The sequence below is a fragment of the Cynocephalus volans genome, chromosome 12 (assembly GCF_027409185.1).
Source record: "Cynocephalus volans isolate mCynVol1 chromosome 12, mCynVol1.pri, whole genome shotgun sequence".
Lineage (NCBI taxonomy): Eukaryota > Metazoa > Chordata > Mammalia > Dermoptera > Cynocephalidae > Cynocephalus > Cynocephalus volans.
The window spans coordinates 97,382,797-97,526,975 of record NC_084471.1 but is presented as its reverse complement, the minus strand read 5'-3'; the positions used below and the strand labels follow the sequence as shown (position 1 = coordinate 97,526,975).

Sequence of the window (144,179 nt, the reverse complement as noted above, 5' to 3'; positions counted from 1 at the left end):
GTGATGTTGAGCATTTTCTCATGTACCTGTTGGCCATTTGTATGTTTTCTTTTGAGAAATGTCTATTCAGTTCCTTTTCACATTTTAAAATCAGATTTATTTTTATTTTTTATTTTTTTTTTACCATATAGTTGTTTGAGTTCTTTAAATATTCTGGATATTAATCTCTTGTCAGATGTATACTTTGTAAATATTTTCTCCCATTCCATAGGTTGTCTTTCTGCTCTGTTGATTGTTTCCTGTGCAGAAACTTTTTAGTTTGATATAATCCCATTTGTTTATTTTTTTTCTTTTGTTGCCTGTGCTTTGGTGGTCTTATTCATAAAGTCTTTGCCCAGTCCTATTCCCTGGAGTGTTTCCCCTGTTTTTCTTTAGTAATTTTATGGTTTTAGATCTTATATGTAAGTCTTTAATCCATTTTTAGTTGATTTTGATATATGGTGAGAGGTACACGTCAAGTTTCATTCTTCTGCATATGGATGTACAATTTTCCCAGCACCATTTATTGAAGAGGCAGTCTTTTCCCCAGTGTATGTTCCTGTTGCCTTTGCCAAAGATCAGTTGGCTTTAAGTATATGGGTTGATTTCTGGGTTTTCTGTTCAGTTGCATCAATCTGGTTCTCTGTTTTTATGCCAGTACCATGCTGTTTTGGTTAAAATGGCTTTGTAATATAATTTGAAGTCAGGAAGTGTTATGCCTCCAGCTTTATTTTTTATTTTTATTTTTTTTTTTTGCTCAGGATTGCTCTGGCTATTTGGGGTCTTTTGCTGTTCCATATGAATGTTAGGGTTGCTTTTTCTATTTCTGTGAAGAATGTCATTGTATTTTTATGAGGATTGCATTGAATTTGTAGATTAATTTGGGTAGAATGGACATTTTTGTGATGTTAATTTTTCCCATCCAAGAGCATGGTATGGATTTCCACCTTTTTGTGTCCTCTTTAATTTCTTTCAGTAGTGTTTTGTAGTTCTCGTTGTAGAGATCTTTTACTTCCTTGGTTAAATTGATTCCTAGGTATTTTATTTTTTCTGGCAATTATTGTAAATGCATTTGTGTTCTTGATTTCTCTTTCTCCTAGTTCACTAATGGAGTATAAAAATGGTACTGATTTTTGGGTGTTGATTTTGTATCCTGCAAAATTACTGAAATTGTTAATAAGCTCTAAGAGTTTTTTGGTAGAGTCTTTAGGTTTTTCTATATATAAGATAATGTAATCTGCAAACAGGTACAGTTTGACTTTGTCCTTTCAAAAAAAGGAAAAGCTGAAAGCTTTTCATAATGATATTGGTAATTGGCCTGCTATAAATTGCTTTTATTGTGTTGAGGTAATTTCCTTCTATACTTAATTTGCTGAGAGTCTTTATTATGAAGGGATGTTGAATTCTGTCAAATGTTTTTTCTGCATCAATTGAGATAATCCTATGGATTTTGTCCTTAATTTTGTTGATATAGTTTATATCACATTTCTTGACTTGCATATGTTGAACTATCCTTGCATCCCTGGGATGAATCCCACTTGATCATGGTGTATAATTTTCATGTGTTGTTGTACTCTGATTCCTAATATTTTGTTGAGGGTTTTTGCATCTATGTTCATCAAGGATATTGGCCTGTAATTTGTTGTCGTTGTTGTATCTTTCTCTGGTTTTGGTTTCAGGGTGATGATGGCCTCATAGAATGAGTTTGGGAGAATGGTTTCTGTTTCAATTTTTTGGAATAGTTTGAAGAGAAGTGATATTAATTCTTCTTTAAGTTTTGATAGAATTAAGCTGTAAAACCATTCAGTCCTGGGCTGCTTTGTTGGAAGGTTGCTGATTACTGCTTCAATCTCATTGCTTGTTATTGATCTCTTCAGCTTTTCTATTTCTTCTTGGTTCAGAAATTTATTCATTTCCTCCAGGTTTTCATGTTTTCTGGCATAGAGTTGTTTATAATAATCTCTGATGATTCTTTGTATTTTGTGGTATTGGTTGTACTGTCTTCCTTTTCATTTCTGATTTTTGTTATTTGGGTCTTCTCTCTTCTTTTTTTGTTAACCTAGCTAATGGTTTGTCTATTTTATTTTTCTTCTCAAAAAAGCCAACTTTTTGTTTCATTGATCTTTTGTATCATTTATTGGGTCTCTATTTCATTTAGTTCTGGTCTGATCTTAATTATTTCTTTCCATTTATCTCTTTTAGGATTGAACTGCTGTTGTTTTTCTAGTTCTTTGAGGTGTAGTGTAAGGTCGTTTATTTGAAGTCTTTCCATTCTTTTGATGTAAGTGTTTATTGCAATGAACTTCCCTTTTAGTACTGCTTTTGCAGTATTCCACAGGTTTCAGTATGATGTATCTTTATTTTCATTAGTTTCAAGAAATTTTTTGATTTCCTGTTTAATTTCTTCTTGTACCCATAGGTCATTGAAGAGTTTGTTTAGTTTCCATGCACTTGTATAATTTCCAGAGTTTTGTTTGTTATTGATTTCCAGTTTTAATTTATTGTGGTCTGAAAAGATACATAAAATAACTTCAATTTTTTGAAATTTGCTGAGACTTGATTTGTGACCTACCATGTGGTCTATCCTGGAGAATATTCCATGTGCTGATGAGAAGAATGTATATTCTGTAGGTGTTGGATAAAATGTTCTGTAGGAGTCTGCTAGGTCCAATTGGTCTAAGTTGTAGTTTAAATCCTGTGTTTCTTTGTTAATTTGTTGCCTGAAAGATCTGTCTAGTGCTGAGAGAGGGATGTTCAGGTCACCCACAATTATCGTATTAGGGTCTATCTCTCTTTTTTTTTATTTAAGAGTGTTTGCTTTACATATCTGGGTGCTCCGGTGTTGAGTGCATACATATTTATTATTGTTATGTCTTCTAACTGGGTAGATCCCTTTATCATATAGTGGCCTTCTTTGTCTCTTTATATGGTTTTTGGTTTAAATCTATCTGATATAAGAATAGCTACTCCTGCTCATTTTTGGTTTCCATTTACATGGTGTATCTTTTTCCATTCCTTCACTTTTAGTCTGTGTGTGTCTTTATAGGTGAGGTGGGTCTCCTGAAGACAGCATATACTTGGGTCTTACTTTTTAACCCAATCAGTCAGACTGTGTCTTTTGAATGGGGAGTTTAATACATTTACATTAAGGATTGTTATCAACAGGTATTGCTTTACTCCTGTCATTATATTGCTTTTTAAACAATTAATATTATTATTTTTTTACATTCTATGATGTTGTTGTGGAGCACTTGGGAGGGAGGGGGAGATGGGAAAGGGGAAGGAAATGGTTTGGAAGAAGAAGGAAGGAGGAGGGGTGGGATTGAGACCTATGGCTTCTCCCTCATTCCCACAGGGGAGATAAAGGGGCTTCCAATGGTGGCTTGGTCATTGCCAGGCTGAGTGCAAATGTCAGGGGGATGTGGCAGAAGCCCTCACTCCCCACCACCCCAGCTGAGGAACTTGGGGACCTTCTTGCTGTGGCTCAGTGGTCATTGCTGGGCTGGTTGTGCATGTTGAGGGGGCGTGGCTGAGACTCTTGGCCTACCACTGCCCTGGCTGGGGAAAGCCTGGGGTATTTCCTGTGGCAGTTTGGTGGTCATCACTGGGGTGGTTGCATGTGTCAGTGGGGTGTGGCCAAGGCCCTCGGATCCCACCGTTCGGATGGGTTGTGGGTGTCAGGGGCATGGCTGAGGCCCCCAGCTCACACCCCTTTCTGGCTTGGTAGCCCAGGGAACTTCTGGTACTTCTAGGTGTTATAGGTGTTCTTTGGTGACATGAGATCTTTACTAGTTAATATCAAACTTTGTTTTTGGTTGCGGGTACTTCGTTTTTAATTTCAGTTCTGTGTTGGAATTTTTTGCTGTTACCACCACTTAAACTCTGCACTGGAACTAATTTGTTGCCATTTGCTTACTTCTCAAGTAGAGGAACTTCCTGTGGAACCAGTACTTGAGGTCTGTGTTTGAGCTAAATTGTTGCTTTGCTGCTGATTCCCTAGAGAAGGCTTTTTGTACAGCTTAGGTTTTAAAGGTTGACTTTATAGGTACTTCTGGGTCTGGTGAGATCCAGCGCACCTGGGTTGTGCAGAAACTCCAGTCTGGGCCTGAGTCTTTTCATCAAACTGAACCGCATGCAATTCTATATTCCTGACCAGTCTCCTCTGAGTGATTCTATGCTGACTGGGGGGCAGATCAGCTATCTTTGCTGGGCCCCAGTGTCCTCTTGGTGGGCCCATCTCCCCCACCCCCCATGCTCCAAATACTTCCCATGGGTTGAGCCATGTGCTGGTCCCTTGTGATGACTCACCAGCCTCTGAGCGGCTCCTTTTTTTCAGTTGTTTTGGCTCTTCACTCCTATGAGGATCCATGGGAAGCCTATTAGTGATCTTGATGGTGTGGGGGCCACCAAGGCCTTTTTCTCCTCTGCTGACTCCAAGCAACTTGATCCAAAGGGCACAGCTGTGGCTTTTGCCAGCTCCTGCTCCATGCACTCAGCAGCTCCAGCCTGGAAGTGGATGGGATTTGATATAGTTGGAGCAGTTTTTTCTTTCTCTCATCGTGGCTTCTCTCACTTTCATGCACTCCATAGGTATCTCCTCCTCTTCCCCTGATTTCTAGTTGCCCAGCTTGGCTGTCATTGCTTTTTTATAGCTGTAAATTGGTTGATTTGTGGGAGAGAGTGACACCATGGACCATCTATTCTGCCATCTTGACCCCATTATATTGCTTTTTGTTTAGATGTTTTAAATACCATTTGTTGCTTTTAATTTTCATTTTCAATGTTGCTGGATTTTTTTAGGTGACCTGGTTAATTTCTTTCTCTTTCTTGTTTGCATTGTGGTTTTAACAGTGGGTTTTGCTCCTTCTTGTCAACACAGGATAGTTATTATCATTTTTCAGATTCCAGATGCAGGACTCTTCTGAGCATTTCTTGCAGGGCTGATTGTGTGGCGGTGAACTCCCATAATTTTTGTTTATCTAGGAAATACACTATTTCTTCCTCATTTCTGAAAGATAACCTTGCTGGGTATAGAATTCTTGGCCGGCATTTTTTTTTTTTTTTTTTTTTTTTTTAGTATTTTGAATACATTATCCCATTTTTTTCTGTCCTGTGAGGTTTCAATTGAGAAGTCTGCTGATAGTCTGATGGGGACTTCCTTATAGGTGACTTGATGCTTTTGTCTCACTGCTTTTAGAATTCTCTCCTTGTATTTGAGTTTTGCCAGTTTGACTATGTGTCTTGGAGAGGATCTTTTGGATGGAATCTGTTTGGGGATTTTTGGACATCCTGGATCTGAAGGTCTGTGTCCCTATATGTGGGAAGTTTTCAGTTATTATTTACTTGAATAGGTTTTCAATGCATTTTCCTTTCTTCCTCTCTTCTGGAATACTCATGGTTCAGATTTTTGTGCACTTGAGGTTGTCTGCTAGCTCTGTTAGATTTTCTTCAGTTTTTAAAAATTGTTTTTCCTTTTTGTTTTTTGTCTGCCTGGGTTATTTCAAAAAGACCATCTTTGAAGTCTGAAATTCTTTCTTCTGATTGCTCTAGCCTGCTGCTCAAGCTTTCCGTTCTGTTTTTTATCTCACGGAGTGAACCTTTCCATTCTAGGAGTTCTGCTCCATTCATTTTAAGGTATTAATCTCTTTGTAAATTTCCTCCTTAATATCCTGGATATTTCTTCTTGTTTCAATGTGTTCTCTAATTGAATTTTCTCTTATCTCTGTGAGTTTTCTTAAGATCGGTGCTTGCAATTCCTTTTCAGACATCTCAGGGGTCTCCTATTCTATGGGGTCTGGTACTTAAGAATTACCATATTCTTTTGGTGGTGTCATATCTTCTTGTTTACATGTAGTTCTAGCGTTTTTTCATTGATGTTTGGTCATCTGGTAGGACACTTGTTTCTTCTATTATGCTGGAGTGAGCTATAAGAGGAAAGACTTTTCCTCTTACACTGGTGACTCTTCTTGTATCAGTGCAGTTGAGTGTGCAGTGGACAGCCTTGGCTCTTGCTCAGGTGTTGGTTGGGCCTCTCCAGGGCTCAGGTGTTTGGTTTTCTTGTCTCTGATTTTAATTAAGGTTGCATCTTAAACTCCTTCAAGAGAATTCTGGAGGCTAAAAGTCCTAGATCAAGGTATTGGCAGACTTGATTTCTGTGAAGGCCTCTCTCCTTGACTTGCAGATGGACATCTTCTTGCTGTGTGCCCACTGGGTCCTCCCTCAGTCTTTGAGAAAAAACATATTTTTTATTCACCGTTTTGTCACTTATGCTGATAATAGTGCTCATTACCTGGTTAGGCCCTGAATAAATTTTTGTTGAATACATCTGTGTTTGTGCATATATAAATCTATGCCTGCCAAAGACTATGTTAATCATTTTCTAATATATTCTTATTTAACCCTCCCAATAATTTTGTGAATAGTTTAATAAGTCCCATTTTTAAAGGTGAGCAAACTGAGACTCAGATATTTAAGGTGCCTTGCCCAAGACGCTCAGGTAGTACAAAGCAAAATATTCAAACCAGCTCTTACGACTCCCAGTCAATGATTATTTGCACAAAACTACACTATGTTAGAAAGCTGTAGGTGACTCTCTAAAACAACAACACTAACAATGGCACTAATATTTATTGAATACTTTCTATATGTCATATATTATGCCAAGTACTGTACATGTTTTAGCTCAATTAATTCCTCCATCCACCCTTTTTGGTAATAGTATAATCATGTCTCCAACTTTGTGGATGAACTGATGTTTAAAGTAAGTAACTTAACTTTCAGGCTTCTTACCTAGTTTCTGTTCTCTCTCTCCAGACCCTTTGTTGGGGTGAGGAGAGTGCACAGGGTTGGCCCTTCTGTCCTCACTCCCCTGACTTGTGTTTATGACCCCATGAGCTCTGATTTTATTTTTCTGAAGTGGTGGTATATGCCTGTATCTTTCTTATCTAGCAGACTTTTCCATGTTTGATTCTTGTCCATATGAAACTGGAGGACCTAGTGGCTCCTTCTGACTCTGCTTACTTCTCTGAATTTGATGGGGTTGGCCAAGTTCACAAGCCCTTTTGTACAGGGCTGATGATTCTCTGCTCTAGCCTAGATGAATTCTAAACATGCTTTAGCATCTTTTGGCTGGCTCTATAGTCTTAATGTTTGATTTACAGTGGCATTATCTCTTTCAGGTCCAGCCACGATCAAATGACACAGGTGTTTGACAGGCAGATCTGGGCTTCAGTCCCGATTATACTTTTTCTAGTCTAATGATCTTGAGCATGGTACTTAACCTCTTTGAGTCTCAGTTTACACTTTGGAAAATGGAGCTACATTATTCTCCTCAAACAGTCATTATTAGGACTGAAGAAACAAAGTTTGTAAAATGTTTAGAACAGTGTCTATTGCATAGGGAATGCTCAGTAAATGGCAGTTATTGCTATTGTTTTTATTACTATAATTATTATTGCTTAGAAAGAGGTTGGCTACACCCAAATTGATATCTTCAGTGTTTTAGTCCTTTAGGCTAATAATTTGATCAAACCAGTCATAACCATCTATCTGCACAACAATTTCCTGACAATACCTCACCTTTTCATATGCTCATGTTTTCAGTTGCACCAATCAGTTGAGTGGCTGCTTAGCAAAGACCTTGGGGAGGAGGATAGAGGGAAAAGAGATTTAAGTATCAGATGAGAGGTTTTTAGGGTCCTCTTCAATGTTATGAATTATATATATACACACATAGAGGTGTACATATAATAAATTATGTAATTCCTTTAGGTTGCAACTGCTGAACATGTTTTGATTTCTCATTTTTCCTTTTTTTGTTTAAGCAATCGTATGTTGTTAAGAATTATTTTTTGTATTAAAAATATAAGATGCTTTGTACATTTTGCGAATAGATGCTTTGTGAATTAAAAGTATGTTTAATATATTTCACTATAAAAAAGTTAATTGAAAGACAATTTGTTGTAGTTCAAATGTAGAGAACAGTAGGAATAATATTTTAGCTGAAACATAGCATCGATTTTCTGGACTTGGTAGACAGTTCCATTGCTTCATTAAGAGTATACTTTTTTAATTAAAAAAATATGCCTTTAAATGTTTTTTCAGGCTGGAAGATCTTTGGGTAAAACCCTAATTACTGTCAAGGAAAACATAATTTTCCAGTCAATTTAATACAACCACACAGTTCTGCATTCATGTAAGTTGTGTACAAAAGCAGAACTGTACTGTAGTATTAAGAAAGGAAAGTTTTGGTCAAGCTGGTGCCTCTTGATTTTGACCGTAGTTACATAAACATTGACCTTGTGTAACTAGTGGCCAGGAACACAGCTACTCACACCAAAAGTTCAGCTTTAGTAATGTTCACATATTGGCCTAGCAGAACGGCTTACTGGCAGAATTCTCTCCACAATTTGAATTTCTAGGATCCAGAGCCAGTGGGGGGCAGAAAAGATGTCAACTAAGGTTGTGATCTTCTCTCCTTGCTCACTCGTGCCTACCTTCCTTACATTCCTTAAACCAAACAGGGGCTTTCAGGCCTCAGCAGGGGATAAATCTCAAAAGGCAGTTCTCTATGGAAAAGGTTGTACATTGACTTTCATGTATCACAGTACACACAACTGGTTGCGTATTATTTCTCAAAGGGAGAGTTTTGATTGGGGTGTGACACAGGGTTACTCTTTACGTAGAAGTAAGGGGTGGTGATGGAAAGAAGGGCAAAAGAAAACGGAAATGGGAGTCACCAAGGAAAACCAAACCTATTTTAGTATTTTACCTTGAATCAATCCTTTGTGTAATGAAAAGTCTTCCATTTTCAGACTTCGTTTAAACGTATTGGACGTTTAGAAAACACAGAGATGTGTAAATTAGTATATTTTCACATTTCTGTGTATAGCATATAGGAAACTCCTGTTTCAAAGATTGACATTTGAAGTTAAAAGAATAACAAAAAAAGAAAGTGATTTATGATCTGCTAACAAGTGACTAATGTGTATATTTTTACAAGTTCTATATCAAAAAGTGTGTTATAGTGTAGATACAAGTAACTAACATAGCTCAAGAACTCTCTGTATCTGTTTTCTTCCCTCATATACTAAATAATAACTCTCATTATCTAATTTAATCCTCATAATAACCTATAATGTAGGTAGAACAGACATTATTAGCCCTGTCTTCCAGGTAAGTAAACTGAGGGAAAATAGGCTCAGTTACTTGGTTGAGTAACAAATAACTAGTACATGTTCATACTAAGCATGTCTCACATCTACTGTCTAGTGTCCTTAAGCTTAGTTTCATTTCTACTACATTACATGGACCACAGAAAATAAAATGTGCAGTACAAGCTCATATTAGTTTAATTACATGTAAGATTATGAGACAGAGAAGTTTAGAGAGTAATAGAAATTCCTTCTTTCCTTCCTTCTTTGTCAAACTCTTTCTTAGTTACCTACCTGCTTTTGACCATATTTAATTCACATCTCAGGGCTATGGATGCAATAAGAACTAAAGAATTAAATCAGTTATCAAAAAAAAAAATCCAAGCCCCAAATATGTTTACCTCAAATGCATATGTGCATATTAAGGAAGAATGAAGACGTGGGCCTAAAATGCTAAATAGTTGCTCCTTACTTAATTCTATTGCTGCGACTACTCACTCTGTACTCACACATTCATTCTGTCTGTCTGGGAGAACCTAACTTTCATCAGCAGGTTTTTGCATCTTAACACACCTTCTCCCTGTTCTGAGTGGAAGGGGACTTACAGCTGGTTTTATAGACAGAAGTATAGGCCCCATGTGTTTCTCCCTTTTGAGCAGAAATAGCAATCATAGGATTTGAAGGTTTCAGAGTTCACGTGGTCTGATAATCCACTCCAAGAAATTCTCTTTTCTTTTTCCCTGTCAAATAGTTGTCCCCATGTTTAAGCATATCTTGTAATGAAATGCTTACTTTAGCAGCCTTTTCAAATTTGAACTTCTCTCTTAGATTTTGCATTTATTAAACCAAAATCTTTCTCCCTGCCTTTATTATTATTTTTTTCATTATTCTATCCTTAGGCTAACCTAAGTCTTTTTTCTTTCCACATGTTAGTCCTTTGCATGTTCCTACATAGATGTCATATGTGCCTTCTCCGCTCCAAATCAACTACTGGTCATAGAGCTTAGTCTTAAGTCCCTTTCTTTGTTGTATTTATTTTCCTCTGGATACAGTGCCCTGATCTCCAGAGACCATCTCAGAGCAGTAAAATGAACAGGAGCTAAGACAACTATTCTGATTGCGGAGACACACACCCCTGTGCTTTCTAAAGGGAAGGAGTGGGTTCCATGGGATTGTGGGGTGAGGAGAAGCCAAACAAATGAGATGGTTTACTCTTCTTGTTTTGGCCTCCTTCGGTTCTAGTGACGGGACACCAGGGGAAGACATGGAAGGGATACTGAAAATAAGCTCCAGTTAGGCATAGAGAAGTACAGGGTGGAGGGGGGCCATGTGATTTACATTTCATGTTCTTTAGGAAAGAGTAAGCATTCCAAACCAACTTTTCCAAAGAGTTGCACGTGTAATAAAACATCAGCCAAGGATGAGTTGTAAAAACAAAGCCAAGAGTGCCACAACCAAATGGAGAGCATCTGGAAGCCTTCATTGTGGTGCATCCACCCACCTCCTAACTTGTTTTGCAGCTCATTTTCAGTTGAGGCTACAAAGAAGGCACTTTGTCAATTCTCTTTGAAAGACCAGATTTACGTATGCAAGCATTAGCAGAGCCAGGAAAGCTTCTTAAGCAGATAATTTAAATTAACTATACTGTGGGTGGGCTCTCCTGAAAGATCTTGAAAACCTAGAGGCTTATGAACATGGGTACTGGAAACTTTTGTAGAATATGTAGGGCCAATTCTAGAGCTTGAATATCTAAAAACTTAGTTTATCCTGTTAAGATTTTGTTCAGCCTCTACAAGTAATATCTGTTTTTAACAGGAAGGAAATAAATCATGTCATTGTTCAAAATTATAACTTATGTGTACACCAGGCAGGCACAGACCTGGATTATGACTTTGAAGCTTTCTAATTGCAACATTTACAAACCCAGGTCAGTTTGTGGAAAACTATGGACATATTTTGGTTTGGCTAAGGGCCTTTTTTCCATCTTCCAGGTCACTGAGTGCAAAGGAAAAAAAAAAACTGTAAATCTTTTTGAAGCATACGTTTATTTTTCTCTCTTGCAAAATTAAAATTGAATCATTTTATTTTATTCAAGGTATCTAGTTGGTTCTAAACAAGAGGTTGACTCCCTATCACTGAAAAATTCTTTTCAGGCTGATTTCAAACATGTGACTTTGTGATTCCCAAAGAAGTCTGAAAGATGACTGCAAAGGGAATTTTCGTTCTGAACAATTTTTCCACTATTAGGGTTGGGGCTTCTCTTTTCCTTGCTGTTGAACATCTGGTCACTTTGCACACATCCCTATCCATCCCTAACTTCTTTTTGCAAAAAGCCTCTCTGCTTGCCTTACCTGTAGTGGCTAAGGGGATACTCAGGTGTTGAGAATTGAGTTCCAGTGCTGGTTTTGCTTTTATCTTACCTGCAACTTTAACCTAGCTGACTTTCAGTTTCCATACTTCTTGATGACGGATAATAATACCTGCTTTGCTATTCCCCATAGATGCTGTTAGAACTGGTGGACATAATGTCTGTATGTGACAGCACTTAAAATAAATACATTTATAAAAATGGCAAATTAATATCATACATCCAGGGCTGCTAGGGCAAGAAGTAAAGGCAGAGCTTGTGTGGAGAAGAACTTGAATTGGGTTTGCACTACGCTCGGTCAGAGGAGGGTTATACTGCACTAAGATTGCGTCTTCCCTCCTTATTACACACACACACACACACACACACACACACACACACACACACACACACACACACACACTCTTTCTCTCTCTCTCTCTCTCTATTCTAGGTCCACATTTACAGCTGACGTTCTAGAAGTTGGGCCTAGCATGCTTAAACCAATCTGACTTCTCATAGGTACTGGTGTAGGGGCTCCAGAAAGTAGTAGGAGTCCAGATAAGCTTCAGGTTTCTTCCTAATCCAGAGAATCCCTCAGAAACCAGGTTGGTCTGGGCCTTTCTTTCCCTTAAATTTGGTAACAGCTTGAGAAGCTTGGCTAGCTGTTCAGATGGCAAAGAAGAACCTCTTTATAAGTCAGTCATCAAGGTGGCTAATTTATAATATGATTTGAAAGGTACTTGGGGAACCTTGCCCCAAAATATCTTTTTCAGGAACTTGTCTTGCTGCCTTTAAGGTCACTAGTAGAGACTAATTTCTTTGTGTTAACATGGTCCTCTCCAAATTCCATTTTGCATTTTCTCCTTGGGAAGACTAGGGTGACTTGTTTTGGCCGGTAGGTAGGGAAGAAGTAGAAAGGAAAAATGCAGATGCTTAAGACATTGTTCTATGTCAATCTGACTTGTTCTCAGGCCTTCCTATGCCAAAGCGCATGTTTGTTCCTGCCTGAGGTGGACTCTGGGGTGGAGAGGAGTGAGTAAGGCCTGGACTAGGAAATCCTCTATATAGCATTTCATAAAGACACTGCATCTGCTTTGCTGTAAGCTTTTAATAAACTTCCCCTGTCTTCTGTTGTCTTGGTCCAGTTAGATGGGTTTATACTGGATTATGTTTTAGCTAATCAATACATGGTACCTGGTAACTTGATTAGGCATTTTGAATGATATAGGAACAAAGCTGGCAGAGCCAAGTGATTGACCACAGATAGCACATGTCACAAGTTTAGTGGCTTCCTAAATGCCTTTAGACCTCCAATATAGCAGACCAAAACTAATGGCAATGCTTGTGCAGCAGCAGTGAATACAGTTAACTTTAAAGTGACTCTTAATGCTAAGCGCTCCTCCCCAGCACTGCTTCCCCAGGCCTTCCTTCCCCCTCCCCCGTCAGCTCTTTCCTCCTGAGGTATCTGTTGGTCAACCTATTTTATTCAAAGGCACAATGAAGACATTCTCATCAAATTTTCAGGTGATTCATATCTCCAAGCAATAGCTAACAACAACAACAACAAAAAAGCAAAATTATCTCAACTATTGAATTCAACAAGATGACACTTAGAAAGGGATAAAATATACTTTGCATTTAGGTTATAAAATGTGCCCACAAGGACAGCTTGGGAGATATTGACTTGCAAGCAGTTTATGTTTAAGAACACCTGAAGGTTTTAGCAAAGCCCCTAGAGAAGCAAACACAAGAGAAGCAAATGCAGGGTTGGGCTTCCCCATGGAGGCAACAAAGTTTGGGTCATGAGCAGTCAAATTAGTTGGACCCAAGACCATCAGACAATGTGCTGTGCTTCATAGTGGGTCCTGCAGGACAGACAGAGATAGACTAGAACATATGCAGAAAAAGATGCATGGGAGTGTGATGGTATCTAAGCAACACATCAAATGTGGACGATTAAAAAAAAAAGGGAAATGGGTCAGTAGAATGACATGTTCGGTTTTCTTTGAGAGAGAAGAATGAAGGCCAAAATGTTTAAATTGATTCAATATGAGAAAACTGGGGCATTGTGTGACTTAGAGAACTTCCTCACCCAGTTTGTAATTATATGTAATGACCATCTGCTACACTGGCCACACTGTTTGGCATAGAATAGGAATATGATAAGTGTTTGCTGAATGTTACGTACATGCTAGAAATGCAGTAGGAAGAAGGCCGAGAGGTTGGGCTTGTTTAGTGTTCTAAATGTTGTTCTGCAAAAGATTGATCAATGCCCTTTGACAAGAGCATTCTATCGTCAAGTTATGTTACAAATCCCTGTTTTAGACTCAAACAGATTTCTTTACTGATGGTCCACACAGAGGGTTTAAAACGTTAAATTTAATATGTAATTATAAATATATATAAAATTTCCAAGTGGGGATGTACGAGGGCACTTTGAAAAGTACATGGAAAGATTTGTATTATTTTTTAATTCTATTTTTCCACAAACTTTTTGAAGTACCCTTGTATAAGGACAATAGAACTTGTCTGAGCATAGAACAACTTTTGGCAGGACACTAACCCAAACACGGTTTCTTAGAATACTCATTTGGGAAACATCAATCTAAATTTGCTGTATATTTTCTTTCAGTTCTTAATTTTCTTTTGTGTCTTCAAAGAGATGCGTGCAAATTGCCCACACACTTCTACTAAACTTTGTGGTTCTAATTCCATCTTCCTGGATGCTGTGGTTGTTTTATAGAAGTATATTTACCCATGTAGTGAAACAATTATCTCCTCTTTCTCAGCTGTGTAATTTCTTTTTCAGTATACTCTCATGATGATCTTTTCTTTCTCAGCTCTAGAATTTCTTTTTTGATATACTGTCATTTTTAAGGTTTAATTCACTTCTAGGAGTAAGTCATAGCACTTATAATTTTCCTTGAATACTTTTATAATACAAAATCATTATCCTTTAGGAACCTTTCCAAGATTCCTTGTAAGGAGGGAAATTCTACCTCAGAATGCTTAAAAATATCTATCTAAATGTATGCAGATTATGTTCTCAATTTATTATATGGTTGTGGTCAAAAGAAGTGGTCATTACCCTTATATGAAATGGGTAGAAACAAGTTTTGTGCTCTACCCAAAGTAAAGGAGTCAGAGGGTTTCTAGGCAAACATCTTCCGTATTAGCTAAGTGAGCAAAGAGCACATTTCTTGAACAGTATTTTTCAAAGTTTAACCTCATGTTTTAACAACCCCAGATGACTTACATTTCTGGTTCCTTGTTTGTTGGTTAGCTTTCAATGCCTGAATTCAGAGAATAAGAGATGGAAAAAAACCCCAACAGGTCACCTAGTTCATTTCTCTAAAGAAATTAACAGATGAATGTGTGGTGTGGACATATTTGAGGAGGGGCAGGGGTCCCATTTTCAAATCAGAAATATGGGGCCAATTTCAATCCTAGGGTGACTTTAGAGACCACCAAGAGAGGTTGCTATATTCTATTTCTGTTTTCCCACTACTCAGAAGATATAAAGTCATAAACCGAGTAATTCAGCACTGACAGATCTTGGCTTTTAAACATGGAACTGTCAAGGGAAGAGGAGATAAGAAAGGCAATCATAAGATAAAAAATGCCAGTGTTGTGGGCTGGGAGCTAGTTCTTTATACCCTGCTTTGATTGGTGTTTGGATATGGCTGCTTCTGGAAAGAAATGCAACTGGGGCAAGGTGACCCTCTTCAGCTAAGGGCAGTTTTAGGAAAGGGATTCAGGCAGCTGGCAGCATCTGAGGGACGAGTGCCTCCGACCTGAGGAAGGGAACTGGGCAATGCACCACATCACCTGTTACAAGCTTGTGCTTGCTCCATACAGAATGTTTCAGGAGCAGCTTCTCCAGGATTCTGGTTCATCTCTGTTCCAGGAAAAATTATAATAGAGAGGTTCTAGTCACACTCTCCGGGATGATGCAGCTGGTACCAAAGGAGAAATGTATTTCCCAATTTTAGTGCAACGACTATCTCCTCTTTGCCAGTTCTAAAATTCTCTTTTGATATATTCTCATGTTTGAGATCTAGTTCACTCCCAGGGCCAAGCCACAACACTTATGAAGGTTAGTGGGACAAACTGCAGTCCCTGTTGCTGACGCTGGTTGCAAGGTCACTACTAATATTCATTGTTTCCCTCTTAAAAACTACCCATTTTGGATTTCCCTCACTCTTAGCACATCTGGTGATCTTGGTGTCTAACTTGGTAAGAGAGATAGCCCTGTTTTTGAGAATTGTGAGCTCCTTGTCACCATGCCCTTCTCAGACCATGGCTGATATACTTGTCCATTTACTATCACATTTGAGCAGAGAAGTATCAAGAGATGCTCCAGTGGACTACCTATGTATCAAATGCATTTTCCATGCATAGATTGTGTAACAGAAGCCTTACCTCCTCCTGATGAACATGGTCCATTATCCCCATTAGGAAGATGACTCCTTTTCTTGCCAGGTAGTTTCCTAGCATGGAGATCCTGAAGTTACTGGGCAGCTTCTTGAGCTTAAATGGGACTCTTCCTTTGTCCCATGATGAAAGTGTTCCGTCTCTGTGAACCAGGATCTCCAGGACCACACATTAGAATTGTTGGAAAGGAAAATAAAAATTCCTTATGTGGGTTACAGATGATAAGTCGAGCCACTCCTGCTTCCACACGTTAGTTGTCAGACCCATGTATTCTACCTATTGGAGGAACACACCATACAATACTTAGTAGTTCAGGGTGTATGACACATCCTAGATAAAGGTACCCCATTCCTGCAGGAAAAGCAGAGTGGATTAATCTGTTCTGAAGTGACACCAATAGACAGGGATTCTTAGTGGTAGACAGCATGACAGGAGGTATATCTAACAATAATCAGATAGGTAGCGAAGTCTGGATTCCAAAGGAGGGCCATATAGGATGAATTAGATGCTTAGTTTATGGATAGATAAATAGAGGCAATACAGAGAAAGTTTCAGAGTTCCGAATTAAAATGAGCTCAGGATAGAATCTACTCTTTAGAGCTCTGTGTTGTGAAAAGGAACTGGGCCAGAAGCATTAAGATTGAGGAACTGAAGAAAAAGCTACTAATTATGGATAATTAAGGTAGCCGAGAACTTAGACATAGAACAACAGCTGACTTAAAGCTTCCCTACATTGAAAGAAGGGAGGATAAGGATAAGGATGAAAATTATGGTTCAATATACCATTACTACTACTACTATACAAGAATATAAGTTTAGCTCCACTGTAGTATGGATTACTTTGGCTGCATGAATTCCAAACCCAGTTTAGCACCAAAACTAAGATCGTGAATTTTCTAGTCTTTTCTGAAACTATATTCTGGTTAGCATAGGTAGACATGGCCTAGTGGAGGAAAGAGGAAAGGTGGAGTGGGTGCAAGCTAGAAAGTGTTATCAATAGTGTTTGACTGTAAGTCTGGCTGCTCTCCGTAGGCAATGATAGATGTTTGGGGTGTAAGTGGGAATTACCAAAGAGGCATTGTTTTGCCATTCCTTAATATCCAAAATATAGTAATAGTACATGATATTAGAAATAGATAACATTTATTGAGCACTTCCTATGTGCCAGGCAGTGTTTTATGCACTTTACATATATTAATTAATGTAACAACAATTCTGAAATAGGTACTAGAATAATCTTATTATACAGATAAGGAAACTGAGACCCAGTGACATGACATAACTTGCCCAAGCTTGACACAGTTTTAAGTGGTAGAGCTGGGATTAAAAGCTAGGGGGCCTAGTTCCAAAGTCCTTATTCTCAAACACTCTTCTAAGATGCTAAATTGCTTTGATGAGGTAGTGGCAGGTCACTCTGCCTGTGTTGAAACAGTCTGGTTCTTGGGATAAACTGCTCCATGAAAGGCCTTATCAAGATGATGAAAGGAGAAATAAACAAGACCTGTGACCTATCACTTCACATGTCTTAGTTCTGAAAAACAAGGGTACACTCAAAAAAAGGAAATCATAGTTGTGAGAAATAGATGGATGAAACTTTGACTGAGGTGGAAACTACATTCGAAACAGCTTTATCAGATTGAAAGGTGTGACTATACACAATGGGAGGTTGGTAAAAATATTTGGATTATTTGTACATATTCCTTTAAAAAATTGGCTTATTGAACTAGATTTTATGAGGCCAATACAAATAAATTTCTTAAGAGAACAGAATTACCTTCCCTTGGGACAGTCACTCGGTCTCTAAGCTTTCATATTCTTCAACTGTAAAATGAGGGGGTTGAATTAGATTATTGCTGAATTCCCTGTCAACTCAAAAACTATGAATCCAGTGTTGTGTAATTGATAAAACGAGAACCCAAAGCTAAAAGACCCCTGGTCCCTCTATTTTTCACCTGAATGTCAGGCATCGGTTTGGTTTCCTAGGAAGCAGACTCTAAGACTTGGGGTTTTGTGTGCAGGTGGTTCATTAGGAAACAGCATATGACAGGGCTTAGGGAAGTAGGGCTAGGCAGAGTGAGTATTTGAACTGTGATGTAGTTGCAATAAATGTCTCAGCCAATTTAATGGGGGAACTCTGGGTCTGTGATGACTGTTCAAAGTAGTCCTGACTGATTGAATGAGCTTTTAGCCAAGATGGAGTCTCAGGAATGGGATTTATCCTCCTTTCAGAAACAAGTAAAGAAATAGACAATACATACAAAAAAATGGTTTCCAAAACACTGTACATCAAGCAATGAAAGATGGCAGTCCCCACACAATAGGAAACAATGGGAGTCCTATGATTGCTCCAGCTTGTTTCCTTAAGAGAGATTCTAGACAATGGCTCAGGTAGAAGCAACCAAAGTAGAGTCCAGTGGACATTTTGAGTCGAGATGGAGTTGAGAGTCCTGGGAGAAACAGTGGCTATCCTGCAAGGATAAGGAAAAATACTGCAGGGAACAGAGCTGCAGAGAGAGTAATCTTTGGATATCTGTGGAGGGCACCATTAGGTACACACAAAGGACTGATTGGCATGTGCTTGTGGGAAAATAACCACCCAAGAGGAATAGTGGCTGGGACTAACTCAGGGCTGGTATCACTGCCCAGTCATGCGACACTGTGTGCAGTACTCAGAAGTGTTTTGCTTCAGTGTAGGAAAATAATTAGCCCTAGATTAAATACTTCTCTGGTACCATATTAAAAGCAAGACTTAGAAGGATCCAGCTTTTTACAAGTGATTTAACCACATCCTAGATCAAAGCTCAAAAATAATTACAAAAATAAAAGCATGTCTAACATTCAAAAAGATAAAATTTACAATGTCTGACATCAAATAAAAGATGACCAAGAATGCAGAGAAATATGATCTGTGCAGTAGAATAATCAATCAAAACCAACCCAGAACTGACACAGATACTAGAATTAGCAGATAAAGACATTAAAATTCTTATTATAACTGTACCAAAGATGTTTTTAAAAGACAAGTAGAGACATGGAAGATACAAAAACACTCCAAAAGAACTTCTAATAATAAAGACCACAATATCTTAGACAAAAAGTATACTAGATGAGATTAATAGTAGATTAGATATTGCTGAAGAAAAGGTTAGTGAACCCAGTGGTTAGCGAAAAAATGAAACACACAGACAAAAACAATTTATAAAAATGAAAATAATATCAAGGATTATTTGAAGTGCCCAAATGTGTGTGTCATTGGAGCTGCCAAAGGAACAGAAAAGTGAGGGAGGAAAAATATCTGAAGAAATAATGGCTGAAAAATATCTAAATTTAATTGTATCCAAAAAGGATAATAAATCTGAAGAACAAGAAGAGTAAAGGAAAATTACACCAACATACATCAAAATCAATTTGGTCAAAACCAATGATAAAGAGAAGAATCTTAGAAGCAGCCAAGGATAAAAGATATAGCACATACAGAGGAACAAAGGCAAGAATGACAACAGATTTTATATAAGAAACAATGCAAGCTGGAAGACAGTAAAGTGACATCTTAAAAGAGTTAAAGAAAAAGCTGGCAACTTAGAATTCAATATGCAGTGAAAATATCTTTCAAAAACTTTGGCAAACATGAAAACTGTAAGGAATCCAGCAGACCTGTGCTACAAGAAATGTTAAAGGAAGTCCTTCAGGCAGAAAGGTAATGACAGCAGAGGGAAGAATGAAGAGTACTGGAAATGGGAACTACATGGGTAATATAAACTTTTAAAAAATGGACAGATTAGAGCAACAATAATAAAAATGTACTGTAGAATTTATAACATATGTAGAAGTAGAGCAGCCACCAAGGTGAGCCAAGACCAGACCCTTGTGGCACTGGGGTCCATTGTAAGGCCCTGAAGAGGAAGGGAAGCATACATAGACCAGCAGGGACCAAGGTGAGCTGAGACCTGCACAGCACCAGGCGCTCAGTCTACAGTCATGGAAAGCTAGAACAGGAGCCAAGGTGGTGACATATAGATACTGCCACACCTTCTGTCACCACAGGGACAGTTCACCACCACAGTAGCAGCCAGGGCCACTCTACAGACAACCTGCCACTCACTTGACTGCATTGATATAAGAAGAGTCACCAGTAGAGCCTGCAAATAGAGGAGGAACTGTTTATCCTCATAGCCAATCCCAGAGTAACAGAAGAAGCAAGTCCTCTACCAGTCCTGAACAAACACCAATGAAAAAATTCTAGAACTGCAAACAAACAAGTAGATATGATGCCACCAAAGGAATACAGTAATGCTCAAATTTCAGACCCCATAGAACCGGGAATCACTGAAATGTCTGGAAAAGAATTCTGTACAATGATCTTAAGAAAGCTTGAAGAAATAAAAGAAGACTCAGTTAGAGAAAACAAACAAGAAAAAATATTCAGAATATGAAGGAGTAAATTTACAAAGAGATTAATACCTTAAAAAAGAATGTAGCAGAACTCGTAGAAATGAAAGGTTCACTAAACTGAAGTAAAAAACACAACAGAGAGCTAAAGCAGCAGGCTAGAGCAAGCAGAAGAAAGAATTTCAGATCTTGAAGATGGTCTTTTTGAAATAACCCAGGGAGACAGAAAAAAAAAAAAAAGGAAAAAAGAATTAATAATAATGAGAAAAATCTAAGAGAGATAGCAGACAACCTTAAGTGCTCTAACATCCGAATTGTAGGTATTCTAGAAGGGGAGGAGAAAGGAGAAGATATTGAAGACCTATTCAAGAAAATAATAACAGAAAACATCCCAGGGATAGGAAGAGATGCAGACCATCAGATCCAGGAAGCTCAAAGGTCCCCAAACAGATTCAATCCAAAAAGATCTCCAAGACACATTATAGTCAAATTTGCAAAGCTCAAAGACAAAGACAGAATTCTAAAAGCAGCAAGAGAAAAGCATCAAGTCACCTACAAGGGAACCCCTATCAAACTAATAGTAGACTTCTCAACTGAAACTCTACAGGCCAGAAGAAAATGGAATGATATATTCAAAACACTAAAATAAAAAAATTGCCAGCCATGAATTCTTTACCCAGCAAGGCTCTCCTTCAGAAATGAGGGAGAAATAGTGTATTTCCTAGACAAACAAAAATTGTGGGAGTTCACCACCACACGACCTTCTCTGCAAGAAATTCTCAAGGGAGTCCTTCATCTGGAATCTGAATAATGAATGTCACTATCATGGATACACAAGAAAGAGCCAAACCTGCTGTTAAAACAAAATTGCCAGTGAGAAAGAGCAAGAAGCTAAATCATGCCACCTCAAATATCCAACTAACATTGAGGAAGAGAAATAAAAGGGGAAGTAAGGATCAAAAGATATTTAAAACATTTAAACAAAAAGCAATTAAATGTCAGGAATTAAACAATATCTGTCAATAACTACCCTAAATGTGAATGGATTAAACTCCCCATTCAAAAGGCACAGATTGACTGATTGGATTAAAAAGCTAGACCCAATATTTGATGTTGTCAAGAGACCCATCTCACTTATAGAGACACACACAGACTAAAAGTGAAGGGATGGAAAAAGATATACCGTGCAAATGGAAACCAGAAATGAGTAGCAGTAGCTATTCTTACATCAGATAAAATAGACTTTAAACCAAAAAACATAAAAAGAGACAAAGAAGGCCACTATATAATGATAAAAGGATCCATCCAGCCAGAAGACATAACAATCATAAATGTATATGCACCCAATACTGGAGCACCCAGGTATATAAAGCAAACACTCTTAGACCTAATGAAATAAATAGGCCCTAATATGTTAATAGTGGGTGACCTGAATACACCTGTCTCAGTAAAGGACAGATCTTCCAGGCAACAAATCAACAAAGAGACACAGGATTTAAACTACACTTTAGACCAACTGGACCTGGCAGATATATACAGAACATTTCACCCAACAACTAAAGAATATACTTTCTTCCCATCAGCACATGGAACATTCTCCAGGATAGACCACATATTAGGTCACAAATCTAGCCCAAGCAAATGCAAAAAAATTGAAATCATTCCAATTATCTTTTCAGACCACAATGGACTAAAATTGGAAATTAATAATAAGCAAAACTCTGGAAATTATACAAATACACAGAAACTAAATGATAGGCTCCTAAATGACCTATGGGCCCAATAAGAAATTAAACAGGAAATCCAAAAATTTCTGGAAACTAATGAAAATAAAGATACATCATACCAAAACCTGTGGGATACTGCAAAAGCAGTACTAAGAGGCAGATTTATTGCAATAAATGCTTACCTCAAAAGAATGGAAAGACTTCAAATAAATGACCTAACAGTATGCCTCAAAGAACTTGAAAAACAGCAAAAACCCAAACCTATAAGTAGTAGATGGAAAGAAATATTAAGATCAGAGCAGACCTAAATGAAATAGACACCCAAAAAACAATAGAAAAGATCAACAAAACAAAAAGTTTGTTTTTCGAGAAGATAAATAAAATAGACAGACCATTAGCTAGGTTAACTAAAAAAAGAAAAGAGACAACCCAAATAATAAAAATCAGAAATGAAAAGGCAGACATTACAACCAATACCACAGAAATACAAAGAATCATTAGAGACTATTATAGACAAATGTATGACAACAAATATGAAAATCTGGAAGATATGGATAAGTTTCTAGACACATAAAAACTACCAAGATTAAACCAGGAAGAGATAGAAAACTTGATCAGACCAGTAACAAGCAAGGATATTGAGGCAGTAATCTACCAACAAAGAAAAGTCTGGGTCCAGATGGCTTTACAGCTGAATTCTATCAAACTTAAAGAGGAGTTAATACCAATTGTCCTCAGACTATTCTAAACAATTGAAACAGAAGCTACTCTCCTAAACTCATTCTATGAGGCCAACACAACTCTGATACCAAAACCAGGTAAAGACACAACAAAACAATAAAATTAAAGGCCAATATCCTTGATGAACCTAGATGCAAAAATCCTCAACAAAATATTAGCAATCAGAATACAGCAACATGTTAAAAAATTATACACTTTGATCAAGTGGGATTCATCCCAGGGATGCAAGGATGGTTCAACATATGAAAGTCAATAAATATGATATATCACATTAACAAACTCAAGGACAAAGACCATATGATTATCTCAATATATGCTGAAAAAGCATTTGACAAAATTCAACATCACTTCATGATAAAGACTCTCAACAAATTAGGTACAGAAGGAAAATATCTCAACACAATAAAAGCCATTTATGACAAGCCCACTGCCAGTATCATCTGAATGGGGAAAAACAGAGGGCCTTTCCCTTAAGAATAGGAACAAGACAAGGATGCCCACTCTCACCACTTCTATTTAACACAGTACTGGAGGTACTAGCCAGAGCAGTCAGGCAAGAGAAAGAAATAAAGGGAATCTGGACTGGAAAATATGAAGTCAAACTTTCCCTATTTGCAGATGACGTGATACTATATATAGAAAAACCTAAAGACTCTATCAAAAAACTCCTAGAGGTGGTTAATAACTTCAGTAATGTTGCAGAATACAAAATAAATGCCCCCAAATGAGTTGCATTTATATACTCAAATAATGAATTAACAGAAAGAGAAATCAAGAAAGTAAGAAAAAAAAAATCACCTAGGGATCAATTTAACCAGAGAGGTGAAAGACCTCTACAATGAGAACTACAAACCACTTCTTAAAGAAATTAATAAGACACAAAAGGATGGAAAGATATTCCATGCTCTTGGATTGGAAAAATTAACATTGTGAAAATGTTTATACTGCCCAAAGCAATCTACAGATTCAATGTAATCCCCATCAAAATACCAATGACATTCTTCACAGAAAGGGAAAAAACAATCTTACCCTTCATATGGAACAAGAAAAGACCCTGAATAGTCAAAGCAATTCTGAGCAAAAAAAATAAAGCTGGAGGCATAACACTCCCTGACTTCAAATTATACTAAAAAGCTATTGTAACCAAAACAACATGGTACTGGTATAAAAATAGACATTCAGACCAGTGGAGTAGAACTGAGAACCCGGAAATCACCGCTCAAGCTTACAGCCATCTGATATTGGACAATGGCAACAAAAATCTACATTGGGGAAAAGACTACCTCTTCAACAAGTGGTGCTGGGAAAACTGAATATCCATATGCAGAAGAATGAAACTAGATATGTGTCTCTCACCATACACTAAAATCAACTTCAAATGGATTAAAGAGTTAAATAGACCTGAAACTGTAACATTACTAAGGGAAAATATAGATGAAACACTTCAGCAACTAGGTCTGGACAGAGACTTTATGAACATGAGCCTGAAAGCACAAGCAGTAAAAGAAAAAATAAATAAGTGGTACTATATCAAATTAAAAGGCTTCTGCACAGCAAAGGAAACAATCAAGAATGAAATGACAACCTACTGAGTGGGAGAAAATTTTTGCTAGCTATGCATCCGACAAGGGATTAATATCCATAATATACAAGGAACTCAAGCAATTATATGGTAAATAAACAAATAATTTGATTAAAAAATGGGCGAAGGAGCTGAATAGACATTTTTCAAAGGAAGACATACAAATGGCCAACAGATACATGAAAAAATTCTCAACATCACTAGTCGTCCAGGAAATGCAAATTAAAACTACATTGAGATACCACCTCATCCCAGTTAGACAGACTATAATAAAAAAAAAAAAACGGTGAATTACAAATGCTGCTGAGGGTGTGGAGAGAAGGTAACATTCCTACACGGTTGGCAGGACTATAAATTAGTACAACCATTATGGAAAACAGTATGGAGATTTTTCAAACAACTACAGATAGATCTTCCATACACTCCAGCAATCCCACTTCTGGGTATATACCCAGAGGAATGGAAATTATCATGTCAAAGGGATACCTGCACTCCCATGTTTATCACAGCTCTTTTTACAATAGCCAAGATATGGAACCAACCTAAACGTCCAGTGATGGATGACTGGATAAGGAAACTGTGGTATATATACACCATGGAATAGTACAGTGCCATAAAAAAGAATGAAATACTCCCATTTGCAAGAACATTGATGAGCCTGGAGAAACTTATGTTGAGTGAAATAAGCAAAGCACAGAGGCATAAATACCACATGTGCTCACTCATATGTGGGAGCTAAGAGAGAAAGGAAGAAGGAGAGAAAGACCACAGTAGTACATTGAACTTGCAGAGGAGAGAACATTCCTTGGGCTACAATGCGGAGTGGGGGGGAAAGGGGGAGGGAGAGAGAGGTTGGGGATAATTGGGTGGGGGACGCGATGTACAAATGCAATTTGTGGTAATGGGTATGCTCTCAGTATGAATCTGGCCCTCACATCATGGGCACAAGGGGTGACAATCAGCTTTGTATCTCATGAATATTCGTAACCAATAAAAAAAGAAAAAAAAAACATATGTAGAAAGTAATAAATAATTGCTTGCCTATACATAATGAGATTATTAATATAGTTAGGTTTAAGCCTATCATCTTGCCATTTGTTTTCCATTTGTCCCTTCTAATTACCCCCCTCCCCCTTTCCTCCTTTTCTACTGCCTTCTGGATTATCTTGATCTGGAGGTCCTTTTTGGCCATGATGTTTAAGAGATGAGAAACAAATGAGGTGCGCCCTATAATTGCTACAACTTATAATTGGAAAATTATGAAAACACATAATAGGGAGCAATCATTCACAGATACCAGCGTAGAAAGCCCCTAGACAAATTATGGCGGGGTGAGTTCCTGGGTGAGGTACACTCTTTCTATGTAGCTGTACTTCCAAACCCTAGACTTGAGATTAACAGAATCTCCTATTCTGCGTTAGGTGGGCCATGGTTTAAATTTCTCCGTATTTTCCCAGAAGAAATCAGATTCACAAAATGAAAGTATGAAACCAGAAGTTTATTATGTAATAATTACACACCTTAACTCTCTGTTGACCTACACGGCAATGCATGTTTGTCACTTATCAATCTGAGGGCAGGAAAGAGAGGTGCAGCCAGACAAGAGACTCTGTAGGAAAGAAGCATTGTGTATGTATCTACATGTTTTAGTTATGCTACTGCAAGGGGGTACAAAACCAGGCACTAGCCTCCAGGAAAATACAATTTTTTTCCCAATCTCATTTGGCTCCTCGGCGCTGCCTGAAATAGCGATCATAGGCAGCGTTGTATCCATAAACCATGGCATAGCGTTCGCAAAGTTTGTAGTCATCACAGACTTCCCTGTTGATCTCATGGACAGGCTTGGAGCGTTCTCGGATTCTGGAAAGTAAAAAAAAAAAAAAAAAAAAAAAGACCAAAATTCAGAAGCATAGACAGCGGAGAAATAAGAAAAAGGAAAAGTATAAGAAAATATTGGAGAGAGGTTCCCCACCCCTACTCCCCAATAGTAAGAGCGATTTGAAAAACAGGGAGAAAAGATGGACAAGGGGATTTTGTTTTTTTAATGAAAATAGATGTTTTCTTTCTGTCCCTTTTTCCTTCCTTCTTCTCCCTCCTTTCCAGGTCTTTCACAAATAGTCTTCTAAAGATTCAGTTGTTTTCTGTACGTTGTTTTAAAATTCTTTGATTTTAAGACATGATCAGAAATAATACATAAGATTTTTAAAAACCTGTTTCTTACTCCACTCAGATGTGTGATGCGACACTGGGAAAAATGACCTCCCGGAGCACGTTCTCTTACTCACCTCTCTTGCGCCTTTGCTCTCCATCTCTGCTGCGGGTATAAGAAGGTATTAGCATTTCTTCTGTTAGTGAAGGGATCTCAAAACAGAAAATAAATGCAGTTTTAGGAAAACAGTAGCTGAAATTATTTCCATGAATATTGCCTGACAAATATATTCTAAGCTCGTTAATTCATATATTTCATGTAATGAGAGATCTGCAAAATAAGAGGAATATGAAGCAGATTTCATAAAGTGCCTGATTAAAAGAAATCAATAACCCATCTTTGTGTCTGTGTCTCACAGCCTTGTCACATAGCCACGGCAATTTTTGTTTGGCTTTTGGGCAGTCACTTTGCCTTTCCTAATTTTGGTAGTCCTATTCGGTGTGTTTTGCATTCCGTTGATGAGAAATTCTCTCTGTCCTGAGGACTCGTAAAACATAACTCTAGATCACCAGTAAGTGAACAGTTTAAACATTATACAAATAATAGCTAAATTGAAAATGGTGGTGATGTGCTACTTCTTCCTGTACTCAGTCGTTGTAGGTGTGGATATTCGACAGAGGTCAACTTAATGCTGACGCCTGCGGTGTCCCAGCCGACTCGGCTGCCAATTCTGTAGTTTACCATTTCTCATTACTCCTCATTTTCCATCTGTGTGATCGATGTGGTGCCAACTTAAAATTTCCAAACAGGATTTTATGGCTTCTAAGTATGTTGAATGTAGTTTAAATGTCATATTATACTACTTCAAGCTTAAAAAAATTGCTCATTTGGCAATTTTTATAGTCATTGCATTTTTAAATTTACTTTAGTTTTCCGTAAAAGGCCCTCTTTTTCCTCCCTGTTATATGTCTTCTCATTTTATTTATTCAAAAATAGGGAGAGGTTCTTTAATGCAAGACAGTTAAATAAAGAAGTCAAATATTCACTTACAAATTTCATAGGATTCCATGCTTTCATGAGATTCTGGAATTAAAATAAAAAAGATTCATTATATCGTTATTTATCACATGCTGCAATTGTCTAAATATAGCAATGGAAGGAGAGGAAGAGTCAAAAAGATGTGAAGAATCTATTTAGCAATATTCTTATTACAAATGTCAGGAATTTAGGATTTATGAGTTCTTTCTCTATCACTGTCCTTGCTGTGAATATCTCTACATTTTAGTTTATCTAATGTTGTAGGAGGTAGTGACCAGCCTTAGCTAAAATTCCCCAAGGGCTATGAGGGCTTCTGATTTATTCAGGACCTGTTTGAGCATAAGTTCAAGGAAGGTACAGAAGGATCTAGAAAACAGCCAGGTTTCTACAGGCAGGAGAACTCTGGGGCAGTTGCTCAGCCGGGCTTTACCAGGATGGGTTTCTAAGAGGGTTCAGAAAGCCTCTTAAGAACCCATGTTAAATTGGCAGCCACAGAAACCACTGGCTCCAGCTGAAAACTCACACTGGGCACAATGCCAGTTCAGAGAGAGAACTGGAACAATGCCAGAGCAAGTTTTCCTCTTTCTACCACTCTCTTGAGCATAGCAGGTAAATTGGAGAATAAGAGGTTTATATTTTCAGGCAAGTGAATTTGCTTGAAAAGTTAAAAATAAGGTGAAGAAATCAAATCCTCTGATGTCAAAAATGTGTGAATAATTTCAAGTGAGAAGCATAATACTTATGGCTGTTCATGTAGTTTAGGCTTAAAAGCAACTCAAATATCCAGGTAATTGAAGCATAAGGCTGAATTATATAAATAATGTTGCGTTAAATTTCTTTATGAACTTTGGACAAACAGATACATTCAACAACATATAGAAGCCAGGAACAACTTATTTTTGACAATGAAAAGTATAAAATCAATTTTTTTCTAAAATTCTTTAAATGTAAAACTTTATTTTAAAATTAATTTACTAAACAAATGTAGTAAGTTCATGATATTGTCTTATTCCTAGAAAGGGCTATACTTAACAATATACATGAAAACTGATTTTCTTAAAGGTAAGTGATTCAACCAATATCCTTAACCCATTGACCTTGAAATCTAAATAAACATCCTTAAAAATGAGAATGCAGGGGCTAGGAATTTGATATCTTCTTTCTCAAATATCTAATTTTCTAGGTATATAGAGACTTACCACTGAAAGAAATTGCCTGTTAAGTTGCATACAAGAATCTGGATATTTAGGATATAAAACAGACTTGATGGAACAGATCTGTGTTCATGGAGACTGGGAAATGTTAAATTAATGGTGCTGTAAGATTATAACAGAGAAAGGGGGAAGAAAAGAGGGAGAGAAAGAATGAAAGTAAAGTGAAGTCAGACGCAGAGAAGAAAAAGCAGAGAAATGGCAGGGAGAAAGGTTTCTCACCATAACACAAAGTCGCCACCACCAAGGCAGCCAGGACGGTGAGAAGGAGCAGGCTCTTCATGGTCTCTGTCGTCCTGCGGTCTGTGCGTTGGTGGGGCGGCCTCAGTGCCGGGTGCAGCTGCAGTAGGAAGAGAGGCTCCTGCAGGCTGCTCGTGAAAGGCTGGGAGGTGTTTATAAGAACTAGAGCAGCTGGGAGGGGAGGAACCCATAGGAGGGGGCTGGAGAAGGTGGGGAAGCGTTGGCACTAAACTAACACTGGGAATTTTCCCAAATATTCATTTCTTCCAGATATTATCTACTCTGGGCGGGCAGTTTTCCCTCTCTCCTGGGCCTGACTGTGCTACAGAAGGTTGCTGCCCTGGTACAGAAGTTGTGGCCACTCCATGTTTGGGGCCAGACCTGGGCAAAGGTCCACAGAGAAGGGAGTTGCCATGAACATGTGTTTGCTTTTCTGATTCCTTCTCTGATCTACCCTCCTGGCCCTAACCATGAGCCTTTTAGGTTTGGTCCACACACTGAGCAGTAGTGTTCTCACTCCCTGGTGGGTTGAGGAGAGGTTCTGGGGGGAAAAGGACTTCATTTCCTTTGATGGTTATAATTTAGACATAGCCTCAGTAGAGCTGAGCTAGCAATCCTACAGCAGTCAGGCATTTGCCTGGTGATAGGCACCTTTTTCATTTTTCCAAGGGCTCAGCAAGGTAGAGATGTCCAGTAACCCAAGAGTTTCTGTTTCCTCAACTGGCTCTGTTGTAACCTGTCCATCCAGTTTTATGGCATTAATAAAAACCTGTGCCCTCACGATCTCTTAGGCTGGTTATCATTGATCGAAATTGCAGCAAGGGTAAGAGGGTACACATCTCTCATTTTCTGAGGGCATTGTCTTGATAATTAATTGATTCAATAGGCTGTTAGTGAGTGGCAGATGGGAAGAAAGGTGCTGTGCAGTGGGGGATCTGCAGACAACAAGACACATCCTTAAGGAGGTAAGTGATAGCGACTTACTATTCACTTTGCTCTTTAGCTGTAAGGAATCCTCAAATACAGGTTTTCACAGACATGCACTTCCACTCTACCCTCAGGCCCACAGGTACTTTTTCTTCTCTAACAGGAAGATTTCAATTTGGTGCCTCTGGTTATCTTGTAGAGAAAGCTCTGATACGGATTAAATTGTGTCCCCCATGTTTTATGTATTGAAGCTTAATCCCCACTGTAACTATTGAGGGTAGGAAATCCTATTATGGTAATTGAAAGATGGGGCCTTGAAGAGGTGGTTAGATTCTGAAGACCATGCCCTAATTAATGGATTAGTAATGGTGGTCATGGGTATGGTTCTGAGGGTTTTAAGAAAAGAGCGCATGAGAGTCTCTCTCTCTCTCTGCTTCTGCCATCTTGCAATGTGATACCCTGTGTCACTGAAGCCACCACCAAGGAAGGCCTTCACCAGATGTGTTCCCTGGACTTTAGACTTCCCAGCCTCAGAAACTATAAGCAATAAATATGGTTTCTTTAAATTACCCGGCTTCAAGTATTTTTGTTATAAGCAACAGAAATGGACTAATACAGAAAATTGGTACCAGAGAAGTGGGGTGTTGCTTATAACAAATACTTCAAAATGTGGAAGCAGCTTTGGAACTGGGTGCTGAGAAGCTGGAAGAATTTGGAGGAACAGACTAGGAAAAACCTAGATGCTGGTGAGGAGAGTCTAGAATGTCTTAGAGACTGGTTAAATAGTGGTGACCAGAATGCTGATAGAAATACGGACTGTAAAGACCATTCTAAGGAGGTCTCAGATGAGAAGGGACTTATTGGAAACTGGGGCAAAGATTACACTTGCTATGAACTGGCAAAGAACTTGCTGCATTGTGTCCATGTTCAAAGTTTTATGGACCATGTAACTTCAAGGTACTTGACCCAGGGTATTTGGTGGAAGAAATTTCTAAACAGCAAAACATTCAGGATGGCTACTTGCTACTGCCTACACTGAATTATGGCAGCAAAAGCATGACATAATGCCAGAATTTATGACTAAAAGAGAAGCAGAGCATAAAGATTTGGATAATTTGCAGCTTGGACATGTTGTAGAGAAGCAGAGAGCATTTTCAGGAGGAAAATTCAATGACGCAGCCCAGTGGCAGTTTGCTAAGAAGATTAGTACGGAAGAAAGGGATTATCAAGAAAAGGGAAAAAAGATCTTGAAGGCATTTCAAAGATCTTTGAGGCTGTCCCTTCCATCCAGGCCCAGAGGCCTAGGGAGACAGAATGGTCTCAGGGAACAGGCCCAAGGAGCCCTTCATGGGCTTGCTGCCCAGGGCCACCTCAGGAAGCTGCTTCTAGCACTAGCACCCCAGCTACTTTGGCTGCTCCAGCTGTGGCTAAATTGGCCCCAGGTGAGGCTAGACCTACAGCTTTGGAAAATACAAGCCAGAAGCCTTGGTGGTGTCCATGTGGTATTAGGTCTGCAGGCTCACAGAACGGGGCCCAGGAGGAGATTTGTGCCTGGGGCAGAATCACCACATGGAACCTTTGCTAGAGCAATGCTGAGTGGAAATGTGGGGTCAGAGTTGCACCAAAGAAACCTCATCAGTGCCATGTCTAGTGGAGCAGTGAAAGTGGGGCCACCATGGAGACCCCAGAACTATAGAGCTACCAGAATGCTACACCAGCCTGAGAGAGCTAACGTGTGGCAGGAGACCAGGAAAGCCATAGAAGAAGAGCTGCCCAAGGACTTGGGGACCCAGCCCCTGCACCAGCATGCAGAAGACATTGAATATAAGTCAGGGTACATGATTTGCCAGCTTTGAGATTTAATGCCTACCCTGCTGGGTTTCAGACTTGCTTAGGACCTGTTACCCCTTTCTTTTGGCCTATATCTCCCTTTCTGAATGGGAATAGGTACCCTATGCTTGTCCTACCATTCTATCCTGGAAGTAGATAACTGGTATTGATTTCACAAATGGGACTTTGAACCTTGAACTTTTGAGTTGAAACAAGTTAAGACTTTAGGGATAGAATGAATGTATTTACCTGTGAGAAGGACATAAACTTTTGGGGCCATGGGTGGAATGATATGGATTAAATTTTGTCCCCCATGTTTTATAAATTGAAGCTTAATCTCCCCTGTAACTGTTGAGGGTGTGAAATCCTCCTATGGTAATCAAAAGGTGGGGCCTTGAAGAGGTGATTAGATTCTGAGGGCCATGCCATAAAGAATGGATTAATAGTGGTGGTCCTGAGTGTGATTCTGAGGGTTTTAACAGGAGAGCACAAGAGAGTCTCTCTCTGCTTCTTCCATCTCATGTGATACCCTGTGTCCCTGAAGCCACCACCAAGGAAGGCCTTCACCAGGTGTGTTCCCTGGACTTTAGACTTCCCAGCCTCAGAAACTGTAAGCAATAAATTCCATTTTCTTATAAATTACCCAGTTCCAGGTATTTTGTTAAAAGCAAAGAAATGAACTAATACAAGCTCTTTATTTATTTTTTCTTCTAGGGAAATCAGAAAACCTTTTCTGTCAGTTGTGTCTCTGTTGCTTGGATGTCCAAGAGTCTTCTCTGCAGATAAACTGACTTGTTTCAGAGCAACAGATTGTAGAAGATCTTTAGATAACCTCAGGACCTCTGACTCTTGGGCTAGAACGGGAAAAGGGTTGGGATGGGAGCGGGTGGGCATACTTTTCAATACTGGTTTATTTCAAGGAGCAATGATGAAAAACTAGGTGGTGTCTTATGCTTCATCCCTTCTGTTAAATGGCAACTGCACTCTTTTAGCCTTCTGACATCATGACTGTTCGTTTATGTTTACACTCTCTGAGACCAGACTTGAAAATCTCATACTTCTCTTTCCAACTTAAGCGTTACCTTTTATCACAAGTAGTTTTTATCACTGTTTCCACTGGACTCCCTCAACATTTCAGCATTCCTCTTTATCATCTTGGTGTTTGTAAGACTAACACTTTCTTTTGGGAGTAGCCTATCAGTGGTCCTTCATCTTCCCTGTCCACTGCTCTCCATCTGCTCATAGGATTTTTCTATGCTAAATCTCATTTACATGTGACCCATAAAAACTATTAACGTGTGAGAATTCAGAGCTCTTCCTTTTCTCTTTTCTCTTACCTTTTCCTGTCTCAAAGACAATTTTGTAGATGTCCACTCCACTCACGTTTTTATGAAGACGACTTGGAGTAGCTCATCAAGCAGGGATGAGGCCTTTGCATTGAGAAGGCCAAGACTGACTCATCTGAGAGAAGAGAGAAGAAAAACTGAAGTAGAAAAAAAGAGGAAAGGGAGAAATGAGAAGAGCCTTGCAGATTTCACTTGCCGGATGAATTTTAGGTCAAGATTGAATTGTAGAGAGAAAAACTGAGGCAGCTGTAGGATGCGAGACATATTAAAAGGGAGACATGGGAAAAGACAAATAAGAGTTCCTTTCATTATGAACACGATTGTTTGAGATTGTAAAACTTTGAGAATTGCCAGAAAATCCTGAAATTTTTAAAACTAATTTTGGTGCTACTATGCATTTTCTTAGTTGAAATATCTTGTAAAAACTAGATCGCATGGAGCTCCAGCTTATCTTTGGGTTTTAGACAATTATGAAAGACACTTCTATAGATAGTTCTCCTTAACTAAAGAAAAGTGTTATTTAGCGGAGAGGATATTTGAAGACACTCCCAGAAGTGACAAGAAAGGTATGAGCCAGTGACTTAAATGCCAATTTTTCAAACTGTGCAGGCATCTTCTCACATGAGATTAGTAATGCAGTATCCCAGGCAGCAGAAGTCATAGAACAGTACAAGATCTCTTATTCCACCTGCTCCCAGGAGAAAGAGAATCATGACCATACCCTCCAGACTCTAAAGCAGCCTCATGGTTTTAGGCATTCTTCCATCCATCCATCCATCCATCCATCCATCCATCCATCCATCCATCCATCCATCTGGCAAATGTATTGAGCATCTACTGTGTGCCAACTCTAGGCTGGAAATAAATGGAGAAATATAGATATGGGCACTGCCCTCATGCATCAAGTGAGCTCTTGGAACACAGATTTAATTAGTGCTTCCTCTTATTAAAAAATGTGTTCAGGCAGCCAACTGGCCTTAGCAAAAACTGAGTGATATGTTTTTTCTCATTGGGCTGACATTTTTTATGGGCACTCAGGAGCAGCTCTGTTTCCAGAGCATTGAAAAAAGCACTGACAACAAGCTCAGACGATTGTGAACTGAGGGAAAGAAGGGAAAGAAGGAAATGTTGGCAGAGCTCCCGGCAATTACTGTGGAGAGAAGTATCTCAGAAAAGCACACATATTTACTGGAGGATATACTATGAGCATCCTTTTCTATAGTATTCCTGTGACTAAAATAACAGCACAGTAATAATAAGGTTAATATATTTCCCTACCGATTCTACCCCCTCTTCTCCCTATCCTTTCTTATCCTTTCCCTGTCTCTTTTTCAGATGGCTGGGAATTTTGTCAGACTTTTTGTTGTTGTTGTTCCGTGAGATCCAGCTTTATTTACAGAATGTTGGTTTTATTGTTTTATGATTTTTTTTTTTTTTTTTTTTACTGGCAGCACTAAAACCCTTACCCTTGCCAGTAAAGGAAAAAGGCAAATGAGAGAAGGGTTAGGAAGCAACAACCCTGAAGGTATGAACAAAAGTCACTTCTAGGACATCAAAGGACAAGGAAAGGTGAGACAGAGACCAGCCAACTTCACGGGACAGTGCCGACCTCTTAGTTCTATTCTTTTTAGGGAAGCCCCTTGAATGGATTCTACGTCTCATATTTCTTAATTGACATAACTTCCCAGGTACAGAATTTCTTATTTCTTAATTTGTCTTAGCTGAGCTAAGTAGAAATAAGGGTTTGTCAAACTCAGGCATGGGAGGGGCATCTGGGAAATTATGGGCAAAAACCTCCGGTGAAAGATGGAGAAACCCAAATGTTAAATAAATGGAGTTCCTGGTAGGGAACAGCTGTGATTTTTTTTTTCTTCCTGCATAGATTATTTTCTTCACCTTTTTCCTTCTTATTAAAAGGTTTAATTTTTAAATAAAATAGCAAATATAAGATAAAAGTTATACAACTGTCCAAGTAATATTATCATATGTCAAGTACTTGTTATATACTAGGTATTCTGATAATCACTTTTTATTCATTGTGTTATGAATAATAATCCTATAAACTGACTATAATTACCCACAAATTATATATAAGAAAATAGAGGCTCAAAGATGTTAAATGGTTTATCCACAGTCACACAGCCACTGAATGGCAAAGGCAGGATTCAAACACCGAGCTGTTCGATGTCAATATCGTTTCAGTCACTGATACAACAATGCAGTACTCGCCAGGGATCTGACACCTGCTTACATAATTTTTTGATTATGTCTACAGAGTTCCTTGAATCCCCAGTTTCAGAGCTAAAGACAAAATCACACAAAGATATACAAGTGTACTTTAAAAACTTCGTGGAAAAATTGAATTATAAGACAATACGAATCCTTCCATGTCCTTATTGAAGACCCTTCCTTGTACATATTTAGAATAATAATTTCTTCAATGTCCTTTAAAATGCGACAATAGGAATTAAAGTTTTACATACTGCCACTTCAGCCCAGAAAGTTAAATGACTAACAAAAATAAGGAAAGGAATAAATTTAGTATTGGAACCTAAGACCCCTATTTGTCTAGTATCTGCACACTAAATTATCTACCTAAACAAGCTCCAACTCAAATATGTTACTTTCTAAAATGTTTTAGCTTACTTCAGGAATCACCAAGTCTCATCCCAGTCTCTGAACACTCACGTTTGCTGGCTGTCCTCTGACACTGCCTCTGGCTGGGTATATTAAGAATGTTGTCTCCTAGTGCCTGCAAAGTCAATCTCTCCAGTTACTCAGATCCCCAGCAAAAATGAAAATCTAGTCTCAATTTATAAAATGCTCCTTCAACTCAAAGCAAAATAGAGAGCTGGTTTTAGGTGTCCAGTCTTGGCTAGAGATGAAGTTAGACAAGGCTGGTGGTTTACTCATCAGACTCTGGTTGCATTTTCTGGGTGAAGTGTGATGAAGATAAAGCCCGGGGAATTTCTCCCACGAGACCATGGCCTTTGCTGGAAAGGACGGTGCCTTTTTATATCTGCTCTACTGGTGTCCTGCACTCAACCATATCCTTACAGTTCCTATCATTACCCCAAGTAGCCAAAATAAAAATACTCCTTCCTATAGTCAGGAAATTTACAACACCAAGAAAAGGAGCCAAGTAATTTGTAGGAATAAAAGCAGATACTGGTGACTGGCAGAAGAAGGTGTCTTAAAGGTGGGATTGGCAAGGAGGTGGGCTGTGAGGGGGATGACAGGCTGTCTCTGAGTGAGACGGAAGCAGAGCAGGAGCACGTCTATCATTCGTGAGGACATATGGGAAGAGAGAGGGAGACAGCTTCGTTCACCAAGTCACAGTACACAAGAGCTTGAAAGCACAAGTACAGTTGTGAGAAGAAGTTTTAGGGAGGATAGAAATAACACTTTAAACAACGGAGAGAAATTCAAGAAAAATGTAAGCAAACATAATAACGATAACATTAGTTATTAAAGGAAGTTAAAAACGGCAACTTTTAAAGTTGTCAGAAGAAATAAAAATATACTCTTCTTTGAAATCGTCAGTTGGAGGAATGTATCTGAATGAACTCTGTGTCTAACCTAAGGGCACTTCCTTTAAGTGAAAATTCATATCTTTTTTTAGGTGATTTTAAGTTTAGGTAATAGATGAACTCGAAGAAAATGTGGTAGCTGCATGAAGTGTATTTACCAAATTCCTTCTGCACACCAGCTTGTATGCATTTCACCTGCCCTTCTATTGCTCTCTCAAAACAAACCAACAAATCAACAAAAGAGGAAGGCAGTGAGCACCCCATCTTCACTCCATCTTGGTATTCCCTCCATACTTTTGGTACCTCCTCAGACACACAATCACGCAACCTGGATCAGACTCTGAAGATAGGCTCTGTAGAAAGTAAAATTAACCTTTCTTCTGAGGGATGTGGTTTTTGGAATAAGAAAGCCTAGATTTGACTCATAGCTCTGCCCCTTACTCCATGTGTGAGGTTCAACATGTTATTTAAACTCCTCAGCCTCACATTTCTCATTGATGTAATTAGAGATTATAAAACCCAACTCTGAGGACTGTTGGATGGATTAAATAAGACAATACATGCAGAGCTCCTAGCTTAATGACTGGCATGTAATACCAGGGAGCACAACAAATACACATGCATGCAGGTGCACACACATACACACACACAAACTTATTTCAAAAAAGGTTGGTTCAACCCCATTGGCTTAGTGTTACTCCTGTTTTTTTCCAAATAGCTGTGCAATTGATTGCTGGTGATAATCAGAACAGAGGAGGAAATGCAAAGGGAATGCTGCTAGGCTTTGTCCAAGGGGAACTGGCTAAAGCTCAGTTTATTTCTGACACTGCCATTTAATGGCCTTGTGACTGTCGAGTAAATCATTTATCTTTTTAAACAGAAAAGTTGAAATAGACTTCAATAATTTTTTGCTTCCAAATTATTTCATCTTTGAAATGGATAAACAAGATAGAGATATTATTATGTAATCCAGGGTTTAAAGGAACAGTCTGTTCTACAGCTAGAAGAAAATCTGGTGGTAGTTTTGTGAGTGGTGCTTCCAGGGCTGGTTGGTGGTTGGATGGCCACACCTATGCCTGCAAACCACTAACAAGATGCCTTGCAAAAGCTTCAATCAAATTACTGCCTGCCAGTAGACACTGTCTGCTCTTATTTCCTAGTAGTAGTCAAGTAACTTCATTCATTCAAGTTAGGCATTGATACACTTTGAAATCCCTAGGACAAGAAAGACAAACTTTTCAGCCAGGATTTGGACAGTGAGAGAAAAATCTCACGGAAGAGATCTGAAACTCTGCAATTCCTCTCCCTTGTTTCATCATCCAGTCTATACAAACCCTTGAAATGGAATGAAATTCAGAAAAGAAAGTTTAGAGAGGACACAAAAGAAAAATGTCCAGGTTAATGTTAGGGAGACCGTGGTGCAGAGAGTGAGTGCCTTTGCTGATCAAGCTAAGAAGTGAACAAGCTGTGAAATAGGAGATTATTTCCACATCTGATTTCTCCCTGATGGAATTGTGATGGGAAAAAATGCAGTGAAGTGTGGGTTGGGCTGACCGGTGGAAATCTATTTCCGCCCTGCCTGCTGGCGTTTGTTTCAGCAGTCCTGTAATCAGCGTTTGTCTGTGTCTCGGTGGCCTTGCCTTTGATTCTGATTCTTCTAATTTATCATTCTCTGTGTTTCCTGTTTCCTCACAATCCCATGTTATTTATTTCCTACCATGATGGAATTTTGAAAGACTTTATTTTCTTGAAAGAATGAAAGGAGCTTTCACTGGAATTCTTCCTCTGCCTATTGTAGGAGATAAATAAATGTGATTAAAAGTGGGATCGAAAGGAAGGAAAGATAAACTGAAGGTAACCAAATGTAATGTAATTTTTTGTCCTGGTTTATTTTGAGACATCCATAGAAGGGCAGGTGAAATGGATATGGGCGGGGTGTGGAGTTAGTAAGAATAGAGCCAGACACAAGCGCATGCCTGTCTTTTCCCTCCACCAGGCTGCGAGTTCTTTGAGCTTCACCTTGGAATCATACTCATCTTTAAAACACACAACAGAATCTCGCTGCTCACTAGATTAAGCCAATATCCCTCTTACATGTATCCCAAATTCTCTGGTGGCATAATGAGAAAGTGGAAAAGAGCATGGGCTTTGGAGTCAACAGGTCCCAGAATGAATTCTGATCCGTCTGTCGCTTTCTTGTCTCTGCCATCTCTCTAATCCTTGTTTTCTTCATCTGATGAAATGGGGGTGATAATAGAAAGTAGCTCAGAGTTGTAGTGGGGATTAAATGACATAATGCATGGGAGGATCTTCCTAAGCCAGTGCTGGCATATAGTAAATGTTCCATGAAATTAGTGATGATGATGATGATGATGATTTCAAACTAGCTATGTGATCCTGGATAAGTCACTTCCTCTCTGTGACATGTGAGTGGTGACAATCGTTTCATAAATTGTAAAGATTTAATGAGATAATCCTTGTACAATACCCAGCAAGTGTCTGCAACATTGCAGGTGCTCATTCAGTGTTAGTTCCCTTATTTATTTATTTTTTTTTGTTAAGCACAATTTCTTTTTTATTGAAATACAATTGATTGTACACATCTGTGGGGTACAGCAATTAGTTTCAATACCTGTGTGTAATATATGATGCTCAAATCAGGATAATTAGTATATTCAACATTATACAATGTAATCATTTTTTTTGCCCTTTACCAGTTTCTCACTCACACCCCCTAACTCCCTTCCTTCCATCCCCAGTTGTCTTTCCCATTAATCTTTCACTATATCCCTTCATGAAACCAATCGTCTAGCCTAACTGAGCAGCTTGCTGCTAAGCTGTCCTTCAGTGTTTGCTGTCACACCTCTGCTCATTTTATGGCATCCTCTCTTTTTCTGCTTTCCCTTCTCTGTATATAGCAAACTTGGACATCATTTAAGACTTAGCTCAAATACCATCTGCTACATGATGTTTTACTTAAGCTTCCAAACTGGCTGTTATTTCTCCTCCCTTTAAAAACTCCCTTAGCATTATTTTATTTTTTATTTTTTATTTTTGTTTTATTGTATTTTATTTATTTATTTTATTTTATTTATTTATTTTTTAATCTTTTTTTCCCATTTAAAGTTTGTAAATGGGATTTTTTTAAAAAAAATTTTATTTTATTTTGTCGATATACAATGTGGTTGATTATTGTGGCCCATAACCGAAACCTCCTTCCCTTCTCCCTCTCCCCCCTCCCACCCAACAATGTCCTGTCTGTATACTTGTTGTGTCAACTTCAAGGAATAGTAATTGTTATGTCATCTTCTCCCCCCCATTTTGTGTGTGTGTGTGTGTGTGTGAATTTATTTATTTATTTTTATCTCCCCCCAAAAGGGAGAACATGTGGTATTTCTCTTTCTGTGCCTGACTTGTTTCACTTAATATAATTCTCTCAAGGTCCATCCATGTTGTTGCAAGTAGCAGTATTTCATTCTTTTTTATAGCTGAGTAGTATTCCATTGTGTAGATATACCACATTTTCTGGTGCTGGGAGAACTGGATATCAATATGCAGGAGAATGAAACTAGACCCATACCTTTCACCATACACTAAAGTCAACTCAAAATGGTTTAAGGAATTAAATATACACCCTGAAACAATAAAACTTCTTAAAGAAAACATAGGAGAAACACTTCAGGAAGTAGGACTGGACACAGACTTCATGAATACGACCCCAAAAGCACGGGCAACCAAAGGAAAAATAAACAAATGGGATTATATCAAACTAAAGAGCTTCTGCACAGCAAAAGAAACAATTAACAGAGTTAAAAGACAACCAACAGAGTGGGAGAAAATATTTGCAAAATATACATCTGACAAAGGATTAATATCCAGAATATATAAGGAACTCAAACAACTTTACAAGAAAAAAACAAACAACCCAATTAAAAAATGGGCAAAAGAGCTAAATAGGTATTTCTCTAAGGAAGATATACAAATGGCCAACAGACATATGAAAAAATTCTCAACATCACTCAGCATCCGGGAAATGCAAATCAAAATGACACTGAGATACCATCTCACCCCAGTTAGGATGGCTAAAATCCAAAAGACTCTGAACGATAAATGCTGGTGAGGTTGTGGAGAAAAAGGAACTCTCATACATTGTTGGTGGGACTGCAAAATGGTGCAGCCTCTATGGAAAATGGTATGGAGGTTCCTCAAACAATTGCAGATAGATCTACCATATGACCCAGCTATCCCTCTGCTGGGAATATACCCAGAGGAATGGAAATCATCAAGTCGAAGGTATACCTGTTCCCCAATGTTCATCGCAGCACTCTTTACAATAGCCAAGAGTTGGAACCAGCCCAAATGTCCATCATCGGATGAGTGGATATTGTATTTTATTAATATTATTTTTTTTTACATTCTATGATGTTGTTGTGGAACAGTTGGGACAGAGGGGGAGAAGGGAAAGGGGAAGGAAATGGGATGGAAGAAGGAGGAAGGAGGAGGGGTAGGATTGAGGCCCATGGCACCCCCCACATTCTCACAGGGGAGACCAAGGAGCTTCCAACAGTAGCTTGGTCATTGCTGGGCTAGGTCCAGATGTCAGGGGTGTGTGGCAAAAACACTTGCCTCTCACCTCCCCAGCTCAGGAACCTGGGGCCCTTCTTGCTGTGGCTTGGTGACCATTGCTGGACTGGCTATGGGTGTGGGGAGGTGTGGCCATGGCCCAAGGCACCCCACCACCTTGGCTCAGGAGAGCCCATGGCACTTCCTGCAGTGGCTCAGTGGTCATTGCTGGGCTGGTTGCTTGTGTTGGGGGGACATGGCCGAGGCCCTTGGCCCCCCACTCCCCAGACTCAGGAGAGCCCAGGGTGCTTCCTGTAGTGGCTCAGTGGTCATTGCTGGGCTGGCTGCTCATGCTGCAGGTGTGTGGCTGAGGCCTGGGGCTCCCCACTGCCCCAGCCTGGGGGAGCCTGGGGCCCTTCCTGGGGTGGCTTGGTAGTTGTCACTGGGTTGATTGTTTGTGTTGGGGGAATATGACCAAGGTCTTTGGCCCCCCACTGCCCCAGCTTGGGAGAGCCTAGGGCACTTCCTGCAGCAGCTCAGTGGTCATCATTGGGGTGGTTGTGCTTGTTCGGGGGGGCAAAGGCCCTCAACCCCCAACCCTCAGGACTGGTTGCAGGTACTGGGGGGATGGTTGAGGCCCCTGACCTTCCCCCATTTCTGTTTTGGTAGCCTAGGGGATTTCCAGTCCTTCTAGGTGTTATAAGGGTTCTTTGGTGAAATAAGACCTTTACTAGTTAATATCAAACTTTGTCTCTGGTTGTGGGTACTTTGTCTTTTCTTTCAGTTCTGTGTTGGATTATTTGCTGTTCCCACCACTCAAACTCCACACTGGAACTAATTTGCTGTCCTTTGTTTCCTTCTAAAGTGGGGTAACTTGCTGCTTTGCTACTGGTTCCCTAGGGAAGGCTTTTTGTGCAGTTCAGGTTTTAATGGTTGACTTTATAGGTACTTCTGGTTCTAGTGAAATCTGGTGCCTAGACTTAGGCCCAGTCCAGTGTTTCTGCTGGACTGGGCCTGAGTCTTTTCATCAAACTGCACCCCATGCAATTCTATATTCCTGACCAGTTTCCTCTGAGTGGTCCTACACTGATTGCAGGACAGATCAGCTGCCCTTGCTGTGCCCCAATGTTCCCTTGATGGGCCCGTCTCCCCTACCACTCATGCTACAAACACTTCCCATGGGATGGGCCATGCTCCAGTCCCTTGCAATGATTCACTGCCCTCTGAGGGGCTCCTTTATTTCAGTGTTTGTGGCTCCTTGGTTCTATGTGTGTCCACAGGAGCCCTATTAGTGGTCTTGCTGGCCTGGAGGCCACCAAGGCCCTCTTCTCCCCTGCCTCCTCCAAGCAACTTCATCCAACAGGCACAGGTGCAGCTTTTGCTAGCTCCTTCTCCATGTGCTCAGCAGCTCTAGCCGGGAAGTGGCCGGGACTTGAAATGGTTGGAGGGGTTTTTTCTTTCTCTCATCATGGCTTCTTCCATCTTCATGCACTCCACAGGTCTCTCCTCCTCTTCCCCAGAGCTCTAGTGGCCCCAGCTTGGCTGTTGTTGCTTTTTTGTAGTTGTAAATTCATTGATTTGTGAGAGACAGAGAGTGACACTAGGGACCGTCTGTTCTGCCATCTTGACCAGAAGTCAACACTGTTTTATTTCTAAGCCCATACTTTCTCTTTTGAATTACACTCCTCTCTGTTCTTCATCTTGCTACACATCCTCTTCTTAGCTACTGATGGTACAATCTTCTGAGTCCTCTTCTTTCTCAACCCCACGTACATTTACTCATCAAAATCTGACTCATCATCTAGGAAATTGTCATCTCTAGAAGGACAGAATTTATTCTTGCTAAAAGAAGGAATATTTCTGTTGCTGAATTTGTGTACTGAGTTAAATGCTTCCTGTGTGCTCTCATACTAACCGTATGACACTTTTTCATAGATCTTACCTGATTTCATTACACAACACTGAAATTGTCTGTTTACTTGACTGTGTCTCACACTGGATTTTTAGCTCCTTCAGAGAATTAAGGGATTGTGTTTTATTCATCACTGTACCTTCCATCCTTTACACATCATCTGGCACACAGCAAGTGCTCATATATGGTTTTTGAACTGAGCTGATCTGCAAACCCATGGAAGTTCTTGAATAGCACAAAAGCTCAATGAAGTTGCTCTAAATAATACACTACAGAAGATAGCCACCTAGAAGGAAACATTGCTTCTGTTTCCCACAAAGACAGAGAATGCATTGAAGAGGTACTGGAGAACTTGCGTGCCTCTCCCAGGCACAACATGTGCCTGCAACACCAGTGAGCCCATCTATGGCTGCCTGCCTCAGCAAGTGGGCTTCAGAGTGATCTAGCATCTTTCTTGAAGGCACAGTAGCCCACAAGCCCCAAAGACCTTGTGCAGAATAGCCCCACCTCAGCTGAAGAGATCCGGAGTGTTCTAGTCATGCTCTTAGGGTCACAGATGTCTGTCCATAACCACAGAGGCCTCACCCTGAGTGTGTACTCCAGCTGAACAGCTATAGAGGGCCTCAGCATTCCTATGGGGGATGAATGATCCTACCTGAAACTGCTAACACCTTGCCCAGAGTACCCCACTTCAACAGTGATGCTGTGGACCATCCCAGTATCCCTCCTGAAAGTACATGGCCCTCCACACAAATCCAATGATCCCACTCAGTATTATCCACTTCAACAGCAAAGCTACAGAGTACCTCAATGCCTCCCCTGTGGGTACGGAGCACAGAGCCCTCATGACACCATTGAGTATCTCACTTTAGCTGAGAGACTGCTGAGTACCCCTGTATCCTCCTCAAGGTCTAAAGTCCTAATCTTGACCTCCAGGAATGCTTCTCTGGGATGCCCATTTACTCTAAGGACCTTCAGTTCACCACAGAGCACCTATCAGGGTCATGGGACACTAGCCAGGTTTCCAGCAAGGTCACTCAGGGTCATCCACCTCAGCAGAAGAGTGACAGGGCATCCAGGCACTTCTCCCAAGAACTTGAGATCTCATTCACGACCGTGATGACTCAACCCAGTGTTCCCCCATTTCAGCAAGAAAATGCTGAATGCTCTAGCACCTAAGCCACAGAGGCACTCATAGACAACTCCAACGAATATGGTCAAAGTAACTACACATAGACTACACTACTGTGTCTACCTGGAGCCAAAACCCAAACACCCTACCCAATGTTCAATACAAAGCACATCTACAAGAGGGAATCTCTTTCCTGAAAAGCCACTCCTGACTATTAGGAGAAGCAACTTTTCAACTAAATGCCCAGACATCAATGTAGAGATACTAGGAATATGAAAAGACAAGAAAATATAACAACTGCAAAGGAATACAATAATTCTTCAGTACTTGACCTAAAGAACAGGAAACCTATGAAATGACTGCAAAGGAATTTCAAGAAACAATCTTAAGGAAACTCAGTGAGATACAAGAAATCTCAGATAGATGACACAACAAAATGAAAAGAAAAAAACAATCCAGGATCTAAAGGAGGACTTTACAAAAAGATAAATAACCTTTTAAAGAACATAGCAGAAACATCAAACCAAAGGATTTACTTAATGAAATAAAAAATATAACAGAGAGCTTAAGCAACAGGCTAGAGCAAACAGAAGAAAGAATTTCTGACCTTGAAGACAGGCTTTTTGAAATAACCCAGGCAGACCCAAAGAAAAATAAATTAAAAATGTGAAGAAAACCTATAAGAGCTGTCAGAAAACCACAAGTGTACAAACATCTGAATTACGGGTGTTTCAGATGGGAGGAGAAAGGAGAATCCATTGAAAACCCATTCAACAAAGTAGTAGCATAATACTTCCTGAGTATTAGGAGAGATATGGCCTCAGATAGAGGAGGCTCAAAGATTCCCAGTCACATTCAATCAAAAAAGATCCTCACCAGGCAAACCTCATTGTAGTCAAACTGTCGAAAGTCAAAGACAAGGAAAGAATCCTAAAAACAGCAAAAGAAAAGTGTCAAGTCACTTGTAAGGGAGTCCCCATCAGACTAACGTAGATTTCTCAGCAGAAACCTCACAGGCCAGGAGAGAGTGGGATGATATATGTAAAGTACTAAAAGAAAAAAACCCTGCTAGCCAAGAATACTATACCCAGCAGGGCCGTTCTTCAGAAATGAAGGAGAAATAGTATATTTCCCAGAAAAAATAAAAACTGTGGAAGTTCACCACCACATGACCAGCACTATAAGAGGAGTCCTGTATCTGGAATCCAAAAAAATGATGATTGCCACCATGAATACAGAGAAAGAACAAAAAACCCACTGGTAGAGCAAATATGCAAATAGAAAAAAGAAAGGAACTATATCTTACCACCTCAAAAAACCAACAAACACTGAGAACAAACAATAAAAGGGAAAGAAAAGAACAAAGATATTTAAAACAACCATACAAAAATCAATAAAATGCCAGGAGTAAGATAATACCTGTCAATAACAACCTTAAATGTAAATGGATTGAAATCCCCTGCAAAAGTCACAGACTGCCTGAGTAGATTAAAAAACTAGACCCAGCTACATACTGCCTACACGAAATTCACCTCACCTGTAAAGTCTCACACAGACTCAAAGTGAAAAGATGTAAAAAGATATACATGCAAGTGGAAACCAAAAATAAATAAGAGTAGCTATTCTAGCAGCAGATAAAATAGACTTTAAATAAAAAACTGTAAAAAGAGACAAAGAAGATCATAATACAGTGATAAAGGGATCTATCCAACAATCTTAAATATATAAGCACCCAACATTGGAGCACCCAGATATTTAAAACAAACACTATTGAATCTAAAGAGAGAGATAGACTCCCAATAAAATAATAGTTGGGAATCTTAACACCCCATCTCAACATTTGACAGATCATCTAGGCAATAAATCAACAGAGAAACACAAGATTTAAACACCACTTTGGACCAGTTGGACTTGGCAGACATCTACAGAACATTTCATCCAACAGCTACGGAATATACTTTCTTTTCATCAGTGCATGGAACATTCTCCAGGACAGACCACATGTTAGGTCACATATCAAGTCTCAACAAATTTTTCAAAAAATTGAAATCATTTCAAGTATATTTTCAGACCACAATGGATTTAAACTAGAAATTAATAGCAAGCAAAATTTCAGAAACTGTACAAATACATGGAAATAAAACAACATGCCCTAAACAACCTATTAGTCAAAGAAGAAATTAAACAGGAAATAAAAACATTTCTTGAAGCTAATGAAAATAAAGACATTATACCAAAACTTCAGGGACACTGCAAAAGCAGTACTAAGAGGGAAGTTCATTGTAATAAATGCTTACATAAAAGAATAGAAAGATTTCAAATAAACAACCTAACATCACACCTCAAAGACCTGGAAAAACAAGAACAATTTAACCCCAAAATCAGTATATGGAAAGAAATGATTAAGATCATAGCAGAACTAAATGAAATATAGATTCAAAAAATGAAACAAAAGATCTATGAAATAAAATGTTGGTTCTTTGAGAAAATAAACAAAATAGATAAACCATTAGCTAGACTAACTAAAAAAAGCAGAGCAAAGACCCAAATGACAAATATCAGAAATGAAAAAGGTACCACAGAGGGCCGAGCCCGTGGCGCACTTGGTAGAGTGCGGCACTGGGAGCGCTGCGACGCTCCCGCCGCGGGTTCAGATCCTATATAGGAATGGCCGGTGCACTCACTGGCTGAATGCCGGTCACGAAAAGGACAAAAAAAAAAAAAAAAAAAAAAAAAGGTACCACAGAAATACAAAGAATCATTAGAGACTATTATGAACAACTACATGCCAACAAATTTGAAAACCTAGGGGAAATGGATATATTTCTGGACACATAAAACTTACCAAGACTGAACAAAGAAGAAATAGAAAACTTGAACAGACCAATAACAAGCAATGAGACTGAAGGAGTAATCACAGTCTCCCAACAAAGAAATACCCAGGACCAAATTGCTTCACTGCTGAATTCTACCAAACCTTTAAAAGGAATTAATACCAATTTTTTTCAAACTATTCGAAAAAATTAAAAGAAGCCATTCTCCCAAACTCATTCTATGAGGTCAGCATCACCCTGATACCAAGAGCAGGCAAAGATATAACAAAAAAAGAAAACCATAGGCTAAATTCTCTGATGAACATAGACATAAAAATGCTCAACAAAATATTAGTAAACAGAATACAACAGCACATCAAAAAGATTATACATCATGAGCAAGACAGATTCATCCCAGGGATGCAAGAATGATTCAACATATGCGAATCAATAAATGGGATACACCACTTCAGTGAAACCAAGGACAAAAACTATGTTATCACCTCAATAGATGCAGAAAAAGCATTTGACAAAATTCAACATCTCTTCATGATAATGACTCTCAGGAAATTAGTTACAGAAAAAAAGTATCTCGATACCATAAAAGCCAGATATGACAAATCCACTGCCAATATCATCCTAAATGGGCAAAAGCTGAAAGCTTTTCTTTTAAGAACAGGAACAAGGTGAGGATGTCCACTCTCACCACTCTTATTAAGGTAATATTGGAAGTACTTGCTAAAGCAATCAGGCAAGAGAGAGAAATAGGGCATCCAAATTGGAAAAGATGAAGTCAAATTTTCCCTGTTTGCAGATGACATGATTCTATAAATAGAAAAGCCTAAAGACTCTGCTAAAACACTCTGAGAGCTGATAAATGAATTCAGTAAAGTTGCAGGATACAAAATCAGTATATGAAAATTAGTACCATTTTTATACTCCAACAATGAACTAGCAGAAAAAGAAATCAAAGAAACAAACCCATAGCCCCCCCCCCAATTGCATACCTAGGAATAAATTTAACCAAGGAGGCTAAACATCTCTTCTACAATGAGAACTACAAATCACTGCTGAAAGAAACTAAACAGAACACAAAAAGATAGAAAGACATCCTATGTTCATGAATTGGAGAAATTAACATTGTGAAATGTTGATAGTACCCAGAGCGATCTACAGATTCAATCAATTCCCATCAAAATACCAATGGCATTCTTCACAGAAATAGAAAAAAACAATCCTAACATTCATATGGAACAACAAAAGACCCCAAATAGCCAAAGCAAAACTCAGCAAATAAATAAATAAAGCTGAAGACATACTTGACTTCAAATTATACTACAAAGCTATAGTAACCAAAAAAGCATGGTACCAGCACAAAAACAGACACGTGGACCAACATAACAGAATAGAGAATCCAGAAAATAATCCACATATGTATAGCCATTTGATCTTCTACAAAAGAACTGAGAACATACATTGGGGAAAGGACAAACTCTTCAATAAATTTTGCTAGAAAACCTGGATTTCCACATGTAGAAGAATAAAAATAGACCTGTACCTCTCACCCTATACCAAAAATCAACTCAAAGTGGATTAAAGGACTTAAATGTAAGTCCTGAAGCTATAAAATTCATAGAAGGAAATATAGGGAAACACTTCAGGATGTAGGACTGGGCACAGACTTTATAAGACCCCCCAAAACACAGGCAACAAAAGAAAAAATAAACAAATAGGATTATATCAAACCTTCTGCACAGCCAAGAAAATAATCAACAAAGTAAAAAGACAACATACAGAATGGAAGAGAATATTTGCAGACTGTATATCCAATGAAGGATTAATATCCACAATTACAAGAAACTCAAAAAACTTAACAGTAGAAAAAACAGGTGACCTGATAAAAAGTCAGCAAAAGAGTTGAATAGACATTTCTGAAAAAAAGACATACAAATGGCCAAGAGGTTTATGAAAAAAATGCTCAACATCGCTAATCATCAGGGAAATACAAATCAAAACCACATTGAGATATCATCTCACCCCAGCTAGTCTGGCTATTACCAAAATGACAGCAAATAACAAATGCTGGCAATGATGTGGAGAAAGAAGAACCCTTCTACAGTGTTGGTGAGATTGTAAATTCATACAGCCATTATGGAAAACAGTATAGAGGTTTCTCAAACAACTGCAGATAGAACTGCCATAAAATCCAGCAATCCCACTACTGAGTATATACCCAAAGGAATGGAAATCATCATGTTGAAGGGATATCTGCAGTACCATATTTATTGTAGTTCTATTTACAATAATCAAGTTATGAAACCAACCTAAATGCCCACTGACAGATGATTGGATATGGAAAATGTGGAACACTAATCAGCCATAAAAAAGAATGAAATTCTGCCATTCACCACAACATGGATCAGGTTGTAGAAAATCAGGTAAAGTGAAATAAGTCAGGCATAGAAAGAGAAATACCGTAAGTGGGAGCTGAGAAAGAGAGAGGAAAGAAAGAAAAAAAGAAAAAGAAGGAAGGAAGGAAGGAAGGAAGGAGGGAAGGAGGGAAGGAGGGAGGAAGAAAGGAAGATTGAAATTTCAGAAGAAGAGAACAGAACTGTGGTTACTAGAGGTGGGAAGTGGTAGGTTAGCAAGAAATTGGGTAATGGACACAAAGAATGGTTACGTTTTGTAATGATGAATATGCTCATTATCCTGATTTGATCATCACGTATTGTATACAAGTATTGATAGTCAACTATGTACAACACAAATAAGTATAATCTGTTTCAATTAAATAATTAATTTTAAAAATTCACTACAGCAGTCTCTTAACTTTAACTCAAACTATATTTGTCTCCTAATTGAAATATAAATTTAATTTCTTGTGAAGATAGGAAATTGATGTAATTTGAAATACAAAATAATTACATAGTATGTTCAAATAAGGAAAAAATACCATTTCACTGTTTTTTTTTCCTACCTTTGGCTTATGTAGCATTCCATTTATTAAATTAAATGATTATCCTGTTTGTGAAATAGTGATATTCCTGATAAGTTTCCAGATAATAACATTGTAAAATTAAGTTATAATGTAAATGTATTAAAAAAACCCACTCTTTCTTTAAGGAAAATCTTAGTAAAACCAGTTGAAAAGCAAGAATCCCTGTGGAAAGGTAAAATAAAAAAATGTTTCCTTACTGTGTTTGGGATGTAAATTGTCCCCTTATGTGTGTGTCTTTACATCTGGATTTTCACATATTAATTTACTGGAGTGGACCTGTGTATGTCACATGAGGTTGTGTAAAGAAGCTGACTTCATGTGCAGCACCAATCTTTTGCAGGTTGTGCATATAAGAAGTTCAATGGGAAGAAAATAAGAATATATGAAAGATTGCCAAAGGGAAGGGTTAACTAATGTAATTGATTACCTTTTCATTACATTAATATAAATAGTTAATATTTATTAAGTAGTGTTTCATTTCTTTCTCCTCTCTATTTTTTTCTGGTTCATCAAAACAAGACTCTCATCTATGCCAAATAACTGCAAAGAAAGCACAATTTTTAGCTTTAAAAGGAAAAATATGAATTGTATTATCTATAAGTAACAGAGAAAAAGTTAATTCATTAAGAGGATGGCCATCCCGGAGCCTCTCCTCTCTCTACATATTCAAATCTTTTACATTCAGAGAACATTTACTGAATAGCTGAAAAGAAGAAAATTTTGTATCATTTTCCCTTTTCCAAGAAGCTGTGCTGTTATGTGTTGGAATGAATTTCAGTACTTCTTATTCTCTGATGATAGTGACATATGAACTTTCTCACAAGGTCAATGGCCAGAGCTGGAGGATTTTTGAGGATACGTGTACTGAAGCCAAAGATTCTTGGGAATGAGTAGAAATCACATACAGAGGGCTGAGCCTGTGGCGCACTCGGTAGCGTGCTGCGCTAGCAGCGCGGCGACGCTCCCGCCGCCGCGGGTTCAGATCCTATATAAGGATGATCGGTGCACTCCCTGGCTGAGCGTCGGTCACCGGAAAAAAAAAAAAAAAAAAAAAAAAAAAAAAAAAAAAAAGAAATCACATACAGATATTGGCTGTTCTCTATACCATGGACTGTTGAAAAAAGCAGTGTTTAAACACTAATATTTTGTTGCCAGAAATAAATCAAATGAACAATGGTACAAAAACAAAAATGTTCCTGGAACAAATGGAGGTCAACTTTGACCTTAGCTAATCTGACAATTTTACTTGGATTTCTCAGCTCTCACATTTGATCTTTACATTCTGCTTTGCACTTGGACTCTCCCCTTCCAGCGCCAGGCACAGTTCATCTGGCTGGGAGTTTCCTGTGTAGGCTCAAAGAGAAGTAAAAAGACAGACTCACCACTCATCTTGCCAGCAAGTCTTTCTGTCGCACAAAAAGAAAGCAACAACATAGGCTGCCATGAATTGGTTTGGCAAGGCTGGCTGGTGGGGATGGTTTCCATATGGTGTTAGATTAGAATTAATTGCTCAAACACAGGGCAGTTAAAGAACCCTCAGGCATTCTGAGTGTCCTGAAAGAAAAGATCAGGAAAGAAAAAGATATTAAAACATTTTAGTGATTCTCTAAATACACTTATACAGACGATGGCATATAGTATGTTATTTAAATTACCTAGGGCTTAAAAGATGATTTAAGGAAAAAATTCCCACTAACAGCATGCACCAATATTTAAAAAATAAAATAAAATATATGCATAAAAAGGAGGCAATTCTTATTACTCATATCAAATACAGGCATCTTTGAAGAGAACTAGAAATAAAAAAAATATGTAAACAACCGAACAAATCTATAATGAAAATTCACATATGCATATGAATATAAAACATAGTTTAAAATATTATTTTGAAATAGATAATGTAATTTATTTTTATAAAGCTCTTATGGGGAAATGGGGGCTCAGAACTGTCAACTGACTTTTTCAAAAGGACATCAGGGGCTTGCATGCCTTGGGCTTTATATGACTTAGAATAGTTCTTTGTATGCATGTTTACATGTTTTTGTATATATATCACTTGCACTAAATTACATCATACCATAGATATCTAGAGAGTGAAGATTATGTTCAGCTCATCTCTATTCCAATGCAACTCATACTACATTGCCTGGTAAATAGTTCAGTGCTGTTGTATTAGTCCATTTTGTGTTGCTATAGCAGAATACCCAAGACTGGGTACTTTATAAAGAAAGAAAGTTTATTTGGCTTATGATTCTGGGACAGCTGCATCTGATGTGGGCCTCAGGCTGCTTCTGCCTATGGCGGAAAGCAGCAGGCAGCTGACAGGTACAGGCAGATCGCATGGTGAGAGGAAGCAAGAGAGAGAGAGAGGGGAGGTGCCAGGGTCTTTTGAACAACCTGCTCTGACAGGAACTACAAATAAGGTGAGAACTCACTACCCACCTCCCTCAAGAGCATCAGTCCATTCATGAGGGATCTTCCCCCATGACTCAGACGGCTCCCAACACTGCCACATTGGGGATCAGATTTCCACATGAGTTACCGGAGGACAGCATGTCCAAACTCTGTCAAGCCCTTAATAATTATCTGCTAAATTGAATCATTTATTTATTTGTTTATTTTTTAGTGGCTGGCTGGTAAGGGGATTTGAACCCTTGACGTTGGTGTTATAAACCATTCTCTAACCAAAGTGAGCTAACTGGCAGACCTAAATTGAATTTAGAAAAGCAAGAAAACATATCAGTGATAGGAAATTTCTGAGCATAATAACGATATTTCATTTATTGACTCATTTATTCTACAAACACTTTTAAACTACTGTATCTACTCTATGCCATGTATGTGCTAATATCTTTCCTCAAGAATATGACAGTCTATAGAGGGATAGGAAGACATGTAAACAAATAATTATAAATATTATGAGAAAGTCTTTAATTTATTGTGTAAAAAGCATTATATTGTAGAAAACAGTCCTAACGTAGAGGCAATTCTAATTAATGTAAGTGGGCCAAACTCACTAGACTTTTAGAATAGAATTTTTAAAAGAGATCTAACAGTATGTGGTCTCTAAGAGACACATTTAAGACAAAAGATACAGAAAGATCTAAAATAAAAGAATAGAAAAATTGTATTGTACAAATGTGAACCCCTCAAAAGCTGGAATATGATTCATAATGTCTGATAACTTTATTGAGCTCTCATATTAATTATAAAAATTTGTGTATAGATTACTTGGATTTTCCATGTAGGCAATTATATAATCTGTGTATGTTGACAAGTGCCAATTTTGTATATTTATTTCAAAATAATATACCTTAGATTTATTTTTCTTGTTTTATTGCATTGGTGGGAATATGGTAGATAGTGGGTACTCTTACCTTGTTACTAACTTGAAAGGAAATGCTTCTAATGTTCCCCCTAATATAATGTGATGTATTTATAGGTTTTCCAATGGATATCCAGTATCAGGAGAATAATGCTCACATATAATCTTAATTTATTTAGAGTTATTATTTTAAAAATCATCCAGGGATGTTGAATTATTTGTAATGCTTTCTTCTTTATTGAAATATAGTAGGTTTTCTCCCCATTGAGCTCTCAAGTTGGTGAGTTACAATAATAGATTTTCTAATGTTAAACATCCTTGCACAACTAAAATGTCTTACTTGTTTATGACCCATCAATTTTTGCTATATTTTTGCAAAATTTTGCTAAAGTTTTGCTAAAATTTTATTTTGGATTTTTACATCTAAGTTCATGAGTGTGATAGGCCTATAAGTTTCCTTTGTTATACTGTTCTTGGCCTGTTTGATAGAAAAATGACACTAGTCTTATGAGTTGCAGAAAAATTTTCTCTTTTTTCTGTTCTCTGGTATAATTTATTTAAAATAGAAATTCTAAAATTTTAAAAATATTTTAAATATTGTTTCCTTTTTAGCGTGAATTATTTAGTAGTGTTTAAAGTTCTCTAAATTCATGGGTGTCATATACAGCGAATTTTAATAAATGTTCCATATTTGCATAAAATTTATTCTTTAATTATTGTGTACACAGCAGAGCAGTATATTTGCTTATTTTGTCGACCTTATTTACTGTGTTATTCAAAACTTCCTTGGCTTTATTCAATTATTTTTATCTATTTGAGTAACCCATTAATGATTAAAATCTTCAGTCTAATTGTGGATTTTTCAAATCTTACCATTTTTATAACTGTTGCTTTGTATGTTTTTAGGTACTACATATAACTTGAAAATTTTCTTAGATTTCCAGTGAATTGTTCCTTCAGCTGTTCATTTAGTGTCCCTCTTTCAATGCTTAACAATGTTTTCCCTGTTAAAGTTTATGTTAACTTGTACTAATTTAATTTAGCTATAACAGTTTTCTTTAGCTATGTACTCGATGGACATCATTTTTTCTATTTATTTTATTTACGTTTTCATAAATCCTTGCAGTGAACTGAATGGTCCTCCAAAGTCATTAAAGTTTAATCCCCATTGTAACTTTTGAAGGTAGGAAATCCTATTATGGTAATCGGAAGGTGGGGCCTTGAAGGGGTGATTAGATTCTGAAGACCATGCCATAATGAATGGATTAATAACGGTGGTCGTGGGTGTGGTTCTGAGGAGAGCACATGAGAGTCTCTCTCTCTCTCTCTCTCTCTCTCTTCTCAGCGATATCCCCCTGGGTCACCTTCACCAGCTGTGTTCCCTGGACTTTGGACTTTCCAACCTCCAAAGCTGTAAGCAATAAATTTTGTTTTCTTACAAATTACCCAGTTCCAGGTAGTTTGTTATGAGTGACAGAAATGGACTAGTACAGAAAACCGGCACCAGAGAAGTGGTGTGTTGCTCATAACAAGTACTTGAAAATGTGGAAGCAGCTTTGGTAGTGGGTGTTGAGGAGAGACTGGAGGAATTTGGAGGAGCGGGCTAGAAAAAGCCTATATGCTGTATGCTGGTGAAAGTTTAGAAAACAAGAAAACCAGGGAAAGTTTGGAATGTTTTAGTGACTGATTAAATGGTGGTGACCAGAAAGCTTATGGAAATATGGACTGTAAAGACCATTCTAAGGTCTCAGATAGAAATAATGTGGAGTTTATTGGAAACTAGGGCAAAGATCACCCTTTCTACGAATTGGCAAAGAACTTGGCTGCATTCTGTGCATGCTCAAATGTTTTATGGAATGTGAAATTTAAAAGTGCTGATCCAGAGTATTTGGCCGAAGAAATTTCTAAGCAACAAAGCATTAAGGAAACTGCATGGTTACTTGTAACAGCCTTCACCAAATTATGGCAGCAAAGGCATGATATAAAACCAGAACTTAAAAGGGAAGCAGAGCACAAGGATTTAGAAAATTTGGAACCTGGCCATGTGGTAGAGAAGCAGAGAATATTTTCAGAAGAAAAATTTGCTAAGGAGATGAGTACAGAAGAAAGTGATTATGAAGAGAAGGGAGAAAAGACCTTGAAGGCATTTCAGAGATCTTGGAGGCTGTGTCTTCTGTTATAGGCACAGAGACCTAGGGAGACAGAATGGTCTCAGGGAACAGGCCCAAGGCACCTTCCTCCAGCTCACTGCCCAGGGCCACCTCAGGGAACTGCATCCAGCACCCGCACCCTGGCTGCTTTGGCTTAGGGCCCCAGGTGAGTCTGGACCTACAGCTTTGGAAAATACTGTCCAGAAGGCTTGGTGGCATCCACATGGTGTTAGGTCTGCAGGCCCACAGAATGCCAGAGCTGTGGAAGTTTGGGAGCCTCCACCCTGATTTCAAAGGATGTTTGAAAAAGCCTGGGCACCCAGGAAGAGATCTGTCCTGGGGCAGAGTCACCACATAGAGTCTTCCCTAGCACAATGCCAAGAGGACATGTGGGGTCAGAGTTGCAACAGAAAAACCCCACCAAGGCCATGTCTGGCGGAGCTGTTGGAGTGGGACCACCACAGAGACCCCAGAATTGTGGAGCTAGCAACATGTGATGCCAGCCTGCAAGAGATGAAACATGGCCTCAGACCAGGAAAGCCATAGAAGCAGAGCTGCCTGCAGACTTGGGGACCCAACCCCCACACCAGCGTTCAGAGAATGTTGAACACAGAGTCAAGGTATTTGACTTGCCAGCCTTGCCAGCTTGCCCTGCTGGGTTTCAGACCAGCTTAGGACCTGTTACTCATTTCTTTTGGTCTATTTCTCCCTTTTAGAATGGGAATAGGTACCCTATGCTTGTCCCACCATTGTATCTTGGAAGTAGATAATTTGTTTTGATTTCACAGATGGGACCTTGGACCTTAGACTTCTGAATTGAAACAAGTTAAGACTTTGAGGATGAAATGAATGTATTTGTATGTGAAAAGGACATGAGTTTGGGGGGGGCCAGAGGTAGAATGCAGTGGATTGAATGGCCCCCCAAAAGTCATTAAAGCTTAATCACCATTGTAACTACTGAGGGTGGGAAATCCTATTATGGTAGTTGAAAGTCGGGGCATTGAAGAGGTGATCAGATTCTGATGACCATGCCCTAATGAATGGATTAATAATGGTGGTCATGGGCAGGATTCTGAGGGCTTTAAAAGGAGAGCACATGAGAGTCTCTCTCTCTCTCTCTCTCTCTCTCTCTCTCTGACTTCACAGCCTCAGAAACTGTAAAAGTAAAAAACTTTGTTTTCTTATAAATTACCCAGTTTCAGGAATTTATGTTATAAGCAACGGAAATTGATAATACAGTCCTTATATCTTATTTAGCTATCTTGTTAATACATATTGACAGAATTTAAAAATCAAGTTAATTTACATTTACTGATGTATTTATATTTATTTCTAAGATTTTATTTTGTGCTTTAATTTGCTAAGCCTTTTATGCTTTTTTCTTTCAAACCTCTATCATTGTTTTGATTTACATGTATATTTACCACTCTTTGCATTCAATTTCTTTTTCTTTTTCTTTTTTTTTTTTTTTTTTTCTTACAGTTTTTTGAAGTAAATCTTCTACCAACATATATTTGTGATTGGTAAGAAATTACAGCCTTGGTCTAAAAATTTATTTATTTTCTCCTTCCTCTGAGATGATAATTTACCTAGAAATAAAATTTTAGTTTGAAAATTGCTTTCCCTAACATTTTGAAGATTTTTAAAAATAATTTTCTGGCTTCTTCTGATGCTGTTGCAAAATCTGAGGTCAGTGTAGCAGAGAAAACAAACAATACACTATCGTAATATAAATTAAAAATAAGTAAATAATTTTATATGACATAGTGGAAAATTCTAAGAGGAAACAAAGATTAGAAGAATTCCTTTGAGGGTCTGTACCTATTCCACATGATCTTCAGTTTAGTAATTCATATTTGGATGTTTCTTTGGATTAGCTCATTCCCAACTATCCCAAACAGATGTCCAATGATGTGTTGTACTGTACTAATGAGCCAGATGGATAGATCTCCACCCTGGTGGAACACATAGTTTTGTGGAATGAGATAATCACGAAAATGCTTGATTATAAACTTTGATAAGATTAATGAAGGAAAAGTACAGAGAGTTAAGAAAGTATATGACAGAGGATCCAGACTTAGAGGGTTAGAGAAAAAATTCTTAAAGAAAAATGTTTGATCTGAAATTTGAGGTATAAATAAGAGTTAAATGGATAAAGGAGAAAGAAGGAAAGGAAGAGATAGAGTCTTACAGGCTGAAGGGACAGTAATTACATAAGTTGTAAGGTGGAATGAGGTCTGGAATATTAAAAGATACAAGACGAGGCTGGAGAATTAAGTACAACAATGTACACATACAAAAGATCTGATTTTTTTTTTTAAAGCTTAAAAGTAATTGGAAATGACTGAAGAACTTTCAGAAGAGAAACATAATCAGATTGCGTTTTTTATAAATGAGTCTGGCAGCACTGTGGAGAATAGATTGGAGAAGGGCAAGAATTAATAAAGGGAAATCAGCTGGGCTGGAGGCATTACAGTAGCCCAGGTATGAAGTGATGGTAGCTCAAACTAAGATGATGTTGAAGAGGAAGAAAGAGAAGACAGAATTAAAGTTATTTAAGAGGTAATAGTGAACCAATGAATGTAGGGGTAAAGATCTGGTGTCAAGGACAGTTCCTTTACTTCTGGATTGCACAGCTGGTGCTAATCTAGAGCCATTTACAATTTGCAGGGAGAAGTAAAAGTGGGTATAATGAGTTGAGATATTTTTATAATATCTATATAGAAATGTAGAGTAAGTGGTTGGGGTTCAGTGTCTGATCTGACCTGGAAATACAAAGTTAGGAGTCATCAGCCCATGCGAATGAAACACTTCACATGTATTTTTCAAAATAAATGGGAATACCGCTTTCCCTAAATGGGTTTTTACTCATCTTCCTCCATAGAACCAACTGTTTAATACTCAGGGTATAGGTGAAAGAGACGAGTCCTTAGGAATGACTGTTATCTCCTTTTGCTTACTCTTTTTTGACTCCTTTGTGAGTAATAATAATAACACCAAACAATATATCGCAAAAAAAATTTTTTTTAACAAAATTAAGTTATATAGAGTTTTAATCACATAAGTCCATTGAGTTGATTTGCACAGAGTAGGCGATCAATACATATTTGTTATTTACCCAAGTCACACTAAAAATATTGCTAACTCACTTTCTTAATGATGGCTTACAATTGGGCTTGTTGTAAAAAAAAAAAAACATGACTGTGAGCATAAATACTGCCCTTTAAGAAGACAAGAGAAATCGCTTCCCACCCTGGAGGCTGACTTTGGCTACATAGGCAGTTCAGTGACCTGGCATAACCTCAGACCCAAAGTTGCAATCTGTTACTTAGGTTTTGGTGGGCCATGGGCCTTCTCAGCTAATATAATTTGGCAAACACAAAGTGTTTTATGAGAGAGGCAATGCGGAAAGAACTCTATAATTTTGCAAAAGATTTTGCCAATGTTTTTATCCACTCACTTTCCTAAATACTCCATTTCAGGCAAGTTAATGTACAAATATCTTGTCTTTTCCATGTCTTTTTCCATTCCCTCTCTAGGAGCCAAGGAATTGGCATGAACCCTAGTTCTAATAACCTTATGGGATCAGGCTGAGTCATCAGGAGGGACCAGAAACAGACACAATTTAAGAGGCAAGTTCAAATTATTACCAAGGAAGAGAATCAAGGAATAGAACCAGAGGAACACTATTATATGTTGGATCTTAAGGCAGAGTGCAAGGCTGTAGATGGGAAATGTGGCAGGAAGTCAAGAATTGAGTCTAGTGCAAGGATACAAGAAAAAAAGTCCAGACGATAACTCTTAATAAACAAGGGTGTCAGGAATTTGTTTCAATGGGACTGGGCAGGTGGTGGCGGTGAGAGGGGTGTTATTTAAAGGCTCAGAATCATTTCAAACACCTGGGTCTGTCTGCTTGGCACCACCCCATTCTTTTGAAACGCTTTCCTTTCCCTTTGCCTACCTGCATTTCCTCTGTTTTCTGTCAACCAGCTCAAACCCTACGTCTTATGCAACCACTGATGCAGTATTTAATTGGCCTGAAAATAATCTGGGTGAAAAATCTATTTCCTAATAAAAATGCCAAGTCATTATAGTGTGTTTGTCTTAGGAGGCAAATCTTGCAACCTTTTATGTCTTAAGCATTTGTCCCCTTTCTTTAGAAATTTTAGAGAATTTTTCCTTCTTTTACTTTTGAAAGATTCCTAATCGATTTTTAGAATATAATTGTTCTAAGATGTTTTAGTTATATTTTTTAATTTAGTGCATCACTTGTTTATTGGTTATACATCCACTTGAAGTTAGGAACCGCATTTTGCTCACATTGCTTTATGTACTTTGTAAGGCTAATAATAATAATATCTATAATTTATTATGTGCCCATTATATTCAAGAAACTTTACCTATATTATTTCTGATTGCCATAGAAACCCTTCCAGGTATGGGTTTTTTCCCCATTTTAGGGAAGATGGCAGACTAGTGGTGCACAATGCACAGTCTTCCCACAGAAAGGGACGAAAGCAAGGAAAGGACAGCTAAGTACAGGGAGGTGGGAGAACGTAGGAAGGAAGGGAGAGCCCAGTGAGGACGCTGTGGAGCATGAAAACGAAGCAGAGTGGTGTCGAGGAGAAAGGGGCACATGGCTTCAGCTGCCGTCATGTCTCTGAAACCAGGATTAGCCAGGAGGAATTCTTGTGGCAGAAAGAATCTGCTTGGCCATCAGCACTTCCCAGTGGTAACCCTCCTTCTGCTCCTGCCCAAACCCACCCCCACCACTACTGTAATTGCCTGTGCTATTGTCTAGAACCAGGACTGTGGCCCTTCTTCCCAGACAGGAGTTCATCCTGTGCAGCATACCCCCCTGCCTGGTCCACGCTACCCACGAGGCTCCAGGTGCCTGCATAGCTCTAGACTTCCAACCACCTACACAGCCCTGGCCACCCACATGATTCCAACCGCCCGGCCACCAGCACAGTCCCACCCACCCACCTGGACGCAGCCATTTCGCCACATTTGCAGCCCCAACTGCCCAGCTACCTACCTGGCTCTACATGCCCACATGACCTCAACTGCCCAGATACCTCTGCTGCCCCACCGGCCCTCATGGGTCCTGCTGTCCCGCCACCTGTGGGGTCCCATGCACCCACATGGGCCCAGCCATCAAGCTTCTTAAGTGGTCCCTGCTACCATAGCCACTTGTGTGGCCCCACTTGCACACGTGAGCCCAGTCATCCAGCCACCTGCATGGCCCCAACCACCCTGGCTGTCCACACAGTCTTCACCCACCTGTGTGGGCCCAGCTGCACAAGCAGCCTTAGCCACAGATGTAGCTGCTGGCATCCCCTGGGAATACTGAGTCTACCCAGAACTACTGAGTCTACCTGGAACAACTACCTGAAAGTACTGAGTCTACCCAGAACCAAAACCAAAACACTGCACCCAATGGGCAATATATAACAAATCTACAGGGGGGGAGTCTTTCTCCTCCAAGGCTACTCTAGAGCAATAGAAGAAGCCAACACCAGATGACTAGGCATCAATGTAGGGATACTAGAAATATGAAAAAAACAAGAAAATATAACACCACCAGAGGAACACTATCATTCTCAAACACCAGACCCCACACAGCAGGAAACACTTGATATGTCTGAAAGGGAATTACAAGTAACAATCTTAAAGAAATTCAGTGAGATACAAGAAGACTCAGTTAGACAATACATTGAAATGAGAAAATCAATCCAGGACCTGAAGGAGGAAATCTACAAAGAGATCAATACCTTAAAAAAGAATGTAGCAGAATTCTTGGAACTGAAAGACTCATTCAATGAATTAAAAACTACCATTGAGAGTGTAAGCAGCAGGCTAAAGCAAGAGAAAGAAAGAATTTCTGATCTTGAAGACAGTCTTTTTGAATAACCTAAGATGACCAAAAAAAGAAAAGAAAAAAGAACCCCAAAAAATGAAGAAAATCTAGGAGAGCCAGCAGACCACCTTAACCACACAAACATCCAAATCACAGGTGTTCCAGAAGGGGACAAGAAAAGAAAAGGCACTGAAAACATATTCAATGAAATAATAGTGGAAAGCTTCCCAGGTATTGATAGCAATATGGACTTCCAGATCTAAGAGGCTCAAAGATCCCAGACAGATTCTGTTCCCCATTTTAGGCTTAGAAAGGTTAACCCGTCATAGATAGAATCAGTAAATGATGGGGCTGCAGTCAGAACTCAGAGTTGAGCTCCCTCCACTACTCTAGGCTATCTTAAAGAATTTGCTGATTTAATTAATATAAATTGTTGTCTACACAGTTTATGTCCTTAATCTCATAAAGTTTTTGTGTGCCTGACTACACAAGAGCCAAGGACAGAGAGAGAGAGAGAGAGAGAGAGAGAGACAGAGACAGAGACAGAGACAGAGACAGAGACAGAGACAGAGAGAAACCTGTATTTTTGCCTCTTTATTTCACAAGGGGAAAAAGCTCTAGTTTGTTTTTTATCCTTTGTTTTTATCTGTCTTCCTTTTTGCCTTTATTATTCTTGGTCCTTTCCCTTCTTCATAAATACTCATTTATATATATAAAAAAATCCTTTTCACCTTCCTGATGTAATTTTCCATCAGTAAATGCCTGGTCTAATCTATACATACAATTTCCTTGAGGCTGTTTAGGTAACCAGCTAAATTGTGGAAAGTTAATTTGCCAGAGGGGGCTAATTTGTATGGTCTTCCTAGAAAACACATACATACACACATACACACACGGTTTCTTACAGCAGAAAACCAATAAGTTCCAGCAAATTCATTCTTGGAGGTAACCAAGGTAATTTTATAAACTAAAAAGATAAACTCTGTAGAGTCTCTTGAATTGCTCAGATCCGGTTTTGAGGCTACAGGCCCTGCTTGCTGTCCTTCAACTCTGTGCTCAAAGACCTTTTCTATGCCCCAGGCAGCTCTGTGCTTTGTGAATGGTCACTGTCATGTGCTTACACATTTTCCAATCAGTATGGACAGAAGTATAGAAAAAAAATTATTGCGAGCAGTGTTTGGATGTCTCCCAGAGTTATTTAAACTATGTATTGAGTTCCCAATATGTGCCATATTCTTTTTAAAAAATTAGACAGGTATTTGAATTGATAGGGATAATAAGATCTGATGAATGCTGTGTTAGTTGGGTGTATTACCATGTGCTAGGGGAGCTGGGAGGCCTGAAGAAGGATCCAGAGAGACCATTTGATGGCTGATGAGGGGCTGCCAACTAGGGAAGGTGGGGAGGATATTTGAGGTAGAATGAATAGCTAGTGCTTTTGTACGCACCAGAAAAAAAGGAAAAACAAAGAAAGCTTGTGAAGCGTGTGACCTCTGACCACTTTGGGGTATTCCTCAAGTTCAATAATTGATGCTTACCCTGTGCCAAGTGATGTTCCAAGTGCTTAATGCATGCAATTTCATTTAATTTTCACAATAAACCCATGAGGTTACTTCTGTTATTCTCATTTTACATTGTAGAAACTGAGGTGTAGAGAAATTAGAAATCTTGTGGAAGTTCACACGGTTGCTAAGTAGTAGAAGCAGCCACCATGCTATATTGCCTCTACAGTGCTCTTCCGAGTGTTAAAGAACAAGAAATATTTGTTAATGTGTTTCCTTTGCAGGTCACTTGTGCACTTCAGTAATCAGAAAGCTCTATGTTTTAATAGCTCTTCACAAAATCCCTTGAGAAGAAAAGGAAGAGGCAGACCCAGAAGAAAAGGAAAATGCTAAAAGGTGGAAGGATGAGGCTAAAAAACAAACTTGATTCTGGATTTAGTTACAGAACTGAATGCCCTGTTGGCACAAAAAGTGATAAAGGCCACCGTCCTTAATTAAGGCTAGAAGGGCGGTGAGTGCCAACAAACATGGAATACTAGATTCAGAAAAGAATGTGTCTCATTCACTGGGGTGGATGTGCCAACTTTTATAAAAGGAGATAGAAGATCCCACCAGAGTTCAGGTAATTAATTTTTTTATCACTGTTAATATTCATATACTGTTAGCCTCCTTTAAGAACTTCTTACATTCTTGGCTTTATTATGCATGAAGGGGTCAGGTATTGTACATAAATCTGGGGCAATAATCACATGTTGTAGCCTCCCAGATCCCGAGAGTTTTTGGGAGAAGGTTTGTGAGAAGAGTGAAAAGGAAGCAAGAAAGAGGATGTTTATTTTTAATAAGGAGACCCTGCCCTAACTTCCTGAACTGAAACCAGTCTAGACTGTTTTTTTCCATTTTACACAATGTCCGCAACAACAGAATACATTTGTTAAAATCAAATAAACTGGGGGTTGAGTTCTGGCCCAGAAAGTCAGACAGAAATAGAATCAGCTGCTTTTCAGTTGAGTTTAGTGACTGATTTTCAAACCAGTGCTGGATTAAGGCTGCACTGGCCTTAACTGAACCAAAGTTATTTTCATTATGAGGAGACAATAGAGTCGAAATGTCTGGCCCGCTTCCCAGGACATGACCCAGCCAGTTCGTCAGTTCTCCCTCCTTTTTCTTCAGTTTTCCAAACTCAAGATACTGGAGTTAGGAAAAACCCTTACAGTGATTTTCTCATCACCTTATTTTGTGTGGAGGAAACTGAGACTCAGAGAAGTTGGATGTCCTCCCCTCTCCGTTCCCAGCGTTAGGTTAGAACAGTGCGTGACCAAGTTACCAGACAGTAACAAGTGGGGAGGTTTGGTGTTGGCTGCTACGGGTTGGGAAAGTAAATGTGAAAACGATTCAGTGTGCATACACTCGGGCGTAGGTTCACAGAGTCAGCTCTTCACTAATCGGTAGACTCTGCTTTGGGTATCACCCAGTTTCTCCCCTCTCCTTAGCCGTTTTGGGCGGGTGTGTGTTTATGCAGAGCTTATTCACAGGAGTTTCTGAGTCCAGGCCAAAGTCAACGTGTGTTTTTACATTTTGGAAGGCTTTCCACCCCTCACCTCATTTTATCCCTATTATGTATTTGTCAGGAGATAGAAAGTTAATTTTAACTGTTTCACGTGTGGGAAAAAGGAGACCCAGTGATGTTCCCTAGATGATATACTGAGTTTAATAGGGAGGTCGGGATTAGAACTCCAGTATCCTCTCTCTCTCATTTCAGTTTTCTTTACAGCAGGCCGCACTCTCCCACCAATCCCTACCGTTAAAGTGAGTTGGAGCAGTCGTATAATAAATGAATACTGAAAGGTTCATGTGCTCCTATGTTCATTTTTACCAAAGATGCTTCTAGTTAATTTGCTTCAACATATTGGACTAATTTTGGAGAGATGTATGGCATGTGGAACCATAAAAGTCACTTTTTTTTTGGATCCTATTATTTTAAAATCTAACTCTCTATGCCTAAAAAGACAGATCTTTTCACAGGCCTCTTCGTGATGAGGTTACTCCATCCCCGAGTTTTCTAATGCACATTTCCCTTTAGCAGATTATAAAAGACTAGATGTTTTAAAAAACCAAAATTTTGACAGTCCTTTAGTGCTGAGCAGAGAAATAATCCTGGTAGAGGTGAGAGCTGGTTGGAGAAGTGACTTTACACTTAGGAGATTTCTCCATTCCTTTAAATTTCTTCATTTTTTTCTCCAACTGTGATCACTTTGCTCTGATCTTAGAGGCTCAATCTCTCTGCAGAAAAAGATAAATCTTTTATCTTGAAGGATTTTTGCATATCTGTTTATTTAAGGGTGTGTCCCTTACAGAAACATTGTCAGGAATTTGTAGAGTAGCATGAAAAATTAATATTAGCCCCACAGACAAAACAGCCTGTGCTGTGGTTTGGGTTTTATTCTGTTTTTGGTGACTAAGAACTGTAACTAATATGCGCCTCTTCCAAATATGTCCCTTTAAAGATCCTGCTTGATGGTTATCACAGATTTCTTCATTCATTTCTTAGTTATCTAGTAACAAAATCCTTTTATGTTTATTCCTAAAGTTTCTATCTCTGCTTGGAACTTAAAAACACTGTGCTTAAAACCAGACATTTTGAGAGCCATGTAGAAATGGTGTTTTGTGACTTGATCTTTTCAGAAATGGCTATGCCAAGATACTAAGTTGTAATTAGGATCACACAGACTGGGAAATGGTGATTTCTCCTTAAGGAAACCACAAGGAACTTGAATATTCTGTAATTTGGCAAATTGGAAAATAAGAAGGTGGAAGAATGAGAAGGTCATAAGCTGAGGACAGTTGTCCTACTATAGCCTTTAGTAAATTGCCATTTTATCACTTAGTCTGGCTTGCATAACATCCAGCCTTAACCTTACCGGCTACCATTCTTTTTTGGACATCAGCTGGCCTCAACAGAGTACTGCTTCTCCGACCTCTAGTTCTCACCTTACAAATCAACATCACGTTACTGGCCACTACCATTCTTGTATTTCACAATCGTGTAAATATGTCACCACGAGCCACCCTGCCCTCCCACGAACACCTAACATTTCCACTTGTTGGCTGACTTAGCCTCTTTCCTCCTCCAGCCCTGGTATATCATTAGTGGTGCTATGGCAAAAGAGCATGTGGAGTGAATAGAACGAGTCAATCTAAGAGAGGCTGAAGGTCTGAGGGGTTAGAGGACAAGTAATTATTTCCCATTTTTATTCTGTGTGTGTGTCAAAGCTTGGTAGAGTGAATGTTACATGAATCACAAAGAAGTGTCCTTTGGGACCAGTAAGATTCTGATGGTCATGATGTAAAGGGTAGAGATTGTAGGACAGGGCTAGAACTTTCAATATCCCCTTTGATGTGTATCCACTTCCTTCCAGATACTTCCTTCCCTGGTCAGATACTTCTTCCCATGTGTGCTCGGCCCTGATATTATCATAACCTGCCTGTAGTGACCTGGAGGAGCACTATCCTAGAAAGAGAAGAGGTAGGAAGAAGTAGAGATAGAGGCCGTGAGTTGGTAGGAAAGTAACAAAAGTTGCACCACAGGTGGGTAATTATTAGTAAGATGAAGGATGTGCCAGAGGGAGTGAAGACAGGAAGGTAAGGCACTGAACATAGAGGGAAGGGATATTTAACAACAAATATGTTAGGCTCCTTCAAATTTAGTTGATATAAATAAGCATTATGGTCAAAATTTAGAGTTAACTCTAACACTGGTTTTTGCTCACTCACAAATTACTGTTCAAGTTGTTGCCTTCTTTTTATCATCATCATTATTAACATGTCTAAATATCTATTGAATATATTAAAAATTCAGACCATTCCTCAAATTCCCAGTAAACTCCATATTTGTCCTACAGTGGGGAACCAGATGCCTGAGGAGGGGAAGGGGTGAAGTCAGCATTAAACTTTGTGGGACCTGATCAATTTCCTGATACATTTTCCTCTCATAGTAGGCACTCAATAAATGCTTCAGTGGAGGTATGAATGAGTGATGAACTGTGAGAACAAACACTCTTGCACTGCTCTCGGAAGTCTTCTCTAATCCTTTTTGTGAAGACAACACAAACAAGTGTTCTCCCCAACACAGATATGTGTTCTCCAGACTCAGTGAGGGTGCTACATATTTTATTTGATAAAATAAGCTCATCCTTTCCTGATTCTTTTGCATTGCATTGGTGCAATGATTATGGTAGTCTGAAAGAAGACACTGTTCTAGGCCTGGGTAGTGGGTGCTGTAGTGATCCACACAGGTTACTCCAACCTCTTTAAAACAGGAGCATTCTTCCCCCAGCTTCTGAGTGTTTTGACAGTTGACTGGTCTTAGCTAAATCCTACCCACCAACCTGCAACCCAGAGGATTTCCCCTGCTAAAATGAGACATCTTGCTCATGAACGTGCACCTCTCCCATGTGAAGGGTGCATGAAATGACCAGTGTTGGGGTATAAAGGCCCAGGTCCCATTCTCCAATTTGGGACAACTTTATAAGGGCATCTCTGCACCAAATATTTCCGTGGGGTAATCTGAACCTTTGGTGTGACTGTGTCACAGCTTAACTTTCTTTCTGCCCAATCATGCTTTCATCATTTCCCTATAGGTTCTAAGAGCACTCCACAATACTTCCTGCAAGGGAATTTAGTCTCAGAGTCTTCTCGGGAAACATGACCTGTGATACAACATGTTTGTTAATGTTAAAATTCTTACTTCACCACAGCTTGAATTATATCAAATATGCTTTTTTTAAATTTTTTAAGTCTAGGCTAACATCATGTACCATTTTAAGACCAGTGGGCTGAATGAAGAAATTGAATCCTGCTATTAAGACTTAGTGCAATTATTTGGATAATTAAACATTAAACTCTGGACTCCACACAACTTTTTATAGACTAGAAATAGCTTACCTACCTAGCCCTTCACTCATGCACACCCTTTCACTCCTAATATGACTCAGATATTTCATTGTGAAGCCCACAAAAACAATGACTTCTGATTCCATAATGGAAAGAAAAGAGTGATCTATTTAGAAATGATTTGAAGGAAGATAAATTTCCTTCAAATTTACAGAGGTATAATTTTAAAATTCAGTTATTTCTTTAATTTTTAGAGTACATTTTCTCCAAAGATTCAAAACTCAAGGATGTTGGTGTTTAACTTCCTTATTTTTCTATTTTGTAGGTCTCTCCATGTAAAGGAGCCATGGGTCAGATCCATCCCACTTCCTGTTTTATTTTTCTCTGCTTAGAAAACAAGATATTTTCAGAAAGGTGAAATAAATAGGGCTGGTTTCAAATTCATGGTAAAATAAAGTTTGCCCATGATGAACCTCTTCCCTTTTGTGGTAGACTCTTTCCATGTGGATCTTCCTCCTCCAACTCTGGGGCCTCTTCAACCCACTGCCAGCCTCCTGCCCATTCCTATCTACAACATACCTCTTCTCCTTTATCTAGCTTTCCCTGATCTGCTGCTGCTCTATTCTGGTAGATTCCGTATTGCCTGTTGTCACTACAACTGAAACTTCTCTTTTCCACAGCTCATCATCCAAGCCCAACTTTGCTCTCTGAATTAGTGCATTTCTGATGCTTATAACAAAATACCTGGAACTGGGTACTTGTAAGGAAATGAAATTTATTGCTTACAGTTTTGGAGGCTGGGAAGTACAAAGTCTGGGGAACACATCTGGGGAGGGTCTTGGTGGCAACAGCGACCCGGGGGTCTCACACAGCAGAAAATGGTGGATCAGAGACTAACCTGTCATGTCCTCTTCTTTTAAAGTCCTCAGAAACAAACCCTTGATCACCATTATTAATCCATTCATTATGTCATGGTCCCACAAGCTACTCACCTCTACTTTCCTCAAGGCCCCACCTTTAAATTACCATAATAGGATGTCCCACTCTTAACAGTTACAGTGGAAATTAAGCTTCTGATATATGGACTTTGGAGGACACAATTCAATCAATTCACAGCATTTCACCCCTGGCCCCAAAAGTTCATGTCCTTCTCACAGGTAAATACATTCATTCCATCTCCTAAGTCTAAGCTTGTTTCAACTCAAAAGTTTAAAGTCCAAAGTCCTATCTGTGGATTCAAAACAGGTTATCTACTTCCAAGATACAATAGTGGGACAAACATCGGGTACATATTCCCATTTGAAAAGGGAGAAATAGGCCAGTAGAGAGGTGTAACAGATCCCAAACAAGTCCAAAACCCAGCAGGGTGGGCATTAAATCTCAAACCTGGTAAGTCATATACCTTGACTCCATGTTCTTCCTCTGAATGCTAGTGTGTGGGTTGAGTCTCCAAGTCCTCAGGCAGCTCAACTCCAATGGCTTCCCTGGTCTCAGTTGATGCTTTAGCTCTCACAGGCTGTTGTTCCACTCTGGTAGCTCCACAAGTCTGGGGTCTCCATGGCAGTCCTGCCCTCACAGCTCCACTAGGCATGACCCTGGCGGTGTTTTTCTGCTGCAACTCTGATCCCGCATTTCTGCTCAGCTTTGCTCTAGCAAAGGCTCTATATGGTGAATCCATCACTGTGGCAGATCTCTTCCTGGGCTCCCAGGCTTTTCCATACATCCTTTGAAAAGGGGGTGAAGGCTCTTAAGCCTCCACAGCTCTAGCATTCTGTGAGCCTGCAGACCTAACACCACATGGACACCGCCAAGACTTCTGACTTATATTTTCCAAAGCTTTAGGTTCAGCCACACCTGGGGCCAATTTGTCCATGGCTGGAGCAGCCAAAGCAGCTGGGGTGCTAGGGTGGTGGCCTTTGGCAGTGAGACCATGGAGGGCACCTCAGGCTTATTCCCTGAGACCAATCTATCTCTCCAGGTCTTTGGGCCTGTAATGGAAGGATTGGACCCAGAGGCTTCTGCAATGCCTTCAGGGCCTTTTTCCTCTTCTCGTGATAATCCCTTTCTTTCATACCAATCTTAGTACCACTGCATTTTTCTCCTGAAAATGCTCTCTGCTTCTCTACCATGTGGTTAGGTCGCAAATTTTCCAAATCTACACTCTGCTCCCTTTTAAATTCTGGCTTTATGTCATGGCTTTGCTGCCATAACTCAGCGTAGGCTGTTGCAAGTAGCCATGTACCTTCCTTAATGCTTTGTTGCTTAGAAAGTTCTTCTGCCAAATACTCTGGTTCACAACTCCTAAGTTCCAACTTCCACAAAGTCCTAGGGCATGAACACAATGCTGCCAAATTCCTTGCCAGTTCATAGTAAGGGTGATCTTTGCCCCAGTTTCCAGTAAGTGCCTTATTTACATCCGAGATCTCCTCAGTGTGGTCTTTATAGTCTCTATTTCCATAAGCGTTCTGGTCACCACCATTTAACCAGTCTCTGAAACATTCCAAACCTTCCCTGGCTTTCTTGTCTTTTAACTCCCACCAGCACCTAAGCTTTTTCTAGCCTGTTCCTCCAAATTCCTCCAACCTTTGCCTGATACCCAGTTCGAAAGCTGCTTCCATGTTTTCAAGTGTCTGTTATAAGCAACACCTCACTTCTCTGGTACCTATTTTTTTTGTCTTAGTTCATTTCTGTTGCTTATAACAAAATACCAGGAACTGGGTAATTTATAAGAAAATAAAACTTATTGCTTACAGTTTCAGAGGCTGGAAGTGCAAAGTCCAGGGAACACATCTGGTGAGGGCTTTCTTTGGTGACGACTTCGGTGACAGCAGGATATCACATTGTGAAATGGCAGAGCAGAGAGAGACTAACCTTTCATGTGCTCTTCTTTTAAAGCCTCAGAACCACACCCCTGACCACCGTTATTAATCCATTCACTACATCATGGTCCTACAATCGAATCACCTCATCAAGGCTCCCCCTTCCAATTACCGTAATAGGATTTCCCACTCTCAACAGTGACAGTGGGGATTAAGCTTCTGATATATGGACTTTGGGGGACACAATTCAATCAATCCACAGCATTCTCTTAGGAGGCAGTTTTGCCTGGTACACTCATAGTTGGTTAATAAGTATTTAAATGAGTAAAGGAGTATTTGAGTAAATAAACTGCTCTCTCATAATACACCATTAAGCACCCAACCTACCTCTGCCCACCCAAAGTATATGTATATTAAGGTGGTCCTGGTGAAGACAGCCTTCCTTTGTAGCATGACCTAACTAGGTGAGTTGCGAGAGACAGATGGGAATTAGAGTTATTGTACTAACCATGTGTTTCTGATGCTTTGACATCTGGGGCCTTGCTTATCCTGAAGAGACTAACTGTCCCTCTCAGCGATAGCCAATTCCTAAAGATAGTAATAACTCATCTACTAGCACATGTTTCATATGCAAATCAACCAATCCAAAGCCCATACCCCAGCTACTTCCTTTGTCAGACACTCACAGCATTCTCACACTCTGAGCTACCCACCTGCCCTAATCACCCCAGGGCCAGGTTCCAGGCAATAAGGAAGAGCCCCTATACCCTAGAGCCTGCCAAAATTACTCAAACCAGCCAATCCTAAGCCTTCTTACCCTGCCTTGTCCATTCCTTCCCATGGAAACCACAATAAAGGCTCTTACCCACATTTCCCCTGGGTCCCTCTGCCACCTCACTGACCCCTTGTGGCCCTGTTTGACTTAGCATGCTCCCTCCTTGGGAACTGTGAGTAACAAATTGTCTTTTCAATGGCAACCATTTCCTGATCTGTTGGCATCACCATACCTGAATAATAATAATGCCTATATTTTAGAACAGTTATGTCATGTACTTTTCCAGTCTCAAGTGTGTGGCCTCTTCTGCTAATTCAAGAAAGACCCTGAAAGAAGTCTCTCCTCTTCCATAAGTTCTGAAAATTGGAGAAATGACTATTACCCAGAGAAGGCAATATAGCATGAATTTTTTAAAAAAGTAATGGTCAAACTTTACTTAATATGTATTATCACCCTGAGATCTCAAAAAATACTATGAATTATTGTATTACCTTCAATGAACTGAAGTTCAAAGTTAGGAAGCAGTTTTCCCAAGGTCACAGAGCCACATACACAGAACAGGTGAGATTCAAACCCAAACTTTCCTGTCATTTCTTTGAGTCCTGTCCCACTTGCACTCCTTCCTTCTATCTTAGTCTTCCAATATCTTTTCTAAAGTTCTATTGTATAACATCATTGCTTCCTTCATCCTTTAAAGGAAAAGTATGGAGGTCTTGCCAGCAAGAGCCAATGTATGATTCAATAATAAAAAATAGCTGAAGTCCCATACTGGCCAGCTGTGCACGTGCACACGCATGCACGCACGCACACACACACACACACACACACACACACACACACACACTCAAAGCTGAGATGTATTTAGATATTTCAACAATAATATAGCCTTGGGGAAGTGAATGTAGAGTCTTAGGAAGAGATTATTCAAAGACAGAGAAGGTTCTAGAAGTTGCAGAAGTTTATAATACTTGGTGTGACCTATAGCGAATAGATGAGTAACTTTAGAAATCTCTTTTTTTCTGAAGAAGTTCCATTTTTATGGCATGACTCCTCAGAGCTATGAAGAACAGGATTGCCATAAAGAAGACAGGCCACCAACGTATCTGGTAGTTTTTGAGAGCCACAATCTGAGAAGAAATAATTAAATTCAATATCATAAACATGTAAATAAGCATACAAAAGAATATAAAATAAAATTGCTATTGAATGTCATCAAGCAGCAAAATATACCATAAAAATGTATTTTTTTTTTTTTTGTCTTTTTGTGACTGGTAAGGGGAACGCAACCCTTGGTGTGGTGTCGCCCGCACTGTGCTCAGCCAGTGAGCGCACCGGCCATTCCTATATGGGATCCGAACCCGCGGCGGGAGTGCCGCTGCGCTCCCAAGCGCTACACTCTCCCGAGTGCGCCACCGGTCCGGCCCCTGTAAAGATGTTAAGAACTATATGGCCAGTATTGGCCACAGTTAATGGGGGATTAACACTTAAAGAAAATATAATTGAAAAATTAATCCAAGATTGAATAAAATATAGATCATGGGTCCTACTATACTTTTGGGTCCCTCCCACTTTAAACAAGAAAGAGGGAAAGTTGAGAAAGAGGAAAAAGAGGAAAAACAAGATGTAGATCAAATGACTTTTAAAAAGTGGTTAAACAGTTGGATAGTGACTGTGGGGAAAAGAAGCCTGGATAAGGGGGCTTAAGAGTAATCAGCAAGGAGCTGAAGGCCCCATTTAGAGTGATAACTGGCAGCTGGGAAGAACTTCCATGGCGGACAGGTAAGAAGACACAGGTTGCATGGCCAGAGGACCTCAGCTGGATATCATGAAGAATCTCCTGACTGTAAGTGTCAAGAGCTAGGGCTTACAGGACCAAAGGGAGCCTTCTGGGATGTGCCTATCCTAGGAGTAATTTTCAGCCTCAAGCAAGAGGCTGTTTGGGTGGCTTTGTGCAGCTGTGGGATGGACTGGGTGACCTCCTCAGAATCCTTTGCTATTATGGTGCTGGGAGGCTCGTGGACACTGCTGCTTTCACAGTGTCGCTGCCAGCAGCTGGCTCCCAGCCCAGGGACTGTGCAGTTTTCCCCACGGAAAGGAACAACCGATCCTTTCACGCCCTGTTCCTCACTTGGACCAGTCCGTAGGTACATCTGTTTTTTTCAGCTCTTCAGCACTTAGGCACTTTCCTTCTGAGCCAAGGGCCTCCTGGGAACAATGTTGCATCTGTGTGTTGACAGTAACAGCCTGTGGGCCAGAGACACTCAGCCAAACTCTCCCTCCATCCCACATGAGCCGGATTGCACAGCTCACCTGCAATAATCCACAGCTTAGTCAGCCCCAGCCTGCCCCAGTGCCAAGTGTCCCCTTCTCCTATTCATTTCCCAAACTTTTACCTAATTCATTTCCTAGCCCCTTGGCCACATTTATACCAATCCTCATGCGGTATGGTCTCTACCTACCACCCATCCCACCCACAGAGTGAACAATAACACATTAGTGGCTTATGGCCCAATACTAAACAGTGGGCATGAAGGGTAAGGTACACACTGCACAGCTGGGTATTTACAAAAGGTTTGGCCTGCAAAGAGATGCCAGTCTTTTCCTATAACATTATTGCCTTTTATTTGCTATGTGGGTTGTTGATTTACATGGGTAGTTGTGAATGCTAAAGAAGCATAGAGTTTTTACATGGTCTGTTTCTGCTGAGTTTGGAGACTTGGAGACGTCATTTAACTTCTGGCAAAAAACCGGTTTCACAAAGTTGTTTAAAACCACCCCCCTTTTGTTGCTGGCCCTGAGTCAGAGAGGGACATGTGCTTAGGAAGGAAGGTAGAGTTTCAACCCTTAGGTGACCCCAAAGAGCTGAAACTCCATTGTGTGTAAGTAATGTGCTGTGTACAAACTCAGTATTAAATGACACATCAGAACAATCTCTCCCCAGGAACGCCCTTCCTTCATAGGGATGTTACAGTTTTTCTCTTAAACCTTTAATCTAGTGGTATTATAGATGGGCCTGCATAGTATGAATGCTTAATAGGATACTGGGTGGAGAGAGAGAGATTATAGAAAATTGAAAAGAAAGGGGAAAGAGAGTAAATAAGATTTTGAGGAACAAAACAAAGCTATGTGTGTGTGTGTGTGTGTGTGTGTGTGTGTCTGTATGTGTGTGCACACACACAGGCACGTGTGGCTAGAAGACCTGGTGATCCTGTCTCTGAGGTTTGAGTTGTCCCGTTTTATTCAGCACAAAGTAGATACTTGGTAGTATGCAAAAGTATCAGGCAGAAATCAGAGTTCCACCTTTGGAGTCTTTTCTTCTGATTCATGATTTTCTCTCTGAAAAACATCATAATACTGATATTTAGCTTTGGAGGCCACTCTTGTTTTTGAGCTCTGAGATTAGCAAATTGAGCTGTTTGATTACTCCTAGAAATTCTAAATCCATCTTCAATTTTTAATCTCATGAATTCTTTGATATGGAATTCAATTTGTTTCCCTTTGGTAACTTAAACGAGATGGTGAATATGAATATGCAAGACCTTTAGCTCTTTTGAATATGCAAGACCTTTCCAAAAATGCTTTTCGAGTTCTACCCACGTAACTATTTCATAACAAGCACTCTGACTCTGACCACCATATCCCATACACCTTTACTCTTAATCAAATCTGGTGAAGCCAAAGAATTCTTATTCAGCTGGAAATACATGGGACATAGGCAGAAAACTCAACTTGTTTTACCTGTAGTCTCGCACTTACCAACAACTTTCCTTTTAGGAATCCATCACAAAAGCTTTGCACATGCTCTACAGAAACTTCCTCTATGGGCAGCGTATCCCACTCCTCGTCTAGAGTCTGGTAAATAGCCAAAGCTGGCAGCTGAGACATTTTTAGTTTGAAAAATGATATTACCTTCTCATTTGCCTTTACATGACTGTCCACCAGAATAAAGAGAATCTGCAGTTGAGAAGTTTGAAAGAAAAACGTCTAAGGTCCTGGGGGTAAAGAGACACTTTGTAATTGCTGCAGTTTACATCGATTAAATGTATAGTCTGTGCCACACAATTTAAATTTTAATTGAGTTAAAATGAGTTTCTTATTATTTTGTGTCACTTTGGTATTTTATTCCTTTGATCAGATTTATTTATTTTTAAGAACATAGAAATGGGAGAAACTTAAATGATTATCAAAGGGAGAAAGTATAACCTCCTGGTTAAAAGCAGAGAACATGTTTTAAGTTCTGCCTTGGTACTTTCTAGCTGTGTAACTTTGGGCATGTTACTAGGCCTCTCTGAGACTCAGTTTTCTCATTATCAAAATGGGCTTTTGTTGGGGGAGGTTAAATGACATGATGCATTTAATCTCTAGTACGGTTTTTGTCATATAGCAAGTGCTTAATAAATGTCAACTATTTTATATTTTTAAGTCAAACCTTCTACCTAAAGTAGAAATCTTCTTTATAATATTCTGATCAGAGGATTATCTACACTCAGTAACTCTGAATACTTCCAGTGTTAGGGAAGCAACCATCAGAAAGGAAACTTGTTTTATTTCCAGATGGTTCTCATCATTAGCAAGGTCTCTATTCAATGCAGCAGACTTGAGGTAATTGAGGTGGTACTATTTCAGTGATCTCAGGAAGAACTTCACAAAGGAGGGATGGGGAAGAAATAAATATGTCACTGGACGTCTAGTAGGCACCAGATACTTGGTAGGTATTTTATATGAGAAATAAGCCCCAAGGTCTAACATTCTAAGAGATTATGGCAGAGAGCAAACAAATTGTGAATAAGATGATTTTATTTTCAGTATCTTTGTGTCTCTATTTTCTCTCCACCTATCAATGCAGAAAAAAGACACAGACTTAATCACCACAGGAAGATGTGATTATATAAGCCTTTAATATTACAAAACACAACATGTTTAATTTTAAATAATGTGACTTATTATGTCTTAGTTCTTACTTTTTTTTTAAATCCCTTAACCATACTTGTTTCCCTTATTTATCTCTGCTTCTTGGCCCCCCTCTTCCTTTTCTTAGTGTCCTGGTGGTGCATCTCTCGTCCCGACTTACCTTCCCCTGGAAGAGCCTAGCTGCCTTCTGATATCTGTGCATGCTCTCTTCATACTCTGGGGACGCCTTATTCATCATTAGGAGAAGATGAATCTGAATCTTGCTGTTAAACAAGCCAATCACAGTCTGGAGAATTGAAATGTGTTATTGGAGAGAGAGAGAGAGAGAGAGAGAGAACATTAGTGACAACCCTGTGCATAGACAGGTCGAAACATAAAAGAGAGCTGTCCGCTAGTAACAAACGGAACTAGCCTCCAAGATAGCTCTCGGTAAGTCTCACCAACTGGTTTTCATGCAACTGTGTAGACCTTCCTTCCTACACTAAATAGGACTGAATTGAGTAAGAAAAAGGATACAGCAGAAGCAATAGAGTATGACTTCCAAGGCTAAGTCATAAAAGATGTGTGGATTCTGCCTTGGTCACTCTGGGGAAAGTCAGACCCAGTGTAAGACACACCAGGAGCCCTATGGGCAGATTCACATGACAAGGAGCTAAGGCCTCTTGCTAACAGCCAGCACCAACTTGCCAGCCACATGAGTGTGCCATCTTGGAAGCAGATCCTCCAGCTCCAGTCAAGCCTTCAGATGACCATAGCCCTGAAGAATGACTGCAACCTCATAAGAGACCCCAGACCTGAAGCACCTTGCCCAGCCACTCCCAAATGGTTGATCCCCAGAAAATGTGTGAGATAATCAGTGTTGACTATTTTAAGCTGCTAAGTTCTGGAGTAATCTGTCATGCGACAATAGACAGCTAACACACCATGTAATGTATTAGTCACCTTTTTCAATCCTCTTCATGTTGCAAAACTAGCAGGGACACTTGAAATGTGGCCTTTGACTACATATTAGTAGTGCATACTTACTGAGCGTTTATTGTGTGCAAGGCACTGTTTTCAGCTCTTTACATACAATAACTAATTTAATCCTCAAGGCCTCAGTTTTCAAATGAGGAAATTAGGACACAGACAGGTTAAGTAGCTCTCCCAAATTCATGTAAGAGGTGGACTGGGATTCACACCAGGCGGTCTGGCTCCATAGTCCATGCTCTTGACTATCAGGATGGACTGCCTCATGCACTTCTGATGGCAAACCCCATGTCAACCAATTCAAACCTAAGGTGGTTGAACCAGTCTACCTCAGGTCAGCAAGAAGGCAAGCCCTTTTTCACTGATGAGAGATGGTGATTCCCTGTGAAATTGTCACTGACTTAGGGGAGTGTGACAGTCACAAGCCAGAGTGAGGAGAAGAGAGAGAGGGTGAAACTATGACACTGGTTCCCTTCATTTACTTCCTTGAAATCGTGCTGCAAGTCTGTTTTTAATAAATCCTATTTCTTTCCTCCTTACCTTCCACATACAGAAAGGCATCGCTGTAACAGTGGTGTGAACAGAGGAAGAGAGAGTATGGTGCATTAGCAAACCCCTGGGCAGAGCCCCAGGATGGGGGAGAGGGAACACTCTCAGCTCTGTTGACTGCAGGGGGCCAGTGTGAAGGCAAGGAGGGCCCAATAGATTCTTTCCTAAGGCTTTCTCCCTGGAACTAAAACCAGGTCTTAGATTTTACATGGGGGAGATTGGATGGTAAATAATTGGTTCTTGTTTCATTAGATCCTGCTACTTAAATTTAGAGAGTGCATCCATCCTCCTAGAGCAGAGATGGAGGATAATTTTGGGGAGGAGTCAAGAAATAAAAGCTGAGAGTTAAAAAGTACAGCTGTCTTAGCAGAAGGGATTGGGAACAGCAGAAGAGATTAGTTTAATCCAAACAGACACAGCCTGATTTTTCACAGTGGAGCCAAGTATTGAGTGTGTGCATTAAAAGTGCATGGCGGGCTAAGCACATAGCTGTGATGGTCTGCCCAGTTGCTATTGCCACAAACTTCTGCACCAGAAGCAGATGAGAAATAGCTACAGTGGAATGGACTGCTCTCCAGATGAGAAAAATAATACTTTTGGGAAATAAGAAGGTCATAAAACATTGAACTTGCTTCTCTAAAGAAATTTCTACCTCATTTCCTCGTGATGTGATTTGCCTTTACTAATAGTGTGGAACTTTAAAAAGATATGTCATTGTTCTGTAAGAGGAGAGACGGACCAGGCAAAAGAACCGAGGAAGGCCAGCCCTTGCCCCACTTTAGCTAGCCTGCAGAACTCCGGAACTTCGGGGCCATAAACCCAGAAACTGTAAGATCATCTTTTCTGGTCCCACATGCACTCTTGACAGCTCCATAGACACAATAACCAGAATGACGATGGTCTGGGAGAAGAATGCCTTTTTGATTATTGCTGCCAACACCCCAGGGGTGTATGTGTTTGGAACCTTAAATGGAACCATCACTCCACAGAGACAAACATGGTGTGAGAGGTGGACAGGAAAGGAATTTAGTCAACAGGAAAAGGGGTGTTTTCTACTGAAGGCCACGTGGGGCAGGAGAAAAACCTCAGGATTCAGTCACACCAACTAGACATGAAAAAAGCAGGGGCAATACACAGGCTGTCTCTGAAGTTTGAATTACTAGCCATATGGCTTTGAGGAAGTTACTTAACTTTTCTGAGCTCCCATTTCCTCTCCTGTGAGATGGAGATAGACAATATGAGCTAATGCATCGTGAGTTAAATTTCCTGCCTTCAGTTATGCCTTTTCTGTTTACTTGCTATGTGACCTCGAATAATGTCTCTTGGATCTCAAATGTTCTCCTCTATAAAATGGGCATAATCATTTCCTCTCTTCTACCTAAAAAAAAAAACAAAAACAAAAAAACAACTGAGGATTAAATGAGGAAATGAGTGTGAAAGGGCTTTGTAAGTTCTAAAAAGTCATAACATGCAGGTAAAATACAGAGAATCAAATTAAATTAGAGAATGCACAACATTTCTGAGCTGACGTAGATCATGAGAAATTAATACTCCATCACTATGATCTATGTCAGGAAAAATAAAAAGCAAGACATATAAGATAATTCAATAAGCTGGAGAGTACTAGAAGGCCAGAAGATGATCAGGACAGGCGGACCAACACCTTTACCCAGGTTGCATGCAGCACACAATACCGAGCAAGACAAACCTGAAAAGAAGAGAAGGTGGAGGCTCCAGGAGGGTATAGGCACATGGTAGTCAAAGCATGGTCTGCAGGTGGTGCCAGACCAGGAACTGTTTGTTACTGGTCCACAGGAAGGTAGGTACAGAAAATAGGAATAGCTGTTTAGAACCTTTATAGGAACTTCATATTGCTGCGACATCCAAATATGTGATCACTGGTCTCTCTTTTTTTTTAACTGAATTTGTCTAATAACTTACTTTCATTGTACTTTACAAAAGAATTATTATGCTTTAGGGAGAGAAATGGACCTTCAGGATTGATTGAAATCTAGTTTGAGAAGCATGGTCTAGAGTGTTGCTCGGGTCTAAATGGCCTTCACTGAGCATTGTCACACAGCAAAACTCAGAGGTTTTTGAAAGTCACCTTAACTCTGCACTGTGGCACTCTTTCTTATTAGTCATAGAGCAGGTCATCTAGCTTTTCTGATTCTGTTTCTTTGTTTGTTTCATAGTAACAAGTCCATCAATCTTAAAGGGTTGTAGTAAGGGTGGTAACATAAACAGCACACCAGGTATTTAGTTAATGACAGTTACTGTCACTTGGTCAAAGGATCAGAACTCTGAGAAGAAAAGATCTCTGCTATGAAGACAAATCCTCTCCCTGACACAGGGTCTTTAGGGATTGGAGACAGGGACATTGTTTACCACGGGGTTGTACTCTGTCACCAACTGGAGGCTGTTGATCTCAATGAAACGGCTTAATTTGGTGTCATCAATGCTTTCAATGGTTTCACCTTCTAAATCCAGTTGTTCTTTATCCACCTGGGTAACACAAAAAGGATAAAATTGTCAGTGTTGTCTTTACTCATTCATTGGTAAATGTTTCTATCTATCGCGTGCTAGACACTGAGTAAAGCTCAAAAGACAGAAAAGTAAACAAGAGATGTTCCCTGCCCTCGAGGGACACACGGTCGTATGGGATACAGAGAAGTGAAGAGAAACACCCCACTTTGTGTGGACGGTGTCGTCACAGGGGAATCTTAGGCCTACACGTCACCTAAGGAAGTTCAGAAAAGCTTCCAGGAAGAGGTTATTCTTGAAAAATGGCTAAGACTTGGTCAGATGAATGAGCGTGGGGTGGGAGCTTTAGACAGAGAACAGTATTTGCAAAAGGCAAAAGATGTGAGGTGTCACGTTCTGGAAGCTGCAGTTATTTCACCGTGGGTATAGCAGGTGTGAAGGGAGGGTGGCAGAGAGACACAGTTCGCCGAGTGAGCAGGAGCAGCCTCTGAAGGGCCTCGAAGCCAAGGGCGTACGTTAAACTCTAACCCGAGGGCAAGGGAGCCATTCACATGGTCAGGTTTGGGTTACATCTATGTACTCTTGTAATGTAAAATAAAATGCACATGTAGAAAAAGTAAAGCTCGGTAAATTACCAAAGAGCAAACAACTGTAGAACCACGACCCTGGTAAAGAATCAGAATATTGTCGGAGTCCCTGAAACTTCCTATTTTCCCTTCTAATCGGGAATGAGTTCTTTCTGCCCAAGGTAACATCATGCTGACTTTCATGGTCGCATTTCATCCTTTCCTTTATAGCTATACCATTGGAAGATGCATCTCCTAATAGCATTAGTTTTGTCTCGTTTTTTAATATTACGTAAGTGCAAACAAACGATATGTTTTTGTGTCTGTGGATCTCATTTCTTTTGCTTAGCAGTTGGTTTGAGTCATCTACGTTACTGCATGTGGCTGTGCTCTGTTCACGTTCCTGGCTGTATGATATTCCTCTATCTGAATAAACAAAATCTACTTATTCATTTTACTACCAATGAACATTTAGGTTGTTTCTAGTTTCTAGTTACTAAAACAATGCTGCAGTGACCACTCTCGTTCATGTTTCTTGGCACATGTATGCCTGTATCTATTGAGCATACACATTGGATTGGGATGTTTTATTTCAGGATATGCATGCATCTAACTAGTGGAAAATGCCATGCTATTTTCCAAAGTGGATAATACTTGTAATTTAGACTTGTACCAGTACTGTTCAAAAGGTCTCCTGGCTCCACATCCTTGTTAATGCTTGGTATTGTCAGGTTTTCTAATTTTATTCATTTTGGTGGATATGTGCTAATATCTCATTGTGGTTTTAATTGCATTTTCCTTAATAACCACTTGTACATCCTCTTTATAAAGTGTCTATTCAAGTCACTTGCCTATTTTTCCGTTGAGTTGTCTACCTTTTTTCTTTCTGCATATAGTTATTTTTATGTGTTCTGAATTAGAGCCTTTTGTTGGTGCCGTATTTCATCTCTTTTCTTACTGGTATTTCGTATCTTTTCTTACATATCTTTTAATGGTGACTGCTCGTGAACAGAAGGTAATTTCAGTGTAGTCAAGGTTAACATCTTTTCTTTTATATCTAGTGTATGCTTTGTTTTGTTTAAAAAAATCATATAAAGGTCATAAAGATATTCTCCACTATTTTCTCCTAGAAGCACTATTTTGTCTTTCACAATAGATTGAAAACACACCTGGAACTCATCTTTCTTACTTCTTAAAATAAGACCCTTGATTTTTAGCATCACTCTTCTCTAAAATATGCATTAAAGGCTCCCTCTGCCTGATTGTTTGAGCTGGGGCACTGGTCTTCTCCAGCCCTCAGTGTTCCTGGTTCTCAGGCCTTCAGACTCAGCATGGAATCTACACCACTGGCCCTTTGGCTTTTAGGCCTTCAAACTGCACTGCTGGCTTTCCTGGAGCTCCAGCTTACATGTGGTAGATTGTGGGACTTCTTGGTTTTTATAATTGTGTGAGCCAATACCTTATAATAAGTCAATGTATACATATATACACATATATAATATTTTTTACATAATATGTAATTTTTACTACTTAATATGCTCTATCTACCTATCACCTATTAGTTCTGTTTCTTTGGGGAGCCCTAACACATTCTACCTTTTGGCTACTTCAAGTAATGCTGCTATGCTATCATTTTTACTATTATTGTTATTGAAAAATTGATTAATAAAAATTTTTCTTAGTGCCTTTTCTCTTCGTGGTACTTTTCCTATTTTATTTTACTTAAACCTACTTTTCAGACTTATCAAATTCTAACATTACAACTTGTTCCATTTTTTAATAGAAAACGCATGTAGCCAGCCAGCACTCCCTAAACTGATTCTCTCTTCTTCTCCCTAGAATGAGACCCTATCATGAATAGTCATTCCATGTTTTTATGTTTCAAAAATATTGTATCTTATTATATGACCAGCTTAAAAATTTTGTGTTGGTGACAAACAAAAACAAAATTAAAATCTATACACTTCCCCCTTAGCAGGCTATAAATTTGATACGTGGTATTTTTATCCATAAATTTGATATGTGATGTTTTTATTATTCAGTGCAAAATGCTTTCCAATTACTGTTTTTATTTTTTCTCTAACCTATTGGTTATTTGAAAGTGTGTTCCTTAATTTTAAAATGTAAGATTTTCTGGTTATATTCTTACTGACCTTAATTTACACATTTTATTTATATTATTTGTCAACTTCTTTCTCTCTATATACATATATATGTTTTAACCCTGCTTTTTAAAAATTATCTGTGGACACAAGAAGATGGCCACAGCTGTGGCCCACTGCAAACGCAGCAACTGCCTCATCAAGGTGAACGGGCGGTCCCTGGAGGTGACGAGACACGCATGCTGCAGTGCAAGCTACTGGAACCTGTTCTGCTTCTGGGCAAGGAGCAGTTTGCTGGCATGGATATTCGTATCTGTGTGAAGGGTGGTAGTCATGTGGCCCAGATTTACACTATATGTTAGTCCATCTCTAAATCCCTGTGGCCTATTACCAGAAATATGTGGATGAGACTTCCAGGGAGATCAAAGACATCCTCATCCAGTGTGACCAGGCCCTGCTGGTAGTTGACCCCTGTCACTGCAAATCCAAAAGGTTTGGAGGTCCTGGTGCTTGTGCTCGCTACCAGAAATCCTGCTGATAAGCCCATCATGAGGATCAGGGTTAACCTCATACAAAACAGTGATTGTTGGATTTTAAGGTTAAAAAAAAAATGTCTTTGGTGGAAGGAATTGTCTAGCTACCTGGTCCATTATCCCAGATTTGTATTTAGAACAAGCTTTTCAGCACATCAGATATATTAGAAAATGGGACTTCATATTTCCAATCATTGTTCTCAGAGTTTCCCGTTCCCCTTCCCCTATCTACTCATGCCCCCAAAGACAAAAGATAATGCTTCCATCACCCATAACAACTATGCCTACAGATAAAATGATCAGGGCTGGCTCCCGAACAATTTAGTCAGTTTCCTAAAATAGTGTGGATCACTTTTGGGATCCTTGGACTCCTTTTCCATCCCTTCCCCTGACGTCTTCTATCTTATGTAGGTCCTGCCCTTGAATCAGAACCGCCCTCTCACTCCAAGATGCTTTCTCCCAGTCACCCAGCAAAATCAGAGGAAAGCTGCATTTCAGTTGATGAAGAAAGGAACTCAGGCAACGGGAAATTAGAGTCAGTAAACAGTAAGAATCCAAGATTGCGCCTTATCATAGTCCTGGTGCTGACTCCTAAAACCTGTTTTTAATTTCCTTTGTTCAAGATGGTCTCACACTGGGTTGATTAAAAGCAGTATGAACCTCTGAGAAGCTCAATGCACCCTTTATGGTTAATTTTATTAATTCTGGATATATCTTGTCATTCTCTTATAATCCATTTGTTCAAGAATTTTTTTCTCGAGTGCCTGCTTGCTCTGTGTTAGGCGCTGAGGCACAGAAGTGCCGACATCCACTCAGATGGCAATTTAAGAGCTCTTTATTTTAGGACTGTTTTACACAACTTAAGTTTACGAAAATGCTGAGATACAGAAAATGTTTGTATTTCTAAAAATGAATTTTGAAAAAAAATCATGAAAACCACAGGATATTTTAAAATGAAAACTCCCTTTGTATACTTAATCATTTTAAAATTCACAAAATTCTGAGTAGGAAGCTTGGGAAAGAAATACAAAAGCAAGAAAAAAAAAAGTCTTAGGTGGAGACCTTGCTCACCCTTCTATTACCTTTCCCCTCTCCCCTCGCCGAAATCAATGAGTAGAGAAATAAAATGAGCACACAGAAAACTGAGATTTATAATTCTTCTGGATCTGTACTGCTGCTAAAGGCTGGGTTTGCCAGCTGGCAGGTTTCCTTCATGCTTAAGGTTTTGCTATTGTAATCACCAAAATCATCATTGTTATAATCACAATCGGGGCCCTTTTAATGCTTAATATTTTATATGTCTAAGTGCTTCTTGATTATTTTTCTAGGAACTCTGAGGGCTCGAGGCTGCATCTCAGCTGACATAGCTGTGCTGTGGGCCAGGAATCCCCACCCTCTCCGCTCTCTTTTCCAGGCAGTCCCTTACATTTCCCAGAACAGGGAGAACAGGAAACGCCAGTTATTCCACGTGTTTCTGGATCTGAGGAATGAGGTATGTTGGAAGCAGAGAATGTTAAGGGGTAATAACGATAACATTCTCTAAGAAGCAAAAGAGCTTTAATAAAAACCACTCCTGCAGTCTCTCCAGTTTGTTGTACTTCTTTTAACAGAACATGCCTGATTATTTCATTATTTCTTAAACTAATAAACTCTGGAACATTCACATGTAGGCTTCCTGGAAGCCACATTTGAACAGGGAATCTTTCTGTAAAGGGAGTTATTTGCTTAACGCAGTGGAAAGAGGATCTGACCTTGGAACCAAAAGTTGAAAAATGTTTTAAAATATATTTTTTCAGTTTCTGGAAAGTATTTTACTTAAGATATCATATTGTTTTTCTACCCAAGAAAAGAGGCACCAGAAGAAAAACAGAAACAGTAAGCTAAAAGGGTTGCCATCTTAAAATATAATTTTGAGGTTCCCCAAGAATATCTAAAGTGAATTATTTTGTTTTAGAAACTATATCATAGCAAGAGATTTAATCACTGTCTTTCTGTTCATTAGCATGTTGCAACATTCCTTTGCATTTCTATGGATTTCTCTAACAATTCAGACTTTCATAAAATGTATTAAAGATTGTCTTAGTTTTCACCACAGTCAAGGTACTAAGTATCTTGGGTAGCACTGAGAAATTAGTTGTTAAACAAATGCCCTCATGTCCCTGGGTTTGTTTTTACAAGCTGCATAGTTTACCATACACTTGGCAAATACATACTTTAGAAAAAATGTTTAATAATTTGACACGATTCTCGCATCTCTTAGGAGTTTAATCTTATGCACTAGTTTCTTCTGATTACCTTTGTCTGGCAAGGTGCATGTTTCACAGGCACCCAATAAATAACTGTAAAAGGAATAAAGAGTGACTCTAGTGTGTTTCTATTACTATCCAATTGGGTCAAAGTTAGGCTAATTATATTTTTTTAAAATAGAAGTGATTGAGAAGACCCAAAGCAGGGTAAACATTCAAATAGTATCTGAAATTCCATTTTAGAACAGGCTCTTGGTTCATTCAACCCAGGTTTACATCTCTGTTAGGGCAACAATAAAGTCCTGCTGGAGAATGTGGAAGGTCTCTCTGCGGTCACACTCACAAAAGACAGGCTGTGTCCTCAGACAGCCAGGTTGTCATATGCAACTTATTACTATTCTGTGAATTTTACCTAAATTATTTCTAATTACATTTGCTGGTCTTTCAACATTTCAAGCATCCAGTAATATCAACTCCTTATAATTTTTTTACTTAATCATTATATCAGCTTATCTCTAAATATGTTCTTACAATTGAAAATTCTTTAAATCTAGATTCTGAAATTTCTTTACCACAATATATAATGCTTACATTAAATCTTGAGAAATAATCCTGGTGTTTGATTAAGTAGTGCCAGGGGAATATAGGAATGGTTTAGGAGAAAGTGGTTTAAAACAAGTAGGCTTTAGGATGAAAGGCATTAGAATAGATAGAATCTACTGTAAAAACAAAGGGTTAGGGTTAGGGTTAGGTGTTTTTCAGGGTTAAGTGCTTTAGGAAGTCACTATAGTATAGTAGAAAGTATGATTTGGGGTCAGCAATGCTGGATATGAATCAAAAGTCTGTTCATGGTCATGAGACTTTGGGCAACTGACAATCTCATGGAACTTTAATTTTCTTATTAAAAAGGCAGGAATCATAATAATTACTTCATCAGATTCTTGTGAGAATTAAATAGTAACACAATGTAAGTGCTTAACATAAATTAGGCACTAAAAACAAACAAACAGAACAAACTATGGATCTAAGATGAAACAAAGTACCAGAAAATTTGCAATAGGTTCAATGTAAAAAAATAGTCTTGGTTGATATTCCCGTAAAAAAAAAAATTCCAAACTCCTGAATAATCATTCTATTAAAATATGTGCCAAACTTTTGAAAGTGTAAACTGAGAAAAAAATGTTTATCTAAAAGCTGGCACAACATAAGTTGAGCCTCTCCCAGACCTGCCAATGAAGTAGGGCAGGAACCAATGTGTTTGCCTTTTGGTATGGTACATAAATAATTTTGTCCACAGAGGTCCCAAGAGTTCATTCAGAGTAGATCTGTCACTAGTGGTAAACAAAACACAGACGCTAAAGAAAACCGAAAAGCTCTGAGAAGTCATCAACACGGCTTTACAAAGAATAAACTGTAAGCAAAGCTAATGCTCCCATTAGAGGTTGTTAAACCTGTAGGAACGTTGGAAGCAATACTTGTTTTTCTTCCCCATGTGTGTATCTTGGTAGCACAAAGACTTTTAAACCAGGCCTTCATGAGACCTGCAAACAAAATCATGGGAAAGAAGTACTTGTGGAGGTGTAGCCAATTAGAATTTTTGGATTGAAGGGTTACTACCAGTGGTTCGATGGCAAATGTAGTCTAATCTTCCATATCTTTCTTAACAGAGCTTTTCACAGAGGGCTTAATTTAATCCTATTTCACAATGGAGAAAACACAAACCGGCAGCTACTGTGCAGTGGGGAAGGATTGCTGACGGTGCTCATGTACCCTCAGACATACTTTTGGAGATGAGTTCAGTTCCCCAAACATTTTCCAAATGCCTTTGGGGTACCAGAGACATATGTAGACCTCTGGAATATAAAGATAAATGAGCCTATGTTTTCTGACCTTGAATAACTCATGGTGTAATGAGGTAATAGGTGAGACAGACACATAATAAGTACATGATATGCACTATAAATTGGTAAATGAAAGTAGAGGTATGGAAGTATAGAGAAACACTAAGGCCAATTTGGGGATTCCGGGGAGGCTTTCTGAAAGATAAGATGCCTGAACTTCTTCACTGGAGAAGGAGTTAGCTGGGCGAGGCCAGGTGAAAAGGGGCTTTTGGGGTGGTGGCATTCTAGGCAGAGGGAACGGCCTGGGCAAAGTCATGGAAACGGATGATCATAATGTGTATAGTCGGGTATTGCGAGGGTAAATCCCATGGTAGAAACCTGCTGCAAAAGGGACTGGAGAGGTAGGGAGTGGACAGGTCATAAGAGACTATATGTAACATTAAATATCTTGTTCTGGATCCTGCAAGAAATGGAAAATATTCAAGAGTTTTTAACAGAGAAGTGCCATGGTCAAATTTTCATCTCAAATACATCATTGTGATACCAGCCTAGAAACCAGAATACAGCAGTAAAAGGAGACCAGCTAAGAAGCTATTGAAATTGCTTTTGCCAATAATGCTGAGAGCCTGAATGAGGAATGAAGTAGAAAGAGAGGAGGATATAAATTCAAGACAGGAGGTACAACGGGCAAAAATTAGAAACTAAATGCACTCAGCCATTCCATAAAATAGTGTTTTGTATTTTATATGGAGGAAAATGATTTAGCTGGTGCAGATGATACATTCAGTTTTGAACATATTAAGAGTGTAGTGCTCATGAGGTTATAAAAATGGTGATATCCAGCAAGCAATTGAATCATGAGAGAAGTCCAAGCTAGAGACAAAATATCCCAATGTTTAGCAAGCACATAATAGTCAAGTATGAGAAAGGATTATATTGCTCAAGGAGAATATATTTATTCATTAATTGATTCAGTCATATACTCATTCTCAACAAATATGTAATGAGCACCTGCTACTGGCAGGCACTGTTCTAGGCTCTGTGGATGCAGCCGTGAAAAGAACAGTCTCTGCCTTCACAGAGCATGGATTCTATAGCCTAGACAGGGAAGAGCACTGAGTCGGGCAGAATGTAGATAGAGGACCAGAGGGAATCAAGGAGAATAAGAAAACAAGAGAAGGATCCGGAGAAGCACGCTCCTGGTCGACAATGTCAAAGACGGCAGAAATGTTGAGCAAAATAACACCTGAAAAGTGTGTTGGGTTTGGAAATATAGGAGCCATGCCGACCCAGATGAACGTAGTTTTAATGGAGTTATGGGGCATAAAGTAGATAGCAGCATCCAGCTTAAAGAAAGTTGGCGACACTATAAAATACACTTAAGTTTGGATGAGAAATAAAAGAGAAAGAGCATGGAAGCTAGAAAGGATATTTAGTCCAGAAACCTTGAAACTTTATCTTTCCCCCCAGTCTATTATTTCCAGTGGATGCTTGACATCTTTAACCTTGATCTTCCACCAACAATTAAAACTGAACAGCCAACTAAAGCATTAGAAATTCCTGTTTCTGCACCTGCCCGCACTATACCTAGACATACTAGCTATAAACTGTGTCTCTTTTCCATCATTTTGATATCTAACCATCAAAGTATCTACCTCTTCCTTAATTTCTGTTGCTACTTCTCTACTACATACCCTTAATACATCTCACATGGTCTATTTTTTCAGCCTAACCAAAGTTCTCCCTTCTCTTACCTTTTTTCTTAACAATCCAGTCTATCCGATGTTGCCAAAATAATCTTGCTAAAACACATTCCTGTTCATGTTACTCCCCTGATCTAAAGGCTTTAGGGGCTTTCTAGTGCCAACCAAATTAAGTACAAACTCATTAAGCTGGCATTCTAATTTCTCCACAATGTGGTTCCAATCAAGCTTTCCTGCCTTGATATTCATTTCCTCCCAACATGTGTCCTGGGATCTGGTCAAACTGGCCTGTTCATTGTTTCCAAAGTTCAGTTTTTCCCCCTTGACCATGAATTCTCATTTACATTGTTCAACAACCGTATCTATACTTTAAGTCTCAGTTCTGTTGTCTCCTTCATACCGATTTTTCAGAATTCCCAGAACTGCTTTTATCCTTTGAATCCTTAGAACACTTCATCCTTAGTGATGCTCTGTGTATTATAGATACATAATGTATATATTATATTTACAATCACTACCATCCTTTAAGATCTGTGAGAGTGGAGAATATATTTAACATTTCTTTATTATCAGTATGTGCACAGCACACACAGGAGTTATTTAATAAATGTTTGATAAACATAAGCAAAGTCTCAAAGACATAAAAAAAAAATAAAATTTTAGAACTCAAAATGACCTTAGAGATGATATGGTCTAAACTTTTTACATTACAGAAGAAAGAATCGAAGCTAAAAATGTTGTGACTTGCCCAAAGTCACAAAGCCAGAGAATGACAAAGCAGTACTACAAATCCAGTCCTCTGTCCATCTCATTACAGCACCTGTTTGGGAAGCTTGAGTTGAGTCATTATGCTTGTCAATAACGTCCCTGAGTTTGGCATCATCATGAGTGTCAGAGACATAGAGTCCTTCCCAGTCTCACAAGTTCATGACTCTACAACCTAAGGAAAAACTGGGAGAAGGCTTGAGCTGCCCACTCAGCTTACCAGGCGAAAGAGAGAGATGGTGTTCCCGGTGATGTTGAAGTGGGCCAGAACCTCAGAATCAGTGCTGATTCCAAATGACACGTCATGGAATTTTTTCACCACCCTGTGAAATACAGACACTGCTGGTATTTCTAAATCCTAAAAACAAGAGGAAAAAAAAAAAAAACACAAAAACCCACAGAGATTATTTGGAGGAGAAAGACATAGAACAGGAAAGAGAAATGTGCTCACTCATACCAGAAATCACAGACTTGATTTAGTGTCCATTGAAACTACATTGACCTCTAAGAATGCAGGTTATATTTGTAGTGGCATTCTTAAATTTTCCAGGCTGCATGAGTTAATAGGTAACTACCAATATTGTAGCTAAGCTAGGGACTCCTGTCCAGACTTATCATAGAGCTCAAAGTTCTGTAGTAGCTGAGAGAGGCCTCAAAATCACATAGGCCTGCAGAGCCGGGCTGCACTTTCATTGATATACCTGAGGAGGCACATGTTTTGGTAACAAATTGTGGAGGAAAGAAAACACGGAAAAATAAGAAATAGTTGCTATCAAAAAAGCCAAAAAAGAAAACAAATTAAAACGGGAGCTCAGAAGCTTTATTAACAAAGGTTTGTGTAGGCTGTGGGAGAGCAGGCTCTCTTCCTCCGCTGCAGATAAACCTGAGCTTTGTACATGATGATCCTGTTCAGCCAGGCCTGCAGGACGCAACGGGAAGCCACTTCTGAGTGGTGATTCCAGTCCTTGCACAGAGGCTGTCATCATTTTCCCAGCTGTCACTCCAGCTGCTTTGTCCAAAGCAGCTCTGGGCAATGAACAGGAGTGAGCACATTCTTCCCTGTAGCCCCCTGGGCTGGAGAAGGAGATGGGCAAGGACAAAAGAAGATGGCTAGCCCTGCCTCTGAGGTCACGCAGATCAGCTGGTACCCTGCTCTTCTGAAAAGGTGTGTGGAGTTCATTAGCAGCTGTGAACAATTGTTAATTGCAGCTTCCTCTTTGTTATTCTGCTCCCTCAAATGGTGTTGCTAGAGGATCGAACGACGGAACGACGACACCTGTTGTCTGTCTAAGTTATTGCACAGTCCTCCAGCTCCACTCTTGCTGCTTCCTGCCTTCCTCCCTGACTCGCATCTCATCGCAGCTATTTCCAACTGTGTATGCAGAACAGTCAGAGTGACCCCGAGTTGGAATGAATGAATGGAAGCAGACGAGAAGGTCTGCAATGAGAGCAGGGGCTTGATCCGCTGTGAGAACTGCCAGATGCTACCACCAGAGAAAGATGAAAATGCTGGAACGATGCCCTCTAGTTTATGGCTGCCTTTACTAGCCAGACAGCCAATATGGAAGGTAAAGGTTAACACCTTCAGTGCATAAAATGCCACCCTTTTCAACCTTTCAGAGAAGGCAATGAGAAAGAATGAGTGCCACCTGTTTGGGGAAAGAGTTTGTTTGCTTTTTTTTTTTTTTTTTTTTTTTGCAGAGGTAACTACTGAGATGCTCGGGGGCTTTGAAAACCATGAAAAGTGTTGCCTGGATGATAAAAGTGGGGTTTACTCTGGCCACTGCCTATTCATAGGTGCTATGAGAGGACAGACCAAGGGCATTCAGGACAAGGTTAGGCTTTCTTCCTGCAGAACTGACCTAAGCTTCCAAGCATCCATGGATGGGGAGACCCAGCCAGCAGACTCAGAGCTCTTGAAGCAAGTATGAGAAAGCCACAATTCAGAGGCTGGGAATGACTTGAAATTAAGAGGTCTCGATGGACAAGCACAAGCAGACTCTGTGCCCGCCTGCTTCTAATGCAGTGTCATCTGGCCAACTGTGACTGCCATGGCCCCCTTGTGGTAGAACATTTCTGGCTCTTGGGGGAATAGCAAGTGGGATATCTGAACAAACCTGGAAGAAGCCTATGACGGCCACCTCCACAGCAGTGATGAATTCCATGGCAGCTGGGACATCTGTGAGCCTCACGGGTTCCCGGGCAGCATCAGGACCATCTAGACAGACAGACAGAGAGAGAGAGAGAGAGAGAGAGAGAGAGAGAGAGAGAGAGAGAGAGAGAGAGAGAGAGGAGCAGAAGGTGTCAGGGTGCTGAGGGGAGAAGCAGCAGCTCCCAATAACGAGGGCGCCTTTGCCTTTTCTCACCAAGGAGATCACAGTTTCTAGGAGTGCTGTATAATTACAAAGCTTTATTTTTTACATTAACACATGGAAGATGACCCCACCTTATGGTCTCTCTCTGAAAGACACTGCCAGACTTCCCACCTCTCCACTAGGCAACATGCATCTTTATCCAGCATTTTTCTGGAAAATTTTCTAGGTTTGGAGGAAAAGGGCCTAGAGTAACACCATGCTCCCTTCTCTTCTCCTAACAACACTTCCACCCTAGGGTCACTCAAGCATTTTTTTCTTTTACCTGAGGATCCCTCAATTTCTGCAGCAATGTCTAGGGCCAGCCCACACGTGAGGAGAAACAGGAGAAACAGGTGTCTGGACTGAGCAGCTTCCATTGTTCTTTTCCTGCTCCTGCTCCACGCCTGGACTTTGTGCTTACGGATGCCGATTCAGGGCAGCCTACGCTGTAGGAAACTGTGGCGCTATTAGTGCTGCTCTGGGAACCTCGCAGCTGGCTCTAGGGGAACCTTCAACTTCTGAGATAAAACACCAAGTTTAGTGGCAGGGCCCCTAAACACAACCAACCAGAAGAAAGTCAGGTCAGTTCATTTAAATAAAAAAAAAATCATAAATATTCTGTGCCAGGTATTGACCTAAGCTGTAGGGATACTAAGATAACTATGATCTGATACAGCCTCTCCCAGCTTAGATTGTTGATGGGAGAGATGGAAAAATAAATAGATCATTTAAACATAAACTGGAAGGTGATAAAAATTTAAAAAATCATACGGTGCTAGGAGAGTGCACACGAAGGGCATTTATGTCAATGGTAGGATTCCACAAAGGCTTTTTTTTCTTTTTCAGGGGATTCCTGAGCAGAGTCCTGGGTAAGTAAGATTTTGCCAGGAAACAAAAGGTGGAAAGGAGTTTCGCGTAGTGAGCCAAAGTACAGAGATGCAGATATAATGTGTGAGAGAATTATTAATTGTTAAGAATTATGAAAAGGAAGGGAATGATCAATGGGAGCAGAAAGGCATATGGGCCCAGCTCGCAGCAGGCCTTGCACGATAAGCTACGCATAGGAGCATCGATTTCATCCTTTTTTTAAAAAAATTTTTATCACTACACCATGTAAACATTTTTCATGGCCCTTTGCCAATTTCTCCCTAACACCCCCACCCCTTCCCCTTTCCTATCTATGGTGGCCTCAGTTCTGTTCTGTCCTTTTGATAGCTCAAGGAATTATTGTAATTGCTGTATCTTTCTTTCTTTTTTGTTTATTTATTTATTTTTTTCAACTCCCACTTATGAATGAGGACATGCAATATTTCTCTTTCTGTACCTGGCTTATTTCACTTCAGATAATTTTCCCTAAATTCATCCATGTTGCCGTGAATGGCAGAATTTTGTTCCTTATATGGCAGAGTAGTTTCCCATTGTGTATATACACCACATTTTCCTTACTCAGTCATCTGTTGATGGACATTTAAGTTGATTCCAGCTCTCAGCTATTGTAAATAGAGCTGCAATGAACACAGGAGTGCAGGTATCCCTTCGACATGATGATTTCTATTCTTTTGTGTATGCACCCAGCAGTGGGATTGCTGGATTGTGTGGCAGTTTTATCTGTAGTTGAGGAACCTCCACACTGTTTTCCATAGTGGCTGCTCTAATTTATAGTCTCACCAACAGTGTAGGAGGGTTCTCCTTTCTTCACATCCTCACCAGCCAGCATTTGTTATTCTCTGTCTTTTTGATACTGGCCAGTCTAACTGGCATGATATGATATCTCAATGTGATTTTGATTTGCATTTCCCTGATGCTTGGTGATATCGAGCATTTTTTCATGTGTCTGTTGGCCATTCATATATCTTCCTTTGAGAAATGCCTATTTGGCTCCTTTGACCATTTTTTTTCATCAGGTTACTTGCCTTTTTACTGTTAAGCTGAGTTCCTTGCATACTCTGGATATTAATCCCTTGTCAAATGCATAGTTTGTGAGTATTTTTTCCCATTCTGTAGGTTGTCCTTTTACTCTGTTAACTGTTTCTTTTGCTGTGCAGAAGCTTTCTAGTTCGATATAATCCCATTTGGGGTTTTTTTGTTGTTGTTTTTGCCTGTGCATTGGGGTTCTTGCTCATAATGTCTTTGTCCAGTCCTACTTCCTGAAGTGTTTCCCCTATGTTTTCTTTTTGTAGTTTTATAGATTTGAGTTTTATATAGGATTCTTTAATCGATTTTGAGTTGATTTTGGTATATGGTGAGAGGTACAAGTCTAGTTTTATTCTTCTACATATGAATGTCCAGTTTTCCCAGCACCACTTATTGAAGAGGCAGTCCTTTCCCCCAAATATGCTCCTGTTGCCCTTGTCCAATAACAGTCGGCTGTAAGTATGTGCACTGATTTCTGGGTTCTCTATTCTGTTCTATTGGTCTGCATATCTGTTCTCATTCCAGTACCATGCTGTTTTGTTTATGATAGCTTTGTAGTATAATCTGAAGTCAAGTAGTGTAATGCCTTCAGGTTTATTTGTTTATTTATTTGCTCACAATTGCTTTGGCTATTTGGGGTCTTTTGTTGCTCCATATGAATGTTAGGTTTGTTTTTTTCTATTTCTTTGAGGAATATTGTTGATATTTTGATGGGGATTGCATTGAATCTTAGATCACTTTGGGTAACATGGACATTTTCACAATGTTAATTCTTCCAATCCAAGAGCATGAAATGTCTTTCCATCTTTGTGTCTCTTTTTTCGTTTCTTTCAGCAGTGATTTGTGGTTCTCATTGTAGCGATCTTTCACTTTGTTGATTAAATTGATTTTTAGGTTTAATTAATTTGCTTATTTTTTAGTGACTTGTAAATAGGCTTGCTTTCTTGATTTCTTTTTCTGATAGTTTGTTATGGAGTATGAAAAAGCTATTGGTTTTTGGATGTTGATTTTGTGTCCTGCAACTTTACTGAAATCATTTATAAGATCTAAGAGTTTTTTGGTAGAGTCTTTAGGTTTTTCTCTATATAGGATCATGTTATTTGCAAACAGAAACAGTTTTATTTCATCTTTTCTCTTGCCTGATTTTTCTGGCTAGTACATCCAATATTATGTTAAATTGGAGTGGTGATAGTGGGCATCCTTGTCTTGTTCCTGTTCAGGATGATATTAGCAGTGGGTTTGTTGTATATGGCTTTTACTGTGTTGAGATACTTTCCTTCTATACCTAATTTGCTAAGAGTCTTTTTCATGAAGCAATGTTGTTTTGTCAAATGCTCTTTCTGCATCTATTGAGATGATCATATGATTTCTGTCCTTAATTTTGTTGATGTGATGTATCACAGTTATTGACTTGCATATGTTGAAACACCCTTGCATCCCTGGGATGAATCCCACTTGATGGTGGTGTATAATTTTTTGAATGTGTTGCTGTATTCTGATTTCTAATATTTTCTTGAGGATTTTTGCATCTATTTTCATCAGATTTATTAGCCTGTAGTGTTTTTTTTTTTTTTTTTTGTATCTTTGTCTAGTTTGGTATCAGAGTGATGCTGGATGTATAGAATGAGTTTGGAAGAATGGCCTCTGTTTCAATTTTTTGAAATAGTTTGAAGATAACTGGTATTAATTCGTCTTTAAATGTCTGGTAGAATTCAGCAGTAAAGCCATTCAGTCCTGGGCTTTTCTTTGTTGGAAGACTGCTGATTACTATTTCAATCTTGTTACTTGTTATTCATCTGTTTGGGCTTTCTATTTCTTGGTTCAGTCTTGGTAGTGTGTATTTGTCCAAAAATTTATCCATTTCCTTCAGGTTTTCAAATTTGTTGATGTATAGTTGTTTATAATAGCCTGTAATGATTTTTTTTTATTTCTGTGGTATTGGTTGTAATGTCTCCTTTTTCATTTCTGATTTTTGTTATTTGGGTCTTCTCTCTTCTTTTTTTAGTTAGCCTAGCGAATGGCTTGTCTATTTTGTTTATCTTCTTTAAAAAACAACTTTTTGTTTCATTAATCTTTTGTATCATTCTGGGGGTCTCTGTTTCATTTAGTTCTGCTCTGATTTCAGAAGAACAAATGAGTGTTGTTTGAAGACACTTTGAGTACTCAGATCAATATACTACTTATTCTCAAAAAATAAATACACATAAATGTAGCAATTGAGTAGAAGAATCTTCATGCCCAAGTCACTCTGAGGCTTCAATGGGGGCAACCTAGAATGCCACCCTCAGGGACAGCACAACAGGTGACAGGTAGGGAAGACTAATCATTCTCCTCTGAAGGAAACTAAAACTGAATTCTGAAGAGTTCAGAGTTCATGTTAAGTGTTCAATTCAGGTTTTCTGTTCATTTGATAACCAAGAGTTGTAATCTTTATGAATACCATTCTGCATGCTACTCATGTACCTAAAACTAGGATGTAATGCAGCTGATGACATCAACTTGGACACCTAAATGCCAAGGTTACCAAGTAATGACTCTACCCCAGTTATTTTCATAATTCTGTGATTACTTATCACACTATCTGAAATCTTATTTTCAAATTTCTCTCAAATTTCAGATATGTCCATACCTTACTGTTGAGGAAACAAAACAGTATGTAGAACATAATTATATTAAAGGTGTGTGTGTGTGTGTGTGTGTGTGTGTGTGTGTAGAGAGAGAGAACGAGCAGTTCCTTTTTTTTCCCTCTGGGTGTAGTACAACTTTAGATTATTTTTACATTCTTACTTATACTTTTCTTAATGTTTTAATTGCTTACAGTGAATGTCATTGTTGTAATCACAAAAATAATAAAATGAAGCTATCTTCATTTTAGAAAGAAAAAAATGTTCTATAGATTCTGGAAGCAGTTTCAAGTAAAACTCTTTCAAACGCTCTTGGGAGATTATTTTGAAGGTCAAAATTCCAGAAGAATGTACAATCCTTGTGAACAGAGAAAATAGCTTTGCTCCCTATTCTATCCCCAGTTCTCCAAGTACACCGCACACAGCAGATGTCACACACACACACATGCACACACACACACACAAACTGAATAAATACAGTTTTCTTGAATGTTAAATTTGTAGATATTTGATTTCTAAAATTATTGTTTTATGATCCTTCCTTTTACTGTAGTTAGCTGAAGGTTATTTTCTGATGTTTTACCAAAATTCAGTGCATTTTGGAGAAAAGTTTAAAATCTATAGTGGTATTCAAACTATTAAGTTTTATAATATGATTTTTAAAAATATTAATCAATAGAAAATGGAAAAATGGGCAAAATGGGTACTGAAAACAGCTCAGTGGCCAAGCAGCTGGCAGCAGAAGATAGGAATCAGCTGAGGAAGAGAGCACAAGAAAATAGCACTCTGTTCTTTTTTTTTTTTTTCCCTAGGGTTTCTGATGACTCTTGGTTTATGTTTATCTGTTTGTTTGGTTTTTTTACGTTCAAAGATGTTGCAGAGCAGTAGGAGGGGGAGGGGAAAGGGAGTTGGGGGATGGGGTGGAGCTGGGAGGCAGGGCTGGCCCACAGCCAGCTCCTTCACTGGCCTGGTTGTTGCAGGGTGTGGCCGGGGCCCTTGGCCCCTGCACCCTTGCTTGGAAGTCCAGGGGCTGCTCCTCTGTTCTTCATCCTGTTTCCAACTCAGCTCTGCTGCAACCAAGAAACTTTCAATCTTCTCAAAACTTAAGATATCTGAATATCAACTAATGTGTTAAATGGGTCTGAGAAAATGGTCTATTTTAATTTCTCTAACAGAACAAAAAAAGCACAATTGTGATTAGATTACATAGATTTACTTAATTTTACTTTCCAATATATTAACAAGAGAAATTTATCATATTTTGCTTCAGAAATAAACCCCAATTACGGAGCTAGGTCATAACGTATTTTTAAAATCTTTAAATTGACTGTGAGATTCTCACAAATACATTGCATGAAATATTTTAGGAAAGCCATAGATGGTCAAAATAGAAAGTCTGCTTTGTGGATGGTTACAGTATTTCCCCAGAGGTACTGAACAGGCCCCATGGCACATGTCACCAGCACAGCACAGGCACACCCAGGCAGAGGGGGCCCTGCGGGGTTCTGCTTCTGAACAGCAGCATCCTCTTGGAACAGGTCAGCCCCACCAGACTTGACTACTGCAGCACAGTGGCCTCATTACTTGGGTCTCTGTGGTGCTTCTTATAAACACCACAAGGCATGATGACTTTCTTGTGAAACACCTGCAGTTGCTCAGGTTCCTTACTGTGACCTTTGTCCACTGCTTCTGTGTTCTGGTTGAAACAGCAGTACTGGGAGTTTTCAAGTGAAGGCAGGCAATGCTCAGTGGTTATCCAAACATATGCCTCAAGACACAACAAATCAGAAAGTCTATACTGACCCTTATATTTCAACTCGGGACATGAATGGGTGTAGACACTCATTTAATAAGAGCTGAGTTGAGATATTTTCTCATAAAGTCGCCTAGTAAAAGCAATTTCTCATAATGTAGAATAGACACCCAAACACAGAAATGAATAATCAGGATTGAAGTACAAATACACAGATGATACACAGTATGGAAAGATGTCAATCACCCCTATAGCAATGATCTTTCCTTCAAACCAGTACTGCTGATGGAAGGAGCCATAGCCACAATCTAGCCCATTAGGGGGATTCTCTGCCTCCAAAGGTGAACTGCAAAGGAGTCCTGTGAACTGGCTCGCAGCTGGTTCATCAGGTGGGTCCTTGTGAATAACCATCTGGCATCACTTACAGATCTGGTAAGACTCCTGAAATGTGGCTTTGAACTGAGAACTTGGTGGAGATGATCTCACCACCCTCACCTCTAACTTGTGGGATACATTCTCTGGTGAAGATTCAAAAATTAAAACTTCAAATGATTTGGGCTGGTTGAATTTAGCCTTTGGTGGGAACAAAGACGTGAGTGACCTTGAGCATGGAAACCCTCAAGTTCTCCAGCTGGATTTTGCTGCAAAAGCTTTAACTTTTTCCTTTCTGTCTGGATTTCCTTTGCCTTTCGACATGGAGGCTTACTCAAATCAGCCCCCTTGTCGGGCTTAGGAACTGTATGAACTTTAATGGAACATGGTGGTTCCCAGAGCCCGGCTTCTCTTCTATATCTTGTGTCTGAATCAATTCATTAGATTCTTCTCTCTTTGAGTTTTTTCCCTTCTTCTTCTCTTCACTCTCCAAGTTCTCTTTGAAGTCATCATTGAGTGTTTTAAGACCACACTGTATATCCAATTTATTTATTAATGCAAAGTCACCTGCAATGCCATGAGCCATTGTGGAATCCACGGGCTCATCCTCACAATTTCCTTTGGAAATTTTCCCTTTAGCCAGAAATTTTGACTTTTTTTTCAAAACCTTCTTGTGAGATTTTGATGGCTGAAGCTGTAAAGGTCAGAACCTTATTGAGTACTGAGGACATGTTTGAGTCACGACAGGTTTGTACACGTATTTCCCACTTCTTTGCCATCCTCAGTCTGTAAGATCCTGATAATCCTGTACTGTCAGGGAATGTGGCCACATATTGCAGGACACCTTGCCCTGCTAGGAGCTCCAGTCACTGCAGTATTAGGCAGCCTAGAGGCCCTTGTACTCCACCACTGAGGCGATGGCCACCGCCGATTGATTTTATTCTGTAGGTGATGGGAACCCACTGAAAGGTCCTAAGCGGGAGAGAGACAATGTTGGACTGGCCTATAAGTGCCTGTGGGAAATCCAAGACGAGATTCCCACAGGCAGTGGAATTTATAGGTCTCAAGCTTAGGAGAAGCTTCCACCTGAAAATATTATATAAAAGAAATTACATTTAGATTTTCCACTGTCTGTATTCTGAGTGCTCATTGCCCATTGTTCAGCAACAGGGGGACCGATCTGATCCCAGTGATGTCAACCCCCCTCTACTGTGTCTCCCCACCCCCACCCCCTCTAAGGGAACCCTCTGGTCATATTTGTTCGAAGGAAGAAAGCAGGGAAATGAGGGTCTCAGTCAGAACATACAGTTGTTGCTTTATTGTGTTAGTCTTTTGTGTTGTTTACAGCGTCTCCCACAGAACCAGCAGGGGAAGTGACTAGGGATTCATCGAGCCAGCAGGAACCACCAGAGAATTCAGGGATGGGAATGAACGTCTGGAACTGAAGGCAAAAGGGCTGTTAGTGATAGTTTGCCCATTCCCCGGCCTCTAGTTGCTCACATGGGAATTAGAGAGGGAAACACGAAATGTCTGTGTAATGGAGAACTTGGAAGATCTGCCCCTGATGGGGGATCAGAGGGAGCAGGCAGGGTTAAAGCCTGGATTTTAAGCCTCTTGTGCTGGGGACCACTTGGAGAGAGAGGGTGGGGTAAGATGCGTCACTAAGGAAATGTGGGGAGCATTGGAGGAGAGACCCCGCTGTGAACAGGGAGAGGGACAGGGTGATGAACATGGCTGGGAGGAATTTTCCAGGGGGCAAGGGTGGGGAAAGGTTCAGGCAGGCGCACTCATTCCGTCCACTCCTTCTTAATGGACAGGTTCCACTCCCAGGTGAGGTGGTCATGCTTGTCATCATCGGTAAAGAAGGACTTGTTGTGGTATGTGCCCCGGGCCAGCATGCCTTTGGGAGCCTCCTCAATGGGAGTTAGGAACTCATACTCCTCTGGCCGGGGCCCGTAGCTGCCAACCATAAACGTTGCTTTATCCACTAGGAAGAAAGGAAAGTTCATTAGGGTAAAGTCTGATAGAGAACACACTGCAAACCGGAGAATTTGGAATACAGCTGACAGTGACCAAAGCCAAGAATTATAGTTTCCAAGCCTGGCTAAACATCAGACTTACCAAGGGCTTTTTTTTTTTTTTTCTTTAAAAATTTTTTTTATTGGAGTGCTTTTTAATGAACCAGTTTCCTTTGCCCCACTCCCAAAGGCTATGACTCAGTAGCCTGCTGTAGGTTCCAAGGATCAGTGCATTTTAAAAGCACCAAGGCTGATTCTGAGTATCAGGAAATTTGGGGAACCAGTGCCCTCAATCAATAGGGATTAAGACTTTTTAAATAAAGATGTCGCAGACTATACCATTTAAAAACCCAAACAAGTTGAGACCTGAGTTCTGGCCTCAGCCCTGCAACTACCTAAGCCACATAGCATTTTGGGGCCTCCACTTTTTCTCTATATAATGGACTTTAAGGATCTTCTATCTACAAACTATTATTCTATGAACATATCATTTGGGGAAGGTATGGTAACAGCTGGTGATCAGAATGGGCAGAATTCATAGATGCAATAATTAGATAGAAGGGGAAAAATCAAGAAATTGGTAAATAAAAAAAAAGTGAAGAACTAGGACAAATGGTAAAAACAAGCAACGAATTTATTTGTAGGTGAATAACTGGGATATATATTAAGAATAGTTGGGGATTAGAAAGTATAAGTAAAGGTAAGCAAATAGACAAGCAGTTGGCCTTTGAGTGTTATTAACACGTTTGAAGGGACAGCTGCAGACATGTCATTGTCCTCTTGCCTCAGTGATTAAACATATTCTCTAGGCCCAAAAGAAAATAGAAAATTGAAGTTTTTAGTTCATGAGACTAGGTATTGGAAAGGCCAACCAGTATCCTTCAGATCAACAGTCTTCTCTAAGATTTGAGTAATTAATTGGTTCTCTATGTCATGCAAATTCATGAGACAATTTCTCTCCTATCCTTTGTTTATTAATTTGGTGGAACTGGTCTTTTATTGTTTCTCACCTCTGGGGAAGAGAGCCCTTCAGTGTTGCTATAACCTTCTCACCTTTCATTGCTCCCTGTCCGTGTTAATAAAAGAAAACTGAAGGCAGGTTCCCAAGGCATGTCGGGAACAACAGCAGGTTAGACTACGTTGTTATATTATTTGTGTCAATTATACAGCTTTTCTCAATCCTAGAGAGTATTATTTTTTCTATTTCTTTGTTAGGGAATTGAGCATTGCTCCCACCCCCCACACCCCTCATGTCACCCCTACCTCCCACCCCCAACACACATATCACTGTACAGATCTTTCCAGTCTTTGATTTCCCTGACAGTTGGATTTTATACCTGTGAACTGCTTTTTATTTTTGCTTTTGAGAGTATTTTTATGTACTTTATGTCACTCAGAATTATCTTGGCTACTCTTTCTTTATATGAGTAATAAAACCGAATTTCAGAAGCTGAATGCTGAAGGTTAGTGGATGACCCGGTCTGAACTAGGGCTCCTGAGCATTGGCCTTGCCACTAAGGTTTAGGTCAGAGGTGTACGTGTGCCTTTTCCTAGAGGGAGCATCCATAGCTTTTATCAGATTCTTACATGAGTCTATGACTGGTAATTGTTAATAACCAGTGAGAAGCAGCTTGGGACAGTGTGAAATGTGGGTTCTCTTACCTTTCACTCCGGTCCGGTAGGTGTGCTGAACGTATTTCAAGCCTGACACGATATCCTTGTTCACCTGTTGGTGGGAAGGATCCAAGCAAGTCGGGTTAAAGAGGGTCTTTCATTTTTCCTCGTTCTTCACGTTGACCCTGCCTGGCTAAGTCTTCTCTGAGGATAAAAGAACTGAAGACTTAGTCCAGAACAAGTGTTCCTATAATCCCTTAGTGTGGTCATGAGGCAGAAATCAGAGAGAGCCGATCACAAGACTCAACATTGCCCATCTGATTTTAATCATTGAATACTGTGATTTTTATTGTTTTTAGGGAGGGAGTGGTTAGTTAAAACATTTTCTCAATACTCTGTCATATTTCTCCTTTCTCAGTGGTCCAAAGAATGATCTTGAGTTTCCCTCTCTGATACTACTGGCCAGAGACCATCCTTGTCTTAGAAAAGGTTATAAAGATACCAATAGAAAATATTATGGAAATATCTGAAAACCATAACCTCAAGAATAATCCACCTTGCATATGAAAAACAAACAACAAGAGGAAAAGCTGTAATGGAGAATCAGGTCTTCAGGGTTACTGAGCGTGGAGTTGAGAGGGGAGGAGATCAGCCACTCGAAACGTCCTTCCCCATAAATAACGGGTGAGATCCACTTGCATCCGGCAAGTGTTTTGGATGTCTGTCATTTTCAGACGTTGTCTGAGATCTTGCTACTTTCCCAAGCCTTTCAAAGAAAATTTACTAAAGCAAAATGAAAATGAAGACAGCCCAGACACTTTGTTTTTCCATGATTCATTCTACTTGGGACTGAACTGGGTTGTCTGCTAATTTTATTTGGTGGCCATGTCTATACAAACAAATTGAAGTGGACATTGCATCATTAGCTGGATGGCTTGGTTAACTGTTCAGCAATATGGAGAATTAAAGCATCTTCAAATAATTTCTCCACTGCAGTTACAGGTCCCTCTCTGTGTTGGATACAATGGCTAAACCAATCTTTCAGTGCCATCTTTGTTTTGTTGGTGGTGAGGTAGCAGAGTAGTGAACACTGCTGGCTTAGATTCTGGACCGTCACTCGAAAAATCTGTCGTATAAACCTATCAAAAACAGAGAATGGAACCAGCTTCATTGAAGAAATTGTGATAAAATGAAGCCCAAACTTTCTAATTCCTCTGATTCCCAGGTGTAGCTCCTAGGAATGGGGAAAATGAGTACATCTTTCTAGCAGTTTCTAAGCTTGTCCTGTGGGCCTAGTGGGAGATGTGATCTAGTGGGAAAAAGGCCAAAGAACAGGAACGGTAGTGTGGTGACAATGAGGACTCCAGAACAGAGTCTACCCTCCACAGAGGGTCCGTTTACTATGCATGCCTTTGGGATGTGTAGAAGGAAAGCATGAATATTCATAGCATCCTCTTCTTTTGCCTGCAGCCCCTTCCCTGTTGTGTCTCGCACCGCAGGAGGAAGGCTTGGTGATTTGAAAAAGCAAGAGCTGTGGAAGTCAGAGATGCTACGTTTCCTGGGGAAGCCGAAGGAAAGGGGTGGGGGAGAAACAGAAAGAACCATCCTAGGCTGGCTTTTGGAGGGTGTTGTAAAGTTTGGGAGAAGCCAAGAACGTGGAGAGCAACTGACAAAGAGGCAACGAGGGAGGATTTTAGGACGTGTTCCTGGCATTATACACGCAAACTTTCCCCAGCATTTTTTAAGAGACATCAGTAAAGATATAAATTACTGTTCGATTTTTTTGACTTTGATCTGGTGTTTCATGCAGCTGCAGCTTTGTCCTCAGATGGTCAAGGGGGTTGTTCAACTTGATGTGGGTTCCACAGAGAGTGGCCTTTCTCCTGTTAGAGCAAGGTCAAACCTCTGAAGTAGGTGGCACTTGGAAGCCCCTTCCTGTCCCTCCTCCTACATCACCCTCGGGTGTAACCCTGACCACCCACACCCGCTCCACCACATTCCTCCTTGGCCTCCCCACCCACAGCAGAAGCCCATGCTCCAGGGCTTGCCTTCTCTTCTCAGTCACATCAAAATTTACCTGTCATGTTTCATTTGATAAAAACTGGCTTATGAAATTGATAAATTAATGCAATAGTATTAACGATTAAAAATTATCCTGATATGTAACCTATTCTAGGCATATTTGTATATAATAAGGCCTTACCAAACCCCCAGGTGCTTCAGTAACAACATGACAGGAGACACATAAGTGAACCATAGCTCAGTGCCAGTTATAGAGTATGTGTCAACATGTATTTCCAGATTGAAATTATTTTCAGGCATATTTGTATGTGGTGAGGAGTGACTGTCCATCCACCTGAATCATACCCTGCCCCTAGGGGAAAGAAAGGCCAGAGTGCACACAGAGAGAGCCGGTGGGCTCTTCCTTGCGTGACCAAGGCCCTGGGAATATGACTGCGTGGGAAGGAGGGGCAGCCAAGCCTAACCCAAACCAGTAACACAAACAGTGCATTTCTGACTGACTTGTTTTCAAAGTCAAGGTTATTTTTCTTGCGATTTTGGCTACTCATTGGGATATATGGCTATTCATTAGATGTCAGTTTATTTCTTATTTAGCCTTCATATTGCCTGGTCACCTGCTCCACAACTGTAATTGTCATTTCCAGTTGTTTAGCAAAGACCACCCTTCCTGGGTTTATTTAATCATCGAGCAATTAAGCTGAGGCTCTCGCTGTTCTATTTTCTTCTCCTATTAGTTGAGTCATTCATTGGCCTTTTTCTCAATATGTATTTACTAAATATCTACCATTTATAAAGTTTTGTTTGACATATTGAAAAGAAGGAATATATAATTTTACCCTACCTCAAGGTGCTTGGGTTGTATAAGAAAGAAATGACACACACGGTACAATGCCGGGCAGTGTGTGCTTCGTGGATGTGAGTATTAGCAGTTCACAGAGAGAGGGACCCCATTGGCTTAAGTCAGCAATGGAGAGGAGTCCTGGGTGGAAAAAGGCACAAAGCAAAGAGGAATCTCCATAGTGGGAGCTCAGAATTAGGAAGAAGACATTCCAGACCCAGGTGGAGAGTGGGGTGAATGTACGGGAAGAAAGAAACACAAAGTATGTCCACATGATAATGCAGGAAATTTAGTCACTGATTATAGGGAGGATTTAAACTTTATCAAAACACACAGAGCAAGGTACTTACTTTGAAATGGATTTTGACTCTATATTCAACACCTTCCTTTAGCACAAAGGTTTCTTTTTTGAGGGCTGTGAGATCCCCTGTAGAAGAGGGTTTAGAAAGAATTCGTTCTCCTCAGAAGCAGATACACAAAGAGATGAATGAAGTTGAAACTCCCAAGCAATTTGTTGGGCCCATCTGAGCAATATGACCTGTAAGACCCTCCACTCAAAGTGTATTTTAAATTAGTCCACGTTCACACACACCACACACATACACACACTCTTAATGCCTGAAACCTTACAGCTCAGTTGTGAAAGAAATGTGATAGGGTTTATCCCCACCAAAAATTGACAACAATGCTGACATTTGCAGGATATTACCAGTAATGAGTTATGAAGATAAATCTTCTCTAATTGTCAATACTAAAAACAAGTTTTAATCAACCATCTTAGAGGAAAGTCTGAATTGTCTTTTTACTCTCTCTATTGAAAATGATATTACCTATATGTAGTCAAACAAAACGGTGATTAAAGATTATGCCCGTACCCTTCAAAGAAAGAAATATACGAAAAATGTTATATGAGTATAGGAGTATCAGTTATTTGTTTTCATAGATCTGGTAATGTTGGTGGCATTTTTTAGCCTTTATGAATTTACTTGTTTTGATTCCTTTTTATCACTTAAATAAATATTCACTTTTGTACTTACTTTTGTATTTACATTTGCAATTTTATATTATTTTTCTTAAGGAAGATCACTTAAGGTATAAAAGCTTCATGCTTCATAAAATTGGGATCTGCCCCTACTTCTTGCCCCCTGGTGAGGGAGGTAGTCATTCTCTGTTCTTTCTTCATGGGATCTTGTATAATTAGACATTCAGGGGTGTGTGTGTGTGTGTGTGTGTGTGTGTGTGTGTGTGTGTGTGTGTGTGTGTGTGTGTGTGTGTGTGTGTGTGTGTGTGTGTTTTGCATAGCTCTGTGCATGTGTTTCATGAACACAGCTGGTACTAGGATATATGAGGGGTCTTCAAAAACTTCATGGAAGGGTTCGTATTATCTTTTAATTCCATTTTTCCACAAACTTTTTGAAGTGCCCGTATAGCTCTGGGGTTCACCTCAGTGGCTTCTTTGCGACAGAAAAGCAAAGTTGGGTTTCCTCTGCCAAGAAAGAGGGCAGAGACCAAATTTTCCCTGCAATATCATTAGGCCCTTCTGAACAGAACAGGCTTAGTGCTAATTCAGACTTTGTCTCGCGAACTGGCAGTTGTACCTGGTAGTGTTACCCAATTTCGCACAGGAAGAGGTCTGAGAATGGTGAGACAGAATGAGTTTCTCTCCTGGAGAGATGCTAGCAGTGGGTGTAGTTGAACTTGTGTGTGTGTGCTCTAACGATTTCAGTTGAGCAGGAAGTGTGTCTCCTCAGCCTCTGATTTCCTCCTTCTGACAAAAAAGCCCATATAAGGTCAAGAGTGGATGTGTCTTGTGCGAGGGGAACTACCCGCTGCTAAGCCTGCTGTTCTAGAGTCGGGCTTTTCTGTCTTACAGGAGCTGAATTTTTGAATTTGGAAACAATTTTTTTCACTAATGACCTGCCTTTGATGTCTCCAGTCTCCTTTTTCCATTTCTATCACAAGCCCATTTCCCCCATAATACCTACCTTCCCAGTCTCTTCCCCTCTCCTCAAGACCTAAGTCTCAGAAAAGGACTTGACCCTTAGTCATAGTGAAAGAAAATAACATCTTCATTTGTATGCCTTCGGAAGGGGAAATTGTTTGTTTAACAAGAATCAGAGATTTAAGCTAAAATAATTAAGTATTTAGCAGTGGAATTTCTAGCATTTAGCAGGTCTTGGATTACTTCTGACCTTCAGGTAAGTTTTGTGGCTGATGCATGATCAGTAGTTTCTCTGACATTTAGACTGTATAAACATTACACCTCCAGAAGCACACAGCTTGTTTCTTAATATTTCCATGAGAACTCTTTTACATGAATAGTAATTCTCCTACTATCACGTGGAGATAGAAATCTGAATTAAATATGATACAAGTAAATATATCAAGTATATATGCCCACACTCTCTCCCATTAAATAGAGATAGAGATTGGGCTTTTCATTAAACATGGTAAATACTGTGTACTCCAAGAGCAATGATTTGTGAACTGGTCTCAGAACATATACCTCTGGGATTTGCCTTACTAGGGTTTCTTTTTGCTGGAACAGGGGACAGAGACCAAGTTTTACCTGTGATCTTAGGCCCCTCTGAACAATACAGATGTGTCCACTTACCAGTAAGGTCCATGGTGATTGGTCCTGGAGCACAGTCACAAACCAGGGTAAGCCGGGTGACAGTGACATTGGGAACTGTTGGATCTGCAGGATTCAAAAAGGCATATAAGCACAGGGAAGAGATTTCTGTGTGTAGTGTATGTGCATTTAAGTGAGAGAGAGAGAATGTAAACAGAAAAGTGGTTTCTCTATCTGGAGTAGAAATAGAATAGGAAGTGGCAGATTCACCATGCTTGGTCTTGATGGCCTTATAAATGACAGCAATGATATTTCTGCTTCAGGCACTTGTAGGTCTATTGCAATGACTAACAGCAAACATTTCCCGGGGGGCTGTAGGTAAGGCAATCTGCTAGCTGGGCACTGCCCATTCCTATCGTTGGGCCAAGTCTTGTCCTGCCATTGTGTATGTGGAGGAGATGAATGGTTAGGTAAGGACTGAGAAGGACTGAAAAGACTGAAAAGGACTGAGAAGGAAAAAGAGGGAAACACAGTTCTAAGTGGTAGTCTGGGATTGTTTCTCAGTCCTCTCTGTGTTATTTTTGCCTATCGCATTGCTGACTTGCATCTTCTATGGAAAGAAGACTTAATTATTCATTCCACGACTTCGTTGATCATATATAAATTGTGCCTCACCCCTCTAACCCTGGATGCAGGTGCTACTCTTTCCTTTGCTCCTACTCCTGAGTGACTGAAAAGTATCTGAGACCCTCTACCCACCCCCTGCCCCCATACGCATGCACCTGCTACCACAGGACCGTCCCCCAGCAGTGTTTTCTTGTACTTCGTTAGACTTTCATCATCTTTGTCCATCTCCTGCAGCTCCTTCAGGGACTTCTGAGGTGGAGGCTTATAGTTGAGCTTGCCGTCCAGATCGTCATCGTCAGCCTCCTCCACGTGTGGCTCGGGGGCCTGTTCAGTCATGTTGGTCTACTTCAGACACACAGCATGAAAGCACATTAGCCAAGTGTCAGCGGATACAGGAGATGTTGTGAGGCTGCTGTTAGCACCACCCTTGCCCTGCTGGACTTCTGTAATCATTAGTAATTTTCCAGATGTTTCCCTAATCCAATTTCATTATATTTCATGAAATAAGAATACAACGCATTCCAGTTATTTCTCTGACCTGCTTGAATTTCTCTGTACTCTGATGCGTATCTCCCATTCATTAGATAAAACTGACAAGAAAGAAAATAACTCATTTGTGATTAATATACTACAGGTGAAGCAACACAGCACAAGCAGTCCTGAACAGTGAAGCAATAGCCCAGTTCAAATAGTCCTAGAAATTATCACGGTCCTCCAAATCCAGCCAGCCTTGCTAGTGTCAAAGCTCTCAGCATGCACAGTACATTATGATGGTTTAAAGAGCCGGGCAGAGTACCTGCCAAAGCAATGGTTAGCTTCTTCCTATTAAAGTAATCTTCCCCCGAACTCCTGAAACACCTCAAAGGTGACTCATGAGGAATTGTAGACCTCAGTGATGCTTGCCTGAGGTGTCTAATAACACTGATAATGACTCCTTGAGGGCAGGTACTAGGTTCCATGTTTCTCTTGAATCCTCCATAACATTTGGATATTCAGGCATTGTATACATTTTCATTGACTGATTTATTCGGTTCTAGATCTAAAGATATTCTGTTCTTTTGAAATGCCACAAAATAGCGAAGGACTTTTTTTAATTCCTCTAGACAAAATAGTAAGTATAAGTTTGTTCTCAGCACCCTTCCATCCATCTCCCCTTTCTAAACCCACTTCTCTTTTAGTCCCTCCCTCCCCTGCCCATGTTTCCAGTGACCTTATCCTCCAAGGCCCCGCCTGGTCATACCCTGGAGTCTTCCTTCATCCATCATAATCTACATTTACTTGTTTTGTGTTAAAACATTGAGAGGAAATCTAGTAAAATTATTCATGTGTTAACGACTGAATAATAGACTCAAAAACTGTGCCTCTTTGCACATGTATTGAAATGAACCTTAGAGGTGCTATATTTCAACCCCTCATTTAATCATTGAGAAAATTGAGATTGAAAAGTTAAGAGAATTGCCCAAGTACTCATAGTTGGGTGAAATTGAGTGTTATATGTCATCACCAAGAAAAAGGAATCCCTGCTGGAAGAGTTCCAGGCCCTACAGCTGGCAGCAATGGGGGAGGGATGTCTGGGAGGTATTTGGGCAAGGAGATCATTTTCTGCTTTCCCTCAGTTCTACCTCGAGGGTAACTCTCCTCTCTGCTGTGGGTAAGGCCTTCATTTCTCCTAAGTGACACAACTACAAGACGGTATCTATCACATCTCATCCTTAGTGACTCTGCAAACTTCTATAAAGTTCGTGAAGATATCTCTGGCCAAAATCAGTTGTGGTTTTGAGTTTCTATGTCATTGGCAACGAGAAGAAAAAATAATTTGAAAATGAAACCAAACAAAAGCAGTTTTAACAGAACCAAAGAATGGAAGGAAGAAAGGAAGAAATGATACCCTTTGGCTCATCGATACTCTCCCATCTAAATAACGAGCCGAACGTTATGAGCTTTGACCAGCTCTGAAAACAGCCCTGCAGTGCCAGGTTCACTTCCTGTGCAGGAAGGAACATGGAGGCCTGTTCCTATGGCAACTCTTGCCTCAGCTGAAAACCACTTGAGACAAGTTGAGACACTAGAGAACAGCCGGAGAAACACAGTGACTAACTCAGCTTGCACTCCAAGCAACACTCCGGGAAAGTGAATGAACTGGTTGGAAAACAAATGAAGGATGCACAGGCTGGATATTGTTGGATGTGGGTAGTTTAAGGACAATCATTAAAGGGCAGATGAAGAGCAAACCAGATAATACTAATCAGATGAGGCAAGTTTTCCTCTGGTGATCCCAGGAGCCTAACTAGATACCCAGGGTGCAGGCCACATAACAAACATGCTGACAAAGCATCAGAAAGCCTATTTACAGATGAGGGCATCTCGGCACCCATGAGCAGTCCTTTCTGGAATATATTACTCGTTTCTAGCAAGCTGGATCATCAGATGGTGACATTACACTCAGCCACTAGTTCAAGGTGAGTTCAATAACCTCCAGAAAATTGTAATTCTGAAGCCTCAAATCTCTATTTTGAAAAAGAATGAGGGAGAGAGAGAGAGAAAGAGAATGAGAGAGAGAGGAGAGAAAGAGAGATCTGGTCTAGGACAAGATTTGCCAACTTCTGTGTGAACACTGGCAGGCCAATTTATCTATCATCTAGGTCTTCATCTTCTCATTAGTAAATCTGAGATTTATGTCCGTTCTATATTTTCTGAATTCATTGCAAACAGGTGTAATTTTTTCATTAAAAATGAGGCATAAATGTATTTAAAAACATTGAAGAATGGAGGATAATGTGGGATTAGTGTATGAAATTGTTGCAGTCAAGAGGAAAAAATTCAGACCACATAAAAATAATTTGGTCTAGTTATAGCATAAGGAAAACAGATATGAAGCCAGGTGATCCAAACTAGCTTAGTCTGGGAAGCTGATTAGAAAAAGGCAAAAATGTAATAATACAGCAAATAAAAGACTGCAAAAGCAGTTCTCCAGGAAAGCCTTTTAAAGCAAAATTAAGGTCACAACCATTCGGTGAGTACCTGCTGTTTACTTTAGCACATACTGGTGTTTAAGTTACTCTGCAGATTGGTGAAGAAGCTAAAAGTTGGGCAACCTAACCATGCTAAAAAGGCCCAGCTGGTTTGACTGATGGTTCTTAATCTTTCTGGAGATTATAGGTCTCTTTAAAAATCTGTTAAATGTCATGGTCCTTATCCCAAGGATAAAAAGTCAGCTCATGAAATTATGCAGATGATCTAGGGCTTCATGGACCCTTGAAGTCCTTCATAGACTTTATTGGAGTCCAAGATCTCCAGATTAGGAACATGATCTTGAAACTGTAACTCATGGAAACATGAAACAGAGAGTTGAGTGTTGCAGAGGAAGCTTGCTCCTCCGTCAGGCCTGGTCAGGTCATTGACACAACTTATCCTCAAGCTCATGATCATGTCCATCTACCCACAACGTTGGATATGTAGAAACAGAACATATCAGGCCACACCTGTGTCTGGGGGGTGGGAGCACATGCCTGGCAGAGGAGCTCAGGTGCACAAGATGCAGGCCATTAGGAGAAGAATCCTGTGGTCAATCTATTTGATTCTGGATAAGTTTCTCTTCATAGAACAGGCTTCGTTATGCACAGCTTCTGGTTCTGGCTTTCCTACCAACTAGCTATAACCCCCTGAGCAAATGTTTGAACTATTGTGGATCTTTTACTTTTCTTGTCTTGGGAGATGAGGGACTAGAACCCGCCACTTCTATATGCTTTACTTTTCTAAGGCCTCCAACTGCTTATTGCTCCTGACCTGCAGTCATGTGTCAGCTAAGTTACCAGACATTCGGTAACCCCATTTCACCTGTGTATACAAAAAAATTTTTGTTTTATTATTTAAAATTTATGTGAATTCCCAAAAGGTGCTGCACTTTTAATTTTATTTAATTGTATTTTTTTCCAGATATAATATTGTTTTTTTCTGACCAATAGCTCCTTGCATAATAAAGGATACAATAATAATAGCAAATGGTTACTGAGCTCTTATTATGAGCCAAAAACTTAGCAAATATATGCTGAATGCTTTACATGAACTGTTTCACTGAATCATTACAACATTGTGAGGTAGGCACTATTAGTTACATTTCACAAATGCAGAAACTGAGACATGGAAGAAAATACTGAATATTTCAACTACACAAAAATTTAAAATTTCTGTTTATTATATGACCCTATAAATAGTGAAAAGAGTAATGGTCTAGGCTATAACAAGGAGATATTTTTAATGCATATGTTTAACAAGAGGTTTATATGCAGAATACATAAATACCTCCTTCAAATACATTTTTAAAAATTTTTTATTGTATATATTTAAGGCATAAAACATGATGTTTTAATATACACATAGATAGTGAAAAGGTATTATAGTCAAGTAAATTAACATATTCATCATCTCACATAGTAACCTGTTTTTTTGTGTGGTAAGAGTAACTAAAATCTGCTCTTTTAGCAAAAATCCCAAGTACAGTACAATATTTTTAAGTATTGTACCGTATTTTTGGTTTTACAATTTATCTCTGGGTAGCCTCAGATTGGCCTAAACCCCAGCCATATAAATGGTGTATATCATTTGACAATAATTTCCCCAATGATATGTATGTATATTTAATCACAAACTTCAATTTTCTCTTATACCCTCCTGTTTGATGGATGCTTGCTGAAGTGAGAATAGGAATTTTACGGAAATTCTACAGACCATTTTCCAATCTCATCATCTAAAGAACTAATTTTATTATTGACAATAATTATAATAGTTACCACTTATAATGCTAAGTTCTTCCTTGAGGATTATTTCATTTGGTTCTCATGACTACTTTATGGGCGTCATCATTCTCTTTTACAGATCAGGAAACTAATGCTCAGGCTCAGGAACTTGCCCAAGAAGACATATTATGTAAGGAACAGAATTAACATTTGAGCTTGGGTTATCTGACTTTTGGGTACTATGCTCTGTTGCTTCGGTTGTCTTTATTAAGAAGTTATAATGAAATGAGAGCTTGTTAGTCATCTTGGGAATTGACCTAGAGGTGCAAAAGCAGAGGTAAATGCTTCTTTGAAAACTCTGCAGGGACAGCTTTAACAAAGCAGAGAAGTGCCATCAAATAAAGATGGTTTCAATGCAACTCTGTCCCTGTATTACACTGTTCAAGTTGTTTAAACTCTCTGGGCCCCTATTTCTTCCTCAGCAAAATAAAATCATTGCATTAGAAGATCTCTGAGGTCTTTTCTTGCTTCAATGACTCTAATACTCTCTAATTTAAAGAAGCTTGTGAAATGAGAAAGGAAAAGAGGAAGTGAAGGTGGGGTTGGGGACAACCCAGCCCATCAGCATAGAAGATTCTAGTTGAGCTTTTCTCACCTTCCTCAGCTGCTCACCCACTGTTCCATAAAGAGCAGGGTTGGTTTTGTTTGTTTGCTTGCTTGCTTTTTACTTGGATTCTTTAGGCAAGAATAGTGAACAAAAGAATTAATTATATATTTAGTGAGGTTACTGTGGACTCTACCTGTCAGGCTCCAGAGCACATATTGTTTCTTTCCATGTAATAACTATTCCAGTTATCTCTCTTTTCGACTTCACAGATGCTACAAAGATGAATTTCACCGGGGAACACTCACACAGCCGTGTTTGCTATTCAGCAAAGCAATGCTACGCATTAGATGTGCTGAGACAGGGCCTTAGTCTTCTCAGGCTCGATTAAAATGCCACATTCGGTTAGAGTGGTTACTCGGACATGCATATCACATAGCACAACCCAGTAATTTTGCTTGCAAGTTCTGTGAAATTTCCAAGACACTGAAAGTGAAATACACTTAAGAATTTACACTACTCTCCAGATGGAGCTCACTTGTCTGGTTCATTAATGTAGTTCTAAACGAGTTGAGGGCAAGAATCGGTGAAACTCCTAAGTTTAGATGAAATAAACCACCTGGGTAAGTCTGAAAAAGGTGACCTTCATATCTAATAGAACATGGACTTTGAGTCAGATGGACCAGGGATTCGGAACCTGGCTCTGCAATTGACTTATTACAGGACTTAAGAAAATTACTAACCTCACTGAGCCTTGGTTTTACCAGCAGTAAAGGGAAAATAATAATCCTTGTTTATGATGTTGGAGGATTGTAGAAAACATGAAAATTCTCGAACTATACAGGTCAATAGTAGATATTTGAAAAATGTTTGTTCCTTCCTCTCCTCACTTCCCTGCCTTGATGCTGTCTGTTTCATTGCACAGCTTCAGAGGAGCTCAGTAGTCTTCTGGACACCAAATGCTTTCCCCTGGATAGGAGCTGACCGTGTCCATTGCCTCCTCCTCAAAATAGATTTTGTTTCTTTGAGGAATGCAGAAGAGACAAGAAGTTCTGGGAACTGCAAAGGGTGTTTATAAACGGAATCAATCTTAAAATGGGACTATAACTATTATATTTCTTTTTTAAAAACTTCCACAGAAATAATCTAATTTTAGATTGTATTTCTTGCTCCCTTTCCTAGTTGAAGCCAGAGGTCACTCTGTAAAGGATGAGAAATGTTAGTAGACATAAGCACAGCTAACGGAGGGAATTCCCTCGGGCTCTGCAGCCTAATGCTGTGGAGGTTTAACTCATGACTCCAAACTAGATGTGTTAGATTAGGCTAGATTATGCACAAGTATTAGATTATTAGGTAGAAGAGGTAGAGATGAGAGAGAGAGAGAAAGGGAAGAGAGAGGGGAGAGGGACAGGAGGAGACATGGGAGTGGGGGGTGTGTGTGGAAATCTCAGAAGCAGGGGATTTCCATCGGAGAAGTGCCCTATGCAAGTATGCATCAGCATTCCCTGCCACCCCTGTTATTTACCCTCTCTGCTGACTAGGCTATGTCCTACTTTCCCCACATATGTGCCTGCAGGTGTAGAGTAGGTCACGGACACTAGGGCCCTCTCTGAGAGCCTACCAACATTTCAGTGCTAGTCAAGGATTTGAGCCTGCTTTGCTTCTTGCCTGGAGATTTGGCACATTTGGTGATTTTTGTGTTCCCTCACAGAACATCAGAAGCCTTCTCTCAGTTCTGGAGTCCTCCCTGGTCTCTTAGTACTAACATGCAGGAATTGGTACTGCCTGGGCCCCTCAGGGCTGCTCTCTACCACCTCAGCCCCACAAAGAGCATCCAAAACTTCAAAACTGCATGAGAAGACCCAACCCGGTGTGTGAGAGGAGAAAGTTTTGTTAGATACAATAAGCATTGTAATCCATCCAGAGGAGGGTACAAATTGCTGGTAGCAGAACTCTTTAACATTCCCTTGCTGAGAGAAACAGTCTGTTATCTCTTGCCTGTGCATTCACAGTATAGTTTCCTAACACAGATTCTTATGCAAAGGAGAGAGAACTCAAGAGACCCACTGAGCATTTCTGAGTGCTCAGTGTAAAGTCGCTCTACAAGATACTTTCACAAGTGTTATTTTAAATAATCCTCAAAGAAAACCGCACCAAGGAAGCCATTACTAGGCTATAGACTGTGTACTTCAATAACTTTAATATAGTCACAAAAGTTTTAAATTAGCATAGACAGAAGTCAAAGACAATTTTTATGACCAACTGTACTTAGAAAATCAGACCCTTTAAGAAAGCCCAAGTGAATTTTTACCAGCTCTGGTTGTGGAAACCAGAATGTAACATAACAGAGTGATTTGGTAAGTGCTTATTGAAGGATAAATGTTGCTGAAGTTTCAGGAACAACATGAGATCCTACTCTGGGTTTGCCAGTGTAGACTCTACTGTAGGATCCCAGGTGACAATGACACTGAATGACAGGAATAGGGACACTCAGAATGTGGGATTAGAGAAAACTTCTTCCATGAGACATTTCTTAATTGCTGAGGCATTGTACTATTGATGCTTTTTGGTAATAGCATGTGATTTTAGGCAAATCATTTAACACTTCCCCTGTCCTCTCAAAATTAAAATTTGGAAATTTCTAATACCAGGCCTGACACATAAAAGGCACTAAACAAATGTTGGTTCTCTTTTTCTGTCTGTATAATTTTTCCTCCCCAGGGCTTGTCTCTTCCTGCTAGCTGACGTTTGTCATATGCTGTGCTCTCATGAATTGTCCCAGGCCCGCATCTTTCCCTCCGAATGACTTTGCTATGCTGAGCTTCTGCTGAAAATGGAACTTTGATGTTGATCACAGCATACTTCCTTAGCGACGAACTCATGCTCTCCAAAACGGGGAAGGACCAAATTCCAGTCTAGACCTGAAAGATGCCTGCTAGTTCAGCTACAGCATGGTTATTTCTCATATTTTGGATCTGTGCAACATGGATGTAGAATGACCTATTCTTCTTTCGGAATTCTGTAGACCTCACAGAAGAGTAAAATGATCTTGTTACTAAGCTGGTGCTATATCTGGTTTTGGGAAGGATGTTTTCTGGCAAATTAAACAAAACATACCCATGGCAAGATTAATGATGACAGCTGGTGACAGGATCCCTCTGCCGCCTGCCCACCCCCACCCCAGCCCACAGGCCAACTTAAACCTCTTGATTTCCCCTGCTGGTTATCCTTGCAGTGAGGATCCAACATGCCAACCTCATCTCAGTGGCTCTTGGTCTCCACGTGAGGACAGAACTGCCTAGTGCTCACCAGATCCACACCACAAGTTACCCTACGTCCAGAGTTTAATTAACATGCTGGTTGGGATGTCCTCTAAAAGGGAAGAAAATATTTCAGGGCATGCCTAAAGCACTTCTCCTAATGGCGACCAAAGCCTAGACCTTGACATTTTGAAGGCCTGCTGACCAGGTATCCTAACTGGGCCCAATGGATTTTTCTAGAACCTGTCTCTTTAGTAAATTATTTGGCACCGTCCATGTTTGCATTTAGTTCCCTCAGATAATACAGGGCTATTTTTGTGGCAGCAACACTGACCATCTTTCTGCCCAGCTTGCTGCAGGAATTTAATACACGGTTTTTGTGAGTGGTAGAAATTCTGTCACCGTATGACTGATGAGTAGATGACAGTGTGCTCTACCGTACTTCCCCTCGATGGCTAAATCCCCTTGTCCTCTAAGGGAGGATTTCATTAAGCCTTTCTTTTATATCACCAGGAAATTCTTTAGTGGAAAACTGTTTACTATTTGACAGCTTTGAACCATTTTTTTTCCTCCAGTCTCTTTAAACTGCGTAAAAACAGGAAACCACACACCTCCACTCCAGCACAACCCAGCATCCACCAACAGCTTCTACACCAGTTTGGATCTGCAGTCTTTTTGCTTCTGAGCTTGGCCACATGCCTGCTCCTGCCTTGTGGGAAGCCCCTCCAGGCCCTCACAGTGGGCATCCTCGTAGCCCTGCTCTGGAACACTCCAGGCTCCACCTCCTGGGTTGCAGGTACACTCTGGCCTGATCGCTACCATTACCTGCTCTGACTTCCCTTCTCAGAACTGGCTCAGCAGCCTCTTTAGCAGTTTCTTATCATGAAGTTTGTTTTAAAAACTGCCCCTCTGAAAAATTATAAGCTGTAGAGGGCAGTAGCCTAGTTGAGAGATTTCCTACTTTGCTCGGTGCCCACTTGAAGCCTCCCCTACCCGAGCTATTTCAACTTACATTTGGGCTTCACGTCTCTGTCCGGGGTGCCTCTGTCTCTCAACTCTGACTTCTGAGTACTGGCAGTTAGAACAGGAAGGAAGTTAGTGGGAAAAAAAAAATGTTTTAAACCTACTTGAAGAGGAAACCCCGGGCTGTCTCAAATCCTGTTCCTTTGCACTGCATATCTCTTGATCAGCCAACTCTGAGCAGCATTCTTGTCCACTAAAGGCTCATGTGGGAGCATGACAGCCCAGGTTTCATGGCTGTGCATGGGCATGCATGCAAGAGTGTGGAGCCTATAGCCATGAGTATTATGAATAATTGTGCAGATAAGTCTAAAAATCGAGTCACTTCAGTGCACAGGCTTACTGAGGCAGGTAGCCTAAAACCAGCAGCAATAAATTCACACCAGCTTTATTTTGTATCACGAACTTCTGTTCCTACTGGGTCCCCACCATATTTATTATCAGCCAGATATATTGACTGTTTGCTGGCAGTGAATTAGAGGACTGCCAAGAAATTATGAATGTTAACTGCATATACTTGGTCCTAAATTTAAAAATTTGTCCTAAAACAGATTTTTGGAGTTTTGTTGGTTGCAATTTCAAGATGCAGCTTGATATTGCACTACCAACTATCAAATGTTGCTTGTTATAGTTTTTGCTGATTTTTCTTTCAAATTATACAAGAAAAAAGCTAAAGCATGGTCATTGATTAAACCTAGGACTGCAATTACAAACTAAAGTAAAACATCGTTAATAAACAGTCTTCTAACTCAGGATTTGCGACAAGTTAACAAGTGCTCAAATTGACTTCATAATATTTGAGGAAATAGTTTGTGAAGTAATTTAAATGGGAACAAGTTTCCAAGGCCGTATTTAAACCATCTGAGGAAATAGTTTTTAAGCACCCCAGCCACATTTATTCTATGCCTTTCATAGCTGTTGCCAATAATAAATATTTATAGTAATATTTTAAAATTCAGTATTTGGAAAAGCTGACATTCGTTTTGTTTTTACCTAAATTATTACTTTCCCATCACTTTGTTTTCTAATTTGAAGTCACAGAATATATCTCATCCTTAGAGTCAATGGAATGGAATGATCGAGGGGATAGTGGTCATGTGGAATGAGGAAAGAGATTCATATAGAAAAAACAAAAAGGAAAACAGTATTTAATTAAAATTAGTAAAAGTTCTAAGAACCAAGTACAATTTTATTCTGTAAATTTCAAAATAATATACATAGAAGATAGCCCTTGAAACAAAGAACATAATTTTATTATAAGTAAAAGAAAATACTAATTTACACAAAAAGCAGTAAATTTCGTAGCTCTGTACCCTCAAGAAGTGACACATTTATTCATTCAATAACACTCATATATGTAGAGCACTCTTTTCTGCCAGGTACTGTTCTAGGCACTGGAACACTGCAGCAGACAACAGACAACTTCTGTTCTAGTGAGGAGATGGGCGATTAAAAAATATCATAGGTGGAATAAATTAATTGGAATGGGAAGGATTTAAAAATCAGAAATGGTAAATTCATGGTCTACATGCCACTACCCATTTCTCACTCTATTAGGGAAGACATCACTAGTCAAACGTGACACTTTTTTTTCCTGCTGAGCCCAGTCTGTCTGCACGACTTTTCTTAATGCAATGCTTTAGGCACAGAGGTTGGAGGGTATGGAAGCCATCCCAAAATCTGTAAAATAGGTACTTACGTGTGTAGTGTGTGTGCATTTATTGGGGGAGGAGAAAACATTCATAATTTCATCAAATTCTCCAAAGAGTTCCTGACCTCAAGGACTAATAATTACAAAATTTAGAGCCTCTTCCTGATGATGCAATAAGAAACTTTCAGTAAGTTAGAGGGCAACTTCCATGATCTACTAAAATATCTTCTAGCATCACAGTTAGGGCTGGGAGCTACCTAAAATGATCATCGTTTGTGTTTTTCTGTTGCAGGTCATTGTTCACATGTATTGGTTAGATGGGAAAACTGAGATGAAGAGATTCCTTTAAGAGAATTAAAATAGAAGATACTCTGCTTCTAGCCCATTCTGACAAAGACGTGTTATGTACTGAGACTCCCTTCCGTATATCAAAGCTTCTGCAAATGCAAGAAAATGCCTGTCATGGTAATAAGAATGCTCCTAGTCTAAGCATGTTATCCCTGTAATGTCAAGTGAAATCAACGGACCTTGGAACAAAACCTTCATACGAATTTCCAGAAAAATGATCAAACCTTTAAAATATTTTCCAGCTGTCCCTTGCTGTCATAAGGATACGACTGTAAGGTAAATTCCAGGCATATCTTCCAAGGAGCGGTACTTTTGCCATGACCCTGAAAAAGTGACAAATGACTGCCGACTGTTGAAACTTCCCCTTTTTGCACAGACATATTTCTTGGAGGCAACAAGTAGAGGCAATGAACTCAGAGAAAGCTTTCAGCTCTGAAAGCCGTCCATTCTGAAATGTGTCCACAGAGAGCCTCAACAAACAGCCTGGGATAGAGGGGAAGTTGCAGTTCAGGCAGACATTATGGCTTGTCTCTCCCTGTCAGTGTGCCCTGGGGCCAATTGCTTAATTTCTCTGAGCCTAGTTTTCTCATCTGTGAAATCTTCGGTGCTGCTGGAAGGGTTGGAAACAACGTGTGGTATAGCATCTAGCAGGGTTGCTGCCTTAGAGTACGTGCTCCGTAAATGGTGCAGACAAAGAAAATCACCACCACCATCATCTCCATTTTAAACTTTGATCCTTTTTTTAAAAATTCAGTATAATGTGTATTTATTTTTGTGGGGTATAGTGTGGTGTTTCAACACATGCATATACTGCACAATGATTCACTTAGAGTAGATAGCATAATTTTGTCCCTGTTAGTCCACCCCTTATCTCTCCCCCACCCCGCTCCTAGCCTCTGGTTAACCATTATTCTATTCTCTACTTTTTTTTTTTTTTTGACACACAAAGATTAGTATCCTTATTGCAAAAAGAACTCTTAAAAATGAATTAGAAAAACCTAAACTGAAATTTGGTGAAGGACATGAGCAGATAAGTCTCACACCCAAAGAAATACATGATTAGTAAGTATCTTCTAGGATCTGGTTGCGGGCAGGGCTATCCCGGTCCCATGTCTCAGGATCCTGGGCATTGGGTTGGCTCTGTTGCTGGCCTGGATGTGCAGTGGCAGTGGGTGTGGGGCAAGGGCCCATGGCCTCAGGCTGGCTTCCCTAGACTTTGATTCTTATTACTCCAGAGCAAATATTAGAATGACCGAAAAGAGTCATTTTCATCTAAGTGCTGACCATCAGCCCACATATATCTCAAAATATTTATTACCTCCTCCTTCTTTGAAGTTTTCCACCACAAATGTGTTATCCACCCTCTCACTCCACCAACTTTTGAGCACTGCTTTGTATTGTTAAGTGATTATTTTCTGAATATTAGACTTATCTCCCCATCCAAAGAGAAAATGCTCAAGGAAATGGTCATGTCTTACATACCTTGTGTTCCTTGGAGTGCCTGGTGTAATACTTGGCTGAATTGTGAAAGAATCTGAGTAAACTTCTTCAGTAGAAACGCATGTGACTATTCGACACAGTTGTGCCTGCATTCTGCCCACCCTCCATCTCCTTTCTCTGGAAGTATTGCCTTGGGGAGGATGAGCGTGAGTGTGACCATACGACAGCCGGGGTCACTGAGACCAACTTTTCATCTTCTTCTCTTCTTCATATATATGACATATCGAACTACATTATGCAGTATTTCATAGCCTTGGCATAAAGGTTCACTTTTTGATTTAACACATTAATTCCTGGTTCTATGCCAAGACCTGTGCGTAAGTACAGAGATAAACAAGACACAGTCCTAGACCTCAAGTTGCTCACAATGTAATGGGGGAAGACAGAAATAAGTGAATGTAAAATGTTTTGTAACACAAGAAAAGAAAATACTCTTGGAGTATTTTGAGAGCACGAGCAAGGATATCACGGAAGGCTTCTTGGAGAAAACGATACAGTGTTCAGTCTGGAAGGATGGTAGGTGTTAGGCAGTTGATGCAGGAAGGGTTGGGAGTGGAAAAGAAGGCGTTTGAGTTGGAGGAGAAGTGTGAGCAATGACGTGGCATCCTAAGGGGTGGGAGGTGCAGGGAATTATAAGGAAGCAGCTCAAGGTTGCTGGAATGTGAAGTGCTTGTTACGTAAAGATGAGAAACGTGCCTGGAGTGGGGCAGGGACCGGGTCTGAATCACAGTGGACCTCTTATGCCATGTTAATGAGGAACTTGGCTTGATCCTGTCAGAGAGGGAGAGACATTGAAAGTAAAGGAAGGATGCCATGGTCTGAATGTTTGTCCCCTCCGAAGCTCATGTGGGAATGTGGGAGCTTGGTCCCCAAAGTGGCAGTGTTGAAAGATGGGGCTTTAAGAGGTGATTGGCTCATGAGCACTGTGCTCTCATGAAGGGATTAATCCATTTGTAGAGTAGAGGGTTAATAGTTTAATGAGTTATCGTGGGTGTGGATGGTGGCTTTATAAGGACAGCAAGTGATCACATTAATAAGTGCTCGCCCAGGCCTGGTTGTATGATACCCTATGTCACCAGAGGACTTTGTAGAGAGTCCCCACCAAGAAGGCCCTCACCAGATGTGCCCCTTGGATCTTGGACTTCATGGCCTCCAAAACTGTAAAAAATAAATTTTATTTCTTTATAAATTACCCAGTTTCAGATATTCCTCTACCAGTGACAGAAAACAGACTAATTCAAAGGACATAATCAGTTTTGTGTTTTACATAGTTTCCTGTGGTAAACTGGTGCGGATGGATTTGATGTGAACAAAACCTGTTAGGAGACTGTTTAGGTCTGAACTAGAACACTCATAAGAGATGTAGACAGAGGTGGTCAGACCTGAGGAAAATTTAGATGAAATTGGCATGACCCGGTGACTGATGGAAGGTGAAGGACAAGGGAGGGGAAGAATAAGGAATCACAGATACTGTCTGGATTTCTTGCTAGAATGATGGTACCCCAAACTAAGACAGAGAATAAACAAAAGGAACAGATGTATTAGGGGAAATAATGTCTTGAGTTTGGATACGTTGAGTGTTGAATTTGAAAAAACGGTTTCAGAGGAGGTGTGCTTTCTAGGAGGTGATTTCTGACAGACAGTAAGATATATAAGCTTGGGTTTCAACCCTATGCTAATGATTTATGTATCATCAGGCTATTGATGGTCCTTTAAACCAGGTTACCCAAAGTTTGGTTTGTGTACCCACAGATCTGCACCACCCAGGACCTTGTTAGAAATGCAGTCTCAGGCCCAGTTCAGACCTACTATATCGAAATCTCTGGGGTTGGATCCAGAAACCTATGTTTTAAAAATCTTTGCAGGTAAACTGTAAAGTCTGGGAAACATTGGTTATGTAAATGGATGGTATCACCCAGAGAGCATGCAGGAGGAGAAACTGGTCAAGCGTGGAGAAATCCTGTTAGCTCTACTTTGAGGTACAACCTGCGGCTGCTTCTCAACCTCACCTCCACCGGCACCCTGTCCTACCATCATCACACCTCTGCTGGACTTTTACAACAGTCTCCCTACATGTTTTCCTTTTCCCTGATAGCCTCTCCAACAGCCTGTTCTCCTCACAGAAATCAGAGTAAAAAACATATTCATGATCACATTGTTGCCTGTTTTTCAAACCTCTAGGGACTTTTCATCCATTCAGAATAAAATGGAAGTCTTCACCATGGCTCACACATTGGCTCACTGGGGTAGCCAGCCTCCAAGACAGCCCCAGTGATCCTGAGCCATGATCACGTTGTATCAGGGTTGGTCTGTGTAGCCAACAGAACATGGCAGAAGTGATGGCATCTCACTTCCAAGGCTATGTTATAAAAGACGTTGTGCCTTCTTCTCTCTTGACCTCTCTTAGGTCACTCATTCTGTGGGAAGCCAGGCGCCGTGTCATAAGGATGCTCAAACCTCCTATGAAGTGGTCCGCGTGATGAGGAACTGAGGCTTTCTGCCAGCAGCCACACGAGTGAGCCATCTTGAAAGTAGATCTTCTGGCTCCAGGTGACTACAGCTCCAGCTGACAGCTCAACTGCACCTTCTGAAAGACCCTGAGCAGGAGCCATCCATCTATGCCACTCCTGTATTGATCCTCAGAAACTGTTGAGACAGTAAACTTTTATTGCTACAAGCTGCTACATTTTGGGGTAACGTGTTATGCAGCACTAGATAACTGATGCACTCATAATCTGGACCCTGCAATACTGCAAACTTGTCTCCTAACACTGAGCCATCAGTCCCCACTACCCTTGCTGATCCTTTCATGAGAAAGGTACCCATTTTAGGGATTATTCTCTCTGCATACTCATGAATATGCCTGCTTCATTTCCTTCTTTATTCAGGACCCTGCTCAAATGTCAATCTCTCAGAAAGATCTGCTCTAACTATCATATCTAAAATAGTGCATGTATCCCATAATCCTGCTTTATTTTTTTTAGCATGTAAATTCTCTTGACATATTTTCTATGTACTTGTTTTTCTGTTTATTATCTATTTCTTCACAAGAATGTGAGCTCAACAAGGACAGGGACGACTTTGTTATAGTCATTGCTGTATTCCAGAGGCTAAACACTGCCTAAACACATAGCAGATGAAGTCAGAGATGCCTACAGAGGAAGGAGAGGAGGAATGGCTTGAGAGGGTGGAGGAAATTAGGACAGCTCAGGGAGAATGGGAACCGTTGTGCCAGATGACTCAGGTCACCTCGACTTCAGCTGAGAACAGATATTTGATTGCTACTATGTTTAAGTTGCTCTGCCTCCTTCTTATGAATATTAGAATAATCAATTTTTAACTTTATATTTTGAAATACTTATAGGTTTACAGAAGGTTTAAAGAAATGTACAGAGAGTCTCCCCCTCCACCTAGTCTCTCGTCCTGTCAACATCTTGATTAACTATGTACAGCATCAATCCAGGCAACTGACATTGGTATAATTCACAAAGCTCACTCAGATTTCCCCGGTTACACACACACTCATGTGTATGTGTGTGTGTACGTGTGTGTGTGTAGTTCTATGTGCAATTCTTCACGTGACTACCAACACGACCAAGATACAGAACTTTACCACCACTGCAAGGCTTACTTGTTCTAACCTTTATTTTTATTTTTAAAAATTTTTTTACCAAAGTCATCAAAAGAGAAGTTCTACCCTTCTATAGCCACACCCACTTCCCACACCCATCCTTAACCCCCAACAAACACTAACCTGTTCACATCTCTATAGCGTTTTTATTTTAAGGATTATACAAATGGAATCATACATATTTTTGAAATTGGTTTTTTTCAATTAGCATAATTCCCTTGAAGTTCATCCAGGTTGTTGCATGTGTAACTAACTTCATTCCTTTTTTATGGCTGAGAAGTGTTCCACGATACAAATGTACTGTAGTTTGTTTAACTATTCACTCATTGCAGGAGATTTGGATAATTTCCATTTTGGGGGTTGTATGAATAAAGCTGCTATGAACATCTGTGTTCAAGTTTCTGAGTGAACCTAAGTTTCACTTCCCTGGATAAAAACCCAAGAATGCAATTGCTAGGTTGTATGGTAAATCCATGTTTAATTTTAGAAAAACCTGCTACACTGTTTCCATTGTGGCGATACCATTTTACGTTCCCACTAGCAGTACATGAGTGGCCCAGTTTCTCCATATTCTTGCCACCGTTTAGCATTATTGCTTTTTTTTTTAAGCCATTCTTATAGGTGTGTGGTGGTATCTCATTGGGGCTTTAATTTGCATTTCCCTGATGGATGTTTATGGTGAACATCTTCCATGTGCTTATTTGTCATCTATATATCCTCTTCAATGAAATGTTTATTCACATTTTTTGTTCATTTTCTAATTGGATTGTTTGCCTTTTTAAAGTTGAGTTTTAAGATTTTTTTCTTTTCTTAGTATTTTCTAGATACAAAACCCTTTTCAGGCATGTGATTTGCAAACATTGTCTCCCACTATGAAATTTGTCTTTTAATTTCCCTATTAGGGTTTTGCACAGAGCAACCATTTTAAATTTTAAGCAGGTCCAATGATTCAATTTTTCCTGTTACAGATCATGCTTTCACTGACAAGTCTAAGATCTCTTCACTTAGTCCAAGGTCCTGAAAATTTTCTCCTTTATTTTTTTAAGCAAAGTTGTGTGGTTTTACATTTTCCATTGTAGCCTGCGATTCATTTTAGACTTAGTTTTTATACAAGTGTGAGGTTTAGGTGTGAAGTTTTGGGTGCGTAAGGTATGAGGTGTAGGTGAAGAGTCTTCCCCTCCTCTCCCTCCGTTTCCTCCTGCCCCTCCCCTCCTCCTCCTTTTGTCTTGGTCGATGGGAGTTCATCGACAATCTTCACTCCAGCACCATTTGTCCATATTCCAGCACCATCTGTTGAACAGGCTTTTCAAATTCTTAATTGAATTCCTTAATCGAAGCTCCTTAATTGAATTGTTTTTGCACCTTTTAGTTGGGCATATTTGCATGGGTCTGTATTTGAGTTTATTACTCTGTTTCATTGATCTGTAGGTTTTTATAAATGTTCTTTATGAGTTCTCCTATTCTTAGTTTGCTGAGTATTTTTATTATAAATGGGTTTTGAATTTTCTCAAATGCTTTTTCTTCTTCAATTGATACGATCATATGATTTTTCTTCTTTAACCTGTTGATATGGTGGATTTCACTGATCAATTTTTGAATATCCAATAAGACGTGCAAAGTTGGAATAAATCTCGGTTAGTCACGTTGCACTGTTCTTTTTATACATTGCTGTATTTGACTTGCTGATATTTTGTTAAGGATTTTTGCAGCTAAATTTATGAGAGATATTGGTTTGTATGTTTTTCTTTTTTTACTGTCTTTGTTTGCTTTTGGTGTCAGCATAAGTGTGGCCTCATGAAATGAGTGGAGAAGTGTCCTCTTTTCTCTATTTTCTGGAAAAGACTATTATATTTTTAATTAATAAATTATTTTTTCAAGATTAATAATGTCGTTCTGAAGAATCAGGACATAAAATACCAAGGGAAAGAAGGGTCAGCCTTGCACATTCCTCTTTCACATTTAGTGTGTTCCTCTCTGGAGTCCACTGGGCATTTGTCAGAGTGAGCAGCTCAGTCCAGGAGACTCCAAATGTGAAAGAAATGTGACTTTAACGTATGTCTTTCTACTCACTGGTATTTTAAGAAGCACTAAAGAAAGATTAGAGATTAGTGCTTGCGTAAGCAGCTTCCAGGACAGCTACATTTTTAATTCCTTAGTACATGCCCCTTATCTCCTTTCCTACGTGTAATTAATAATACTTTCCCATCTGTCATAAGAGATCAAGAACCAAAGATTGTACAGCTATGGAGTATAGACTTTTAAAAAGGCATTTTATTATATTGGGTTTTGAAATCTACACAGAGTTAAAACTCACTCTTGTGGCATATATACGATTTTCGACAAATGCGTAGAGTTGTATGCCCACCACTGTGGACAAGATACCAAATAGTTCCATCATTCCTCAAAAACTGCATGTGTTTTCTCTTTGAAGTCAACTCATTTCCTCAAACCACAACCTCTGGCAACCAGGGATCTGTTTTCCAACCCTACAGCTGTGCCTTTCCAGAATGTCATGAATAAAATCAGACAATATAGAGCTTGTTGGTAGTGGACTTTTTTTCACTTAGTAATATTTTCCTGTGATCGATCTGTGTCACTGATCTATCAGCAGTTCTTTCTTTTCCTCCTCCTCCTCCTTTTTTTCCCCTTTGACCCAGTGAGACTCCTGCTAGCTTTATTTCTTCTTCCTGTGGGATCTTAGGGTATCCAGCATCAAACATATTTTTAGAGAAATTCCTTGGTGATTGGTCACCTTGCTTAGAGCTATATGGCCCCATTACATGGTTGATAAGAGCAGAGGTGCACTGACCAGAAGTCAATCATCCCCAGACTCTCCCATGGCCAGTGAAGTTACCTGGTGGAAGAGCTCTGTCCAACGGAGGCGGTGTGTGCTGGCTGCTGACTGGCCAGCTTCCTCAAATGCCCTGAGACTTAGGAGCGACAGGAATAGAAAGAGTCAGAAAGAGCAGCCATTTGGAACAGGGAACAATGGGTGCTTTCCCTGAAGGTACAAAATGATGACCAAGATCCTTAGAACTTCTCAGTGTCTGGAACAATGCTGCATTCTCTGCAAGTCTTGCTGAGGGTGGCTGAGTTCCTTGTCTTCCATGCTTCCCCTGTTTCTGATACTTTTGCTCCTTTCAATTGTTCTTTCTTTCCACATGTTCCAAAATTCCTTCTTTTGTCATTTTCTTCCCATTTCCAGAACTTTCTTTCATCGTTCTTTTAGGGTAGCTTCTGGTGACAGATTCTCTTAGTCTTCCTTAGTCTGAGGATATTGTTTCTGAAGGATAAATTCACTTGATATAAAATTCAGGGCCAACAGCTCTCTTCTTTCAGGACCTAAAAAATGCTGTGCTGCTTCCTCCTGATCCCTGTGACTTCTGATGAAAAATCCATTGTTGTTCAAATTGTTTGTCCTCTACAGGTAAGGCGTTTCTCTTTCATTGCTCCCCAAATTTTTTTCATTGCCTTTAGTTTTCTGAAGTTTTGTTATGATGAATATTGGCATAGATTTCTTTGAGTTCAGCCCATCGAGGTTTTCTACCTTCTGTTTATGTCTTTCACTAAATTTGAGAAATTTTGAGTCATTATTTTTTTCAAGTACTTTTTTACCCCCACCCTTTTCTTCCTGTCCTTCTGGGATGCTGATGATAAGAATTTTAGGTCTTTTGTCTATTTTCTCTCTTTTGTTCAGATGGGATAATTTCTATTCTTCTGTCTCCAAGTTCACTAATTCTTTTCCATTGTATTCTCCATCCTGTTTTGAACCCATTCTTTTTTTTTTTTTTTAATGTTGGTTATTGTATTTTTCAGTTCTAAAATCTTTATTTTATTTTTTTAGATGCCTTATTATTGCAGAATGGACATGAACGTTCAGGCTTCTTACTTGGGCTTCTTTGACACTGTTCTGGGGGGTGTGTGGGGGGGTCATTATCACTGGTAGGAGATGAAAGTCCAAGACCCCTATGTGGCTTTCTCTGATACTATGCAGGTGGAGTAAGAGAAGGTCACCTCATTAGAGCTAGGCCAGAATGGAAGTCTTGGCTTCCCACTCAGCGATTGATGATTTGGGCCATATTTTTTTCCATGGTAGTTGACTAGAGGAGGGTGGGTTTTGTCTGAATTTTTTCTGTCTTGCTAGGTTGCATCTCTCCTGGTCATTGGTCTAGAAAGAGTAGGGTTTGGGGGAGAATTTCTTTTGTTCACTCCTCCTCTTGGTGTTTTTGGGTTGCTGCCTTTTCCTATATCCAGTTCAGGATAAACAAAACAAAAGGAAAAGCCAGAAGCCATTTGGTTCCTTCAGTTTTAAGGCCCCTATTTGGTCTCCCTTCTCTTGAACATGTAGAATAATCGTCCGTTTGTATCACAAATGTCCAGGATGTTTAGCTGTACTTGGCAGGAAGTATGGGAAGAAGTGTGTCTACTCCATCTTGGTCCAGTACCAGAAGAAACATAGATTTTTAAGTCTGTAAAGAAATTTAAGAGTTTTCTAATTCTTAACTTTTGAGAGCCATATTAGAATCACTTTAGAATAATTTTTTCAAATTATGTGCTTGGTCTTTCCCCACACTCCTCAGCTGTTGGTCTCCATTTCCTGGGTCTCCCTTGGGGAGAGAAGGGTTGTATCACAACATCCTCCCCCCATATTGAGAATAGCTGGATGACAAACCCTGTTACCGATGAATGTGAGTTATTTTTCACAAGTGTGTTGGTACAGAAAAAAAAATTGAGAACCCTGGCATTCTAAACCATTCATTTTACATATGAGAAAACAGACTCAGAGGTGACAATCTTCTTGCACAGCAGAGAAGTGGTAAACCCAAGCCTGTGTGTGAGTCTAGAATGGCACTTCTCAAGCAATGTGCAAACAAATCCCCTTGAACCTTGTTAAAATGCAGATTCTGGTTCAGTAAGTCTGGAGCAGGGCCTGAGATCCTGCATTTTTAACCAGTGTCCAGGTGCTGCTGATGCTGCTGTACTTTGAATGACAACATTCTAGAACACCCAGTCAATTTACAGCTCTTTGTTTTCACTGCTTTTATGAATTGCAGTCCTTCACCGAGGAAATGGAGAGCATGTGAGGGTTTGACAGATAAGCATCTAAACATTCACATGTCTGGTGTGTAGCAGTAGAGGAAGATGGAAACTGTGATGGGGATACTGAGGAGAGAGTGGAGGGACCCGTCCAGTGGCTGGCTTTGCAAAGTATTTGCTGCCTTCGAAACTCCTCTAATTTTGGTAAAGACCATTGGGAGAGCATATAAACAACTCTTAAGCTGTTTAGTTCCTCATGTAATCTGCTTGTGGCTGCAAGTTAAGAATCTTTCCCTGCCTAGGAAGGATAAATTAATCTTCTTTCTCTATAATCTTATAGAGTTCCATTCTCTAACAAATAACAGTTTGGGGAAGTCCCACTGCAATTCACTGGCAAGGCGTGAAAGGGACCAGCAAACATGCATCTTGGTTCTGCTCTGCTGTAGCATAATAGAAAGACCTATGCAATGTGTTCCCAGGCCTAGGCCTTGCTCCTGCTCCACTACTAATTTTATAGGCAGTTAAGAATAAGTCAACTTCTCTACGATAAATTTGTTGAAAGAACTTAGTAATACTGAGGTATGGGCAAAGACCTATTTAAAATCGTATGAAGTGATACTAGTGCCTCAATGCAGTTGCAAGACTGAGCCAAGCATCTGGTGAATTAGATTGTAGCCTGGACACTACACCATGAAACTTTTAGGGATGGAAGATCCAGCAATCAATTCTCAAATAAATGTCATCAATTCCAATCACTGGCTCTCATTTGGGCCCTCTCTCTGTCAGCTATAACTGAATTTGATATCATTCCTGACTTTGACGTTCCATCTCTCTGAGGAAGTGCACGCAATGCCAGTTAGGGAAAGACACTGTGTGTTTCTCAGCGTCACTGCTCACGTGCATCACTCTCTTCTCTCCAGTTATCTAGCCCTATAAGAATTATGAAACTGTGTGTGTGTAAGAGAAGGAAAGGGGGGTTGCAAGAACTAAATGTGGGAATGGAGAAGAACAAAAGATATTGAATTACAAACTGAAAATCTGCCCTTGGATATCAACACTTTGTGTGTGTGTGGGGGGGGGAATTCAGTACCTGTTTATCGGTAAGAGAGAGCCTACATCAGTTTTGTAAGTATGTATAATTATCAGAAAACTCCTAAGCCTGCCCTAGTTTCGCCCCATCTTCTTCCAACTTCTTTGCACCTGGGTGGTGTTCGAAGCTTATGACGGTAGGATTAAGTAGCATGAGAGTATTACAGAGAGATAAATCAGGATGCAGAGATCCTTTCATCTCTCATGAGGAAGGCAACTGGACAGCTTATAGGAACAACATTCTGCTTCGTGAGTATTTCTCAACTTCTGGTGAGTTTGAACAGGATATAATTGAAGGGTGTTGGAGGGGTGATCTGGTTCTAAAACAAGGAAATGGAAAGAGAAAGGCTGCACCTGTGGGCCTGGACTGAGGCTGTGGATGGAAATGGGAGAGACCATGAAGAAAATACACCCAGACCTCAGTATAAGCTGCCTGACAAGCTAACCAGTGGGACTTGATTACTACAAGGTCACTGCAAACCTTGATTACTGAATTCATTTAGAAGGAACCCCAAACCGACCCTCCCTTTCTGTGGCTCCATAGCAAACAGTTTGCTGGGAAAGGAGGGATCCGGGGCATGAATGGCCATGGAGTAAACAGTCCTTTACCCCCAGGATGGGATTGAAAACTTGGCCCTGGCACCAAGAGGCTGCAGCAAGCGTGTGAGGTGGAGGAGAAGGCGAGCCAAGGGTGGCTCGAGAGTGACCGCAGCGCGGTGCAGGGGCTCAGCCTTCTCCCCTTGAGGTTAAGGTGTTTGTTTTTCCATTCTGAAGCAAGGGACTTGCTGGGTTTTTGTTTTGTTTTGTATATGGTTTTCGTTTGGGTCTCGCTTGGCTCTCCAAATTATCTGATTCTCTATGCCTCAGCAGGACCCTGACACTTACGGGCCAAGCCCTTAGTAAAGAAAACAATCCTCCCGCTCTTAGATCCCCCAACCCCTTTCCTAGTCCGTCGACAATGGAATTGTGTATCTGCTGAGAAAAAGGGAACTGAAAGTCTAAGGCGATGATACGAGCACCAGAGACCCCGAATCAAGAATCTCCTGAAACTGCTTTTTCTTAGCGGGAATTTATGGAGGATCATTCTCTATAGCTTTATACAGCTGAGATTTGCTGCCTCGAGTCTAAGGTGACTCTAACCGCAGTTGCAACAAAACTATGCCTTAAAATATTACTTTGGTACATCCACTTCTTTCTGAAGAAGAGATTTGTAATCTTCAAAAGGGGAAGGGCTAGCATTGCTTTAAAAACAGGAAAACATTCTGCCTCACAAAGAAATGATTACTTGCCAGGTTTGAAGGCAAAAATGTGAAATCTCCTATTATAGCTAAAATTAAGTCTGATGCTGGATTTGGGATTATTCAGCTCCAGGATGCCCTAGGATTTTCTGGGAAAGCATGCTCAGGATGAGTTTAGCCTTTGACCAAAAGGACTGCCTTGCAAGGCAGGAAAGGGTGATACTGGTTCTACTTTTCTCAAAGTTTTTTCAGAGACAACTGGAGGGTAAATCTGTGACAGAAAATCTGTGGGGATTCGTTGACTGTCCAAGCTACTCAGAAATGAAACACTGCATGTGCTACACACGGAATAGCAAGTATTACCCATAGTGCAAATCCTGAGGACCACGAGGACCCAGGGATTAACCTGGCAACTGTTATGTAGCTCTTTCTGAGGAGTTTCTTTTATATAATACATCTGGGTTAGAATTAGACATGAACACTGTCCAAGCCTAAAGGTGCAACTTTATATAAACATGCAGAAGAAACTCACGAGAATATGGAAGGATATGGAAGTCAAGTATGATTTTTAAGTCCTTTGGGGCTGCTGTTAGGGATGTCAAAAAATTTCAAGTAAAGCTTCTTAAGACAGAAGTTTGAGACCAGAAATAAGTTAATAGCTGGGGCATTTGAGGGGAGATAGGATCAACCAGCGAGTGCTCATGGCGGTTGCCTCTCTGGCGGATAGCAAGGGCTGTCCAGCGGTTGGCCTGGAGAAGCGGGGCACGGATTCCAGGTGAACATGTAGCATAACCATAGATTTGTTTGCACAGCTTCCTCAGCTCCCAGAAGGTCTAGAGTATACTCATTCTTTCTTAGCACTTTGCATCAGACACTCTACTTGCATTATCTCCTTTAACTTTCCCTATAACACTAAAAGGAAGTTATTATTTGATTCATTTTATAGCTGAAATGAGGCCCAGAGAGAATTATGCAACTTGTCCAAGTTCACATAGCCAGTTTTGTGACACAAGAATTTGAAATTACCTCTATTTGACTATAATGAGCATACTGTTTACACCGTATTAATCCCAAATGGTAATTTGACTGATTAGGGTTACTTTAGGCCCCCACATTATAAAACTCTGGATCCAACATAATAGGATCCTAGTTAGGATTGCCAGATAAAGTGGAGCATGTCCAGTTAAATTGGAATTTCAGATAAACAAAAGATGAATTTTTTTTAAGTAGAAGTATGTACTATGAGATGTTTGTGATATGATTTTACTATAAAATACTTTGATGTTTATCTGAAATTCAAATTTAACTGGGGGCCTTGTATTTTTATTTGTTTAATCGGGTAATCCTAATTTTAGTAGGCACTACAGGTGAGAGAAAGGAAAGTTTCTGGTTTCTTACTGCTTTGAAAGAATTGGAGGATCCAAAAAACTTGACCTGAGAGAAATTTTCTAGTTTTCTCCTATGGCTTTGGCAGAGCCAGGACGTGTCAGGCACATGGTATGCCCTGAGCACAGTGTTGATCTTGGCTGTCCACTGCCGACTCCCATGGTCCCAACCACACTTGGGAAGGCACAACCCTTGCCTGTTGACCAGGCCAGACAGGGCGCCCAGCACAAGCATTGGATGCAGTGAGCAGAGGAGCTGGCAGTGCATTTCCTGAAGCCACTGAGGACTTTGTGAGGTGCCTTCTCTGTGGTCTGCTGGAGAAATCACAGGGTCAGGATCTCATGACCCAAGGTTCAGGGTATTCATTCACTTTCTTCATTAACTTATTCACTCATTCGGCAACTATATTTGGCACACCTCCTATGCACCAGGCACTGCTGGGCGTTCTGACACTACAGAAATGAACAAAAACTGAAAAAGCAGCCTCACAATGCACATTCCAGTGGTGGAGAAAGGCAGGATTCACAGCATGAGCAGGTGGTCCAGGCGATGGCCAGGTTTCCCGTCATTGGTCCCAGCTAACAGGTTAGCCGGTGCGTTTGCATTGAACAAGTTGAGGAATGGCAGAAGAGAAAGAAAGTAGTAATTGGGGAAAAGAAAATAAGAAGAAAATATATATTGGAGGCAGGGATAATAATTTAAACCCGACTTTGGAAGTAATAGAAAAAGTTATGCATTTGAAGTTGTACATATAAGATCTGAGGGGTATGCACTGTGGCAAGAAAAGAGAGCAATGGTTAGCGTGAGCCCGAGATTGTCAGGGAGGGTTGAAGATAAGAATATTAGCATCAACCCGTAAGGGGTAAGATAAGGAATCCTGTGTAAACAGAGCTCCCAAGCACTAGATTATGGAAGGGGTTGATTCAGGGTAATAGCTTAAGCCTATTTGGAAGTTCTTACGGAGTTTTTCAGAATCTTTCTTCCCAGGGTATGTTTTGTTGATTGTTGTGAAAGAAAGGGTGAAAGAAAAAAATGTCATCCTAAAGCTTAGCACATTTATTTTTTTTAATTTATATTTCTCAATAATTTTCTTTGATTTGTATTTGAAAAATGTCAACATACATTTCCATAGCCAAATTAAAGTCTAGGACACCATATTGGATAGGTCCATGATTTGGACTGGGGAAAATGGTGAAGATTTGTGAGAAATGTGAGCTGAAGAACCTTATGCCTGGATGTAGAATTAAAGCATAAACCTATTACTTAATCACCCTGCATTAACTTCTCTATTTGTGCATGTGTGTATTAGGATGCATTGAATATATCCATGGGTGTCCGTATCCCGGGATCAGAGCTCCTCCTGTCTAGACAACTGTATTGTCATCCCCCAGAATTAAGAGTAAAGTCCCTGGATCATGTGAGAATTAAACAAAATAAGGACTATACAGAAATAGAGCCCATAAAAAAAATGCTCAACAAACATTTAGAATCAAGTTATTTTGCAGCTGGATAGAAGAATACATAAAGCATAAAGAACCTGTATGTGCTGTAAAAGACTATAGATATCAATTAGTTCATTTCTTTTCTTTACACGTGGTAGAACTGGTAACAGAGGGGAAATACACCATTATGATAAATTCACATAAATACCCAGCAGTGGAATTGCTGGATCCTATGGCACTTCTAATATTAGTTTTTTGAGGAGCCTCCATACTGTTTTCTATAATGGCTGTACTAATTTACAGTCCCACCAACAGTGTGTAAAGAGTTCCCATTTCTCCATACCTAGTATACCAAAGAGATGCCTGCACCCTTATGTTTATTGAAGCACTATTTACAAAAGCCATGATGTGGAATCAACCTAAGTGTTCATCAACAGATGAGAGAGGATAGAGAAAATACGGCCCATATACACAATGGAATACTACGCAGCCATGAAAAAGAAAGAATGAGATTATGTCATTTGTGGCCATATGGATGAGCCTGGAAGACACTATGTTAAGTGAAATAAGTCAAGCACAAAAAAATAAATACCACATGTTCTCACTTATACATGGGAGCTGAAAAAAGTGGGGTCATAGAAGTAGGGAGTACAGTTAGTTGTGGTAACTAGAGGTTGACAAGGGGATGAGGGAAGGGGGATAGGAAGAGCTTGATTAATGGATACAGAATTGTATCTAGATAGGAAGAATAAGTTCCAGTGTTTGTTAGCTGCTAGGTGTCTAGAATTAACAAAAATTTATTGTGTATTTTCAAATGGCTAGAAGAGAGCAGTTCCAATGTTCTCATCTCAAAGGAATGATAAATGTTTGTGGTGATGTGTATGCTAATTAGCCTGATTTTATCATCACACAGTGTATACATGTATCAGAATATTACTCTGTATTCCATAAATATGTAAAATTATTACATGTCAATTAAAAATAAAATTAACAAATAAATAAAAAAGAACTCAAATTTCAAAAAAAAACCCCCAAAACACATAGAATACGGATGGTGGATTTTTTGAAACAAGGTATCTGCCTAGACTTTCAAGTTTTTAAATTTATTGGCTGTCAGTGTACACCCCACTACATTGAATGCTTCCAATCGTTTAGACCATATTTTCTTAAAAGTCCCTTTAAAAGATGGTTATATCTCCCCTTTTGTGTCAATGTGAAATACTGAGCCTCTTTATCAAAGTACTTTTCTCTTGCAGGTTAGAGTAAAGGTTTAAGAGATGGTCCCCGTGACTTGAAAGGTCATCTTTTTTTATTTCTCTCACTGTCTAAGGAGCCTGAAAGAAAGATATCAGCCACCTAAGGACCATCAAAATGAGTGACAACACTAATCTGGTTCCTCCAGCTTCAAACCAGGGTCCCACCACCCCACGCAAAGGTCCTCCCAAGTTCAAGCAGAGGCAGACTCGTCAGTTCAAGAGTAAACCGCCTAAGAAAGGTGTGAGAGGGTAAGACCAAGATGAAAAAGAAAACTTTCTATTACTTTTTTTCCCAAAAGACTGTTTTGGTTTTGAGAAATTAATACTCACAATATTAAACAGATCTACAAAAATTTCCACGCCATCCTCTGTTTTCGTCTCTAACTCAATCTTTCCTGAATTGTGTCTTTAGCCTGGAATCCTTTTCCTCTCAGCTCCTGGCTCTACAACCAAATTTAACATGGCAAGTGGAGCCTTTTACAATAACCTTTGACTTGGCCTTTTGGGTTTTTCTTGACCATTCCTCTTCGCTGACATACCGTGTGGTTTAATCTGGGATACTGAATCACTGGCCATTTCCACAAAACAGTTTATTTTTCTGGCTTTAAATCTTATGTCTTGAGTTCTTGATTTTTCTCTTTCTCTCCTTGGTAAAATCCTATTTACTTTTCAACTCATGGCTCCTTAGTTAATTTCTTTTTGAAGCCACTGTTGATTCTCTTAAATGAACTATCCTTACGTTCATGTTTGCATCTGTGACATTCAGCTATCACAACTTGTATTGCTTTCTATTGCATTCATTTATTTACATCTGTTCCCTGAGACTCAGACCCCTCAGAGAAAATTTGTTTTTTTCCTTAACTCTCTATGGCTAACACAATGCCTAGTCCATAGTAGATGCTTAGTTAACGCTTTTGAATAAGTGAGCAAACAGATGAATCAGTCATTTTATAGTGCTTTTATATCGCTTTCTCATTTCAATTTTTATTTTAAAAAGTGAAGCTTGACTTACCTTGTTCCACTGATAATTCTTTCTGACTTTCAATTGTCCCAGGCCAAGTTTCTGCAGAGGAGAAATCTCTCTCCACTGGGATACACTAAAACCTGCCCGACTGAGTGAGACTTTCTTATCCCCACTTCGATACAAACAACAGGAGTTTCTCAAAAACAAACACTTTAACCTCTTCTTCTTCACCCTTGAGTTAAGAAACTCTCCATGTGAGTAACTCCAGGGTCCTTTTGCCCTAATTTCAGCTAATTTCTCTTTTATTTTTTTCCATAGGTTTGGAGATGACATTCCAGGCATGGAGGGGCTAGGAACAGGTAAGCCACCCACAGATTTAACTGAAAACTTCACACTTGGAGTTTTAATACAGCTCAGGCCTCATGGCACGGTTGAAAGTTACAAGAAATACCTAAGGCAGCAGATTCTTTGAAGACAGAGAAATGTGTGGATTTAATTTACCCTCCTAAGGAAGTACATGTGTGTCCAGATGCAAAAACCCCAAAACCAATCAGGGTAGCTCCAAAGTGTAATGAATCCTCTTGTTTTGTTAATTAGCTGTTGAGGGCATATAATGGTCAATTGTAGACATCTGTGGTAGAAAGATTCGCAGAGTTTTCTAGCCCAACTTTATTTTTCAGGAGAGAAATCTGAGTCATAGAGGAATTAAGTGACAATCTGAGGCCATAGAGTCAGGTACTGGAAATAAAGGTGGGGCCTGGAGAAACTTCCACTCTAACAGGCAAACCACTCGCTTACTGACTTCCTCTTTTTGCACATCTTCTAACACCCAGAACAGGGTTTTACACACTGAATATATCCGATACAATTTTTTTAATTGCTAGAATATTTTCACTCATTGGATAATGAATGCAATTACTGAATTTTTTTTTTAAATAATAGATTTTATTTCTTAGAGCGGTTTTAGATTTACAGAAAAATTAAGCAGAAAGTACAAAGGGTTCCTATATACCGCCTGTATGATTTTACTCCCCTTGTGCATAGTTTCCCCTATTACTAACATCTTGTATTATTGTTGTACATTTGTTACATTTGATGAGCCAATACTGATAAGTTGTTATTATAGTAACTAAAGTCCATAGCTTACATTAGGATTTATTCTTTGTATTGTACAGTCCTAAGGGTTTTGATAAATGCTTAATGCCACGTATCCACCATTGTACCACTGATCTTTTTACTATCTCTAAAGTTTTGCATTTTCCAGAACATCATATAGTTAGATTCATACAGAATATAGCTTTTCCAGACTGGCTTCTTTTATTTAGCAATATGCATTAAGGTTCCTCCGCGTCTTTACATGGCTTGATGACTCATTTCTTTTCGTCGCTGAATAATATTTCATTGTATGGATGTACCACAGTTTGTTTATACTATTGAAGTTGCTTCCAAGTTTTGGCAAAATGAATAAAGCTTCTATAAACATTTGTGTGCAGGTTTTTGCACGGACATAAGTTTTCAACTCATCCAGCACGCTTTTCATAAGTGGAGGCACTCACAGTAATCAGCGTCCTTACCAGGCAATCCTCAGTGTATTTGCTTTTTGCAGTCAAATGCCACTCCTGGGACCTCAAATAAACTTTTCAGCCATTTTATAAAGCTCACTTGCTGTTCTCCTAAATCAACTGCTTCTGTATTTTGGCCAGGTGTAAACAGACCAGCAAATTCACTTTGGGCTCTAGGAGATATGCTTAACTCTGCCAGCACATTTGGAATATTGTAAAGAGGTTTATGCCGAGAGTAGATCTGAGGTCTTTGACCTGGTTCTAGTCTCATCTCTACAACTGTGTGATATTTTGCTAGTTGTTTAATCTCTCTTGGTGTCAGCCAGCATAGTTGTAACTCGGGGATAAAGACATCTTCTCATCTGTAACAAAGGGCTGGATTAGATGATGCCTTGAAAATGGTTCTTAATACACAATTGAATATAAGCATTTTAAAATGTAAAGGAACCGAAGAGCAAGTTAGAGAAACCCAAGGAACCCATCTGGGAGGCAGTAGGAAGACTGTGGATACCTAAGCCGTGGGAACTTAAAGCACTCCTATATCACATTTTAAGCTGTGGCCTGACTGGAATTTCACTTCTGTTCCTTCTTAGTGCTTGCGCTTTGGAGAGACTCTGTGTGATCAGTGAGCTGTACTCTCACAGAGTACCCCCAGTCACAAGCCATCTCCCCAAAGAGGATGCAGAATGCAGCTAACAGAGATGCCTGGGGGCAATAATTCAGCAATTAGTCTGACCCTTCCTGGGCTACAGGACCATTCTAGATAACTTCCTGGTCACTCCAGGGACAATGAATAGGAGAGAAGAGTGTGGTGTCTCTGTCTGAAAAGTATCTTTTTGAGCAGATGAGGCTCTCCTTGGGGTGAGGTAGGCTTACATGTTTTTCTTTTGTCTTTTGCAGATATCACGGTGATTTGTCCCTGGGAGGCGTTCAGCCACCTGGAGTTGCATGAGCTCGCTCAGTTCGGGATTATATGATGCACCAGAGGTTTTGCCTCTTTCAACAGCGTCTGCTGTAACTTTAATTACTTTTGCCCTATTGACTTTTCAGAGTTTGAAAGTGGTTTCTTTGACTTACATGGTCATTTCCCATCACTTATTGCTAAGAGTTTTCTTAGTGTCAGAATCTCTCTTGCAGTATAGCTCAGCTCAGAACAGTGGATGAAAACCTATTTTTGCTGGGGCACTTCAAACTTTACCACCTTTTTCTTTCAGTTGGTTAGGAGTCATCAATATTTCTCTACATTTTGCTTATGTGTAAGATCTTCAAATATATTTTTGCCAGGCATTCATTATGGTTAGTAGTAGACTTTTAAGATAATATTTACATTACTCCCCTCCCCATTTTATTTAATAAAGGAGATGTTTATGAATCTTGTGGCGAAGTTGTATTTAATGCTACGTACAAATATCTGATGCCCTTTTCTGCGAACCAATTAAACAAAGGAGGCAGTCACACAGTGTATACGAAAGAGCCTAGGGTTAAGATTCAAGTTCAAAGTCTGCTTTGTAAATTTGTAAATTACACACTTTCTGAGTCTAAATTTTATGAAACTAGGAATTGCAGAGGTCCCCTGCAGCTCTCATTGTACAGTTCTAAGTTGCTGGAAGACTGGAGATTTAAACTCAGATCTCTAAAGATGTGACCTTCTTTTCAGCACCCTGGTTCAGAAATGTCCCCTTTCACAGCACCCCTCAATGAAATAATTCTGTCCAATTATAATTGATGAGAAGCCACAGGTTATTTGTAAATACATTGACTGACTTTGTGCACATCTATAATAAATAACTTTAAACAGTCAATTGAAAAGATTTATATGCTATAAGGTTTAGACTCCAGATGTAAAGGATAGGTAGTTAAACCCTTTAAAATAAAATGATGGTTTGCGTCACCCTTGAAGTTGTGTCAAATGTAATGTGTACATAGCTATCTTTTCCCAATACTTTCAAGGCAATTGTGCAAAGCAAATGCTGCCTCTGTCTGACTTGGGTGCTTTGGTACTAACAGTATGAATTTCTTCATTCCAGTTTTGTAATATGTGGTGAAAGAATGGAGTAGACTGACTGAAAGAGAGGCGGGGTGATGGAGAGGAAGGAGATTCGGGTTCCAGTCCTGCGCCTACCAGTACATTGCTCTGTAATTTAGGGTGAATATCTCATCCCTTGGATCCTCCACTTTTCCTGAGTTAGATAATCCAAGGATCATGGCGGCAATCAATTCGATGAATTTGAGGTCCTCAGAGTCTAAGTGTGCAAATTCGAGAAGCTCAGCACCCAAGAGAATTTCTTCTGCTGCAGGCTCTGTGTTAACTATTTTGCAAGATGATCAGGTTACCTTCTGGCCAGAAAACCAGAAGTACAAAAGAAAAAGTAACCTATTAATTCAAAGGTGGAGCCAGGACACTCCAGCAGACGTTGTGGCAAAGTGTGCTTCCTCTTCAGCAGGGCACCTGCCTCCACCCAAGCACCTGTTTTCCCCATCAAACCTGGCCCCGACCTTTGAGTCACCTGCTGCACATGACAGTCTCCTCTTGTTTAGCCTGGGCGTCTTTCAGACAGGGAGGTCTGGGTTCTTCTCCAGCTGGGTGAGACATTTGGTCCACATTTGGCTGACTTTGCAAATGTTTCTCTAAACAGGAAACAATAACTTTGACAAAACAGAATGCACTCAAAGGAACGTGTCCAATGGTTACGATGGAGAAGGATCTAGAAAACTTGCTACTTGATGAACTGCTGAAGAAACTGGTAGTATTTAGCCTAGAGGAGAAAATGACAACTGCCAGTAAAGAGCTGAAAAGTTAGAAAGGTGAGGCAGGATAAAACAGACCTACTTCATGTAGAGGTCCAGCATTTGGTGGTGACCTGGAGTAGATGTGTTTTAAAACCCATTCAAACTCTATAATTCTACTGTTTCTATTCCTAACTTCTCATTCTATCATGCTAATTATTTGTATTAAGAAATATGAAACCCCCTAATGGATAAATAGGAATACAAAAGAAATAAAGGTAAGTCATTGTTCCAGTTATGGTCCTGGCAGCAAAGAGTTGACAAACTTAAACAGAGCAATTGAGGAAGGTTTATCCAAGGTACTATTTACAAAGGCCTGGGAAGTGTTATGGGAGATCTACAAAGGCTAGTACAGTAAATTGGGGCTAGCAACCACATGAGAGCCATTACCAACCCTAGGTCTGAAGGAACCCCAAAAGATCAGCTCTACCTATAAGAGAGGCTCTCTGACAAGACTATGGGAAAGAGTAGAGGTACACAGCCTACCCACAGTCATCCTGTAAGCAATCAGGAGGGGAAGGAGGTAAAACTGATCAATACCCCAATGTTATTCTTCTCCTGTTCTCTACTCTCCTGTTGATACCTCCCATTGGCAAAACCCAGCTGGAAGTCAGAAGGCAAAAATGTCATTGATACAGTCATTGAAGCTCACCTGTAACAGCAAAGAGCGGGTGGGGGAGGGTGGAGAGTGGATGTGAAGGGCCAAGAGGAAATCTCCAGCATAGCAACAGTATCAAAGAACAGATACTGTCTGTCAGCCAGATTTTTAGTCAGAGTTGGGAATTAACATGTTTAAAACCTCCAAAGGTGATCTGATACAAAACACTGGAGTGGAGGAAGGACGACCTCGTATTGGAAGAACATAATAGACAAAAGAGAATCATAACAGAAATAATTTATCATAAAACTTTAGGATTTAGAGAATTTTAAAAAATCTTCAGACACTTTCCTGATCATAAGATCCATTGAGGACCTCGTTAGAAGCACACAAAATTTGGGTCTCACTCTAGATTTTCTAAATAGGAATTTTTAAGGGAGAGATCTTGGAATCTGTATTTTTAATAAGAGCCCGAGGTGATTCTTATATTTGTGCCAGTTTGAGAATGCTAATGTAGGCTGAGCCTGCATTTTTCACATTAGGAATCAGTTCTTAACTTCTGGCCACCCAGTGACCAATTTAACCTGTTCTACCAGTCCCCAGTAATACACATAATACGTGTGAAAACAGAGGCTAACATTCATGCATTCTGACTCTCATGCTGTTTGTTGACTGATATAAAAGCCATGCCTCACCACTCCAGACCTAACCAGTTAAATGCTTCATCAATTGCAGAGAATGTCAGAGTGTTGCACTGAAGCAATTCCAAGAATAGGGGGCCGAACAGGCACCATTATTGCTGAGGACTGACACTTGCCACTGTCTCACATAGCCACCCTCCCTCCACAGCCTCTGTAACTCCCTGTCCTCAGATGCCTTCTCTGACTGGAGCAAGGGAGACCAGAGAGGGAGAAAGCTTTGGTCTCGGCAGGTGGAGGCAGGGACTTTCTTATCCTCCACCTATTTCCTGATCGGTCCCTTCACTGGGTAGAAGTTGGGGCTTATGGAGCCTGTGATGCAGGCGCTGACCCCATTCTAGACCTCAGCAGCAGTATAGTCAGACAGGAAACAGTCTATGAGGAAAATATGCTCCTCTGCAGTGCCCCACCCTGGGCTAAGGTGTACAGTGGATCAAACAATTGCCATTGTACCGTTTACCTCTACTGGGAGAACAGCAAGGACTGTTCACCAGGAGCATCGTGAACTGAAGGCAGGGGGGAGAATATTTCCTTAGTAACCAAAGAAGTGAAGGAGAAACACATATACAGAAAAAAAAATCGATAAGACCAAGGAGGAAAAATGATCACACAAGACCGAACAATATAGAAA

General features: G+C 39.7%; 4 protein-coding genes and 2 pseudogenes across 6 annotated transcripts; 2 read left to right on the top strand and 4 right to left on the bottom strand.

Annotated features, from left to right (window-relative positions):
• Positions 1–25,831: 25,831 nt before the first annotated feature.
• Positions 25,832–29,109, bottom strand: MGP (matrix Gla protein). The gene is made up of 4 exons (XM_063075907.1): positions 28,975–29,109; positions 27,554–27,586; positions 26,640–26,715; positions 25,832–26,214 (listed from the first exon to the last, which is right to left on the bottom strand). Exons 1-4 carry the CDS (start codon positions 29,033–29,035, stop codon positions 26,073–26,075), a joined length of 312 nt encoding a protein of 103 aa, XP_062931977.1. The 5' UTR covers positions 29,036–29,109; the 3' UTR covers positions 25,832–26,072.
• A 45,543-nt stretch (positions 29,110–74,652) lies between these two features.
• On the bottom strand, positions 74,653–92,764 carry ERP27 (endoplasmic reticulum protein 27). Of its 2 annotated transcripts, XM_063115517.1 has the most exons (7): positions 92,671–92,764; positions 92,151–92,251; positions 90,254–90,391; positions 80,182–80,298; positions 76,436–76,561; positions 75,121–75,318; positions 74,653–74,700 (listed from the first exon to the last, which is right to left on the bottom strand). In XM_063115517.1, the coding sequence occupies exons 1-7, from the start codon at positions 92,762–92,764 to the stop codon at positions 74,653–74,655; spliced, it is 822 nt and encodes a 273-aa protein (XP_062971587.1). The 2 variants fall into 2 exon arrangements, with proteins under 2 accessions (XP_062971587.1, XP_062971588.1); XM_063115518.1 differs by lacking the exons at positions 90,254–90,391; positions 92,151–92,251; positions 92,671–92,764 and adding exons at positions 81,654–81,662; positions 84,673–84,693.
• LOC134360957 (small ribosomal subunit protein uS9-like) lies at positions 83,087–83,483 on the top strand (annotated as a pseudogene).
• A 5,617-nt stretch (positions 92,765–98,381) lies between the features above and the next one.
• LOC134391763 (arginyl-tRNA--protein transferase 1-like) lies at positions 98,382–99,981 on the bottom strand (annotated as a pseudogene).
• Positions 99,982–100,383: 402 nt separating this feature from the next.
• Positions 100,384–118,403, bottom strand: ARHGDIB (Rho GDP dissociation inhibitor beta). 2 transcript variants are annotated; one of them, XM_063075029.1, is made up of 6 exons: positions 118,354–118,403; positions 108,897–109,083; positions 108,157–108,240; positions 105,893–105,969; positions 102,731–102,794; positions 100,384–101,037 (listed from the first exon to the last, which is right to left on the bottom strand). In XM_063075029.1, the coding sequence occupies exons 2-6, from the start codon at positions 109,075–109,077 to the stop codon at positions 100,838–100,840; spliced, it is 606 nt and encodes a 201-aa protein (XP_062931099.1). In that variant the 5' UTR covers positions 109,078–109,083; positions 118,354–118,403; the 3' UTR covers positions 100,384–100,837. The 2 variants fall into 2 exon arrangements, with proteins under 2 accessions (XP_062931099.1, XP_062931098.1); XM_063075028.1 differs by having other exon boundaries at positions 108,897–109,086; positions 118,354–118,397.
• An 18,651-nt stretch (positions 118,404–137,054) lies between these two features.
• PDE6H (phosphodiesterase 6H) lies at positions 137,055–140,442 on the top strand. The gene is made up of 3 exons (XM_063076351.1): positions 137,055–137,188; positions 138,222–138,262; positions 140,366–140,442. Exons 1-3 carry the CDS (start codon positions 137,055–137,057, stop codon positions 140,440–140,442), a joined length of 252 nt encoding a protein of 83 aa, XP_062932421.1.
• Positions 140,443–144,179: the final 3,737 nt, after the last annotated feature.

Bases quoted from the DNA above. Each gene is read 5' to 3' on its own strand.
- MGP (XM_063075907.1), bottom strand. From the start codon at position 29,035: ATGAAGAGCCTGCTCCTTCTCACCGTCCTGGCTGCCTTGGTGGTGGCG. The intron at 26,716-27,553 runs GTAAGTGAATAT...TTCTGTTTTGAG, and splicing joins CATGGAATCCTATGAAATTT to ATCCCTTCACTAACAGAAGA. The intron at 26,215-26,639 runs GTGAGTAAGAGA...TTTACTTTCCAG, and splicing joins AGAGCAAAGGCGCAAGAGAG to AATCCGAGAACGCTCCAAGC.
- ERP27 (XM_063115517.1), bottom strand. From the start codon at position 92,764: ATGGAAGCTGCTCAGTCCAGACACCTGTTTCTCCTGTTTCTCCTCACG. The intron at 80,299-90,253 runs GTAAGCTGAGTG...TGTGTTACCCAG, and splicing joins CCATCTCTCTCTTTCGCCTG to GTGGATAAAGAACAACTGGA. The intron at 76,562-80,181 runs GTAAACAATGTC...TCAATTCTCCAG, and splicing joins TGACAGAGTACAACCCCGTG to ACTGTGATTGGCTTGTTTAA.
- ARHGDIB (XM_063075029.1), bottom strand. From the start codon at position 109,077: ATGACTGAACAGGCCCCCGAGCCACACGTGGAGGAGGCTGACGATGAC. The intron at 108,241-108,896 runs GTGCATGCGTAT...TGAATCCTGCAG, and splicing joins GGACGGTCCTGTGGTAGCAG to ATCCAACAGTTCCCAATGTC. The intron at 101,038-102,730 runs GTAAGAGAACCC...CTTTCTTCCTAG, and splicing joins CTACCGGACCGGAGTGAAAG to TGGATAAAGCAACGTTTATG.
- PDE6H (XM_063076351.1), top strand. From the start codon at position 137,055: ATGAGTGACAACACTAATCTGGTTCCTCCAGCTTCAAACCAGGGTCCC. The intron at 137,189-138,221 runs GTAAGACCAAGA...TTTTTTCCATAG, and splicing joins CCTAAGAAAGGTGTGAGAGG to GTTTGGAGATGACATTCCAG. The intron at 138,263-140,365 runs GTAAGCCACCCA...TGTCTTTTGCAG, and splicing joins CATGGAGGGGCTAGGAACAG to ATATCACGGTGATTTGTCCC.